Source organism: Balaenoptera physalus, assembly GCF_965194825.1.
Source record: "Balaenoptera physalus genome assembly, chromosome: 10".
Taxonomy (NCBI): Eukaryota; Metazoa; Chordata; class Mammalia; order Artiodactyla; family Balaenopteridae; genus Balaenoptera; species Balaenoptera physalus.
Window position 1 is genome coordinate 32942809 of NC_138889.1, and position 144179 is coordinate 33086987.

Sequence of the window (144179 nt, forward strand, 5' to 3'; positions counted from 1 at the left end):
ACATTTTTAGTTGTACAGTTCAATGAGTTTTGACAAGTACATACACCACCACCTTAATCAAGACATAGAATATTACTATTATCTAAAAAGTTCCCTTGTGCCTCTTGCAGTCAAGTCTTCCCCCTCCATCACCACCCCAACCCAAACCCCAAGCATCACTGATAGCTGTCATACACATAATTTTGACTGTTCTAGAATTTTATCAAATATCAGCTTATGTTCAACTTTCCAATTGTCCCATAAATGCCAAAACATTGTTTATGTCATTTGAATAAAGATTCAAAGAAGAACCACATACAAAAAGTGATTGATCTATTTTTAAAATATCTTTTAAAAATTTCCTTCTCTCTCTTTCTAATAATTTGTTGTGGAATCTCGGTCATTTTTCTTGCGGATCTTCTGACAGTCTAGATTTTGCTGATTGCAGAGTTTTAATAGTTCTCTGTCCTCTACTTACAGATGCTATTTCTTTTTAGAGACTTGATCTTATTCAAAAAAAAAAAAAAAGTTTTTTTTTGCCTCATGCACTTTTAATTGGGTTGGAAGATTACAGAATTCTAGAACAACATTCTTTTGAAGCTAAGTAACAGAGAACTGCATAATCCCTTAGAATTGTCCTTCAAATTCCTCTTTACTAGGTCAGCGATCACCTACTGTCTCTGAAAGGTGAGCTCTGTGAAACAGAAATGGTGGAGCTAAGTTTTAACAAGAGAAAAAGTGATAAGCAGAGGTCAGGGATGACGGAGAAGTGGGGATGGGTAAGTGGGAGGCTGATCGATGGCCCATAAAGAAACATGCATTTAAGGGGTGGGAAACAACGTGAGGTTACCGCACGGAAGAGATCAGAAGTGAAACCTGGTTTACTTTACCAGGTTATTTTTAACGCCAACTGCAGAGTATTAGTGGTTTCATAAGACCTTTTGGGGGGGTGACCTTCAGTATTAGGGCAGGGTGGAAGCTTCGTGAGAAAGGTCGGGATAGACTGGACAACCTAAGGAGGTCAAACGATCAATACATCCCAATTTCCCCAATCGCGGAGTCCACTCAGTGTAACCCAGCCGGGCGGAAGGTAGCGGGTACCCACCAGAGCCACGCCCCTCCCGGCGTCCGTCTCTGCACTTGCGTCACTTCTGGCCCTGGGCGATTCGCATCCGGGTCAGAGTGAGCCTCTTGCTCTCCGAGTGTGTTACTGGTGGAGGTGTCGCGCTGTCCGCGTTCTCTCTTCCCAGTGTGATCGAGCCGCAGTGCCTGCCGGCGAGGAGTACCCGCTGCCTCGAGCAGAGAAGGACGAGGAGGGGACCTGGGAGCGGGCAGCGGCCGGGCTGGGCCGCTCTGGGGCGGGCTGGCGACTTTGCTCCTTCGCTTGCTGCTGTCTCTGGAAACCGGGTGCCAGCACTGAGGAGTCTTCAGCTGACAGCAAGCCCCTTCCCCGGCTCCCCTGCCCGCCCTGCCGGGGAGGGCGGAAGATGCCGGTGAAGAAGAAGAGAAAATCTCCTGGGGTGGCAGCGGCAGTAGCGGAAGACGGAGGCCTCAAAAAGTGTAAAATCTCCAGGTACCACCTTCCCCTACCCTTCAGTCTTACCTCCTCTGCTGCAGGGCTAGAGAAGAAGGAGGCGGGCTGGGTCTCAGGGGTTCGGGCTGGGGAGAGGTGAACCCCCTCTGATAAACCTAGGTGGGAGGCGTGGAACCGCGCGAGTCTGCGCTCGGCTCCGCCTCATGTTCGGTTTGTGTGCTCTGGCGCCCGCAAAGGGACTCGGAGAGTCGCCTCACGTTGAGCCTACGTGCCAGGGAGGGTGGGGAAACAGGAATGCGAACGCAAATTGCCCTCTTTCCCGTTACCCCCTATTCCTTTAATCCTTTCCCCCGCCTTCCTTCCAGACCTAGAAGTGAGTACAGATCCGTGCAAGGGTCACTTCTAGAATTTCTTTGTAGAGTGTGAAGAAAGGAACAGAGCACGAGGAATTTTGACCTGACAACTACCATGGGAATGGTAGAAAAAAAGCTCCTTATGCTGTAATTGGCCTCCAAATTTAGTATTTGGAGTGATCTAACCCGGACCATCCCAGCAGGAGCCCCATTTTCTGGAAGTATAGCGCCTCCACCTGAGCCAAGTCCCTATGTGCGGAGTTGGAAAGGCCCTGCGTGCGTTTTGTGTTTCAGCCATCAGGCTGCTGTTAGCTCTCAATATAAATATTAATAATTTGAGAGCTGTTGTACTCTGTATCCTCTTGGAGAAGAAGAAAAGGCAGAGCTGTAGTTGTATAGCTCTTTGATCCCCTTGTAGCGTGTCATTAAGGCATTAAAGCAATGTTGTATGCTGCAAAAAAAATTGCAATTTAGGTGTGAGAAGTGAGTTTTTAAAATTCCCTTTTCGGGTGTCTTGACTGTATTAGTGGTTGGCACTTAATGTAACAACTTCAGATGCTACCATTTAAAGTAGCCAGCATTATAAAGAAGAGATAATGATAGAACTATCCTTAAAGAGAGTTCTGCTTAAAATGTGAGGTAGGTGACTTCTTTAGTCTGCATTATCCTTTTTGTAATTGGTTGAATTTTTTTCCTCATTACTGTGTTTGGCAAAAGAGCCCAAGGGTATTTCTTGGACTGTTACTGTGAAAGATACTGCTGTTTTCTTATACCTCTTGATAACTCATACTAGAATTTGACATAGTTACTCCATTAGCTCATATTTTTTTTTTGAAACATGCAAATTAGTTTTTTGTTACATTAACTTGTAGTAATCTTAATTGTATAATGTATCAAAATTATTTAAATTAAGCACATTAAAACTGCTGAGCAGTCAGTATTATTAGAACTCAGGTGATACTTTGCTCTATCAACTTAAAATTTTAAATATGGCACCCTTATTTTATATTACATTATTCAGTAGCAGAAGTTATAGCATTCCGAAGTCACTGTGGTAGTGTGGAACCTTGAGAAAAGGTTCTCTGTTCATTAAATCCTCAAGGCTTTGGCCCAATTATTTGAACTGGTATTATCTGTTAGGGTTTTTTTTTTTTTCTTTTTAATCTGTGGAATCTAATTATAGCCTTAAGTCCTATATTATCTTTTGTCTCTAAAATATTGATTTAAGCTTGGTAGATGATAAATAAACAACTCTTAATATATAATATTATTCTGAAATATTGATTCACTGAGTATCAAAATATACTTTGTAAGATTTGTTTTCAAATTATACACATATATAATTTCCATACAAATCAGCAGAAGAATCACTGTGAAGATTTATACCCAACTACCAGTCCTGGATTGAGACCATTAGGTTGAACTTCTGTGTGGTCTTTTGAAATCTGGGAGAAATAATTTTAGTGATATTTTTGGAATTTGATAGTGAGCAAAGTAGCATTTGGGTTTTGTTAGAAATTTTTATATATAGATTACTGTTTCAAATTGCAAATATTTAACAATTCCAATTTTTCCCTATAACACCAACTGTAAAAAAATAAAAATACTTTGGTTTGAATTGAAGTAGTTCATATTGAACTTAGCTTTTCACTAAAAGTTGAGACTTGTTAAAATTCTTAGGCATTTGTGTGTTTTCTAAGCTATTGCAGATCCCAACCCCCTGCTAGACTAATAAGTGGAGAGGAACATTTTTCAAGCAAGAAGTGCCTGGCTTGGTTTTATGAGTATGCAGGTAATGAAATTAATATAAGAAGATAACAGTCACATGCTTTAAAACGTTCTTTTTGGTTTATTCATTTAACAAATTATTTATTGCAGGCCTGCTATGTGTTAGTCCTTTGTGCTGAGATCAGGGTCAAGACAGAGGATTATGGTTAGGCTAAGAATTTGGTGCCCTTTCAGGCTGATATTTCTTTAAATATATAATTTAGTATATGTTTAATGGGAGGGGTGAAACTCATTTACTGTTAGTAAAATTTGTAAACAGATTCACTTATTGGTTTATATCCATGGGCTACAGTAGAGTTGGTATTCTGGAAAACACAAAGTATGTAATAAAACATTTTATACTTTATATTTGTTTTTCTTTTCAGTTTTCTTTTGAAATTTTTCTGAACCATAAACTGACATTTTCTGAAACTTTTGGGAGACATAGTAAAAGATTTAAAACTCAGGTATATCATTACATGACAGATTTATCCTTTAATATAATTGCTATTTATTTAACCATTCATTTCTCCTGGAGATGCAATAATAAACAGACTGATATTAGTACAGTGTACTAAATGCTATATTAGGAAGATGCACTGTGAAAGTTCATAGGAGAAATGTATAATCCAGCCTTGGAAGTTTCAGGGAAAGCTTCTTGAAGAAGCTAATTTAAACTACAGTAAATCCCTGTAAGTGGTGAATGAAAAACTCTAGGCCTAGGGTGAAACTAGTTCAGAGGTGAAAGTCAAAGCCTGGGATGAGGCCAAAGAGTTAAGCAAATATATGAAAAAGAACACTTGTTTTCCATTTATTATTAACTTCTTCATAAACATATATGAAAAGAAATTTTTTTCCCTTAGAATGATTTAGTTCTTTTGGAATTATTGGTTTTAAAGTTTTTTTTGTTTTTTTTTTTTCCTTACTCCCCTTTGTTTCCTTTCTTTTACCTGCCTCCCTGTTTGGGTTTTTTGTTTTGTTTTGTTTTTCCCCTTTTATCACTATCATTCTCAGAGTGTTTGTTTAGAATAAAAGTGTATATGCAGTCACTGTCTTGTACTTATTGCTAATCAAGTTAAGGTCTCAAGAGTACTTCGAACTTAAGGTTAAGGTTTAGGCTAACTGTATGGAAAATAAGACTATTTTGGAGGACAGTAACTTCACTGTTGGGATCCACTGAGCGATCCCAAAAGTATAATTTAAAAATTGTTTAGTAACAGAACAGATTCTTTCTAGACCAGAAAAACTGCTATTACTGGCATCCCAAGACAACCACTAACCCAAATTAAATAGAGGGAATTCATTTTCTTTTGACCTCCATTTAAAATGTTGACCCAGTATTCAAAATGCCAGTTTTACTGGTATGTATGATAATGATACAGAATCAAAAGGTCAGTCATCTTATTTTGCCTATAAAAGGTACTAGATACCATAAAATTAGTCAGTTTTTTTCTTTCATGCTTGCTTGTTTTACTTCTCATAGGGACTTTCCTGGGTAGCATAAGATTTGATTTAAACATTTATTTCCTATACAAGCGTTTTTTAATGGCCAGCAAAATAATTGCTATCTTTATTACAGAAATTGTGCTAATTATATAATTTTCTCCTATGACCGTTCTGTTAAGTAGGTGGTGTTATCCTTATTTTCTAGACGAGAAAACTGAGGCTTAGATTAAGTGATTTGACCAAGATCATACAGTGACAAGAACCTGGATTCAAACTCAGGTCATTCTGACCATAGAGCCTATGCTTTACTACTGTCTTATTTTAAAATATGTACATGGCAGCTAGTTTTTCTTTTACAAAGAAAATATTAGTAAGTGTACTTTAGGTTAACTTATCTTCTGTCCTTCACTGAATGATGCATATTTATTGAGCACTTGTAGGTCAGGCACTGTGCTAAGTGCTGGGAATATAGTGGTAAACAAATCAGACAAGATCCCTGCCCTTGGGAGGCTTGCCTTCTAGCAGGGAAGACAGACAGTGAATAAGTTAAGTAGGTAAGATAATTACAGATTGTGGAGGATTATAAAAGTAATAAATATGGTATGATGCAGGGATAGAAAGTAGAAAGTTGGGATGGACTTTCAAATAAGGTGAATAGGGAAGGCCTCTCTAGAGATTACTTTGGTCAGAGACCTAATTGATAAGGAGGTGCCAGTTGTTTGCCAAATAAACAGTAACTGGGATGTCCCTGTTTAAAATGGAGACAATAATTGTGCCTACTGAGATAATACACGTTAAGAAAGCACTTAGCGCTGTACCTGGTTAAATATAGTCAGAACCCAATAAGTGTCAGCTATTATTAAAAGAGTAATATTGCAGCATCAGATTTACTGGTTGTATATTTTCACAATACTGTTCCAAAATTAACAGTATAGTTCCTAGGTAGTTTATGTTGAAGGTACTGTGTCATTTCATTGAGCAGATTTCCGCCCCCCCCGCCCCCCACCCCGAGCATCTGCTATGGCTGGCATTGTTTTAGACCCTGCAGGTATACCTGGGAACATTTCTTTATGGTTATTAAAACATCAGAAAATTGATTTTTTTTTTAAGTTTTAAAAATGTTTTACCACAAATCTTGTTTATATATTACAGGTCATGTGTGATAGCCTGATAGTTTTGCCCTTTCATAACACGTCTCATCTTGAGTGCTATTTACATCAGCAAGGATTCAGTAATATATTGGGCCTGTTACTGAACAAAAACATAGAAGGTGAAAAGGCACTTTTAAGGTCTTATAAAGAATCAGAAAAAAGGTGGGATAGAATTGCATAATCCTAATAAGTAACCAGCTGGTAGAGTGAACTAAATCATTTTCATAAATTCTTATATTGAGTGGAAGCCTATTTTGTGCCTGAAAGAGTCAGTTAAATTCCACTCCAGAGGTTTTACCCTGGGAGTAGTTTTATTGAAGAGTTTGTTTCAAGAAGTATAATTGATGTTATGCATTCTGGGGAAAAGAACATTAGTATAGACCTTGTTTTAGATTTAGATTGTTGCTATCATTATTTGCATTGCTTTGTGAAAGTCACTTGTCATTTACAGAAGGGTCTTATATCTATCTTATATATCTCCATATAACATAATTTGATTCTTATCAAATTTTAATCACTAATCTCCCATTTTCTAGGGAGGCTATATTTTATGACAGTAACTGATATTTCTTGACATGACTTTCTCTTCTAAAAATACTAATGATGGCAGCTTTGAGGGCAAGTCTGCTTTCTTGTTGCATTAGAAAGTTTAGAGTATATTTCCATCATGCCTTAAGAAAAAAACTTTTCTTCCATTAAATTTTTTATCTGATTTTTACTTTCATCCAAACCACATATAAGGATTCATATTCAGTATTTTTTAACACCTTAATTGTATATGTGTGCTTTTAAAATTATATAATTAACACATTCTCATTAAAAAAACCCTCCAAATATATATTAGGAAGTGAAAGTTTCCTGTAATTACCACCCCTTCACCTTTTAACACCTCACTGCATAAATAAGTGCAATGCTTATTTAAACCAGAAAATTTTTAAAAAGGTTTTGGTTTCAGACCATGTTGTGAACATCATCTTAGCAGCCTGGACCTCATCTGAGATGGTAGGAGTTTAACTGGTCACATATTGGATGGTTACATTCTTCTGTTAAGAAAAACCATAGGACCTTGGCTTCATGTTGTGCTTGTGAACTAATGGTGGTGATATAAAATGCCACCTGAGCAACCTTGGTCTAGTCGATGACTTACAAAGCTGGAGTATTTTTAGTCCTTAAGAAGGGAAAACAAGTTTCTCTTAGCTACTTTAACAATAATATTTGAAGACTGTATTTTCTTTGAAAACGAGGTGTGGTAAACATTTCTATCATATTTTATATTTTAAAATTTGTTTTACCTTCCTCATTATATTAGTTTCAGGTGTACAACATAATGATATATGTATATATCGCAAAATGATCACCACCTGTCACTACACATAGTCACAAATTTTGTTTTCTTGTGATGAGAGCTTTTATGATTCACTCTCTTAGCTACTTTCAAATACGCAAAACAGTATTATTAACTATAGTCATCCTGCTCTATATTACATCCCCAGGACTTACTAAGTTTGGAAGTTTGTACCTTTTGACCACCTTCACCCATTTTGCCCACCCCTGCCTCTGGCAACCACCAGTCTGGTCTCTGTATTTGAGTTTGGGGGGGAGGAAGGGGGTTGGTAGATTTCTTATGCAAGTGAGCTCATATGGTGTTTGCCTTTCTCTGTCTGACTTGTTTCACTTAGCAAAATGCCCTCAAGGTCCATTCATGTTGTCACAAATTTGTTTTACTCTTATCAAGTCAAAAAAGAGACCTAGCAATGATGTAATTACTATATGGGAATCTGATAACGTAAAAAATATGAGAATTGGTGTACTGACTTATATTTACTGTTACTAAGGAGAAAAATATAAGAAAAATGTCCTTAATTTTTGGACTAATGATAGACATAGCTAATTGAGGGATTAAGCATTTATTTCTACATTAAGATGACATAATGCTTATGCTTTACTGTCTATTTTAGGACCAAGTAAATAAGGAAAATATCTCATTCTGGAATCTGAATGTTGTAATTTCCTTATATCGTTATTTTCATAATATATCTTAAAACTAGTAAATTTTATTTGGGTATATTTCAGAAGGTTAATGAGTGACCTTCTGTTCTAGTAAGAAACAGATACTCTCCTCTGTTTACTGTCTTGAATTGTGGGTTGGTACTGGCACAGTCTAGTAGAATAAGAAGCTCAAACCTTCTTGTGCTTCTTTATTAATGCATTGTGAAAAATTTTATTCAGAGGAGGTTCTCAGTAAATGCATTTTTAATGGATAGGTTCAAGTTATTGTACAAGCTAGAGACTGATATTAACGTTGCTTTGTTTTCTATTTCCTTAATTATATTTTATAATGTGTTCAAAGAGTATTTCAAAATTAAAAAATTTTTAATCTGGTGACAAGTATTTATACTTTATCAAAGGTATGTCAAAATTCAAATTCAGTTATTCACAAAAAATGTTATGGTGTATTCATAGATGCCTTTAACACAGTGGCTTATGTTTTATGTTGACATTAAATTATAACAATAAAATATATAAATTATTTTTGTCTTTGAAGGTCCTGATGAAGTTGTAGGGCCAGAAGGAATGGAAAAATTTTGTGAAGACATTGGTGTTGAACCTGAAAATGTATGTTTTATTTCTAAGTAGAATGGAATACAAGTGGGGTATAGCATATTCATAAATTTCTAAAAATTGGAACACTTTAATTTTATAAGAAGATTTTGTTTCTTCATGAATATTGTAGATTTTCATTTAGGTTTTTTTAAATGTATTTATATTGGGCACGTGTTCTCTTTCTTGATACAAATGTCATTTGTAATAGAGTAAGAGAGATTCTACCTTCAGAAATTGTTAGAACTTTTTGCTTTTAAGAAATTGGCTCATCTAAATTTCTTTACAGTTAATAATTCCAGAGATTGTACTCTTTAATAGTTAAAGGATGGAAATAGTTGTATAAAAATGCTCTCCATGATAAATATAGACATGATTATCTCTATGCTGACTTTTCCCCTATCCTTTATGTTCTGTTCTTTCCAGATTATTATGTTAGTTTTAGCGTGGAAATTGGAGGCTGAAAGCATGGGATTTTTTACCAAGGAAGAATGGTTAAAGGGGATGACTTCATTACAGTAAGAAATTTTTTTAAAAAACAAATTTGATGGCCTATTTGAAGATCTTAATTGATATTTTGTGCTTCGTAGTTTTTTGGGAGTAAGGTTTCACCTTAAATTAATCAGATTGGTTTGATCTAGAACAATCAGTTTAGTATTGACAAAATTTATATTATGGTCTTTGACAAAATGAACTGTTACTCCAGTTTTCATATTCCCTAAGAAAGAACCTAAGAACAGTTCTATTAAAACTCGAGTCTCTTGATGGGTGAATTAGAGATTCATGATCAAAGTTATTTACTCATGGGATGTTTGAGTGATAAGGGATTTCCTTCTCAGAATGTAGAATTCTACTACATGAGGAGTTTGTTCTTGGGCAGTCCTAAGCTCTGGGGCCTCCTCTCTCTTCAGTTTTATACTTGACTTAAAAAAGAAATTTGATATAAAAAGAAAAGAATGTCTGTATGTGTATAACTGAGTCACTTTGCTGTACAGCAGAGATTGGCACAACATTGTAAATCAACTCTACTTTAATGCAAAAAAATTAAAAAAAAAGAAATCTGAAGAGAGTTACATGACACTTTTATTATTTCTTTTTTGCCAAATGAATCTCATGAATACAAAAGTAGAAATATTGTTTGGCTCCTGTGCAACCATTAGCCGTTTTATAGTTGTATACTTTCAGTTTAGGATGCTGCCTTGGGACACTTTTATAAGTTATAAAATTGCTTCTTTATAAAAATAATTTGATTTTGGCTTTCCAGAGTAAAGTGTGCTTAATTTCAGAGTCAGTTAGTAATTGTGTATTAATTTTATATTATGTCATGTTCCTGATGTTCATGCAGGAAGTTATTAATAATCAACATTCTAAAATAGTTAGAGCAAGCATAAATTTATAATATTTTTGAGCCCCAAACTGGAGGTTAATTAGCCATGTGATTTCCTGTTGTGATTATGCTTTTATTAACACACTTAACTGTTCTTTACTCCTTGTTTGCCTATCCTTAAATTTCAAAATACTTGGTTATTTTTTTTAAGTGTATTTGTTCATATGAAACTTAAATATTTATATTTGGATTTTCAGTGTCTAATGTTTTGTAATTCTCCTTTTCAACCAGCATTAACATTTAGATATTTTGTGTGTGTGTGTGTGTGTGCGTGTATATATATATATGTGTGTGTGTGTGTATGTATACACATACAAACACATATGTATATGTATATATATTTGTTTAATGTAAAAATCTTTGCTCATATGAACCAAATCATAGTTCCTAGAATAGAACATAAAATCAACCCTCTCACTTTTATTACTTATAAGTGAGATGAGGAGTCTGAGACTCAGAGAGGTGAAGAAAATTTTTGCCAAAGTTTACATAGTTCTTAGTGGCAGAGATAGGACGTAGAATTTAAATTTCCTGATTACCAGTCTACCATACTGTACTTCCTATTGCATCATCCCTTTATGTATATTCCTTTGTTACATTCTTTATAAAACAGAAGGCCATTATTAACTTTTAAAATCATAGTATTTATAACCAAGGCTGCCATTCATCTAGGTGTCATAACATGCCAAATTAAAATAATGTTGATTCTGAAATTCTTTGAGCTATTTCTCACCATTTAATTAGCTTTATAGAGAAAGATAAAATATACAAGATTATGCAAAGAATATAAACTAATTTCATGTAGCTCAGTCTGTTTTATTAAAATTTATATCAGTTGCATGGGTTGTCAATTGTAAGACATTTTATTTGGCATTACAACTGCTTTATGTACTCTTCCTACTGCTTTTTTGTCTATTGCTTTTTAAAATATCTCAGCTAACAACTATTTGTATATTTTTAAACCAAAAGTTTCTAATTATTTATGTTTTTGAATTACTTGATATAATATAAAGAGCCTCTGTATAACAGAAATATGTAAACACGAAGTGTTTCTAGTATTTACTTTTGAATAATTAGCATATGGCCTTGGGTATATGCTAGGGAAATTGATGAACCCATGAACATGTTGTTTATTAGCGTATCTTTCCAATAGGAAGTTCACAGGCTTTACAAAATAAAAGCGATATTTAGGACTTAAAATTGACCCAGAGGTTTCTGTTTCATTCATTTATTATCCCCTGCACATCTGCTTAGAACTCTGTAGTGTATATCTTTGAAGCTACTAAAATTAGGCAAGCACTATTGACTGGGAAAATAGTTATTTTTTTTTTTACCCCCAATGATCTAGATTGCTTTGTTGAAGTACAGAGTATCTTCTCTTAAATGGCTAAGTCTTATTACTCCCTGAATCTTCTTGTAAAGAACTTGCTAGGAATAAAATAGTTTAAAATGTAAACCAATAGAGACAAAAGAATCTATAAAACTTGTTTTTTTAAAAATGTATAGTCATCTAGTATACTTGGTTTTATATAATCATTATAAAATGTAAAATTTCACAGACTTGATTCCTTTTATAGGTTTTTCATATTTTTAGGATTTAATTTAATCTGGACATAGTTATTTGATGGTTCCTAAATCATCTTAATGTAGTTATCAATTGTTTCAAATTAATTAATTTTAACACGTAGAAAACTTTAAGTAGAGCTCTGCTAAAGAATAGAAACAGTCTGGTAGTTAAAACATATATTATGGTCAAGAATAGGGGACTGTCATAATCATGGTTAATTATAATCTGTAATTGTATAATGCTTAACAGTTTTCAGAATATTTTTTTTTACATTTATTTATTTTAAAGCTGTTATTCATACAGACTTTTCACAACTGAATTGTCCTCTTTTGTGTGAAAGAATTTATGGGTATGAATTTGTATATAATTGGACTAGAATGACCATTTTTTTAAGTTTCGGAGATGTAATTGCCATATCCTTTCCAGATACTTTGCTCTATTTCGTTTTCATCATTGTTTAATAATAGTCAAATTTCCCTTCAAGTCAGATTTAATTTAGGAGGTATTTAAACACCTATTTTATCTAAAGTACTGTGCCGCTTACTGATGATAACAGTGAGGCATGGGACACAGCTCTGCCCCTTAGTTACATTTCAGTAGGGTGGGAAAGGCATTACTGCAACCATACTGTAACCATAGGCATACTGTAACCATAAATCCAGGTGGAATGGGACAAGTACTAGAGTAAAAGTACCAAATACTGTGAAAGCACAGCTGCTAAGGAGGTTAATGCCAGCTGAGTAGATGGGAAAGTCTTTACTGTAGGTGTGGCATTTGAACTGGACCTTGAAGAATGATTAGGATTTTGATGGTTGAGTGTATAGGAAAATGTTGTTTCAAGAAGAAATTGTGAGCAGAGCCTTGAGAAAAGAAAACATATGTCTAGTTTGCTAGAATCAAAAGGTACGTACAGAAAATTGACAGAGTAGTTTTAAACTCCAGATAGTTGGGATAATGGCTACATTATGCAGGGCTTTGACTAATATGTTGAGAGAGTTTAAACCATATGTTTTAGCTTGGGAAGCCATCAGAGATTTTTGAGCATAGGAATCATCAAAGATTTTGGGGATAGTTTTCAATAGAGGAGGTTTTTGTTTTTGTTTTTGTTTTTTAGGTCATAGACTCTTTTGAGAACCTTAGGAAAACTGTGGACCTTATCCGCATTAAGATGCACATCTGTAGAGGCAAGATTCCAAGGATACTTGAAAGTTTTATTCTGGCATACCTTACTGGAGCAGATAACTTTTCTCATACCTACTAGCTGAAAGTTTGTTGTTGGAGCATCTACCATGCTGTTAGAGAAAATTGTGGGCATATATCTTTAACAAGAGTGTACTTGATTATGATAATGCAAAAAAGAGCCAAAAGGATAACATCTGACAAGAATGGTAGTAACTAAGCTGTCTGCCAGTAGACTACAAGTTGTACACCTTCTGGTCTCCATATTGAGCCCTGTACTTTGAAGATTATAGGCTTAACTGGCTTCACTTTCTTTAGGAGGGAGGAATGGGGAACATTTGTACAATTTTTTTGGTGGGAGTAGAAGAGTTGAATAGATTTGGATGCTGTGGTGTCTGTGGTGTATGACTATCATTCACTTAGCATTGTGGGCCCAAGTACTAATTGCCATTGGCATTCTTCCCCTTTGCTCTCCCCGAGAGTCATCAAAACAATTTCAAAATGCCCCTGTTCCACATTTCCAAATACCCCCCAGAGATGGATTAATTGTATTGTTCAGGTCCATACACCTGATTCAGAGAAAGTTCTAGTCTTTGGCCATACCACTCTCAATATGCCCAATCTCGTCAGAGAAAGTTCTAAATCCATAACTTGGTTAATAAAATTCTTCCTGTTATACATCAGTGTGTCATGGCATTCTTATTGACTTAATGATTAAGGAAGATAACCTCACTTAGATCTAATATATAAATGAAAATTTTTTCTCATTTTAAAGGTTTTAAATGAAGCAGAAATTCAGAAGCCTCTCTTGTTAATCAGACGTTTAACAATACTCAGGAAATTAATTCCCAAGCCTTTATGTTGAAATTTAAACCCATTTCACTGGTTCTAACAGCAGTGACCTTGGAGATTGCTGTCATATTGTGCCAGTGTTCTCTAAAATTTGTGTGGTTTTATTTGATTGTTATTTTTAAAAGTGCTATTCTTACTTTCCATGCTACACTAGTTAAGTATGCTTTTCTTTTTAGTTCAGGGGAAATAGTCTTTCTAAACTTGCCAAGTTAAAAGGTATCAACATTAACTCTTGTGAGTCTATTTTGGGGCTAGATTAAATATTAAGAATTGTGTTTAACTGCTTGGGCATGATTACTGGTTTTGCTGGGTCTGGTCACGGTCTTTATGATGTTCGTAATAGATACGGAAGTTTGTGCTCTTATTTTTTTCACTCTTCTCCAAGAAGAAAACATTAATTGTCAGTTCTATTAAATTATTTCTCAACTGAAAGATGTAGATAAAGGATTATAATGATAAGAAATAGTTTGCAGAGAGCCACCAATGTGAAGATCATTTTTTAGCCATTTGCCTCAAAAGGAGCCTATCAAGCTAAGAACTGTGCTACGCATTTAATACATGATTCTCATTTAATCTTACGGTTGTCTCTTACTGTTTTTGTGGTTTTAAAATGGGAAACAGATTGGTAAAGGTTAAGTAACTTGCCTAAAGCCACATGACTGGAAGGTGGAGAAATTGGAATTTTAACTGGTCTCTATTTGACTTGAAACTTCGTTCTTTATCTCTGTCTTAAGCTTGTTGAGATCATATACTAAGTAATATTGTTGCTTTATGTACCTATGGAATGTAAAATATTTGGGAAGGATTTTAATCTCTTGGATTCTTATCTCCTTGAGAGACTTGTCAGTCACTACTTATATACTTTACAATTTTGTTTGAACTACAGTTTTCCACTAACCTTTCCCCAGGTAGGAATTTTGACGCTTCTTGTAATTAAATTAATATATCATCTACTTTGTTGTTTATTATTTAACAAATAATTTTGTTAAATAATACTTTTATTTAACAAATAATTTTGGAGTGCTTCTATATGCCAGGCCCCATGTTAATATGGAATGAGGATGATTTTCAAACTCTGGTGGTAGTGAGAGAAATAACTTTTGAAAGTAGGGAGGTATCCTTTAACTTGTTTGCCTTCCTGAATTGCAAGTCTGTTAAGATTCTGCATGAGATTTTGTGTGAAAATGTGAGTCACATCACTAAAAAAAATGTGAAAAGCACTGCTTCAGGAAGCTACAAAGATTTAGAGAAAATGAGGCCCCTACCTAAAATAGATCATCATGGGGAAGGGAGTACTTGTAACTAGTTACTTTAGTACTAGTACCTTCTGAACATTCTCAGTTGATAACTCTGGAGATATTGAAGACTTCATTTCCTAATTTTCAAACAGCTTAATAGTAACATATAATCTGAGAATTTGTTTCTTTTGTGTATTCTTCTGGTAGAAGTTAACTGCATTTTCAACTTTCATTAAAACTTTTTCATATAATGAAGTATTTTTGTACTAATAGAAGCCATTTATTGAAATAGTAAGTAATAAATTTCTAATGGTAAGAATAAATTTTTCTTGTTTCTGCATGAAACATTTTGTGCACTCATTCATATGCAAGGAACTAGGCCCCAGACAAATTAGATGATTAACTTATCCAAATTTTGATTTCTGTTTCTGGCAGATATGGCATCCTAAATGTGCAAACAAACCATTTCCCATGTTAAACAGTTAAATGTCGGATAAAATATTAAAGCATCCTTTAAAAAACACACCTGGACTTGACTGTAAATTAAGGAAAATAATCAGAGGCCAGAATTTATAAGAGATGGTGATTCCATAGGGATCTACGGAGCTGGCATTTACCCTGAGGATACCTACCTATTCTCAGTCACCTAGGATCTGGCCATTTATCTGTGCGTGCTGGGAACTGGAGACAAATTGCAACGAGAATCAGATCAAAACCTCCTACATTTAGTCATTGATGCCAAACCTACCCAGTAGATGGAGACTTGATTGCTTGGGCTTGGTTCTGCATATACAGTTGGAGACAGAGGGCTTCTGGTTGAGAGAATTCCTAATTAAAAGCTCTTTGTGGGGAGTCCAGTGGCCTAGTGGTTAGGATTCCGGGCTTTCACTGCTGTGGCCCGGGTTCAGTCCCTGGTGGGGAACTGAGAACCCACAAGCCACGTGGCACGGCTCTTCGTCAGATTTAGGCACAATCCAGAAATGTATTTTGGAATTGTCCCAGGTAATCACTACTCCCATGTGTTTCGTGGAAGCAATTCTTCTGTACAGGAAAGCATTTTAAACAGAAGCCTCAATTTCTACAGAAAAAATTTCAGTGATCATTAACAATCAGAAATCACTAAACAAGTTGGGAAACAGATCTTAAACTTTAAAATAAGACTTTAAGGCTAGTATTTTGAATAATTATAATCTCAGTTTAAAATAACTACATTTAATGTGTTTTAAAAGAAAAAAGAGGAATGGTCTCAGATGATCAGATTTCAGATAATTACATTTCTAAAAGTGAAATATATAAAAGATTTAAAACTCAATAGGTGAGCTGCAAAGGAGATAGATGTAAATAAAATAGGAATCAGTGACCTACAATATCTGAGGAAAATAGGGAAGAGGTTAAGAGCTATAGTGGATAAATTTTTTTTTTTACTGTTAAGTTTTGAGAGTTTTCTCTATATTCTAGATTTAATTCCTTCATTGAATATGTGGTTTGCAAAATTTTCTCCCCCTCTGTAGCTTGTGTTTTCATTCTCTTACAAGGACTTCTGCAGAGCAAAAGTTTTAAATTTTGTTGATGTCCAGTTTATCAGTTTTTCCTTTTTATGTGTTTTTGGTGTCAAGTCTAAGAATTCTTTGCCCTAGCTCTACATCCCGAGAATTTTTTCTTACTTTTTTTCTAGAAGGTTTGTAGTTTTACATTTTACTTTTAAATCAGTAATACATTTTGAGTTTATTTCTTTAAAAAGTATGAGACTTAGATTTTGGTTTATTTCTTTACCTGTGGATGTCCACTTGCACCAGTACCATTTGTTGAAAAAGCTCTTTCTCCTATTGAATTGCTTTACACTTTTGTCAAAAATCATTTGGGCATATTTGTGTGGTCTGTTTCTAGCTTCTCTGTTCTGTTCTGTTGATCTTCTTCCACTACCACACAGTGTGGATTACTTCAGCTACATACTAAGTCTTGAAGTCAGGTAGACTGATCATCTTTTTTCATTTTTTAGCTACTACAGTTTCTTTGCTTTTCCAAACATTTTAGAACAATCTTCTATATTTACAAAAAAATCTTACTGAGGTTCTTGTTAAACTGAATGTGAATTTCAGAAGAATTACATCTTTACTTCTTTGACTTTTCTGATTCGTGGAAGATAGATATGTCTCCATTTATTTAAGTGTTTGGTTTCTTTCATCAGTCTTGTGTCAAACATACATCCTGTACATGTTTTGTAAGAATTAAACCTAAATATTTCATCTTTATTTTGACCACTGTAAGTGGTATTGTATGTTTAATTTTAGCATCCACATGCTCATTATTAATATATAGAAATATAACTGATTTTTGTATGTCCTGTGACCTTGCTGAACTCACTTATTCTAAGATTCTTTTGTGTGTATTCCTTGTGTTTTCCACAGATAGTTATGTCATATGATTATGACGTGAAATAGGGACAGTTTTATTTCTTTTCTGGTCTGTATGCCCTGTATTTCCTTTCCTTGAAATATTGCATTGGCTAGAACTTCTACTACTGTGTTGAATAAGTGTAAGTGTGGACATCCTTTTTTGGCTCCCCATGTTGAGGTAAAAACATCAGTCTTTCACCATTAAGTACTTTTTCCGGTAGGTTGTTTGTAGGTGCTCTTTATTAAGTTGAGGGAGTTCTCTATTTCTGTTTTTCTGTGAGTTTTAACATGAATAGATATTAAATATTTTAAATATTTTTTCTGAGTTAAATCATATAATCATGTAATTTTTCTTTTTCTGGCCTATGAATATGATTACATTGATTTTTGAGTACTGAATCAATCTTGCATACCTGGAATAAATCCCACTTGATCATGGTGTATAATTATTTTTATATACTTCTTAATTCTACTTGCTAATATTTTATTACAGCTTCATGAGGGATATTGGTCTGTAATTTTATTTTCTTTCTTTTCTTATTTATTGAGGTACAATTGACATATATAACATTATATTAGTTTCAGGTATACAACATAATGATTCAGTATTTGTATATATTGCAAAATGATTACCACAATAAGTCTAGTTAACATTCATCGGTATACATAGCTATAAATTTTTTTTTTCTTGTGATGATTTTTTTAAAATACTGTCTTTTTCTGGTTTTGCTGTTACGGTGATACTGTCTTTATAAAATGAACTGGGAAGTTTTTCCTTATACTTTATTTTTTGAAGGAGGCTGTAGAATTGGTCTTCAAAGATTGGTGGAATTCTCCAGTGAAACCACCTGAGCCTGTAGATGTCTTTTATAGATGTTTTTAACTTTCGAATTCAATTTATTAATAATTTAATAGTTACATACTCAAATATTTAATATTTTGAGTGTTGTATTTTTTTGTTTTTAAGGAATTGGTCCATTTCATCTTAAGTTGTCAAATTTATATCCTTTTGATATCTGCAGGTCTGTAATGATACCCTTTGTTTCATTCCTGATGTTGGTAATCTTTGTCTTCTTTTTTTTCTTTGTCATTCTTGCTAGAGACTTGTCAATTTTATTGATCTTTTCCAAAGAATCACATCTTTGTTTCATTGATTTTTTTCTCTAGAAAAGATTCCAAAGGTAGGAGCTTAGATTATTGATTGAGACTTTTTCTCTTTTCTGATGTTTATATTTAGTGCTATAAATTTCCCTGTCAGCACTACTTTGTGTCTCACAAAATTTGATATGTTTTTTTCATTTTCACTCAGTTCAGTATATTTTTTGGTTTCCATTGAGACTTGCTCTCACCCATGGATTATTTAGGAGTTGGCGCTTTAGTTTCTAAGTGTTATTTCTAGTTGGGTTTCATTGTGGTCAGAGGACATATTCTGTGTGATTTCAATTCTTTTATATCTGTCAAGGTTTGTTTATGGCTCAGGATTGAAAAGAATAAGTATTTTGTTGCCATTGAATAGAATGTTCTATTAATGTCGATTAGATCCTGTTGATTGATGGTGCTGTTGAATTCTTCTGTACCTCTGCTGATGTTCTGTGTAGTTGTTCTCTCAATTGCTGAGAGAGAGGTGTGGAAATCTGTAACTATAATTGTGAATTTGTTTATTTCCCCTTTCAGTTCTATAAGTTTTTGTCTCGCATATTTTGCAGCTCCATTGTCTGGTGCATACATTTAGGATTGTTATGTCTTGGTGGATTGACCTTTTGTCATTATGTAATGTTCCTCTCTATTCTGTTAATTTCTTTGCTCTGAAGTCTACATTAGCTGATATTAGTGTAGCCACCCCTCTTTTCTTTTGATTGTTTCTACAATATATCTTTTTCCATTCTTTTACTTTTCAATCTGCCTGTATTGTTATGTTTGAAGTCAGTTTCTTCCAAATAGCAGAGTTAGGTTTCTTTTTTTTACCTACTCTGTCAATCTCTGTCTTATAATTGTTATATTTAGACTACTTATATTTAATGTAATTATTGATATATTAGGGTTTAAGTCTGCCCTGTATTTTATAATTCAAAAATTTCCATTTGGTTCTTTTTATATATTTCTTTCCTTAGACTTTGTATTTCTTTGCTGGTAGTTTCTATCTTTTCATTTGTTTTAATTTGTTCTTGATTGCTTAGTGTAGCCTTTTTATAATAGCTGCTTTAAAATCTGTGTCAAGCAATTCTAAACATCTCTGTCATTTCAGTATTTGCATCTATTGATTGTCTTTTTCCTTTCTATTTGAGATCTTGGTTCTTGCTAGGGCAAGCAATTATTTTTCTTCTCTATTGAAACCTGGAAGATTTGAGTATTATGTTATGAAACTCTGGATCTTATTTAAGCCTTCTGTTTTAGCTAGCTTCCTCTCATACCACTTCAGCAGGAAAAGTGAGGGCCACTACCTTATTACTTCCAGCCTATAGAAGTCGAAGTTCCTCACTCTGCATCTGTTGACATATGAGGAGGGAAGTCCTCATTACTGTTAGCAGACAGGAGAGTTTTAGGTCCCACTAGGCCTCCACTGATACTTTCTTGTTCCCCAAAAAGTCTCTATTGACACTACTAGGGTGGTGGCCTTGTTCCTGCATTGATGGTGAAAGCCCTGACTCTTTATAAATCCTCCTCTGACACTATCTCAGGTCAGAGGAGGATTGACTACTTTTTACTAACTGGTGGGAGTGGAAGTTCATGTTCCCCATGTGGTTTCCACTGACACTGCAGAATTTGAGAGGGCAAACTCCTTGTACTCTGGTGAGGGTAGACCATTCAGGTCCCCATTCAGTCTTTGCTGGCATTGCTGGGATTTGAGCCAGTTTTTCTTTGGTGTTTGACAGGAGAAGAGTGTTTCTTTCTAATGTTTTCTGTCTTGTTAGGCTGCTTACTTTCGACTAGCGGGAGAGCAGGGGTTTTTTTGTTTGTTTTGTTTTGTTTGTCTACCCTCATTGGCATTTCCGTTTTGCTGACTCCTTCATCTCCAAGGCAAAAAGAAAACCCAGGGAACATACGACTGTATTGTTTCTCAGATTCTTTCAGAGTCTTCTTATGTTTGTTTTATGTATAATGTCTAGGGCTTTTAGTTGAATTAGCAGGAGAGATAGGAAAGAGAACATTTACTTCATCTTCCTAGAAGCAGAAGTTATTTCTTGTATCTCTTTTTTTAAAAAGCAAACCTTCTGCCCTCCTTCACTATCCCACTTTAGAGCTCTTTTCTCTGCTCCATTTTAGAACCAGACTCTTTGAAAGCAATTGTCTATGCTTATTTTCTCCAGTTTCTCTCTTCTCGTTCTCTCTTTTAAACCTATGCTAGCAAAACTTTTATCCCTGCGACTCCTCCGAAACCACTCTTGTTAAGGCATCATTTACAAGTGAATAATCAAACCAATAATACTTACAAAACTGTGGCTGAAGCTAAAATTGTACTTAGAGGGAGGTCTATAGTGTTAAATGTTATATTAAAAGAGAAAAAAAGCCTGAAACCAAATGAACTGGTATCTAATTTAAGAAGTTAGAAAAAGGATTAACCCAAAGAAAGCAGAAGAAAAGAGATAAAAAGATGTCCAGCCCTTAGTAAAATAGAAAAAAGATACAATTGAGAGAATTAAATTATGGCAAGGTGATTAAGAAAAGCAAAGAAAAAGCAAAAATATATAAATGTAATAGTCATATTAGAAAATATTATAAATATTTTAATTGGCATATTTAAATAAAATTATATATGAAATGATCAGAAAAGTGTATAAATGACCAAAACTGATTCAAAAAGACATAGAAAATCTGAATGGTCTGATAGCCATTTAAAATGCTGATTTAGTAATTAAAAGGTTTTCCTTCCCTCAATGAAAAGGCTCAGGTGGATTTTCAGTTGCTGAGTTTGGACAAATCCTAATTCCAATGTTCAGTAAACTTTTTCAGAAAACAGAAGAAAGGATACTATTTCTCATTTTGTTTTTTTGAAGCTTATGGTATAAGCTTGTTATAAAACTAGAAAAGAGAGTGTGAAAGAATAAAATTTACAAGCCAGTCTCACTTATGAACATAGCAAGATATCTAGCAATGTATAAAATAGGTAACATGACCAAGTTTGGCTTATTCTAAGAATGCAAGAGTTAAGTAACACTAGAAATGTATTCAGATATTTACACCTTAATAAAACAATAAGTTACTACACATCACATTGTTGATTTAGAATAGTGAAAGTCTTGGTTAAAGCTGAGAATGCTAGGTGTCTACGTCATGAGTACTAAAATTCAGTTTTGAGTGGAATACAGTTGGTCACAGTAGGTGGCACAACTAATTTGATCGGAGGGAGTCAGATGAGCTCAGAGAGCGCAAACTGTGAGTTAGGTTTTGATGAGTAATATTTTGTCAAAATGTTAGAAGGAACAGCATATCAAGTAGATAAAATAATATGTGCTAAAGCATAGCTATGACATTTTGGAATGGTAAGTGAAATTATAACTAGAGCACAGTTATATTTTAAGGATATTGGGCCCTGGCAGGAGATGAGACTGGAGATTTGTGCCAATTGTGAAAGGCTTTGTCTGCCTTGCTTCTTCCTAAGTAGGGGAATATATCAACCCAGGGAGAGTCAGAAAGCCAGTAAATATTTTTGAACATTCCATCTCTTTAGCTTCTTATACTTCATGTCTTATCTTTAGAAATAACATGTATTACTTGTTTGCATTCTTTTGTATATGTGCCTTATGTGACGTTAGGTGCTATCACTGATTTACTTTGATTTTTTGTTTACTAAAAATGTAGGAATTTGAGTTTATTACTGAATCACTAATGTATTTCCTCTGGGTTATATACTAAACTTGTAAAAGCAATCATGGCTAATCTCTTTCACCAAGCTGGTGCCTAAGAACTTCCCAGTGAAATTTGTATCAGAGGCCTGATTAATTTTATTTGTTCTGTCATCTTAACTTTATTTGTGGTCAAAGGACATTATAGTACATCTCTTTTTATCAAATATTTGTGATTTTATTCGAGTTTTTGATGGAGTTGTGGTTGTTTTTTGTTGTTTTTTTTTTTAAAGAAAAGTTATTGGAGTGAACTTTCATTGATTGCCAGATTTTCTTTTTCTTTTATCCTTTTTCCTTTTTGTATTACATTGGTAGATACAAGGCAATAGTTATTCTAAATTTGTGAATCAGAGAATTTTAAACCTAAATTAACTTCATAAATGTGCTCACTTTTTCCTTTAATGCATTCCTTCTAACCCCTAAAGATGCTTTTATTTAATTTTCTTAATTATGTAATATGTTTGATTTGTTTAATTTAAGGTGTGACTGCACAGAAAAGTTACAGAACAAATTTGACTTTTTGCGCTCACAGTTGAATGATATTTCTTCATTTAAGAATATCTACAGATATGCCTTTGATTTTGCAAGGGTAGGTAGAATTTCCATGTTTTCAATTTTAATATTTTTTTAATCTTGAAACCACACTTAGGAAAACTTTTTTACCTTTATTTTAGGATAAAGATCAGAGAAGCCTTGATATTGATACAGCTAAGTCTATGTTAGCTCTTCTCCTTGGGAGGACATGGCCACTGTTTTCAGTATTTTACCAGTACCTGGAGGTATGTATGTGTTTTTATTTTTAAAATAATATTTTAAAACTTAAGCTGATTGAAAATATACCTTTAATTGAAGAAAAACAAGTAGATTTTTTAATACTGTGCTTTTTAAAAATTCTGCTTAAGTGTTTGAAAATTTGTTAAAATGTGTACATATCCACTGTCATTTTTAGACATGAGTTCATGTTCATTAACATATTCTGTACGTAAGTTATTTTTATTCCCTGCCTTGCAACCCAACCCCCCCCCAAAAAAAAGATAAAAAAGAAACCTTCAAGAAATACATTTTAGCACAGACATCCTTCATGTAAAATTAGTTTCTTGGGATTTTTGCAGAAGAGAATTTATGCTAGTGCACAAATCTCAAGCTTTCTAAATCAGGTTTCTCTCTGTTATACAGGGTATTAGGCTGAAAAACTCAATATAAAAGAACCAATTTTAGTATTAAAACTTAGGCTCAATCTAAAGAATTAGAATAAACTTTTATGTCCACAAATATGAGGATGTACTTAAATATAGTGATTACTGAGAAATGTATGCTGTATTTATGAAGAAAGTATTCTTTTAGAAGGTTTATCATAGCACCTTCTGTATATGGTGGTTTGAAGAAGATACTGTCCTTTTTTTCATTGCTTTCTTTAGTTTCCTATCTGTTTTTGAGCTTCTTTCTATTTTATTTTGTTTATTTTATTTTATTTTATTTATTTCATTTCATTTTATTTTTTTGTATACTTCTCACCGTTTCTTTTTTTTTTTTCTCAAAGAACTATAACTGCTCTTTTTTTTTTTTTAATGGCTGTGTTGGGTCTTCGTTTCTGTGCGAGGGCTTTCTCTAGTTGCGGCAAGTGGGGGCCACTCTTCATCGCGGTGCGCGGACCTCTCATTATCGCGGCCTCTCTTGTTGCGGAGCACAGGCTCCAGACGCGCAGGCTCAGTAGTTGTGGCTCACGGGCCTAGTTGCTCCGCGGCATGTGGGATCTTCCCAGACCGGGGCTCGAACCCGTGTCCCCTGCATTGGCAGGCAGATTCTCAACCACTGCGCCACCAGGGAAGCCCCGTACTTCTCACCGTTTCTTGAATGCAGATGCTTTCGCTTCGAAAATAATTTCTCATAAAGATGGTTGTTTATCATAACAAGTTCCCCAGATTAGTTTTGTTTAAAACTTGTGATAAGAGACAGTGGTATAAGAAGGTCTTAAGTGAATGGGTTTTGTGCACACTTAAATCTTTAAGCCTAATAAAGTAGATTGGTTGATGGATGTTATCAATCTTCCTCATATTAGTAGTTTTGGGGCAATGATAAGTATAACTCTGTAAAAATATTCCCCTCTAAAAGGAGCTGAGAGAAGTAAATATTTTCAAATGCTTGTTATGTGGAGGGTGTTTGACCTACATTATCTTTTTAAATCTTTATAACACCATTTTGAATTATGTTTTATCTCCACTTAGCCAATGAATAACTTTCCCAAGGTCACTCAAGTAGCAGAAGTGAGATTTGAACCCAAGTCTATACCCTTTCAATTGCCTCCAAAGATGCCAACTTCAAAATGTGCTAAACAGTAAATCTTACGTAAAGAAATGATTTAATGAGAAGCAGTAGGAGGGAATTTACTGTGTGTAGGAAACATTGTATAGCTTGATCTCATTGGTGATTACACAAGCATATACACTGGTAAAACTTTATTGAGTTTTACCCTTACTATTAGTGCCCTTGACGCTCGTGTTATTCCTCAAGAATGAAAGAAGGGGACTTCCCTGGCAGTCTAGCGGATAAGATCCATGCTTCCACTGCAGGGGTTGGATCCCTAGTGGGGGAACTAAGATCCTGCATGCCATGCTCCCCCTCCCAAAAAAAATAAAGAATGAAAGAAAAATAAAGGGAAAATTAAATTTGATGAAGTTGACATCTAAATGACCCTGAGGATTCTCTTAGAAACACAAATAATTAAAAGAGGAATAAATGTTTTAGGAAAGACTAAATCACAAAAAAAAGGTTATAACTATTTATTGAAGTCAAGTCCTAATAAATAGTGCTTGTTCTGTAATCCAAAATTTATATCATTTCTACAGCAATCAAAGTATCGCGTTATGAACAAAGATCAGTGGTACAATGTGTTAGAATTCAGCAGAACAGTCCATGCCGATCTTAGTAACTATGATGAAGATGGTGCTTGTAAGTATAGTATAATGTTTTCCTATGAAAGTAAAATTCTTAAAACTATTAAACGAGAACGTGGATTTGTGTAGCATTACCATAAAGGATTTAAACTTCCTAACAATTTCTTATTTAATTGTGTGGGAAGTGTGGAGGAGGCAGGTGTAGAAGATAGAGAACTTAGATTGAGCAACATTATAAAATCTGTGCTGGTAAATGAAATATTTTCAGTTGGTAGCTAAATTTAGAATATAATTTCTGCAGATAGAAGCTAAAATTCTGCTTTATTCCTGCCTTTCCTGGCATTTTCCTATGAAAGAAAAGTACAGTCATGATTTTAAAAATAGGAAAGCAAAACCTCAGCTACAATAGCAGAAGCTTTAAAATTAATATCGTAATAGCCATTCACAATAAGGCAAATGATGTCAAAGTAACTTCCCTCAGAAATTATTGAGTAAACAGGAAATGAAATATTTACAATTTTTTAATCCTTCAAATTAAAATATCTGTCCATCCCCTTCAGTGGAAAATCCAGAATGCCATAAACTAGAACTTTGAAGTAATGATAAATTATTTAGATAAGCCAAACGAATTCTCACGATAAATTAAGTTTTTATTTCCCACCACCAGTTTGGTTACATATGTTGTTTTAATGTTGTGAAGGGTTACATAGAAAAGATGCATTTCTATAAAGGTAAACTGAAATGATGGACTTATTTTTGTGACACTGAAGAAACAAAATACTGAAGAAGGGATAACTTTATTTCTCTCTATATATATTGTGTCTTCCCCCTACAAAATGGTATAAAATTTAATATTTTTAGAAATAATACCTTACAGCAGTAAACTGGCAGCCCAAGGACTATGTCTGGCCTGCAAATATGTATTTTCATGTGCATTTGAGTCAACATTATAACTGAGACATTTTGTATAAAAATACAGCTTCTGGATTTGCTTGAAAAGTTAGGAAATCTGACAAAACTGTTCCTGTGTTCTTTTATAGGAATTAGGCTGGAACCAAGTAGTGGCTTATGTTGGACTTGTGTTCCGGTGTGCTGGTCCACAGTATGCCAACAACTAGGTTACTTTTCAGTTGCCATTTATTATTATGCTGGTCTGTTGTTTTACTTACAGTAGAGAAATATGTCTATCAAAAGCAAGAGAAAAAGTGAGACCACCAGAGGGTTGTGTGCTTTAAGAAGAATAGGGCAAGCATATTTCTTTGTGGCAATGAGTTTTCCTACATTTACAAAAAATAAACAGTGAGCTTATTTAAACTACCTATCTGACTTTTGTAAGTAAATGAATTTGAACCCCCTGTATTATAAAAATATCTTTTTACAATAGTTCTTAAGTCAGGTATTTGTTAGGTACTTGCTTTGTGTTCAGATTTATACTAGGTCCTATTACTGGAACAATATGTAAGTCTCTAATATGGCCACACCTTCAATAAACTTACAAACTTCTTGGTGAGGTAACAGAAATACTACGTTAAACACTTTTCAGATTGTTTAATAATTAAATGGCAGAAAGCTGTGGGCAGTTAGAAAAAGGGAGAGGTTAATATTGACTTAGTATTGGAGAGTTCATGAAACATATCTTGAGAAGGAGGTTTCTACAAATATCTATTGTGGAAAGTCCCTTATGCCAAAAAAAAAAAAAGGCTAAGAAAGCACTCATTAAGTAGAGTAGGGAGGCAGAAAGGAAACCACCTGGAGAAGGGAAGGGTCAGTTCCCTATCATCACCACAGAGTTTGTGGGGAGTTTGTTTTATAGTTGGAGAGATGTATTCCCTGAACTCTAATAAAATTGCTCCTTTTATTTCTAGGGCCTGTTCTTCTTGATGAATTTGTCGAGTGGCAGAAAGTTCATCAAACGTCATAGCAAGAACTATTGTGAAGAAAATGCAAACCTTTAGATCCTTACGTGTGTACAAGCTAATGAGACGAGGGAAAAAAAAAAAACCAAAGGGGTGCATTTTCACTCATATGAAAGACTTCTCATAGTACTTTTTTTTCCTTTTTTTTAAAGGAAGTTTTCTTGTTACATGTTATGGGCATTGAGCCACACCTCTTCCAAGACTGAATATTGAAGTTTTTGTTTTGAGTTATGTTTATAACATTTATTTCAGAACAATAAAGATTCAGATTTGTGACAAAGGCCTTAAAGTGAAGATGTCCCTTGAGTGTCAGAGTGGTATTTATTTTTGTAAATTTTAATTCTTGAATTTTAGAGGTCTGTCATACCAGGAATTTGTGGAATTTTAAAGATTTTAAACAATATTTGGCAATGTAGTCTGCTGATGGTATAGCTCATTATATTCATCTCTGCACATACTGGGAATTTGTGGAATTTTAAAGATTTTAAACAATATTTGGCAATGTAGTCTGCTGATGGTATAGCTCATTATATTCATCTCTGCACAATTAGAAAGAATATTTATTGGCCTTGACTTCTGGGGTAATGATTTTCTGATGCAGCTAATAAAATACATTTCTGGATATTGGAAGTGCTCCAGCTTTCAGCTGTGGTTTTCTGTGAAAGCTGCCAACGTATTGTGCACATACTTTATCTGCACAGTTTAGAATTGGAAAGATTATGTCTAGTTATTTTTTTTTTAACCATTAAATAGTATTGTCAATAAGCATAAATCAGCATTGCATATATATTCTTAATGTGAATTTTAAGTTTTCTGTATTCTTATCAGTTTAAAAATTTCATTTATATTTGAAAGAGCAAGGTTCATATATTAATGGTTTCAAAATCAGACAGCCTTATGAGAGAAATTAAGACTAGTATTGAAGCTGTATCATCATCATTATTGTTGTTGTTAGTGGCATATATATATGATCTTTTTTAACTGTCATTTTGTGATTTGGGGAGTTTTGTTGAGGACACCCCTCCCCCATCTTTTTTTTGGTCATAAGGGAACCTTAGCTCTGATGTTGTGGATTTAGTTAAAATATATATTGGAAAAAATATATAATAGAATAAGGACTCATGGGAGAACTCTGGGTGTAATTGTGCCCAACTCAAGGTTGCCATTTACATTGGTACAATTACATTGCTAATTATCATATTTCTGACTTGGCAATAAAGTATCTTGAGGACAGGACAGCCTTTTTTCTAATTCACACGAAAGGCATCTTTTGGACTAGCAGCAGGGCTGTTTGTACATTCCTTTTCAAACCATACAATATTCCAGTGATATGAAAACCTTGTTCACATTTACAGTCAGGTCACAACCTCCGTAACATTCCTAGTTTCATTGTATGAGTGGAGAAAAGTAAATAGGTTACTTTTCCATAATAAGGACATTTCTATTGGGATTTAAGGTAAAGGTTGATTTTTTTTTTTAAAGGTTGATTTTTGATGGTGAATTTATTTAATGAGTGATTACAGAAGTGATTATTTATGGGAGAATAGCATTTTAAAGATTTTTATTTTTATTTTATTTTATTTTGCTTTTTGGTTAATGGGCTGGGAGAAAATGATTGCTGTTTTACTTCTTAATGAAATCACTTTGTACAACTTTGTAAAACACTGATATAATATGGAAAACAATTTTCCCCTTAAATGTCTGATAGATAAGGTTAATTTTCCTGGAATACTCATGCTAAGTATTAGAATCACTGAATTATTGGAACTGAGCATACAGTGTTATGACATTATGAATGATGTTTTAATATTAAATTTGTTATAAGTACAGTGGATCCTTGAACAACATGGGTTTGAACTGTGTGGGTATGCTTATAGGCAGATTTTTAAAAATAAGTATGCAGTCAACCCTCTGTATCCATGGATTCTGCATCCATGGATGCAGAACCTGTGGATGTGGAGGGCCAACTATGGGACTTGAGCATCTGCAGATTTTGGTAAACTTGGGGGCTCCTGGAAGCAGTCCCCTTCAGATACTGAGGGACGACTGTAAAGCATTTAGATTTTTAGACATGAGTCTTTATAATTTGACTCTTCAAGGAACAACTTCTGAACTTGAAGAATATTGCCCATTTTTATTTAATTCCAAAACATATAATTTAAATGAAATTTTACAAGTTGTCAATTTATGGCCTGAACAAAATTTATTGTCTTTTGTCATCTTCAATATTAAAGTGAAATAAGGAACACTCAAAACTTATAGATGACCTTTAAATAAATAAAATATATGAAACTATTTACTTTGCTTACTTATCCAAAGATACCTTTTAGACTTTGAACCTGAAAATTTAAATGAAACTTACTTCTTCCTTAAGTCAACAGCCCACTTATACCCAGGTCATGCTTGCTTTACTCTCTTGCTCTTCCTAGACTCTTAACTTCTTAGAGTCATAACATTCATTTATTTTGGAAGCAAACTCACTCTGCCTCATTCATCTCAGAATGTGGGCTTGTCCTTTCTTGTCTTTTCTTTTTTAATCTATATTTGAACATCATTTAATTTATTGGGAAACTACTGATCAAGAGGTTAAGTGGTATAAGCAAAGAAGATAGTATTAAGGAGTCTGCAGTATGAAAAAGAAATCTTCTCTAACTGTTGGAGCTCTTCTTTTAGCTAGTTAGCTTTAAGTGCCTTCCCAGAACTCCTGTTGTAAAATTTTCAGTATTACTTCCTTTATGTGGTATGAAATACTCAGTGGTGCTTTATAATTGGAAATGACTTACTTCTTACAGAATAGCATACAGATGTTATACTACTGGAAAAAAGTAGAGCCAGGTGTTGATTCTCAACTGTGAGAGGAAGGAGAGTTTGTCCCCCAAACCCTCGGAGCCAATAATTTTTAACAAGGAATGGTATCTTTAGGAAATAGCCTAGGGATTCAGATAACTTACTTGAATAGGAGATAAAAAATGGTGTATCGTGTGCTGATCTGACTCTTGCAATGTTTGTCATTTATTGTCTAATGGTTTCTTGTTTTTCGAATGCTTCCAGTAAAATTCTTGACATAATCCATTTTTGACAGTAATAGTATTTTTATGTATAATGTATAGGTTTTGTTGATTTGAGTATTACTTTGTTTGAAGTACTCTAGATTAGTGTTTCTTAAATGGGAATATGAGGGCCTTCTATGGGAATGTTAGATTGACCCTCAAGAGTACTTCTCTTAAATACAAATGCCTTTTCATCTGTTGAGCCAAAAATTTATCTTTAACAATATTAATGCTGTCACTGTGTGAGGAGGTGAAGAAGAGAGTAGAATTTTAAGATAGAGTTTTTAAAGCATAGAAGTTAATGTAGAGTATTAACAATGAAACATTTTACTTTAAAAAAATTTTTATTTATTTATTTGTTTGTTTTTATTTTTGGCTGTGTTGGGTCTTTGTTGCTGCACGCGGGCTTTCTCTAGTGGTGAGCGGGGGCTACTCTTCGTTGCGGTGCGTGGGCTTCTCATTGCGGTGGCTTCTCGTTGCAGAGCACGGGCTCTAGGCATGCAGGCTTCAGTAGTTGTGGTGCGCAGGCTCAGTAGTTGTGGCGCACGGACTTAGTTCCTTCGCGGCATGTGGGATCTTCCCGGGCCAGGGCTCAAACCTGCATTGGCAGGCAGAATATTAACCACTGTGCAACCAGGGAAGCCCTGAAACATTTTACTTTGAACTATTTCTTCATCAAAACATGTCCCTTCTCCTTAAATGCTTATGTGAAGTTATAAAAGCATTTATTGAAATACATTATGTACTCAGCTTGAGAAGCCAGTAAGAATACTGTTTTTTTTTTTTAACTGCTTTCTTGAAGTGTATTTAAAACTGTTGTGATAATTCATAATCTGATAAAGTTTTGTTCGGGCTTTCAAGGCTCCTATAACCTAAAGTTTTGTAGCACGTCTCTCATGTGCTTACCAAATATCTAAAGTATCAAATAAATTGGGGACATTTTAATACATAATTTAAATGCATTTCTATATTAAACAAAGAGAAAAGGCAAAATAATCTCTTAATCATACGTCTAAAGAATTCTTAAAGAGGAATTCTCTCTTCTTGAGGTGTATTACTTCTTGACTGATACTGGCAATCATTACATCAAGAAGGCCTTTCAAAGAAGGCTTTATTTACTCTTCAGGAGAAAAGAGAAGTAACAGCAAAATATCTTTGATATCCCGAGGAAAGGCCAGTCTGGATTATTAAATATTTTGGATCATAATTTTTTTTTTTATAAATTTATTTTTTATTTATTTATTTTTGGCTGAATTGGGTCTTCTTTGCTGCGCTGGCTTTCTGTAGTTGCGGCGAGCGGGGGCTACTCTTCCTTGCGGTGCATGGGCTTCTCATTGTGGTGGCTTCTCGTTGCGGAGCATAGGCTCTAGGTGCGTGGGCTCAGTAGTTGTGGCTCCTGGGCTCTAGAGTGCAGGCTCAACAGTTGTGGCATACGGGCTTAGTTGCTCCGCGGCATGTGGGATCTTTCCGGACCAGGGCTTGAACCTGTGTGCCCTGCATTGGCAGGCAGATTCTTAACCACTGCGCCACCAGGGAAGTCCCTAGATCATATAATTTTTTAATGAATGTAGTTTTATTACTTTCATAAATATCTGTTAACAACCAGACAAACAAATTGCTTAAGACTTGGTCTTTTTTATTGACAGACATTGTTACCGATAGGTAGTACTGCCGAAGCCCAAAAAAGCAGTCTAACTTTTATGGTCAAATTTATATAGATTATGTAAAGATAAATTCCTGCCCCAAGCCTCAGGTGAATTATCTCTAATTCACTATTTAATTGTAGAGACTCTTCTTATGAACTTTTACTTCACTGGATCAAATCTTCAGATCTTTTAAAGCACAATTTATTTACCTTTTCTCAAATATCAGTCTTAATAAAACATCATAAATTTGCTGTATCCACTTTATAATCTTTTATATCCTATACAGATTGTGCTTCCTTTGCTCCTTTCCTAGACCAGTTGTTATTGGTTTGATCATTTTCTTTTTATTTTGTGTGCTTTGTCTGTAATTTATTAAACCTTTTATAATATGGCTCAATTTTGCATGGGTTCTGGTTTATGATGTGTTAAGTATTATTTAAAATACATCCAGTAAAAAGGTTAGACTTTAACATAGTATGGATTCTTATCTTACAATGCCAATTTTATTGGAGCTTTGTTTTATTTATTTTATGGATCTATGGCCCATAAATATAAGAGTTATATTAAAATTTTCTCAGTTTTTCCTCAAGTTATATCATTTTGAAGAAATTTTATCCTTTGCAATTTTGGTTTTCTCAGCTCTAAAGTAATAATGAAAATTGTACCACACATGATATATTGTTTTACATATAAACTAAAATTGTGGATATTATGAAATATTCAAATACAGTACTTAAAATTATCTTTAAAGCTAACAAAAATAAGCAAAATAGGTATGTATAAAACCAGCTTTACCCCAGACTCAATGGTGTGTGTGTGTGTAATAAACTGAGTGTTACTGGGTATTACCCATAATTTATTTTTCCATGTAGAAAATAGCTTGTGGGTAAAAGTCCTTCACGTATTTTGGTGAAAAGAAAATGTGCTTCCATATGATTGCTACCAGTTGCATTTGAACCATGAAAGATGAAAGGCTAAATTATTTAAACAACTTGTCACTAGAGACAGAGTTATTAAGTTATCAAACTTAGCAAAATTATTTTTTGTGAGTATTGAATTAAGTGCAATTAGTTTACCTTTAGTACTTTCCCCGTATTCTATTATGCAAATCGAATGACTTATAGCAAGTTTATACACAGTTATTTTTAATCTACAAATGTAGAAACCTTACCTGTTTTTGGATTTATATCATTCCTTGAAACTACTTTAAATATTGAGAGAGTTTTTAGAAGTAATATCAAAGACCTGAGTTGGTTTCCTCTTTGCCACATCCTTGTTATGTCACTTTTAAAGTCACTTGACTTCTGTCATCTTCAGTTTTATTGTCTGTAAAATAGCGATAATAGTACTTACCAGTATTGTTGTGAAATTCAAACAGGGCCCTATCCACAGCACTAAGTAAATGTTGAATGAATACACCTTGGTATTTAAATGAAAAGCAGTTAGTCAGAATAGTTCTTTTTTTTCTAACAAATTTTTCCATCCTGTATAAACTGGAATAGCTGAGATTTTCTGTTTTATTCTACCACTTATTATATCTGACTTATTCATATTCCTCTTGGACTAAATGTTTCAATAAATCCCAAGCATCTAGTATGTTCTGAGATGTGTTCTAGGCATAGAATAGACAACTATTTCTGACCCTTATGGGATTTTCATTTTAATTGATAAAATATGTTAAAAATTGATAAAATATCGTATGGTGGCATGCTATTAAGGGAAAAGTCGAGGAAGGGGTCTGGGGAGTGTGTGAGTATAGGGTTGCCATTTTAAATGGAGTATACACTGATAAAGTGATATTGAGCAGAAATCTCAAGAAGTAAACGGTTAAGCCATATGGATAATCAGGAGAAGAGCATTCTAGGCAGAAGGACTTTCTGTTCTTCAGTAGTCAGCTCAGGACTACTGTTCTGAGCTGGTAGTCTGCTTGGTGTTTTTAAGAAGTGGCAAGGAAATCATTGAGACGATAATGAGGAAGACGAGAGTATTAGCCAGGATTAGAAAATGAGGTTAGAGAGAGTGGGAGTAATGATTGTGCCTGATTGTAGTTAATCATGTAGGGCATTGTAGGCCTTTTCAAAGACTTAGACTTTCATTGAGTGAAGGGGGAAGCAATTAGGGTTCTGATCAAAGCGAGGATGGAAGTCTGTAGAATTAGATAGGAGGGTAATACAGTAATCCAGATGAGAAATGGTGTAGTTTGAATGAGACCGAGGGCAATGGAAATAATAAGTGTCAGATTCTGAAAATATTTTGATAATAGAGCTGGTAGAGTATGCTGATGGATTCGATGTGGGGTATGAGAAAGAAGAATCAAGAATGACTCCAAGATTTTTAGCTTGAAGAACTATGAATGAAGCAGCCATTTACCAAGATGAGGAAGACTCAGGAGCAGGTTTGAGGATGGAAAATCGCGAATTTAGTTTTGGATATGTTATGTTAGTTAGGCCTATTAGATGTCCCAAGGGAAATGTAGAGTATGCAGTTGGATATTTGAGTTTGAAGTTAAAGGGAGGTCTGAGCTGGATGTGTACTATATATATATATATATATATATATATATATATATATATGTATGTATATCATATGACATCATTGGTGTATAGCCTTATTTTAAGTCAGGGCATGGATGAGATCACTTAGTAAGTATAGCCAGAGAATAGGCCTGAATTGAAGATATGTGATTAGTGAAATTTGGGGCCAACTTTTGTGATTTTTCAATGAGAAATGTGATGTTAACATTTTCTGCTACACACAAAATCATTACTTTCCACAACGTTATGGAAGCTCTGAGATTTAAGAAACAAGATTGATAATATATAAGCATATGACAAATTTAAAAGGGGGAATGCCGTTTTATTCTTGTAATGAGGCTTTTTGTTTTGGGATAATAATACAGTTTTGCATTTTAATATATCTGAAATGCTAGTTCTTTTTTTTCTGGTAGTTGGAAATTGCTATTCTGATTCAATTTGTGAGTTTTAGCACTAGAGGGCAGGCTTGCCTCTAGACTGTGAAGAGCTGTGAATGGATTAATTTAGCCAAATGTATTACTGTACCTATATTCAATCCCAATTAATGAATGGATTTCTTTCTCAAGCGACAAGTATACTATCTACTATATTTTTTCAGTTGCTGGGAAAGCATAAAATTAGGCTAGTGGTTGATTTTAGTATATCTAGGATCGACAGTTGATATTTGCATATGAAGTCCAAGGAAACACAAGCGTAGCTTACTACAGTTATGTTAAGATCTTATATAGAGGGTCCACACATATATGAGCATAAGAGAATTTGAAGCCAGTCAGAAGAAATATTGGTCATGAAAACATTCAGGAAATGTACTGAGCTGTTAACTTTGTGCTATCACACTCTTTATCTTTTGTGATAAAGAGTTGGGGCTACAAAAATAAGTAAAATATAGTCCCTGCCTAAATAAGCTTTGGTGTACCATCTTATAGCACTTAATAGCTTGTGCTGTATCTATTTAAATGTCTTTTTCCTTCAATAATAGAAATCATGACTCATTTATTTTTGATACTTCCAAGTGCCCATGGCCGTGCTTGGTACTTAGGTTAGTTCATAGCGTATGGATAAATTAATGAAAAAAGACAGGAAAAAAAAAAAAAAAGAACAGAGTCAAGGCCTTTGCAAAAATCTATTTTCTTTTCATACATTTTCCCTTGCAGGAAAGCCCTCCTATTAACAAATACAAAAAGGTTATGGAGATGATTCCAACTCTCCATCTTTGCTCCCACTCCTCTTGCTGATAGTCTTCATCTCCACCCACGATCAAGAGCAGTGAGTAGAAATACCTATGGCATTCATTGAGAATGGAGGTCTAGCCTTTTGATGGTCACTGACGTGGAGAAGAAGGATAAATGTGGAAATGGACGACTCCTATCTGGCCCTTGTCAGTTCGAGAAGTTTGAGGTGAAACCGAGCTTTCTGGGATGAGGACACTCTTCTCCTTTTCCCACTGTTCATCCAGAAAGTTTGCCCACACATAATCCTTCTGCTCCCCAGTCTTTTTAGGGTCCCTACTTCTACATGCTAGTTCCTCAGTTTTCTTACCTGTAACATGAGAATAATAGTCCTTACCTCAAAAGATTGTTTTGAGGATGAAATGAAATAATGCATGCAGTAAGTATGAGCTACACTGGTGTCTGGAAAACAGATCAGTTGGACTTGGTAGGATGGATTTGTGTTCATTAAGTGTTAGTTATTATATAATAGAATTAAATAAATGGCAAAATAAAGTTGATCCACTAAATCAGTTACATTTAGAAATGCAAACCTTTTGACAAATTAGTCTCTAATATTAGTCAGTGATACGAACTGATTTATTTGCTCCATTAATGTGGGGCATTATAGTGAAATGGTCATTCCAAGGGATGTTAACTGTGACTAAATGAGATGATCAATTTAGAGTGCACTTGGCACCAAGTAGTAGACACTCAGCAACATTAGCTGCTGTAGCTGTCTATAAAAGTGGACCAATTTGACCTCATAGTAAAGACTCTTTTTTTTTTTTTAAGACAAATAATTAAAAATTATAAAGCTAAAATACTATGTATTATTACCATTATTTGATTCTCTTAAACCATTGTTTCATTAATTTAAGTAGCAGGATTCTTTTCCAAAAGAAGTTGTACTTAGAAGCACAGTATTTAAAACAGAGCAAACTGACATGCTCTGGTTGAAATAGGAAGCTCTGAGTCTTTCCCTCTCACCACCCCCACTGCCACTATCACTTCTGAGAAACCTCAGAGGAACCCCTAGCTCTGACTAGCGGGTTTTGAAACCCACTGCTTCCACATTTGCACTTTGGCCTGTCAAATGTGAATAAAGTAATAGAATGAGAAAGCTCAGACTCTGTTTAGAAATTTCCATTTAATTCTCTGCATAAAACCCAAAATGTGGCTGATGTTGTTTTCATGTGGAATGAGATATATTTCAGTATCATTGGAAATGTTTATACTAGTACTATAAAGTTTATGATAATTCTTAGGTTCATTATCTAGAGTTGGTCTAAAAAGAAGTGTTACATGAGAACTGCCAAGAGAGATTTGGAATAGATATAAGAATGAATGAATGAATGTCTAGCTGAGGTCCCTTTTTACATGTAAAAAAGAGTGTAGTTATCCTTGAGTATTATAATCTTTAAAGGAGAAACAGCTCTGTGAACAGGGATGGTGTTCATAAGTGTTCCTTTCTCTGTGTCCACAACATAATAAGGGTTTAAATAGATGTTTATTGAATGAATGAAAACATTTACATGTCTGTCTTCTTTCAAGTAACTACAAGTAACTACAAGTTACTTGAAAGATGGGCCATGTCTTATCTTTTTGTTCCCAGTGGTAGCACAGCCAGTAAATTAGAGTTTCCTTACTGAATTAATAAATGAATGAATAAATGTACACGTGTACATAAAAAATTTACATATCTACATTCCCATTAGACTAAGGTTCTTGAGGGAAGAAACCAAGTCTTCAGCTCTTAGCATAGTGCCTCACTCATAGTAGGTTGTCAAAATGTTTGTAGAACTGAATAGAATTTAAGTATGAATAGCACCAGAGTAGGTCCACATAAACTGACACAGTGCCTTCTAAATAGATACTAAAATTATTTCATAATTGAAGACAGAGATCCCACTAAGCATTTTCTGAGTTAGGACCAGTTGAATAATATGAGCAACAAGCTATAGGAGTTCAGAGGAGGGAGAATTTTTTGAACTGAAATGGTCAAGACAGCTTCTCAGAGTCAGTGAGACTTGACGAAGGTGGGTGGTACTTTGGTGTTTTAAGTACATGAATTAGACAGCTGGAGAGGAAAGAGTCTGGGAACAGGGAGACTGGTAAGGAAGGCACAGTGTGGAAAGAGCCCTGGGCTTAGAGAGCAAAGATCTGTATTCTGAATTTCTGTTTTGCTGCTTACTGGCTGTTGGGCCTTGAGATTACTGTAGTTTCCTATTCCTCTTCTGTGAAGTAGAGGTAAGGCTGTTGTTCATATTGATTTTGTACTTCAAAGTGTTTGTAAAATGCCAAGTAAAACATAATGCTGTGCTTTGAATGCAATGGGTTCCAAGTAAACTTTTGTTGAATGACAAAGAAAAATACGATATTGATTAATGAAAAGAATGGAAGCCCTGGAATGTCAGCTCCTGCAATCTTCCAGTAAACCTATTGCCTCTTACGGGAAGAAAAGTAAATATGTGAAGCCACCAAATCTCATGATCAGAAGAAACATTTGTGGATCAGTTGGAAACTCCAATGAGACGCTGAAGTTATGTCAGAGGTGAATAAGTCATGCGCTCTTCATGCTGACATTATTTCTAAGATTGCTGACTTATTGAAGGAAGCAAACCACAAGATAAACCATGAAGAACAGCTTTTTGAAAAAAAGCTTCCTGAAGGATGAATGCTTCATTTGCTTTAACTGCTTGCATCTTTACTTACTAATGAGTCATTTTTCCCCCTTAATTGTTAATTTGTTTTAAATTGGTCATAAGATGGTTACATTGAGTAGTCTGGTGTTACACAATAATTGAAAAAAGTTGACAGGCCACCAGCTGAATAAGGGAAAATATGATTCTTTTTGAGCTGAAAATGTATGAATTGGTAATAGTCTTTATGATGTAACATTGGATTTATTGGAACTTTTCTCTTACGGTCAAAAGTCACAGCACCTTTCTTTGCCTCTGAAATACCCCGTATCTCTTCTGCCTCCTATAGTCATTGAGGGTTCCACCCCTTATTCAGGGTCTGATTATTTTTTAAGAAACATCCTTTCCTTCCTGCTTATCTTTGAACCACTATCATTTTGTATATACTTTTATCAGAGTGTTGATAACACTGTATTATAAAGTATAATTTACGTATTCGTTTTCTTAACTAAACTGTGATCTGGAGAGCAGGGATTGTGTATTTTTGCCTTTTATTTTTCCACTGTTCACAATTAGCCACAGTATAGGGAAAGCACTCAGTAAATGGAACAAATGAATACATGAAGATGAACAGATAAATAAATGATTTTGCTTATGTAAAGTGTCTACCTTTTGTCTGTTTTTTTCACTGTATGGCAGAAATTCCAGTACAGCCCTATGTTTAATGTTGACCTACTATTAAAGTTACTAAACAAATGTAAATCAAAACAAGAAATGCATATTAAAACAATTATGACATTTTTGCCTCCAAAATTGGCACAGATTTTTAAATTGATAATACTCATTGTAGGTAAGGGTACAGGGAAACAGGAATTTTTATATTTTGCTGAAGGAAATATAAATTGGCAGATCCTTTCTGGAAGGCATTTAGGCAAATATGTTCAAAAGCCTTAATAATGTTCATATTCTCTCACTTAGCAATTCTATGCCTAGGAATTTATCCTACACGATAAATTAAAAATTTGTAGAACGTTTTAATCATATCATATTTTACAGATAGAGAAAAAAGGAAATAACCTAAATGCTTAACAATAGTAAATTGGTTATATAAATTATAATATATTCATACAATGGAGTACACCATCTTGAAAAATGCATGCTGTATTATCAAAGGGGGGAAAACAGGTTTAAAGCAGTGTGTACAATTGGTTACTCCAGTGTATGTGTAAATGTACAGAGAAAAGACAAAGGTTTTATACCAAAATCAGAAAAAATGGTAGCTTCTTGTTGATAGAATCACCAGGAGTTTTAATTTTTACTTCATTCTCTGTATTTTCTGTATTAAATATGTTCAATGAGTATGTATTACTTTGGTAATTTAAAAAAGTAAATAAAGGTTGTATAAAGAAGCATACTTTCTCCTTTGCTGATTTTACCCATTCTCCCAATGAAGGAAGAGAGACTAACCTTGAAACAGGAATTTTCACCAGGACCCACTGTGGTAGATCATTTTCTCTACCTGTTCTGCCCCTGTTGCCCATGGTATTCCTAGGTTATGATTGGGGCCAATGCAGAAGTAACATTGTTTGATTGATTCATTCAGGAAATATTTGCTGATATTCCTACTGGACCTTGGAACTTGGGATATAAGGGCAAGAATCATATTCTTGAAAACTAGTTGTATTTTGAAATTAATTTTTTAACTAGGAATTTAATAAAGAGTATCTAGTCCATCCCTCTCTCTTTGGAGACAGAAATGGATCCCAAAGAAATTTGCCCAAGATTGAATGGATACTAAATGACACATCTAAACTTGAATTAAAAAACTCTCCTTCTACTCCAGTGCTCTTTCTGGTCACTTGGGCCTCTCATTTTGTAAAACTCTAATCTGTATAAATATAGATTCTCAAAATAAAAAGAAATCTTGTACTTGATGCTTATATATCTTCTACAATATCTTTAATTAGTAGCCTTAACTTGCTTTGCTTTTTCTCATAGAATTTGTAGTTAACAAATGCTTCATATCTATGAATATTCTGTATTAGTCAATGTTAAGCTATTGCTCAAATTGTACTTTTATTTTTAACCTCATAAATAAAATTGGATAAAGCCAATTAAAACCTTTGCCCCATCTACATAAATTTGTTGCTCCTTACTCTTGGGGAGGGGCCATTCAGATGTTCAGTAATCCATCTACCTGATATGTTTATATTATGCACAAAGATTATTATATAGATTTTGTCAACTGGTGAAATACAGATACCATATACTTACAGGACAGCACTACGCTACTTGCAATTTACCAAATCTAGTATTCCTTCACATGCTACTCTCACCATCTTGAAAGGTGTCCGCTGGCTAACTCTCACTCATCCTTTGAAACCCCTAATCCCAGCGTAAATATTGCTTCTACTGGGAAGGCATTGCTAACCTGCACCTACTCCCCAACATCCTCTCTTACCTTCTATATATAGCATTGGTCATGTTACGTTGCATTATCTTGAGCTCCTTAAAACCAAATATGTGGTCTTTCATCTTCCTAGTATATTTAGTTCAGTGTGAGACCCATAGCAGGTAGTCAAACAAGTATTTCCTTGTTGATAAGATGAAGAAATGAATGATGGAATAAAGAAATATATTTCCTTACCATGTTAAAGAGTAAAGAAAATTTAGTTTGAGATGAATTGTTTTCCATGTGGTTCCTTGTGATCATCTCTTCCTTATTATTATTCTTTAACCTGGTGTATATTTCTCCTGTGTTGAAATAAAGACCTCAGAGGGCTGTAGATGGGAGAAGCCACCTTCTTTATTTTTGAAAACTCAGGAAAAATGTGTGTCCATCCCAAATTCTCTAGCAGCTGGGCCTCTTGTTCCCCATCTTTTCCTTAACATCACAGACTGTGCTTTGGTTATCACATCTGTGTATTTGCTGAGAATTCTGGGTCCAGATATTTGGATTCAATTCAGAACAGCAATGTGATATGATGGGATAACCATCACACAGGGAACTGAGGAGGTGATTCTAGTCCAGATGGAACCACTGATTTGCTAGGTGACCTTAAACTACCCATTTATTTTCCAAGGCTTCAGTTTCTCATCTGTAAAGTGAAAGCACTGGATTCTATAATCAAGCTCCCTTTGAGACAGGCTGGGCCCGGGGACCTGGGACCCTTTGCTGCAGTGCTTGCACCTGGGCAAATGTCTCCTCGAGCAACAAAATACAAAGAAACTGTAAGAGACTAAAAATAACTGCATGCATGTGCAGTTGGGGCAAATTATGGACAATAAGATACAAAAATACCAAAAAAATAAAACCCAACTGGAGGCACTGGTGGGGGACCTCAGACACCTAAGGGCACGGGAGGAATCCATGTGTGACCAGGTAGGACATGGGAGGGAAGGCGAGGGGGAAGAAAAGTTGAGGTGGGATGGGACTGGCGCCCCTGAGGGGAGCTGGGAGAGGGGAGAGGTTCCCACGCTCGGAGGGGTCCACTCACAGTGAGGGGATCAGCAAGGATGGAGAAGGACCTTTGGGGGATTGGGGGATCAGAGGGGAACTTGGCCAGCATCTCCCCTGCCTGTTCAGGCCCCCACAAGCCTGCTGGGGTCCTGGGCCTGAACACCAAACCACCCCCGCTGGGGTCCCTCTGATTGCGTAGGACCCCAGGCCTGAGCCCTGCCCCTGTCCCCCCCCCTCCGCCAAGGCGTATTCCTGTGGCATGGGGGCCGGGCCTAAGCCCCGCCCTCCCAGGGCGCCCTCCAGCCATGAAGGTCCTGGTGGACCTGAGTACTGCCCCCCACAAGACCTCCATGGACCTCACATGTCCTGGCCCTGAGCCCCACCTCCACCAAAGCCTCCTCTGGCCACAAGGGTCCTGGCAGTCCAAGTGCCACCCCTGACAGGGCCTCCTTTGGCTGTGCGGGTCCAGCTGGACCGAGTGCTGCCCCCCTCCAAGGCCTTCTCTGGCTGCGCCAGCCCCTGTGGCTGCACCTGTGGAGGCCTGCACCCCAGCTGGCCTGCTTGGACATGTGTGCTCCAGGCCAGCTTCAGGAACAGACGCTGGTGAGAGGAAAACATGCAGAGATGAGGCTGACACAGTGGGTCCAGAGACCTACCTAGAGGTCTTGGAGGCCTACTGGGGAAGAAGGGGTATGCTGTAGCTCACCTTGGGGGCAAGAACACTGATAGAGGAGGCACCAGGGAAATTTTTACTTTTTAATTTAAATTTTTTAATTTATTTTTTTATCTTTTATTTTTATTCTTATTTTTTATTATTTATTTTATTTTATTTTATTTTTTTTCTGTTGTGGTTCTCTTTTGCTTTGTTGTTGTTTCATTTTTATTGTTAATTTTTCTAATATATTTTTTTATCTTCCTAATTTTATTTTTTATTCTTTGTTATTGTTCTGCTTTTTTTTTTTTTTTTTTGCCATACCCTGTGGCTTGCAGGGTCTTGGTTCACAGGCCAGGGGTTGGGCCTGAGCTCCTGTGGTGGGAGTGCCAAGCCCAAGCTGGACTAACAGAGAACCTCACACCCTGGGGAATATTAATTGGCGTGAGCTCTCCTGGAGGTCCTCATCTCAGCACCAAGACCCGACTCCACCCGACTGCCTGCAAACTCCAGTGCTGGATGCCTCAGGCCAAACAACCAGCAAGAAAGGAACACAGGCCCACCCACCAAAAAAAAATGAGATGACAAAAAATATGTTACAGACGAAAGAGCAAGGTAAAAAACTATAAGACCAAATAAATGAAGAGGAAATAGGCAACCTACCTGGAAAAGAATTCAGAGTAATTATAATAAAGATGATCCAAAATCTCAGAAATAGAGTGGAAGCATGGATCAAGAAAATACAAGAAATGTCTAACAAGGACCTAGAAGAACTAAAGAGCAAACAGTGATGAAAAACACAATTGAAATGAAAAATACACTAGAAGGAAGCAATACCAGAATAACTGAGACACAAGAACGAATAAGTGAGCTGGAAGATAGAATGGTGGAAATAACTACAGAGGAGCAGAATAAAGACAAAAACATGAAAGGAAATGAGGACAGTCTCAGAGACCTCTGGGACAACATTAAGTGCACCAACATTCGAATTATAGGTGTCCCAGAAGAAGAAGAGAAAAAGAAAGGGACTGAGAAAATATTTGAAGAGATTATAGTCAAGAACTTCCCTAACATGGGAAAGGAAGTAGCCACCCAAGCCCAGGAAGCACAGAGAGTACCATACAGTATAAACCCAAGGAGAAACATGCTGAGACACATATTAATCAAACTAACAAAAATTAAAGGCAGAGGAAATAATATTAAAAGCGACAAGGGAAAAACAAAGAATAACATACAAAGGAATCCCCATAAGTTTATCAGCTGATTTTTCAGCAGAAACTCTGTGGCCAGAAGGGAGTGGCAGGATATATTTAAAGGAATAAAAGGGGAAAACCTACAACCAAGATTACTCTACCCAACAAGGATCTCATTCAGATTCGACAGAGAAATCAAAAGCTTTACAGCCAAGCAAAAGCTAAGACGATTCAGCACCACCAAACCAGCTTTGCAATAAATACCAAAGGAATTTCCCTAGGTGGGAAACACAAGAGAAAGAAAAGACCTACAAAAACAAACTCAAAACAATAAAGAAAATGGTAATAGGAACATACTTATCGATAATTACCTTAAATGTAAATGGATTAAGTGCTCCAACCAGAAGACACAGACCTGCTGAATGGATAAAAAAACAAGACCCATATATTTGCTGTCAACAAGAGACCCACTTCAGACCTAGGGACACATACAGACTGAAAGTGAGGGAATGGAAAAAGATATTCCATGTAAATGCAAATCAAAAGAAAGCTGGAGTAGCAATACTCATATCAGATAAACTAGACCTTAAAATAAAGACTGTTACAAGAGACAAGGAAGGACCCTACATAATGACCAAGGGATCAATCCAAGAAGAACTGTAAATATTTATACACCCAACATAACAGAACCTCAATACATAAGGCAAATGCTAACAACCATAAAATGGGAAATCAACAGTAACACAATAATACTGGGGGACTTTAACACCCCACTTACACCAATAGAAAGGTCATCCAGACAGAAAATAAACAAGGAAATACAAGGTTTAAATGACACATAGAGCAGATAGACTTAATTGATACTTACAGGACATTCCACCCCAATGTGGCAGAATACACTTCCTTATCAAGTGCACACACAACATTCTCCAGGATAGATCACATCTTGGGTCAACAAATCAAACCTCAGTAAATTAAAGAAAATTGAAATCATATCAAGCATCTTTTCTGACCACAACACTATGAGATTAGAAATCAATTACAGGAAAAAAAAAAACTGAAAAATACAAACACATGGAGGCTAAACAATATGCTACTAAATAATCAAGAGATCACTGAAGAAATCAAAGAGGAAATCAAAAAATACCTAGAAACAAATGACAACAAAAACAGGACGACCCAAAACTTATGCGTTGCAGCAAAAGCAGTCCTAAGAGGGAAGTTTATAGCAATTCAATGTCACCTCAAGAAACAAGAAAAATCTCAAATAAACAACCTAACTTTACATCTAAAGCAACTAGAGATAGAAGAAGAACAAGCAAAACCCAAAGTTAGTAGAAGGAAAGAAATCACAAAAATCACAGCAAAAATAAATGAAATAGAAAAGAATAAAACAATAGCAAAAATCAACGAAACTAAAAGCTGGTTCTTTGAGAAGATAAAGAAAATTGATAAACCTTTAGCCAGAGTCATCAAGAAAAAAAGGAGAGGTCTCAAATCAATGAAATTAGAAATGAAAAAGAAGAAATTACAATGGACACCACAGAAATACAAAGGATCATAAGAGACTACTACAAGAAACTATATGCCAATAAAATGATCAACCTGGTAGAAATGGACAAATTCTTAGAAAGGTATAACCTTCCAAGACTGAACCAGGAAGAAATAGAAAATATGAACAGACCAATGACAAGTAATGAAATTGAAACTTCAATTAAAGATCTTCCAACAAACAAAAGTCCAGGACCAGATGGCTTCACAGGTGAATTCTATCAAACATGTAGAGAAGAGCTAACACCTATCCTTCTCAAACTCTTCCAAAAAATTGCAGATGAAGGAACACTCCCAAGCTCATTCTATGAAGCCACCATCACCCTTTTACCAAAACCAGACAAAGATATCACAAGAAAAGAAAATTACAGACCAATATCACTGATGAACATAGACTCAAAAATCCTCAACAAAATGCTAGCAAACTGAATCCAACAACACATTAAAACGATCATACACCCTGATCAAGTGGGATTTATACCAGGGATGCAAGGATTCTTCAATATACGCAAATCAATCAATGTGATACACCATACTAACAAATTAAAGAATAAAAACCATATGATCGTCTCAATAGATGCAGAAAAAGCTTTTGACAAAATTCAACACTGATTTATGGTAAAAACTCTCCAGAAAGTGGGCATAGAGGGAACCTACCTCAACATAATAAAGGCCATATATGACAAACCCACAGTAAACATCATTCTCAATGGTGAAAAAGTGAAACCATTTCCTCTAAGATCAGGAACAAGACAAGGATGTCCTCTCTGCCCACTATTACTCAACATAGTTCTGGAAGTCCTAGCCATGGCAATCAGAGAAGAAAAAGAAATAAAAGGAATCCAAATTGGAAAAGAAGAAGTGAAACAGTCACTGTATGCAGATGACATGATACTGTACATAGAAAATTCTAAGGATGCCACCAGAAAACTACTAGATCTAATCAAGGAATTTGGTAAAGTTGCAGGATACAAAATTAATACACAGAAATCTTTGCATTCCTATACACTAACAACAGAAGACCAGAAAGAGAAATTAGGGGAACAATCCCATTTACCATTGCAACAAAAAGACTAAAATACCTAAGAATAAACCTACCTAAGGAGTAAAAGACCTGTAGTCAGTAAACTATAAAACACTGATGAAAGAAATCAAAAATGACACAGATTGAGAGATATACCATGTTCTTGGATTGGAAGAATCCACATTGTGAAAATGACTATACTACCCAAAGCACTCTACAGATTCAATGCAATCCCTATCAAATTACCAATGGTATTTTTCACAGAATTAGAACAAAAATGTTTACAATTTATATGGAAACACAAAAGACTCCGAATAACAAAAAAGATCTCGAGAAAGAAAAACTGAGCTGGAGGAATCAGACTCCCTGACTTCAGACTATACTACAAAGCTACAGTAATCAAGACAATATGGTACTAGCACAAAAACAGAAATATAGATCAATGGAACAGGATAGGAAGCCCAGAGATAAACCCATGCACCTATGGTCACCTAATCTATGACAAAGATTAGGTGACAAGTCTATGACAAAGGAGTCAAGAATATACAATGGAGAAAAGACAGTCTCTTCAATAAATAGTGCTGGAAAAACTGGACAGCTATATGTAAACAAATGAAATTAGAACAAACCCGAACACCATACACAAAAATAAACTCAAAATGGATTAAAGACCTAAACGTAAGACCAGACACTATGAAACTCTTAGAGGAAAACATAGGCAAAACACACTTTGACATAGATCACAGCAAGATCTTTTTTGATCCACCTCCAAGAGCAATTAAAATAAAAACAAAAATAAACCAATGGGACCTAATTAATTTAAAACTTTTGCACAGCAAAGAAAACCGTAAACAAGATGAAAAGACAACACTCAGGATGGGAGAAAATATTTGCAAACGAAGAAGCTGGCAAAGGATTAATCTCCAAAATATACAGACAGCTCATGCAGCTCAATATCAAAAAAACAAACAACCCAATCAAAATATGGGTGAAAGACCTAAATAGACATTTCTCCAAAGAAGACACACAGATGGCTAAAAAACACATGAAAAGATTCTCAACATCGCTAATTATTAGAGAAATGCAGATGAAAACTACAATGAGGTATCACCTCACACCAGTCAGAATGGCCATCATCAAAAAATCTACAAACAATAAATGCTGGAGAGAGTGTGGAGAAAAGGGAACCCTTTTGTACTTTTGGTGGGAGTGTAAATTGATACAGCCACTATGGAGAACAGTATGGAGGTTCCTTAAAAAACTAAAAATAGAACTACCATATGACCCAGGAATCCCACTCCTGGGCATACATCTGGAGAAAACCATAATTCAAAAATACACATGCCGGGCTTCCCTGGTGGCACAGTGGTTGAGAATCTGCCTGCCAATGCAGGGGACACGGGTTCGAGCCTTGGTCTGGGAAGATCCCACATGCCGTGGAGCAACTAGGCCCATAAGCCACAATTAATGAGCCTGCGCATCTGGAGCCTGTGCTCCACAACAAGAGAGGCCGCGATAATGAGAGGCCTGCGCACCGCGATGAAGAGTGGCCCCCACTTGCCGCAACTAGAGAAAGCCCTCGCACAGAAACAAAGACCCAACACAGCCATAAATAAATAAATAAATAAACCCAAAGTTAAAAAAAAAAATACACATGCCCCCCAGTATTCATTGCAGCACTATTTACAATAGCCAGGACATGGAACCAACCTAAATGTCCATCGACAGAGGAAAGGATAAAGAAGATGTGGTACATATACACAATGGAATATTACTCAGCCATAGAAAGGAATGAAATTGGGTCATTTGTAGAGATGTGGATAGACCTAGGGTCTGTCATATAGAGTGAAGTAAGTCAGAAAGAGAGAAACAAATATCATTTGTTAATGCATATATGTGGAATCTAAAAAAATGGTACAGATGAACTTATTTTCAGGGCAGGAATAGAGATGCAGACTTAGAGAATGGAGTTTTGGATGTGGGGGGGTAAGGGAGGGTGGGTTGAATTGGGAGATTGGGATTGACATATATACACTACCATGTGTAAAACAGATAGTTAGTGGGAACCTGCTGTATAGTGCAGGGAGCTCAACTGGGTGTTCTTTGGTGACCTAGGTGGGTGGGATGGGGGGGGCTGGGAGGGAGGTCCAAGAGAGAGGGGATATATGTATACATATACCTGATTCACTTCATTGTACAGCAGAAACTAACACAGCATGGTAAAGCAACTATACCCTCTCCAAAAAATCCAAAAAACAAAAACACCAACTGCCACTTCTGAAGAGCTGGGAGAAAAACAGGGTGTCAGGAGCAAAAGCAAGGTACTGCACATGCCCCCTGCACTCAATACCACCAGAGGGGTGGGCAAACCACCTAAGCCGTACCTCCATACTGACTCCTGGACCACCCCTACCCTCACCCCATATAGGGAACCAGCTTTCTCCCCATTGGAGAATGAGCAAGAGAACCTGTTACTTTTTTATGGCCAAGTAATATTCCATTGTTTTATACTTACATCTATATCTATATATCACATCTTTTTAAACCAATCATCTGTTGATGGGCACTTGGGTTGTTTCCATGTCTTGACTATTGTAAATAGTGCTGCTATGAACATTGGTATGCATATATCTTTTCAAATTACAGTTTTCATCTTTTCTGAAGATGCCCAGGAGTGGGATTACTGGATCATATGGTAGCTCTATTTTTAGGTTTTTTTAAGGACTCTCCATATTATTTTCCATAGTGGCTACACCAGTTTACATTCCCACCAACAGTGTAGGAGGGTTCCCCTTTCTCCACATCCTCTCCAGCATTTATTATTTGTAGAATTTTTGATGATAGCCATTCTGACTGGTGTGAAGTGATACCTCATTGTGGTTTTGATTTGTCTTTCTCTAATAATTAGCAATGTTGAGCACTTTTTCATGTGCCTGTTGGCCATCTGTATGTCTTCTTTGGAGAAATGTCTATTTAGGTCTTCTGCCAATTTTTTGATTGGGTTGTTTTTTGATATTGAGCTGTATGAGCTGTTTGTATATTTTGGAAGTTAAGCCTTTGTTGGTTGTTTCCTTTGCAAATATTTTCTGCCATTCTGTAGGTTATCTTTTCATTTTGTTTATGGTTTCCTTTGTTGTGCAAAAGCTTATATTTTACTGGCTCACATTTATTTATTTTTGCTTTTATTTCTTGTGCCTTCAGAGACTGATCTAAGAAAATACTGCTGTGATTTATGTCTGAGAATGTTTTGCCTATGTTCTTTTCTAGGAGTTTTATGGTGTTGTGTCTTGTACTTAGGTCTTTAAACCATTTTGAGTTTATTTTTGTATATGGTGTTGATGGAGTGTCCTAATTTCATTAATTTAAATATAGCTGCCCAGCTTTCCCAACACCACTTGCTGTAGAGATTGTCTTTTCTCCATTGTATTTTCTTGCCTACTTTGTCATAGATTCACTGATACCACTTATATATGGAATCTAAAAATTAATACAAATAACCTATATACAAAACAGAAACAGACTCATAGACATAGAAAACAAACTTACGGTTACCAAAGGGGTGAGGAAGGGAGGAGAGATACATTAGGAGCATGGGATTAACAGATACAAACTGTTATACATAAAATTAGATAAGCAACAAAGACTCACTGTATAGCATAGGGAACTATATTTAATATCTTGATAACCTATAATGGAAAATAATCTGAAAATATATATGTATATATATAACTGAGTCACTTTGCTGTATACCTGAAACTAACATAATATTGTAAATCAACTATATCTCAATAAAACAGTTCTAGTTTCTCTAATATTTCTCATGTAACAGTTTCTGTTATGAGGAATAAAATTGGCCTTTATTCCTGATGCAGCCTGTTTGTACAGTTGCACTTCAGTGACTTTGCACATGCCATTCTTCTGCCTGCATTACCCTTCATCCCTTCCTCCATGTACTGAATTACTCATTCTTTAAGGCCCAATTTAAACCCTGTCTTCTTCCAGCCAAAATTTTAACTCTGTCCTCTGTGCTTCATAGATGCTTTACTATGTTTAACTCACTGCTTACTACAGTGATTTTTATACTGTTTTCTAAGTTTCTTACATATCTGTGTGTTCTGTGATAGATGGAACCTTAACTGACTTGTCCACAGTGCCTGGTACATGAGGGACATGCATGAATAAGTGAATGAGTGAATGAATGAATATATTTTCTAGCATATAATTTGGGTTCTGGTATATAGTAGCTGCTCAAGAAGTATTTGTTGAAGAATAAATGAATTTATGGATGAACAAATTAATATACTTTGCTTCAATGATCTTTGAATTCTCTTAAAATATTGAACCTAGAAACAAACATAAAACTCCAGCTTGATACAACCAGCTCAGGGTGTAGAGAATTGGTTACTCCCCTCATTCTTGAAACTAACTTCTTTTTATTTCAGATTTACGTTCACATTAATGGAGAGGAGAGAAACTAAACTAGGACTCATGCAATTGTATTTTCTCTCTGTACTCAATGTGACATTCTTCATCAGCCATCCCTGCCTTTCTCCGTTCTCTTACCCTGAACCTAACTGAAGAAGTCCCCAGCAGTTTCTACAGTCTGCAGTTTATACTGAGCCTTTGCCTTCTGGCATTACTCTTAGCTGAGATATTTTTAGATTTGTTTTTCACTTTTGTGCTTCCTTCTTTCATGCTTATCATCTATGTAAAACATGCTTGCCTCTTTGCCTTTATTATAACTGATCTGCTTATAGTGTGGTAACTTCATTTTCAAGATTTTAACATTCATGAAACAACTTTCCTTAACATAAATAAGTTAATTATCTGTAAGATTTAAAGAAAAGTGATTATTTAGAAATCCTGTTATGTTTTAAAGTGATATAAGCTTCCTTAAAAACAAAAGCTATGATTTAGTGCAGTCCACAGTATAGACTTACGTGCAGTTTGCCCAGAACTACTTAGAATGTTATTTCCTTCCAATTATTAAAATACAAATGCCTTCAATACCTTCCTTATGTTATCTATCTAAGAAAATGCTTATGGATACAGTTGGCAGTAACTGAATGGATCAAGATACAGGAGAAACAGAAATATGGACTATAGGTTTGTGTGTGGAAGTGATGGAAAAAGGCAAAGTGAAGTGACACCAGCTATTGTTATAAGTGTCATGAGTTGTCTATCCTGTCTTTAATTGGAAAATGGCATGAAAAGAAGTTAGTAGGGCTAAGGGAAAACAGGAAATTGTTCAGATTTCTTATATATGTATATAGACAGAATGGGAAAAAACAAAGCAGGAAGTACTTCAGAAGTATGAACAAATAGTTATTGTATTACTTCATTGAGAAATTGTATACTCTCCACAACCCAATAACCAGAGAGTAGTTAAAGGGAAAAAATTACAACTAGGAAGAGAAAACCATCATGAGCCAGATTCTAGCCATGACACAGCCTTCAACTACTTAACATATGAATTTAGAAAATTACTCAACCACTAAAAAATAGAAATTGTCAAGAAAAATCCCCAAAATATCTAAAAGTAAATGAGAGATCTGCAGACATCAGGATTTCATTCAGAAACTATTTCTTTTAAATATAAAACTCTATGCACTTTTGGGAAAATGGTCTGTCCATGTTTCTATGATCAATGAGATAAATATGTTAGGGGAATTTGTACATCCACTTTGTGGACTTGGTCTCACCCTTCCAAAAGTCAAGCTGGAGAAGACCAGTTCTCTATAAATTAGAAAATCTGTCCATTGATAACTGAGAATTCACTGTTCTCTTTGCCTTCTCATAACCCTGATTTATTAGCAGTAGAAAAAGCTCTGGACTAGAAGCCAGATGATTTGCATAGATGATTTCCAGGACTTGTCATAAGGTTCTAGTAAGATAAGGTATGACAAAGCACTTTATAGAATCTAAAATGCTATTCAGTAATTTCAAGTGGTATGAACATCAATACTACAATGATTATGTGAAATGCATGTAACTAATAGTAAGTTTACAGATTTCCAAAATTATTGATCATTAGACATGATTGGAAACTAGTCCAATAAATGTCACCTTAAATTTTTCTACAACTGTGATTAACATACTACTGACCATTTAACTAACTTTTAAAGCAACTTGGTGGTTTGAGCCTATTCAGTCAATGAAGAGACAACTTGCTTGGTATATGTGGGGAAACCAATTTTTCAGGAATGCATTCTTGCTAAGGTTAGAGGGAAACTTGTAATTACTAAACAAGGGTGGACTCTGCATTTAAGTCACTAATTTTTGCTCAGTAAGTTTGGGAGAAGATCAGAGATGTTTGGAATTTTAATATTATCCAGAAGAGTGATCGTAAAACCCAGTTGCAAAAAAAATCTGTTGAGTTTTCTGAACTGCTGGAAAGTTTAAGTAATAGAAGCTGTAATTCTTAAACCCACTTGACTTGTTACTGACAGAACTGGTCTATTACCATAAATGCAAGATTACAGTAAGTACATTTTTCCATTAGGTGTCTAGTTTACTCTGTTTGGCCTTGTTTATTAAATTCTTAAGTGACTTTCTTCTGACATTGCCCTCTGTGCTTCCTCTGCTCCACATCGACTCGTTCTCTTAGACTGAGGTATAAGTTTATATACTTTGTTTCTTTTTAAGATTAATAATTTTAAAATGTATACATAAGACAAATATATGTGAAGTTTGTATTGAACATTCAATGGGAATTTCCTTATTTTAACTCTTAAAATTCACAACTAATTAAATATAATGTTCACAGGAAATAAAGGATATTTTCCTAAAGCAAACTTCTTTCATGCATAAAAATTGGGAGTATTGAAAATGACCAAATGAAATCAATCTTCTATTTAAAGCTCCTTGTTTAGGAGGGTGATGGGCTGTTAGAAACTCTGATGCTATAGTGGAAAGAGTTCCTATCTCAATCTTAATTCTTAGGATTAAAGGAACTAATACATGAAACTGTTTGGAATAGTGTCTGATACACGGCAAGTGCTCAATAAATGTTTGCTATTTTCTTTGGATTATTACTTTAAATAAACTCAGGGGTATTCAGTGAAGAAATATGTTGTCTGCCTAACAGTAGAAGTCATTCTTCTTTCTTCATTGGAATTTAATTTCCCCTTTATTTGTCTCTATCTTATTCTTCTTGCTCTCTCTGCCTATCTTTACTGGTTTTTATTGTTGAAAAGCTAGAGGTGTGCTTTGGTGACCTCAAAATGACTGCTTGATTCCCTTAGCCAGCATTTTGTCTCCCTGTTTAGCAGCCTAAACAAAACAGTGTGTTGTGCTTTTGCTAATACCATTTTCCTCTTCTCTCTAACGATCCAAATTCTATCCATCCTTCAGACTCCAATTCTTGCTCTTTTCCTACATCAGTCCAGAGCACATTAAGATTCATTGAACGTATCCAATGTTCATAGTCTCTACCATACATTTATTGTTTCCTATATGTGTGTTTTATGTACTTTTGTATTGTCTCTTAAGTGTCATTTTAGGTTTCTCAGCAGCTTAGATTTCACTCAGGCAATATTCCCATCTCTTCGCATATGGTCGTACACATGGTAGAGTCTCCTAAGGAAATACTTGATGAGTAGAATCACCTTATCTCATTCAAATGGTTGTTTTGATATTACGTGGTTGTAACCTTATGATACCAGAGGAAAAAACGTTCTCTACTCTTATTTAATAATTCATTCTACCATCCAAATTATACTCTATTTGTCAGGAAGTTTCTCCTAGAAATGATCCTAATTCACTCCTTTTGCAGTTGATGTTATCATCTGGATGAAATGAAAGGAGGAAATGTGATAATGAGCATAGTTAATTATTTTGATTTTAAAAAACAATTATTTCTTTCCTTAAGTTCTTCTTTTTAAAATTTTCATTGGAATATAGTTGATTTACAATGTTGTGTTAGTTTCTGCTGTACAGCAAAGTGAATCAGTTATACATATACATATATCCACTCTTTTTTAGATTCTTTTCCCATATAGGTCTAGACAATGGAATATTACTCTGCCATAAAAAAGAATGAAATAATGCCATTTGCAGCAACATGGATGGACCTGGAGCTCTTTTTTACAGGAATTTATATTTTTTGTTAAAGGAGTTTTAAGTCTTTGAAGTCTGTGATTGAAAAAGCTGTATCCTATTCTTTCTAATTTTTATTCCCTTGGTAGAATAATTCAAAATGAGACCTGCATAACATCTGCATCAGAATCACCTGATTTGTTTAAACTGAAGAGTGCCCTATTCCAGAGCTGCTGAACCAGGAGGTCTTGTTGTGAAGCTGGGAGTCTGCATTTAGCATGCTGCCAGGTAATTCTTAGGTATTTGGGAGCTGAGAATTATCTTTTTTTGGTTTTTAATATGCAATAAAGTGAATCTCTCTTTTGCTTTCCTTGTTAAACTTTGCATTATGTAATTTTCAAGCTATTTAGTTAAGGTATTGTTTGGCTCAATAAGACAACTTTTTTTGAGAGTTGGAACCCTCTCTCTCCACCCTCTCTGTGTACACAGACACACAATCTTACCTTGTCATAACCCCCTAATAGTACCATAGTCCTAAGCTCTAATGAAACCCATTTTACATTATACAGTTATTACAAGTTTGTCTATATCTGCTACCCTCCACTTCCACCAGACTGTAAGTTTCTCAAGAATGAGTGTGCATAGCACATAATAGGTTTGTTATATAATAAATGTTTGCTGTTATGAATATCAAATAAATTTTATATTGCTATTTAACTGCTTCATGTCTATTAAATATATATTCTCAACATGGGAAAACACCTAAGCATAGATTTACTCATACTTCTGTGGTATCCTTTACACTTCTGGGTACACAGTAGGAGATGAATGTGAGTAAATCACTTCTGTATTCAATAAGAATTCACAGTTTTTGTTAATGATTTAATGTAAAACTGAGCAAATATTTAATTTATATATTAAAGCAAAACAGGAAGAAAAATAAAACAAGTCTTCACTCAGTCTTATTTCTGAAAGAATGGCTCAGCAGGGCTGAGCAAGGTTTTGTTTACCAACTTGGTTTCCATAGCTGGGTGAGCTTATGTACTGACCAACAATCTTTCATAACCAGCTGAAACATTGTCTCCTGATGTGTTCTTATTTGTGGCCAGAACATGAAGTTGGCAAAATTATCCAAACTATTACATGCTAAGCCACTCTAGATACAGCCAAGAATTTCGGTTTTACAAACAGAAATGTGTAACTAGTAAATCTAAGTGGAAATTTTCTTACTTTTAGGGAAATGATTTTTTTTTCTCTGATTAAAAACATGTTTAGATAGATATTACTTTGGATATCTAAATCACTATAAAACACTGTTCCTGTTTCTGTTTCATCTATAAGAGCATCCAAGAGACAAATATCTCCTTATCTCCAGTTCTGTCTGAGAATAAGTAACTAGTGCAATGTGTTCAAGAGTGTATAAAAATCAATGAAAAGAAATAAATCTTAGATTGAGAACAAAGTTTTAGAGATGTTGTACTTAGGCTTGTGAATTAACAAACTATCCTATTCTTACAGAGTTAAGCCTGAGTGATCACCCTCGGACCAGCTAAATAATGGGAACCCCAAGGGATGTTCTGTTTGCACCCCACTTTCTCTATATCTAGGTCCTGTCTTATTGTCATACTCAGTTCATAAAACTATCTCCTAGCAACTTCATGGCACCCCTCATACTTCAAGGGAAGAAGGGAACTAATATTTTGAGATACTGCTATGTGCTTAGTACTTTAAAAATATTATCTCATTTAATCCTTACAATTCTTGAGGCAGATTTTATAATCCTCAGTTGACATATGGGAAAATTTAGACTCAAAATGTCACACAGATTACAACTCAGTTAACTAGTACTTAATACCAAGATTTTAATTTTCAAGTTTGGTATGCTCATTACTGTCCCAGAATCGACTACCACATAGTAAGTGGTCAGTGAATTTTTGCCGAATGAATGAATGAATTCTGTGGATGACTAATGAATATCACCTTGAATCTCTCAAAACTTCTTTCTTCTTTCCTCCCTTCTTCCCTCCCACTCCCACTCCCTCTCTCTCGCTCTCTTTCTTTCTTCCTCTCTCTATTTTTCCCGTGGTGAACATTTATTTAAATGGATTTAGGGGTCACCTGACCCATCCTCTTCCATGAGTAGAAGTCACCTCCAAAATATGTTCTCGACACAAAGTCCTCCAGCTCTTGTTGGCCTTTTTCTGGAAAAGAAAGATCATTAATTTGTGAGGCAGTCTGTTTCATTCTTGTGTGGTCCTTATTAGAAAGACTTTCTTTGTACTGAGATAAAATCTGTTTCTAAGTGGAAGGATAGTATGGTATTATGGGAAAAGCATAGGTCTCGGGTCAGAAAATTGGAATTTGGACCCTAACATTTTCACTTTAGGCAAACCCCAACTTCTCTGAACCTGTTTCCTCACCTATAAAATGGTGGTAACAGGTAGTGCCTGCATTGCCTAACTCTCAGGGTCATTATGAGAACCACATTCTGTGGTTCACAGGACATGGGACAGTTCTTTGCAAAGAATGAATGAATCCCAATAAAAAGTTAGTTTTTCCTATTTCACCCTCGGGACTTCATAGAATAATTCTATTCACTGTTAAAGAAAACAATGCCATGTTTCATTACATCTTCCTTTCTTTAAACTAAAGAGCTCCATTTCCTTACACATTTTAAAAGATATAAAATGAATGGGTTTTATATAAAAAACCCTTCTGGTTACCTCCTGCTGAATCCTTACTAATATGTCAAATGCTTCCTTGAAGTGTGCCCCAGAACTGGACCCCACACTGCAGAATCATTCTTACCAGCATAGAATGCAGTGTCGTAACAGTCCTTGGCTTGGATATGCTGCTTTGATAATGCAACCTCAAATTACACAAGTATTTTCACCCATTACATTTCTCAGCTAAGCTATGATCAGTTTGTGTTTGACTAAGAGTCAAGTCCTCTTTATATTAGCTGCTGTCAAGTTAGGTCTTCCAGGTCTTGTATTCATGTGGTTGTGTTTTTTAACCTAAATGTAGACTGCTACATTTATTTATTTTTATTTAATTCATCATGGTTTCAGCCCATCATCACAGCCATTATAACTTTTTTGACTTCTTATTTTTACCTACCAATGTATAGCCACATCTACAAGTTTTATGACATCTGAAAGATGATAAGCAAGTCCTTTCTGGCATTAGCTACATTACTGGGGAAAATGTTGAAGAAGGTAAGCTTGGAAAGAACCTTGTGAGTGTCTTTTCTTCACGTTAAAGATTTCCCTCTAATCTTAGTTACTGAACAGTTTATTGCAGTTATTTGTGATAGAACTGCTTCTCCCTCGTAGACTGTGAGACCACACCTTGGTCTTCTTAGTACACCTAAGGCTTAACATAGTACCTGGCAAATAGAAGCCGCTTTAAGAGTTTATAATTGGAGAATTAATGAGTGAATGAATTAATATATTAAGCAATATGCTTTGGGTAAGTTTATCCAACTAGATATCTACCCGTCTAACATAGCCAACATCCAACTTACATTGTCCTTTTTTTATTCATAAAAGTACTAAGAGAGAGTTTGTCAGATATACCCTAAATCAGTAGAAGTCTTTCCTTGATCTACTGATTTAAAAACCCTGTTTTAGAAGGAAACTTGATCTGCTGATAAGAAGATTTTGGTGAACTCATCCATACTTATTTATAGTTAACACCCATTTCTTCTTAAGTATTCACATAGCTTCTGTTCAATTGCCTCCTCCAGAATTTTTCTTCATTATCTCCTTACCTAATTACCATGTGTACATCCCTGTGGGATGTACATCTGTGCAAGTACTTTCTCCTCCATCACCTTCCTCTCCCTTCCCTGCTCCCTATTTTTGCTCCTTTTTCTGCTCAATCTTTTCAAGTTACACAGTTTTTCTTAAATGCATTATTGAGAATAGACTCCTCTTTATCTTCAGTTCTCCTGTTTTTATCCCTCTCCTTTCATATTGGATTCTTCCCTTCTTTAGACTGAAGTTGAATAAAAGTAAATTTATAAGTGTGTTAAATAAAATACTGTGTCTCAAGATTGCATTTCTTAAAACAAATCCAAAAGAAATTTTATCTCTACCTAAACAAAACTAAAATCCCTGCAACCAATACAAGCACATTTAAAAAAAATCTGTTGACAGATGAGTGGGTCAGTGGTCCTCAGATGGAGAGCCTTTTCCTTCTAGAGGAATTACTGCAACTTGGGTGATCAACAAAGATCCAAATAGAAACCATCTGATGTTGTGTGGTGTTTTATAAGGCTAGTTCTATTTCCCCAGAACACTAAGAATATTCGATTAAGTCATTGTGAATTCTGTCTTACTTACCATCATCATTTAGCTCTTGAGTCACAGTTTAGATTTTGTCATAACGGCAGATTTGGCTTAGGTTGGTTTTCTGGGAGTAGAGTTAAATGAAGCTGTTGATGAGCATTTATGTTTAGCTTGAGGAAATAGCATCTTTTGTGCTGAAAGCATATACACAATCCTCTGCTATTTCTTGTATTTTGATAACAAGTAAAATTTTTCTGGAATGGAAAATATATGTCATTCTCTTAAAGATTTATTGTAATTTTAATCTGAAAGTAATTAGTAGCAGCATTTCCTTATATATATTCATACATTTTACCAATAATTTTTACTGCCAGGTCCAGGGGTACCATTTGGATCCACATGCCAGCTTTTCCAAAAGTTTATCCATGATGATAATATCTTTTATATTTGGGTTATTTTGAATGTTGCTTTTTATTTTTTACTTAAGAAATGTATGAATTTACACTTAGAATATTGGTTTACCCCATTTGGTAGTTTTCATATGACAAGATATAATCTCAGAGCTTTCAATCAGTAGAAAAAATACACGAGTCAGGAAGTCCAGAAAATAATGTAAAGGAAGTCGTAAAATGCAGTCCCATAAGTACTGTCTCAATCAGGAACTAAATTAACATGTGATGTAAGGACTGTGTGGACTTCTAGGGGCACACTGAGGATCTTAGTTAGTACTGACGTGACTACACCTCATGTTAAATACTGTACTTCCTCTAGGCTACCACTGAAGCGTTATTAAATTCATTTATTTATCTATTTTTCTTATTAAACTGTGTGCTCCTTGAGTGCAGGGTCTGTGAAAAGTATTTAGAAGCAGAGTAACTAAAAGTCTAGTTTGAAAACTCCCTCTGACAAACTATGTAATCTAGAAAAATTAATCTTTTGATATCAGTGTAATAAGCTATAGAAGAGGAATAGCACTGTCCTTTTTGTAGTTTTGTAGTTATCATAAAGATAAAATGAAATACTATAGATAAAAGTAAAGTAATTTGAAATGTAAAGAATTTATGCAAAAGGAGGAACCATGAATGAAAACACTTAATATTTGCCTATAAACAAGATTAAAAGGTAAATGGCAAATGGGGCAAAAATATTGGCAATACACAGGCCAGATGAAACACTGTTAATTAAATGAAATACATAAATTGCATTAAATACATAAATGCAAAAATACTATAAATATGGGAAATATTTAAAGTATCATTTACAATAGTACCAACAAATATGAAATGCCTACATAAAAATACAACAAATATATGCTGAAAACTACAAAACACTAATGAAATAGCTAATAAAAAGAAGACCTACATAAATGGAGAGATATACTATGCTCACAGACTGGGAGAAAATTTATTACAATGAACTTTCTCCCCAGATTGAGTTATAGATTCAGTACAATTCCAAATAAAATCTCAGCCTTCTCTTTTTGTAGAAATATACAAGTTGATTCAAAAATTTATATGAAAAAATAAAAACACTGAAATAGTCAAAACAATTTTGAAAAAGAAGGTTGAAGAATTCCTACTACTTGATTTTAAGACTTATTATAAATTGAGAGTAATCAAAGCAATATGGTATTGGGAAAAGTATAAATCCAGAGATAAATGGAGGAATTGAGTCAAGATATAGATCTACATGTGTATAGTCAACTGATTTGTTTGTCTGTTTGTTTTTTTTACAAAGGTGAGGTGCTAGGGCAATTCAATGGAGAGAAGGCAGTCGTTTTAAACAGATGGTTCTGAAACAATGATTCATTTCTTACACCATAAGCATAAAGTGAACTGAAAAGGGATTATAGATCTGAGTATGAAACCTAAAGCCATAAAACTTCTGGAAAAAAAATAGAAGAAAATCCTTGCAACGTTAGGATAGGCAAGTATTTCTTAGATAAGACCCAAAAAGTATGTGTCATAAAAGAAACAATTGATAAGTTTGACTTCATGAAAATTAAAGATGTGTTCTTTGAAGAGCTGCTGCTGAGAGAATGAAAAACCAAGTCACAAACTGGGAAAAAAATTGCAAAACACATATCTGATAAAGAGCTGGCATCTAGAATATGTAAAGACACACATAACTCAATAATAAGAAAACAAACAGGTTCATTTTTAAAATAAACAAAAGATCTAAACACTTTACAAAAGTAGATGTAGGAATGGCAAATAAACACTGGAAAAAGTTCATCATTATTCTTAGAGAAATTCAAATTAAAACCACAGTGACAAAGGTATAACAATTGTAAATATTTATGCACCCAACATAGGAGCACCTCAATACATAAGGCAAATACTAACAGCCATAAATGGGGAAATCGACAGCAACACAACCATAGTAGGGGACGTTAACACCCCACGTTCACCAATGGATAGATCATCCAAAATGAAAATAAATAAGGAAACACAAGCTTTAAATGATACATTAAACAAGATGGACTTAATTGATATTTATAGGACATTCCACCCAAAAACAACAGAATACACATTTTTCTCAAGTGCTCATGGAACATTCTCCGAGATAGATCATATCTTGGGTCACAAATCAAGCCTTGGTAAATTTAAGAAAATTGAAATCATATCAAGTATCTTTTCCGACCACAATGCTATAAGACTAGATATCAATTACAGGAAAAGATCTGTAAAAAATACAAACACATGGAGGCTACACAATATGCTACTTAATAACGAAGTGATCACTGAAGAAATCAAAGGGGAAATCAAAAAATACCTAGAAATAAATGACAATGGAGACACGATGACACAAAACCTATGGGACGCAGCAAAAGCAATGCTAAGAGGGAAGTTTATAGCAATGCAAGCCTACCTCAAGAAACAGGAAACATCTCGAATAAACAACGTAACCTTGCACCTGAAGCAATTAGAGAAAGAAGAACAAAAAAACCCCAAAGCCAGCAGAAGGAAAGAAATCATAAAGATCAGATCAGAAATAAATGAAAAAGAAATGAAGGAAACAATAGCAAAAATCAATGAAACTAAAAGCTGGTTCTTTGAGAAGATAAACAAAATTGATAAATCATTAGCCAGACTCATCAAGAGAAAAAAGGAGAAGACTCAAATCAATAGAATTAGAAATGAAAAAGGAGAAGTAACCACTGACACTGCAGAAATACAAACGATCATGAGAGATTACTACAAGCAACTCTATGCCAATAAAATGGACAACCTGGAAGAAATGGACAGATTCTTAGAAATGCACAACCTGCTGAGACTGAACCAGGAAGAAATAGAAAATATGAACAGACCAATCACAAGCACTGAAATTGAAACTGTGATTAAAAATCTTCCAACAAACAAAAGTCCAGGACCAGATGGCTTCAAAGGTGAATTCTATCAAACATTTGGAGAAGAGGTAACACCTATCCTTCTCAAACTCTTCCAAAATATAGCAGAGGGAGGAACACTCCCAAACTCATTCTACGAGGCCACCATCACCCTGATACCAAAACCAGACAAAGATGTCACAAAGAAAGAAAACTACAGGCCAATATCACTGATGAACATAGATGCAAAAATCCTCAACAAAATACTAGCAAACAGAATCCAACAGCACATTAAAAGGATCATACACCATGATCAATTGGGGTTTATCCCAGGAATGCAAGGATTCTTCAATATACGGAAATCAATCGACATGATACACCATATTAACAAATTGAAGGAGAAAAACCATATGATCATCTCAATAGATGCAGAGAAAGCTTTCGACAAAATTCAACACCCATTTATGATAAAAGCCCTGCAGAAAGTAGGCATAGAGGGAACTTTCCTCAACATAATAAAGGCCATATATGACAAACCCACAGCCAACATTGTCCTCAATGGTGAAAAACTGAAACCATTTCCACTAAGATCAGGAACAAGACAAGGTTGCCCACTCTCACCACTCTTATTCAACATAGTTTTGGAAATGTTAGCCACAGCAATCAGAGAAGAAAAAGAAATAAAAGGAATCCAAATCAGAAAAGAAGAAGTAAAGCTGTCACTGTTTGCAGATGACATGATACTATACATAGAGAATCCTAAAGATGCTACCAGAAAACTACTAGAGCTAATCAATGAATTTGGTAAAGTAGCAGGATACAAAATTAATGCACAGAAATCTCTTGCATTTCTATACACTAATGACGAAAAATCTGAAATTGAAATTAAGAAAACACTCCCGTCTACCATTGCAACAAAAAGAATAAAATATCTAGGAATAAACCTACCTAAGGAGACAAAAGACCTGTATGCAGAAAATTATAAGACACTGATGAAAGAAATTAAAGATGATACAAATAGATGGAGAGATATACCATGTCCTTGGATTGGAAGAATCAACATTGTGAAAATGACTCTACTACCCAAAGCAATATACAGATTCAATGCAATCCCTATCAAACTACCACTGGCATTTTTCACAGAACTAGAACAAAAAATTTCACAATTTGTATGGAAACACAAAAGACCCCGAATAGCCAAAGCAATCTTGAGAACGAAAAATGGAGCTGGAGGAATCAGGCTCCCTGACTTCCGACTATATTAGAAAGCTACAGTAATCAAGACAGTTTGGTAGTGGCAGAAAAACAGAAATATAGATCAATGGAACAGGATAGAAAGCCCAGAGATAAACCCACGCACATATGGTCACCTTATCTTTGATAAAGGAGGCAAGCATATACAGTGGAGAAATGACAGCATCTTCAATAAGTGGTGCTGGGAAAATTGGACAGATACATGTAAAAGTATGAAATTAGAACACTCCCTGACACTATACACAAAAATAAACTCAAAATGGATTAAAGACCTAAGTGTAAGGCCAGACACTTATCAAACTCTTAGAGGAAAACGTAGGCAGAACACTCTATGACATAAATCACAGTAAGATTCTTTTTGACCCAGCTCCTAGAGAAATGGAAATAAAAACACAAATAAACAAATGGGACCTAATGTAACTTAAAAGCTTTGCACAGCAAAGGAAACCATAAACAAGACCAAAAGACAACCATCAGAATGGGAGAAAATATTTGCAAATGAAGCAACTGATGAAGGATTGATCTCCAAGATTTACAAGCAGCTCATGCAGCTCAATAACAGAAAAATGAACAACCCAATCCAATTTGGGCAGAAGACCTAGACAGACATTTCTCCAAAGAAGATATACAGATTGCCAACAGACACATGAAAGAATGCTCAACATCATTAATCATTAGAGAAATGCAAATCAAAACTACAATGAGATATCATCTCACACCGGTCAGAATGGCCATCATCAAAATATCTAGAAACAATAAATGCTGGAGAGGGTGTGGAGGAAAGGGAACCCTCTTGCATTGTTGGTGGGAGTGTAAATTGATACAGCCACTATGGAGAACAGTATGGAGCTCCCTTAAAAAACTACAAATAGAACTACCATATGACCCAGCAATCCCACTACTGGGCATATACCTTAGAAAACCATAGTTCAAAAAGAGTTATGTACCAAAATGTTCATTGCAGCTCTATTTACAATAGCCAGGACCTGGAAGCAACCTAAGTGTCCATCAACAGTTGAATAGATAAAGAAAATGTGGCACATATATACAATGGAATATTACTCAGCCATAAAAAGAAATGAAATGGAGGTATTTGTAATGAGGTGGATGGAGTTAGAGTCTGTCATACAGAGTAAAGTAAGTCAGAAAGAGAAAAACAAATACAGTATGCTAACACATAGATATGGAATCTAAGGAAAAAAAAAAAAGACCATGAAGAACCTAGTGGCAAGATGGAAATAAAGACACAGACCTACTAGAGAATGGACTTGAGGATATGGGGAGGGAGAGGGGTGAGATGTGACAGGGTGAGAGACTGTCATGGACATATGTACACTACCAAATGTAAAATAGCTAGCTCGTGGGAAGCAGCCGCATAGCACAGGGAGATCAGCTCGGTGCTTTGTGACCACCTAGAGGGGTGGGATGGGGAGGGTGGGAGGGAGGGAGATGCAAGAGGGAAGAGATATGGGAACATATGTATATGTATAACTGATTCACTTTGTTATAAAGCAGAAACTAACACACCCTTGTAAAGCAATTATACTTCAATAAAGATGTTTAAAAAACAAAAAACAAAAAACAAAACCCACAGTGACATATCACCACACACTTATTCGAATAGCTAAAGTGGGGGAAAAAAAAGAAGAAAGGAAAAAGAAAACAAACCTGACAATATCAAGTACTGTCAAGGACATGGAGCCTCTGGAACTCTTTTTGTTTTTCCTTAACGTCTTTATTGGAGAATAATTGTTTACAATGGTGTGTTAGTTTCTGCTTTATAACAAAGTGAATCAGCTATACATATACATATATCACCATATCTCCCCCCTCTTTTTTCTCTCTCCCACCCTCCCTATCCCAGCCCTCTAGATGATCACAAAGCACCCAACTGATCTCCATGTGCTATGCGGCTGCTTCCTACTAGCTAACTATTTTACATTTGGTAGTATGTATAAGTCCATACCACTCTCTTACTTCGTCCCAGCTTACCCTGCTACCTCCCTGTGTCCTCAAGTCCATTCTCTGTGTATGCGTCTTTATTGCTATTCTGCCCCTAGGTTCTTCAGAACCACTTTTTTTAAAATTTAGATTCCATATATATGTGTTAGCATATCGTATTTATTTTTCTCTTTCTGACTTACTTCACTCTGTATTACAGACTCTAGGTCCATCCACCTCACTACAAATAACTCAATTTTGTTTCTTTTTATGGCTGAGTAATATTCCATTGTATATATGTGCCACATTTTCTTTATCTATTCAACTGTTGATGGACACTTAGGTTGCTTCCAGGTCCTGGCTATTGTAAATAGAGCTGCAATGAACATTGTGGTACATGACTCTTTTTGAATTATGGTTTTCTCAGGGTATATGTCCAGTAGTGGGATTGCTGGGTCGTATGGTAGTTCTATTTTTAGTTTTTTAAGGAACCTCCATACTGTTCTCCATAGTGGCTGCATCAATTTACACTCCCACCAACAGTGCAAGAAGGTTCCCTTTTCTCCACACCCTCTCCAGAATTTATTGTTTATAGAGTTTTTGATGATGGCCATTCTGACCAGTGTGAGGTGATACCACATTGTAGTTTTGATTTGCATTTTTCTAATGATTAGGGATGTTGAACATCCTTTCATGCGTTTGTTGGCAATCTGTATATCTTCTTTGGAGTAATGTTTATTTAGGTCTTCTGCCCATGAGCAGAAGCTCATGAGCTGCTTGTAAATTTTGGAGATTAATCCTTTGTCAGTTGCTTCATTTGCTCCCATTCTGAGGGTTGTTTTTTCATCTTTTTTATGGTTTCCTTTGCTGTGCAAAAGCTTTTAAATTTCATTAGGTCCCCTTTGTTTATTTTTTTTTTAATTTCCATTTCTATAGGAGGTGGTTCAAAAAGGATCTAGCTGTGATTTATGTGAAAGAATGTTGTGCCTATGTTTTCCTCTAAGAGTTTTAGAGTGTCTGGCCTTACATTTAGGTCTTTAATCCATTTTGAGTTTATTTTTGTGTATCATGTTAGGGAGTGTTCTAATTTCATTCTTTTATATGTAGCTGTCCAGTTTTCCCAGCATCACTTATTGAAGAGGCTGTCGTTTCTCCATTTTATATTTCTACCTCCTTTATCAAAAACAATGTGACCATAAGTGTGTGGGTTTATCTCTGGGCTTTCTATCCTGTTCCATTGATCTATATTTCTGGTTTTGTTCAGGTACCATACTGTCTTGATTACTGTAGCTTTGTAGTATAGTCTGAAGTCCAGGAGGCTGATTCCTCCAGCATTTTTCTTTCTCAAGATTGCTTTGGCTATTCCGGGTCTTTTGTGTTTCCATACAAATTGTGAATTCTTTTGTTCTAGGTCTGTGAAAAATGCCAGTGGTAGTTTGATAGGGACTGCATTGAATCTGTAGATTGCTTTGGGTAGTATAGACATTTTCACAATATTGATTCTTCCAATTCAAGAACATGGTATATCTCTACATCTGTTTGTATCGTGTTATTTTCTTTCATCAGTGTCTTATAGTTTTCTGCATACAGATCTTTTGTCTCCTTAGGTAGGTTTATTCCTGGGTATTTTATTCTTTTTGTTGCAATGGTAAATGGGCGTGTTTCCTTAAATTCTCTTTCAGATTTTTCATCATTAGCATAGGAATGCAAGAGATTTCTTTGCATTAATTTTTTATCCTGCTACTTTACCAATTTCATTGATTAGCTCTAGTAGCTTTCTGGTAGCATCTTTCAGATTCTCTGTTTGGCATCATGGCATCTGCAAACAGTGACAGTTTTGCTTCTTCTTTTCCGATTTGGATTCCTTTTATTTCTTTTTCTTCTCTGCTCTGGCTAAAACTTCCAAAACTATGTTGAATAGGAGTGGTGAGAGTGGACAACTTGTTTTCTTCCTGATCTTAGTGGAAATGGTTTCAGTTTTTCACCATTGAGAATGATGTTGGCTGTGGGTTTGTCATATATGGCCTTTATTTTTTTGAGGTAAGTTCCCTCTATGCCTACTTTCTGGACAGTTTTTATCATAAATGGGTTTGAATTTTGTCAAAAGTTTTTTCTGCATCTATTGAGATGATCATATGGTCTCTCTCCCTCAATTTGTTAATATGGTTTATCACATTGATTGATTTGCGTATATTGAAGAATCCTTATATTCCTAGGATAAACCCCACTTGATCATGTTATATGATCCTTTTAATGTGCTGTTGGATTCCGTTTGCTAGTATTTTGTTGAGCATTTTTGCATCTACATTCATCAGTGATATTGGCCTGTAGTTTTCTTTCTTTGTGACATCTTTGTCTGGTTTTGGTATCAGGGTGATGATGGCCTCATAGAATGAGTTTGGGAGTGTTCCTGCCTCTGCTATATTTTGGAAGAGTTTGAGATGGATAGTTGTTAGCTCTTCTCTAAATGTTTGACAGAATTCACCTGTGAAGCCATCTGGTCTTGGGCTTTTGTTTGTTGAAAGATTTTTAATCACAGTCTCAATTTCAGAGCTTGTGATTAGTCTGTTTATATTTTCTATTTCTTCCTGGTTCAGTTTTGGAAGGTTGTGCTTTTCTAAGAATTTGTCCATTTCTTCCAGGTTGTCCATATTATTGGCATATAGTTGCTTGTAGTAATGATTCATGATCCTTTGTATTTCTTCAGTGTCAGTTGTTACTTCTTTTTCATTTCTAATTTGCTGATTTGAGTCTTTTCCCTTTTTTCCTTGATGTGTCTGGCTAATGGTTTATCAATTTTGTTTATCTTCTCAAAGAACAAGCTTTCAGTATTATTGATCTTTGCTATCGTCTCCTTCATTTCTTTTTCATTTATTTCTGATCTGATCTGTATGATTTCTTTCCTTCTGCTAACTTTGGGGTTTCTTTGTTCTTTTTTCTCTAATTGCTTTAGGTGCAAGGTTAGGTTGTTTATTTGAGATGTTTCTTGTTTCTTGAGGTAGGATTGTTTTGCTATTAACTTCCCTCTTAGCACTGCTTTTGCTGCATCCCATAGGTTTTGGGTCATCGTGTTTTCATTGTCATTTCTTTCTAGGTATTTTTTGATTTCATCTTTGATTTCTTCAGTGATCTCTTGGTTATTTAGTAGTGTATTGCTTAGCCTCCATGTGTTTGTATTTTTTACAGATTTTTTCTGTAATTGATATCTAGTGTCATAGAGTTGTGGTCGGAAAAGATACTTGATACAATTTCAATTTTCTTAAATTTACCAAGGTTTGATTTGTGACCCAAGAGCACTTGAGAAGAAAGTGTACTCTGTTGTTTTTGGATAGAATGTCCTATAAATATCAATTAAGTCCATCTTGTTCAATGTATCATTTAAAGCTTGTGTTTCCTTATTTATTTTCATTTTGGACGATCTGTCCATTGGTTAAAGTGGGGTGTTAAAGTCCCCTACTATGATTGTGTTACTGTCCATTTCCCCTTTTATGGCTGTTAGTATTTGCCTTATGTATTGAGGTGCTCCTATGTTGGGTGCATAAATATTTACAATTGTTATATCTTCTTCTCGGGTTGATCACTTGATCATTATGTAGTGTCCTTCTTTGTCTCTTGTAATAGTCTTTATTTTAAAGTCTATTTTGTCTGATATGAGAATTGCTACTGCAGCTTTCTTTTGATTTCCATTTGCATGGAATATCTTTTTCCATCCCCTCACTTTCAGCCTGTGTGTGTGCCCCTAGGTCTTAAGTGAGTCTCATGTAGATAGCATATATACAGGTCTTGTTTGTGTATCCATTCAGCCAGTCTATGTCTTTGGTGGGAGCATTTAATCCACTTACATTTAAGGTAATTATCAATGTGTATGTTCCTATTACCATTTTCTTAATTGTTTTGGGTGTGTTATTGTAGGCCTTTTCCTTCTCTTGTGTTTCCTGCCTAGAGAAGTTTCTTTAGCATTTGTTGTAAAGCTGGTTTGGTGGTGTTGAATTCTCTCAGCTTTTGCTTGTCTGTAAAGGTTTTAATTTCTCCATTGAATCTTAATGAGATCCTTGCTGGGTAGAGTAATCTTGGTTGTAGGTTTTTCCCTTTCATTTCTTTAAATGTGTCCTGCCACTCCTTTCTGGCTTGCAGAGTTTCTGCTGAAAGATCAGATGTTAACCTTATGGGAATTCCCTTGTATGTTATTCTTTGTTTTTCCCTTGCTGCTTTTAATTTTTTTTTTTGTATTTAATTTTTGACAGTTTGATTAATATGTGTCTTGGCGTGTTTCTCCTTGGATTTATCTTGTATGGGACTCTCTGAGTTTTTGGACTTGATTAACTATTTCCTTTCCCATATTAGGGAAGTTTTCAAGTATAATCTCTTTGAATATTTTCTCAGTCCCTTTCTTTTTCTCTTCTTCTTCTGAGACCCCTATAATTCGAATGTTGGTGTGTTTAATGTTGTCCCAGAGGTCTCTAAGACTGTCCTCAATTATTTTCGTTCTTTTTTTTTTTATTGTACTCTGCAGTAGTTATTTCCATGATTTTATCTTCCAGGTCACTTCTCCATTCTTCTGTCTCAGTTATTCTGCTATTGATTGCTTCTAGAGAAATTTTAATTTCATTTATTTTGTTGTTCATCATTATTTTTTTGCTGTGTAGTTTTTCTAGGTCCTTTTTAAACATTTCTTGTATTTTCTGCATTCTATTTCCAAGATTTTGGATCATCTTTACTATCATTTCTCTGAATTGTTTTTCAGGTAGACTGCCTTCTTCCTCTTCATTTGTTTGGTCTGGTAGGTTTTTACCTTGCACCTTCATCTGCTGTGTGTTTCTTTGTCTTCTCATTTTGCTTAACTTACTGTGTTTGTGGTGTCCTTTACACAGGCTGCAGGTTCGTAGTTCCCATTGTTTTTGGTGTCTCCCCTCAGTGGCTCAGGTTGGTTCAGTGGGTTGTGTAGGCTTCCTGGTGGAGGGGACTAGTGCCTGTGTTCTGGTGGATGAGGCTGGATCTTGTCTTTCTGGTGGGCAAGACCGTTTCCAGTGGTGTGTTTTGGAGTGTCTGTGACCTTATTATGATTTTAGGCAGCCTCTCTGTTAATGGGTGGGGTTGTGTTCCTGTCTTTCTAGTTGTTTGGCATAGAGAGTCCAGCACTGTAGCTTGCTGGTTGTTGAGTGGAGATGGGTCTTAGCATTGAGATGGAGATCTCTGGGAGAGCTTTGGCTGTTTGATGTTATGTGGAGCTGGGAGGTCTCTGGTGGACCAATATCCTGATTGTGGCTCTCCCACATCAGATGTACAGGCCTGACGCCTGGCCAGAGCATGAAAACCACATCAGCCACACAGCTCAGAAGAAAAGGGAGAAAAAAATGAAAGAAAAAAAGAAAAAAAAAGAAATAAATTTATTAAAATAAAAATTTAAAAAATTATTAAAAATAAAAAAATTAAATACTAATAAAAAAAGGAAAAAAGAAAGAAAGAAGAGAGCACCAAAATCAAAAAACAAATCCACCAATGATAACAAGAGCTAAAAATTATATTAAAAAAAAACGGACAGACAGAACCCTAGGACAAATGTTAAAAGCAAAGCTATACAGACAAAATCACACGAAGAAGCATACGCATACACACTCACAAAAAGAGAAAAAGGAAAAAAATATATATCTATATATATATATAAAAGGAAGAGAGCAACCAAATCAATAAACAATTCTACCAATGACAGTAAACTCTAAATACTAAACTAAGAATAACATAAAACCAGAAACCAGTCAGTCACATACAGCAGACCACAAGTCTACAGTTGCTCCCGAAGTCTACCGCCTTAATTTTGGGATGATTCATTGTCTCTTCAGGTATTCCACAGATGCAGGGTACATCAAGTTCATTGTGGAGATTTAATCTGCTGCTCCTGAGGCTGCTGGGAGAAATTTCCCTTTCTCTTCTTTGTTCGCACAGCTCTTGGGGTTCAGCTTTGGATTGGCCCCACCTCTGTGTGTAGGTCACCTGAGGGCATCTGTTCCCCACCCAGACAGGATGCGGTTAAAGGAGTAGCTGATTAGGGGGCTCTGGCTCACTCGGGCCAGGGGGAGGGAGGGGTACGGAATGCTGGGTGAGCCTGCGACAGCAGAACCTAGCGTGACATTGCAAAAGCGTGAGGCGTGCTGTGTGTTCTCCTGGGGAAGTTGGCCCTGGACCATAGGACCCTGGCAGTGGCAGGCTGCACAGGCTCCCAGAAGGGGAGGTGTGGATAGTGACCTGTGCTTGCACACAGGCTTCTTGGTGGCTGCAGCAGCAGCCTTAGCATTTCATGCCCATCGCTGGTGTCAGCACTGATAGCCGTGGCTCGCTCTCTTCTCTGGAACTGGTTTAGGTGGTGCTCTGTATCCCCTCTCCTCGTGCACCCTGAAACAATGGTCTCGCGTCCCTTAGGAAGTTCCAAACTTTTTCCCAGACTCCCTCCTGGCTAGCTGTGGTGCACTAGCCCCCTTTAGGCTGTGTTCATGCAGGCAACTTCAGTCCTCTCCCTGGTATCTGACCTCTGAAGCCAGAACCTCAGCTCCCAGTGCCCACCTGTCCCAGAAGGTCAGCAGACAAGCCTCTCAGTCTGGTGAGTGCTGGTTGGCACCAGTCCTCTGTGTGGGAATCTCTCTGCTTTGCCCTCTGAACCCCTAATGCTGCGCTCTCCTCCATGGCTCCGAAGCTTCATTCATGCCACCTCCGTCTCCACCAGTGAAGAGGTTTCCTAGTGTGTGGAAACGTTTCCTCCTTCACAGCTCCATCCCTGAGGTGCAGGTCCTGTCCCTATTCTTTTGTCTCTGTTTTTTCCTTTTTTCTCTTGCCCTACCCAGGTATGTGGGGAGTTTCTTGCCTTTTGGGAAGTCTGAGGTCTTCTGCCAGCGTTCAGTAGGTGTTCTGTAGTAGTTGTTCCACATGTAGATGTATTTCTGATGTATCTGTGGGGAGTAAGGTGATCTCCACGTCTTACTCCTCTGCCATCTTGAAGGTCGCACATGGAATTCTTATACATTGTTGATGGGAATGCAAAAATGGTACAGCCAATTTGGAATACAGTTTGGCAATTTCTTACAAAGTTCAATATACATTTACCATGCTCCAAAATATTTAGCCACAGGAAATGAAAACATATGTCTACACAAACATTTCTATATGAATATTAATGGAGACTTTATTTTTTTAATTCATAATCACCAAAACCCAGAAATAATCAAATCAAATACAGCACCTGGTGAATGGATAAGACACTGTGGATATGCATAGTATGAATACTACTCAGCAATAGAAAGAAAAAAAACCTGATATATGGATAAATCTGAAATGCATTATGCTAAGTGAAAGAAGCCAGATTAGAAAGACTACATACTGTACGAGTTCATTTATATGAGATTTTGGACAAGGCAAAACTACAGGGACATAAAACAAATCAGTGATTACTAGGGAGAAGAGTTGGGGGAGAAGAGAACAAGAGGGAATTTTTAATTTTGGCCGCACCATGTGGCATGCGGAATCTTAATTCCCTGACTAAGCATTGAACCTGTGCCCCCTGCATTTGGAGCATGGTGTCTCAATCACTGGACCACCAAGGAAGTCCCAAGAGGGAATTTTTTTAGGGTGATAAAACTACTCTATATTTTGATTGTACTGATGATTACATGAGTGTATCCTTTTGTTAAAATTCATAGAAAAGTGAAAATTTCACTTTTTCTAAATAATATCTTAATTACCCTGACTATAAAGTATAATAAAATAATTTTTAAAAAGCAAATGACAAATTGGGCCAAAATATGTCTAACATGTGGGACAGCCAAAGGGTTATTTAATATATACAAACTTTTATAAATATATAAGAAAAAGATGAACACACCAATTTATAAATATCTAAAGGATTTACTCTAACAATTTACAGATTAAAAATAAAAGTAGCCTATTAACTTAAAAATGCCTCATTAATTAAAAAGACTGTAGAGGGAGATCAACCAAGATGGTGGAGAAGAAAGACCCTGATCTCACATTCCCTCTCAGGCATAACAAAATCACAACTATTTGCAAAACAACCATCAATGGAAAAGACCAGAACCTGCCAGAAAAGATCTACAACTACAGATATAAGTAAGGAACCACAATGAGATGAGTAGGAGGGCAGACGCGATATAGTCAACTCCCATACACCTGGGTGGATGAACCACAAACAGGAGGATAATTACAATTGCAGAGTTTCTCCCAAAGGAGTGAGAGGTCTGAGCACCAAGTCAGGCTCCATAGCCAGGGATCGTGCACCAGGAAGATGAGCCCCCAGAACATTTGGTTTTGAAGGGGCTTACTTTCAGGAGACCAAGAGGGCTGGGGGAAATAGAAACTTCACTCTTAAAGGGCTCACACAATATCTTACACACTCTGGGACCAAGGGCAGAAGCAGTAATTTAATAGAAGTCTGGTTCAGACTTACCTGCTGATTTTGGAGAGTCTCCTGGAGAGACAGGAGGTAACTGGAGCTCAAACTGGGGACATAGACACTGGCAGCAGCCATTTGGGGAGCTTGTTCTACCACATGGACACTGGTGCTGAAAAGCACCATTTTGGAATCCTCCCTCTAGCTTACTGGCCCAGGACCCAGCCCCACCCTGGCTCAACAGCTTATAAGTGCCAGTGCTGGGACTCCTCAGGCCAAGCAACTAACTGGGCAAACACACAGTCCCATCCACAAGCAGACAGGCTGCCTTAAGACCCCTGAGCCCACAGCTGCCTCTGGACATGGCTCTGCCCTCCAGAGAGCCCAGGACCCATCCTACGCACCAGTGCACAGGCACTAGACCTAGGGCCCTCAGGATCCTCCAGCCAGAGATCCTAGGACTCAGCTCAACTCACCAGTGGGCAGACACCAGCCCCAGAATTGCCTGGTCCCCAGCCCTATCCTCCAGGAAGCTTGCTTTAGTCTTGGGACCAGCCTCACCTATCAGAGGGCAGAAACCAGCCACAAGAAAACCTCAGCCCTGTAGCCCACAGACCTGGACCACCCACTAACAAGCCAAATCCTGCCCTGGGACCAGCTGGGCCCTGGCCCCACATACTAGCAGGCTAACACTAGCTTTGGGACAACACAGCCCCTGCATCCAACTGTGTCAGGAACTGGCCGCAGTTCCACAGTCAGATGCCACATAACCTGGTCCTGCCAACTAGCAGCCAGCAGCCTTTGCACGAGGCAGGGTCTGGCAACCAAATGGACTGAGGGCCAACAAAGCCTACCAAACCACTGACATAGCCTGCCACAACAGAAGGACCTACACAGCCCTCATAGGGGGAACCCCTAGAGCATGTAGCTCAGGTCACTAGAGGGGAGAGTGCTGCTGTAACACATAGGATGTCCCCTACAAAAAGCCACTTCTCCAAGGTTGGGAAACATAACCAAGCCATCAGATACATAAAAATAAAAACAGAAACTTAGGCAAAATTAGGCAACAGAGGAACGTGTTCCAAATGAAGGAAGAAGATAAAACCCCAGAAGGGGAACTAAGTGAAGTGGAGATAGGCAATCTACCCAAGAAAGAGTTCAAGGCAGTGAACATAAAGATGACCAAAGACCTCAGGAAAGAATGGATTCACACAGAGAGAAGTTATAAGTTTTTAATAAAGAGTTAGAAAATACAAAGAAGAACCAAAGATGAAGAATAACTGAAATTTTAAAATATACTAGAAGGAATCAACTGTAGACTAAATGATGCAGAGGAATGGATCAGCAAGCTGGAAGACAGTGTAGTGGAAGTCACTGGTTCTGAACAGAAAAAGAGAAAAAAATAATGAAAAGAAATGAGGATGGTTAGAGACCTCTGGGGCAACCTGAAGCTTGCAAACATTTATATTATAGGGATCCCAGAAGGAGAAAAGAGATAGAAGGGGACAGAAAACATATTTGAAGACAAAGTAGCTGAAAACTGCCTTAACCTCAGAAAGGAAACAGACATCTAGGACCAGGAAGCATGGAGAGTGCCAAACAAGATGAACCCAAAGAGAACCACACCACTGTACTAAAATGGCAAAAATTAAAGATAAAGAGAGATTATTAAAAAAAAAAGCAAGGGGAGGGAGGGGCAAGATGGCAGAAGAGTAAGACACAGAGATCACCTTCCTTCCCACAGATACAGTAGAAATACATCTACACGTGGAACTGCTCCTACAGAACACCCACTGAACACTGGCAGAAGACGTCAGACCTCCCAAAAGGCAAGAAAATCCCCACGTACTTGGATAGGGCAAAAAAAAAAAGAAATAACAGAGACAAAAGAATAGGGACGGGACCTGCACCAGTGGGAGGGAGCAGTGAAGGAGGAAAGGCTTCCACACACTAGGAAGCCCCTTCGCGGGCAGAGACTGCGGGTGGCAGAGGGGGGAAGCTTCGGAGCCACGGAGGAGAGCGCAGCCACAGGGGTGCGGAGGGCAAAGTGGAGAGATTCCCGCACGGAGGCTCGGCGCCGAGCAGCACTCACCAGCCCGAGAGGCTTGTCTGCTCCGCCGCCCGGGCAGGCGGGGGCTGGGAGCTGAGGCTCAGGCTTCGGTGCTAGCCGGGAGGGAGTCAGGGAAAAAGTCTGCAGCTGCCGAAGAGCCAAGAGATTTTTTCTTGCCGCTTTGTTTCACGGCACGCAAGGAGAGGGGATTCAGAGCGCCGCCTAAATGAACTCCAGAGACGGGCGGGAGCCGCGGCTATCAGCGTGGACCCCAGAGACCGGCAGGAGACGCTAAGGCTGCTGCTGCTGCCACCAAGAAGCCTGTGTGCGAGCACAGGTCACTCTCTACACCGCCCCTCCCGGGAGCCTGTGCAGCCTGCCACTGCCAGGGTCCCGTGATCCAGGGACAACTTCCCCGGGAGCACGCACGGTTCACCTCAGGCTGCTGCAATGTCACGCTGGCCTCTGCTGCCGCAGGCTCGTCCCGCATCCGTGCCCCTCCCTCCCCCCACCACCCCGGCCTGAGTGAGCCAGAGCCCCCGAAGCAGCTGCTTCTTTAACCCCGTTCTGTCTGGGCGGGGAACAGACACCCTCAGGCGACCTACATGCAGAGGCGGGTCCAAATCCAAAGCTGAACCCCGGGAGCTGTACGAACAAAGAAGTGAAAGGGAAATCTCTCCCAGCAGCCTCAGAAGCAGCGGATTAAAGCTCCACAAACAACTTGATGTGCCTGCATCTGTTGAATACCTGGATAGACAACGAATCATCCCAAATTCAAGAGGTGGACTTTGGGAGCAGGATATATTAATTTTTCCCCTTTTCCTTTTTTTGTGAGTGTATAGGTATATGCTTCTGGGTGAGATTTTGTCTGTATAGCTTTGCTTTCACCATTAGTCCTAGGGTTAGGTCCGTCCGTGTTTAATTTTTTGGTTTTTTTTTAACTTAAAAAAAATTTTTTTTTCCTAATAAATGTTTTCTTAATAATTTTTTCCTTATTTTCTATTTTTAGAAATTAAAAAAAATTTTAATAAGTTTTTTCATATTTTTTATTTTAAAAAATAAAAATTTTTTTTCTTAATAAATTTTTTCTTAATAATTTTTTTCTTATTTTTACTATAAAAAATTAATAAATCTATTTTTAAAAATTAAAAAAAATCTTTTTCTGAATACATTTATTCTTAATAATTTTTTTTCTTATTTTTTATTATAATAGCTTTATTTTATTTTATTTTATCCTCTTTCTTTTTTTCTATTTTTTTTCTCCCTTTTATTCTGAGCCGTGTGGATGAAAGGCTCTTGGTGCTCCAGCCAGGCATCAGGGCTGTGCCTCTGAGGTGGGAGAGCCAACATCAGGACGCTGGTCTACAAGAGACCTCCCAGCTCCACGTAATACCAAACGGCAAAAATCTCTCGGAGATCTCCATCTCAACATCAAGATCCAGCTTCACTCAACGACCAGCAAGCTACAGTGCTGGACACCCTATACCAAACAACTAGCAAGACAGGAACACAGCCCCATCCATTAGCAGAGAGGCTGTCTAAAATCATAATAAGGCCACAAACACCCCAAAACACACCACCAGACGTGGACGTGCCCACCAGAAAGACAAGATCCAACCTCATCCACCAGAACACAGGCACTAGTCCCCTCCAACAGGAAGCCTACACAACCCACTGAACCAACCTTAGCCACTGGGGACAGATACCAAAAACAACGGGAACTACGAACCTGCAGCCTGTGAAAAGGAGACCCCAAACACAGTAAGATAAGCAAAATGAGAAGACAAAAAACCACACAGCAGGTGAAGAAGCAGGGTCAAAACACACCAGACCTAACAAATGAAGAGGAAATAGGCAGTCTACCTGAAAAAGAATTCAGAATAATGATAGTAAGGATGATCCAAAATCTTGGAAATAGAATAGACAAAATGCAAGAAACATTTAACAAGGATGTAGAAGAACTAAAGAGGAACCAAGCAACGATGAAAAACACATTAATGAAATTAAAAATACTCTAGATGGGATAAATAGCAGAATAACTGAGGCAGAAGAACGGATAAGTGACCTGGAAGATAAAATAGTGGAAATAACTACGGCAGAGCAGAATAAAGAAAAAAGAATGAAAAGAACTGAGGACAGTCTCAGAGACCTCTGGGACAACATTAAATACACCAACATTCGAATTATAGGGGTCCCAGAAGAAGAAGAGAAAAAGAAAGGGACTGAGAAAATATTGGAAGAGATTATAGTTGAAAACTTACCTAATATGGGAAAGGAAATAGTTAATCAAGTCCTGGAAGCACAGAGAGTCCCATACAGGATAAATCCAAGGAGAAACATGCCAAGACACATATTAATCAAATTATCAAAAATTAAATATAAAGAAAACATATTAAAAGCAGCAAGGGAAAAACAACAAATAACACACAAGGGAATCCCCATAAGGTTAACAGCTGATCTTTCAGCAGAAACTCTGCAAGCCACAAGGGAGTGGCAGGATATACTTAAAGTCATGAAGGAGAAAAACCTACAACCAAGGTTACTCTACCCAGCAAGGATCTCATTCAGATTTGATGGATAAATTAAAACCTTTACAGACAAGCAAAAGCTAAGAGAGTTCAGCACCACCAAACCAGCTTTACAACAAATGCTAAAGGAACTTCTCTAGGCAAGAAACACAAGAGAAGGAAAACACCTACAATAACAAACATAAAATATCTAAGAAAATGGGAATAGGAACATACATATCGATAATTACCTTGAATGTAAATGGATTAAATGCTCCAACCAAAAGACACAGACTGGCTGAATGGATACAAAAGCAAGATCCATATATATGCTGTCTACAAGAGACCCACTTCAGACATAGAGACACATACAGACTGAAAGTGAGGGGATGGAAAAAGATATTCCATGCAAATGGAAATCAAAAGAAAGCTGGAGTAGCAATTCTCATATCATACAAAATAGACTTTAAAATAAAGACTATTACAAGAGACAAAGAAGGACACTATATAATGATCAAGGGATCGATCCAAGAGGAAGGTATAACAATTGTAAATATTTATGCACCCAACACAGGAGCACCTCAATACATAAGGCAAATACTAACAGCCATAAAAGGGGAAATAGACAGTAACACAATCATAGTAGGGGACTTTAACACCCCACTTTCACCAATGGACAGATCATCCTAAATGAAAATAAATAAGGAAACACAAGCTTTAAATGATACATTAAACAAGATGGACTTAATGGATATTTATAGGACATTCCACCCAAAAACAACAGAATACACATTTTTCTCAAGTGCTCATGGAACATTCTCCAGGATAGATCATATCCTGGGTCACAAATCAAGCCTTGGTAAATTTAAGAAAATTGAAATTGTATCAAGTATCTTTTCCGACCACAACGCTATGAGACTAGATATCAATTACAGGAAAAGATCTGTAAAAAATACAAACACATGGAGGCTACACAATACACTACTTAATAACGAAGTGATCACTGAAGAAATCAAAGGGGAAATCAAAAAATACCTAGAAATAAATGACAATGGAGACACGACGACCCAAAACCTATGGGATGCAGCAAAAGCAGTGCTAAGAGGGAAGTTTATAGCAATACACGCCTACATTAAGAAACAGGAAACATCTCTAATAACAACCTAACCTTGCACCTAAAGCAATTAGAGAAAGAAGAGCAAAAAAACCCCATAGCTAGCAGAAGGAAAGAAATCATAAAGATCAGATCAGAAATAAATGAAAAAGAAATGAAGGAAACAATAGCAAAAATCAATGAAACTAAAAGCTTGTTCTTCAAGAAGATAAACAAAATTGATAAACCATTAGCCAGACTCATCAAGAGAAAAAGGGAGAAGACTCAAATCAATAGAATTAGAAATGAAAAAGGAAAAGTAACCACTGACACTGCAGAAATACAAACGATCATGAGAGATTACTACAAGCAACTCTATGCCAATAAAATGGACAACCTGGAAGAAATGGACAGATTATTAGAAATGCACAACCTATCGAGACTGAACCAGGGAGAAATAGAAAATATGAACAGACCAATCACAAGCACTGAAATTGAAACTGTGATTAAAAATCTTCCAACAAACAAAAGCCCAGGACCAGATGGCTTCAGAGGCGAATTCTATCAAACATTTAGAGAAGAGCTAACACCTATTCTTCTCAAACTCTTCCAAAATATTGCAGAGGGAGGAACACTCACAAACTCATTCTACGAGGCCACCATCACCCTGATACCAAAACCAGACAAAGATGTCACAAAGAAAGAAAACTACAGGCCAATATCACTGATGAACATAGATGCAGAAATCCTCAACAAAATACTAGCAAACAGAATCCAACAGCACATTAAAAGGATTATACACCATGATCAAGTGGGGTTTATTCCAGGAATGCAAGGATTCTTCAATATACGCAAATCAATCAACGTGATACATCACATTAACAAATTGAAGGAGAAAAACCATATGATCATCTCAATAGATGCAGAGAAAGCTTTCGACAAAATTCAACACCCATTTATGATAAAAGCCCTGCAGAAAGTAGGCATAGAGGGAACTTTCCTCAACACAATAAAGGCCATATATGACAAACCCACAGCCAACATTGTCCTCAATGGTGAAAAACTGAAACCATTTCCACTAAGATCAGGAACAAGACAAGGTTGCCCACTCTCACCACTCTTATTCAACATAGTTTTGGAAGTGTTAGCCACAGCAATCAGAGAAGAAAAAGAAATAAAAAGAATCCAAATCGGAAAAGAAGAAGTAAAGCTGTCACTGTTTGCAGATGACATGATGCTATACACAGAGAATCCTAAAGATGCTACCAGAAAACTACTAGAGCTAATCAATGAATTTGGTAAAGTAGCAGGATATAAAATTAATGCACAGAAATCGCTTGCATTCCTATATACTAATGATGAAAAATCTGAAATTGAAATTAAGAAAACACTCCCGTTTACCATTGCAACAAAAAGAATAAAATATCTAGGAATAAACCTACCTAAGGAGACAAAAGACCTGTATGCAGAAAACTATAAGACACTGATGAAAGAAATTAAAGATGATACAAATAGATGGAGAGATATACCATGTTCCTGGATTGGAAGAATCAACATTGTGAAAATGACTCTACTACCCAAAGCAATCTACAGATTCAATGCAATCCCTATCAAACTACCACTGGCATTTTTCACAGAACTAGAACAAAAAATTTCACAATTTGTATGGAAACACAAAAGACCCCGAATAGCCAAAGCAATCTTGAGAACAAAAAATGGAGCTGGGGGAATCAGGTTCCCTGACTTCAGACTATATTACAAAGCTACAGTAATGAAGACAGTTTGGTACTGGCACAAAAACAGAAATATAGATCAATGGAACAGGATAGAAAGCCCAGAGATAAACCCACACACATATGGTCACCTTATCTTTGATAAAGGAGGCAAGCATATACAGTGGAGAAATGACAGCATCTTCAATAAGTGGTGCTGGGAAAATTGGACAGATACATGTAAAAGTATGAAATTAGAACACTCCCTGACACCATGCACAAAAATAAACTCAAAATGGATTAAAGACCTAAGTGTAAGGGCAGACACTATCAAACTCTTAGAGGAAAACATAGGCAGATCACTCTATGACATACATCACAGCAAGATTCTTTTTGACCCAGCTCCCAGAGAAATGGAAATAAGAACACAAATAAACAAATGGGACCTAATGAACCTTAAAAGCTTTTGCACAGCAAAGGAAACCATAAACAAGACCAAAAGACAACCCTCAGAATGGGAGAAAATATTTGCAAATGAAGCAACTGACAAAGGATTAACCTCCAAGATTTACAAGCAGCTCATGCAGCTCAATAACAAAAAAAACGAACAACCCAATCCAAAAATGGGCAGAAGACCTAAATAGACATTTCTCCAAAGAAGATATACAGATTGCCAACAGACACATGAAAGAATGCTCAACATCATTAATCATTAGAGAAATGCAAATCAAAACTACAATGAGATATCATCTCACACCGGTCAGAATGGCCATCATCAAAAAATCTAGAAACAATAAATGCTGGAGAGGGTGTGGAGGAAAGGGAACACTCTTGCACTGTTGGTGGGAATGTAAATTGATACAGCCACTATGGAGAACAGTATGGAGGTTCCTTAAAAAACTACAAATAGAACTACCATACGACCCAGCAATCCCACTACTGGGCATATACACTGAGAAAACCATAGTTCAAAAAGAGTCATGTACCAAAATGTTCATTGCAGCTCTATTTACAATAGCCAGGACATGGAAGCAACCTAAATGTCCATCGACAGATGAATGGATAAAGAAGATGTGGCTCATATATACAATGGAATATTACTCAGCCATAAAAAGAAATGAAATGGAGGTATTTGTAATGAGGTGGATGGAGTTAGAGTCTGTCATACAGAGTGAAGTAAGTCAGAAAGAGAAAAACAAATACAGTATGCTAACACATATATACGGAATCTAAGGAAAAAAAAAAAAAAAGCCATGAAGAACCTAGTGGCAAGACGGGAATAAAGACACAGACCTACTAGAGAATGGACTTGAGGATATGGGGAGGGGGTGGGGTGAGATGTGACAGGGTAAGAGAGTGTCATGGACATATATACACTACCAAATGTAAAATAGATAGCTAGTGGGAAGCAGCCACATAGCACAGGGAGATCAGCTCGGTGCTTTTTGACCACCTAGAGGGGTGGGATGGGGAGGGTGGGAGGGAGGGAGATGCAAGAGGGAAGAGATATGGGAACATATTGTATGTGTATAACTGATTCACTTTGTTATAAAGCAGAAGCTAACACCCCATTGTAAGGCAATTATACTTCAATAAAGATGTTTAAAAAAAAAAAAAAACACAAGAAAAACAAGGAAACACAAAAGACCCTGAATAGACAAAACAATCTTAAGAAAGAAGAACAGTGCTGAAGGAATCATACTCCCTGAATTCACACTATACTACAAAGCTACAGTAGTCAAAACAGTACAGTACTGGCACATCATCAGACGCATAGAACAATGGAAGAGAATAGAGAGCCCACAAATAAACACACATACTTATGGTCAATGAATCTGTGACAAAGGAGCCAAGAATATACAATGGAGAAAAGACAGTCTCTTCAATAAATAGTGCTGGGAAAACTGGATAGCTACATGTAAAAGAATGAAATTAGAATATTCTCTAACACCATATACAGAAATAAACTCAGAATGGATTAAAGACCTAAATGTAAGACCTAAACCCTTAAAACTCCTAGAAGAAGACATAGCCAGAACAGCCTTTTACATAAACTGTAGCAATATTTTTTAGATCAGTCTCCTAAAGCAAAGGAAATAAAAACAAAAATAAACAAATGGGACCTAATTAAACTTTAAAGCTTTTGTAAAAAAAAGCAAAGAAAACCATTGACAAAATGAAAAGACAACCTAATGAAGGGGATACAATTCTTGCAGATGATATAATTGATAAGGGGTTAATATCCAAAATATATAAGCAACTCATACAACTCAACAGCAAAATAAAAAACAAAGAGCCCATTTAAAAAATGGGCAGAACTGAATAGACATTTTTCCAAAGAGGACATGTAGATTGGCCAACAAGCACATTAAAAGATGCTGAACATCATTAATCATCAGATAAATGCAAATTAAAACCACAATGAGATGTCATCTCACATCTCATTGAATAGCTATCATCAAAAAGAACATAAGTAACAAATGTTGGTGAGGATTTGGAGAAAAGGGAGCTCTGGTACACTGTTAGTGGGAATGTAAATTTGTGCAGCCACTGTGGAAAACATTATAGATATTCCTCAAAAAACTGTAACTAGAACTACCATATGACCCAAGAATTCCACTCCTGGTTATATATCCAAAGAAAATGAAAACAATATTCAAAAAGATACATGCACCCCAATGTTCATAGCAGCATTATGTACAATTGTCAAGATATGGACACATCAACATCTGAATGGGTAAAGAAGATGTGGTATACACACACACATACATACAGTGGAAATTCTACTCAGCCATAAAAAAGAATGAAATTTTGCCATTTGTAACAACATGGATGGACTTAGAAGGTATTATGTTAGGTGAAATAAGTCAGACATAGAAAGACAAATACTGTATGATATCACTTATATGTGGAAAAAAAATAAAACAAACTAGTGAATATAACAAAAACAAGACAGACTCACAGATATAGAGAACAAACTAGTGGTCACTAGTAGGGAGAAGGGAGAGGGAGGGGCAAGATAGGGTTAGGGGATTAAGAAATACAAACTGCTATGGATAAAATAAGTAAGCCACAAGGATAAATTTTACAACACAGGGAATATAGCCAATATTTTATAAGTATAAATGGAGTATAACCTTTAAAATTGTGAATCACTATGCTGTACACCTGAAACTTATATAATACTGTACATCAACTATATCTCAATAAAAAAAATACAAAAGACTGTTAATTCAAGTGCCATATCATTTTTACCTATCAAATAAACAAAGATTATGGAAGGAAATAATAATTCATAATTGAGGGTGCAGGGAAATGCCACTCTCACACACTGTTGATGAGAGTATAAACTGATACTTCCTTTTGAAAGGTAATTTAGCAATATATTTTCAAGACCTTAAAGTTTTATAGCCATTTTGACAAGAAATTTCACATCAAATTTTTAAAATATTAAAATAAATATTAAATTACATAAAAAATATCAAGAATGTTTACCAAGATTTCCTACAAGATTTTTCATCAAATCTAATAATTGGTAGAAATCTAAATGCTCACCAATAGGGCACTGGGTATATAAGTTGTTTATTGATACAGTGGACTACAATTCAGTCATTAAAAATAATGTTTTAGATGGATAGTTATAGGAAGATCTTTATATTTGTAAATTTAAAAAGTGGATTATAACACAGTAGACTACTACAACTCCACTTTAATAAACTGATTTATATAAAGATCTAAAAGATATGTACATATATCACCAGTTGTTTGTAAGTAGTGAAATGACTATGATTTTTAAGATTGCCTTTTTATGCAAATTAGAACAATGTACAATTTTTGTGAGGAGTGCAGTGAAGTTGGCACTTACATACACTAACACGAATGTGAAATAATACATCTGAGGGTGTCAGTTGGCACTATGTTTTAAAACTATTAAATAGTATGTATATTTTGGCCTAACCATTCTACTTCCTGGAATTTATTCCAGGAATTATTCATAGCTATGTATAACGATTTATATGCAAAAATGTTCATAGGATTTTATTTATAATGTCAGAAAATTGGAAATAGCTTGAAAATCAAACATAAAGGGATTGGTTAAATACGTTATGGCACAGAAATTGGTTACATATATTATGGCCATTAAAAACTGCATTGTAGAAGACTTTTTAATGTCATAGAAAAGTTAATGGTATGATGTTAAGTAGAAAAAGCAGATTTCAAAATGATGTGCATACACAGAATGATTCTGATTTTTAAAAGTAAATTGTATTAATAAAAGTAAAAAAATCCTTCTTATGATTTATCTGGATATTATGCTATCTCTTCAGTGAACTTGCAATACTTTTGTTATAATATATTTAATTTAAACAATATGAAGACTCATAAAAATGTAGCATATTTATGTTAACATCATCTAAAAAGACCACTTTGGTAGAGTTGAAGTCATGAGGCTGAAAACTTTTAATAATAATAATTTTGCTACTATTCGTTTAATAGTTACTATATTCTAGACACTGCAAAATTCTTTGTATGTCCTTATAGTAACCCTATCAAGTAGGAATCATTGTATTCTATTGATAACTTCAAGGATGTGGGGAGTGAGGCTCAGAAAGACTAAATGACCTGTTCATGCTCACCCAAACAATACAGGGTGGAGATAGGATTTAAACCCTGATTTATCTTTGAGACTCATGCTCTTGACTTTATACTGCCTCCATTCTCAGTTAAGCAGTTACACATTAATTTAAAATCAGTTATTTTATTGTCAATTATTTAATTTGGTGGATTATCTAGACCTCTTTCTTTGTTCTTCTCTGCTACCTTTTACAAATCTTTACTCTCTCTGATGTGGAAAGTTTGTTTTATGCTTGATGCTCCTGTGAGAGATTTGATGCATATACATGTTGAAATTGTGTTTGTATTCAGGTTTTGGGTTATACATTTATATTTGAATCCAGGTTACTCTTGTCTCTTTTTATCATCAGTCACTGAGAGCACTTTTGCATCAAAAGCCTGAAAACACTTGTCTTTCTCTTAGATCTCGATGTAATAGATTTTGATTTGTTAACATAAGTTTGAATTTTTTTTCCCTTCTGATTGCAATAGGGAAGAACAAATCTGACTCCATATTGGATCTGTTCTTTTTACTTTAACCTTTGTATTCTTATTGCTTTTGCTACAAGTTAAGAATGTTGTCTATAGCTTGAAATATACATGATAGCCTATTCTCAAGGCTCTGACCTTTAAAGGTATAATACTTTTCCACTATAGAAATAAAAAGTTGCAGTACAGGGACTTCCCTGGTGGTGCAGTGGTTAGGAATCCACCTGCCAATGCAGGGGACATGGGTTCGAGCCCTGGTCCAGGTGGATCCCACATGCTGTGGAGCAACTAAGCCTGCGAGTCACAGCTACTGAAGCCTGAGTGCCTAGAGCCTGTGCTCCACAACAAGAGAAGCCACTGCAGTGAGAAGCCCATGTACCACAACGAAGAGTAACCCCAGCTTGCTGCAACTAGAGAAAGCGTGTGCGCAGCAACGAAGACCCAACACAGCCATAAATAAATAAATAAATAAATTTATATATTAAAAAAATTGCAGTACAGAGAATAACTTTTGTCTTTTCGGAGGTTTATAGGAACATCATGACCTGACCTACATAGACAGCTGCAAGAACAAAGGATTCCGACACCAAGAAGTTTGCAACAACCAACCACACCCCCTCTTCTTTTAGTATAAAAGAAGCCTGAATTCTAACTCGAGAAAGATGGTTCTTTGGGACACTAGTCCACCATTTTTTCAGCCTCTGGCTTTCTGAATAAAGTCACTATTCCTTGCCCCAACAACTTGTCTCTAGATTTATTGGCCTGTCATGAGGTGAGCAGTATGAGCTTGGACTTGGTAATATGATTATAAATCTAATACGTGGTTTATTTGTTGAAAAATTTCTAGTTCTCATATCAGTTTGATTAGCTGAAATTGGGTGGTAGTGGAGAGTGGGGGTGTTATACCGTGCATTTGTAGGTCTTGGCTCCAGTCTCTTGCAAGTGGTAACTAGCACAGGGCAATGAAACTTCGGGCAATCTTGTAGCCTGGGGCATCTGGGAGTCTATAAAGTGATGTTAAAGCAAGTAACCATATCCCAGTTACTCTCTACCCCTTGCTTTATTTTTCTTTGTAGCACTGGTCATTACCAGTAATTATATTTCCATGTGTTTATTAGTTTATTCTCTGTCATCTCTCTGTCTCCGTGGAAGCAGGGACTTAATATTACTCATTACTGAATCCTTAGTAGGATTCAGTAGAATCCTACTAGGATTCACCTAGAAGGGTGCCTGGAATGTAGTAGGCATTTAGTAAGTATTTGTTAAATTAACAAATGAATAAATAAAAGAACTATGACTGTGAAAGGTGCAGAGAAGAGAGAAGAAAGATTGTGAGGGGAGAAAAATAAGGTAGAAAGGTTATGGAGAATAGGTTAAAATGAAAGTTTTCCCCCAAATGACTGCTCTGCCATGAACTAGACCCCTGCAGTATTTTCCCTTTTTAAATGCAACAAAGGTTCCATTAGCAAAAATGTAGTTGTGAAGGTTAAATGCACACAATCGGCATTGATTTTATATAATTATCATATCCTCAAAATTGGAAAAAAGTCTTCAAAGTTCTTAGGTGACCTCAGCAATTATATCACCAAATTCCTGTTCAGACAAACAATTCCACAGCATGCCCGTGCCTGTTGGTTGGAATTCTCTTCTTCCTTCCCTCTTTGGGAAGTTCTAAAAATGTGTTATTAACAATCAAGCTTCGGGGGCTTCCCTGGTGGCGCAGTGGTTGAGAATCTGCCTGCCAATGCAGGGGACACGGGTTTGAGCCCTGGTCTGGAAGAATCCCACATGCCGCGGAGCAACTAGGCCCGTGAGCCACAACTACTGAGCCTGCGCGTCTGGAGCTTCTGCTCCGCAGCAAGAGAGGCCGCGACAGTGAGAGGCCCACGCACCGCGATGAAGAGTGGCTCCTGCTCGCCGCAACTAGAGAAAGCCCTTGCACAGAAACGAAGACCCAACACAGCCAAAAATAAATAAATAAATAAATTTTAAAAACCTCAAAAAACAATCAAGCTTCAAGGGGGAGAGCCAGAGAAGGAGGGCTTGGCAAGAGAAACTTGAAAGATATTTGCAATCTGTATGCCAGTAACTAGCCGGTATTTTACTTACTTGTATTGGTGTCAGTAAACCCTTTTATGTTCATATTATCTGCATTTACCCACAAATTGCAAGCATCATTTTAGTTTCTGTCTTTCTTTCTGTGTATCAGCTTGATCCAGCTTCTTATGCGGCAGTTTACAAAGGGGAAGTGTGAACTAACATTTCTGAATTCATACTTATGCCAGACATTGCACTGAAAACTTCATATGGATCATCCCATATAATCCTCACAATAACTCTGGGAGGGAGATGTTATTAAACCCATTTAAGAGATAAGAAAATTGAGGCTCATAAAAGTTACTTATCTTGCCTAAAACCACACAGATAATGACTGGCAGAGAAAAGATTCAAACCAGTTCTGCCAAAATAACACCACAATTCTTATTGGTTTGCGGCTATCTATGGATTCTGTGTGGCACATCAGCTTTCCTTTGTTAATTTTTTTTTTTTCTGGGTAAATAGTAAAATTTAACAGAGTATTATTGTAGGTGTATCACTTTCTACTCTTTTTGCTAATAGTTTTTCTCCCCTTTTTTTCATATACATGTATAGTTTAGTCCTTTTCCTCCAAAGAATTCAGTGATCTTTGCAGGCTTTTAAAATGCCAGAAAAATCCAGACAGAATATGATCAAGTTTATGAGACATTGTATAATCTAAAACGACATTTCTGACCAACCTGATTCTTTCCCCAGGTCTGTGGGTCTGTGGGGTAGCAGTGGTTCTGTATAATGTTAGGGGAGAGTAAGGAGGTAAGTAAAGAGAAAGATAGGGATGGCTATCTCAGGTAAACCTGAGGATGGGATAGGGGGGAGCTCTGAAGGACATCACCTTCTCCCTACCCTTCCCCTATGCTCAAGGGCATTGCATTCATCTGATATCCCTGAGCAAACCCTAGAAGAAGTTTGTTTGGGCTCAAGGAGTGACAACTATCCCTGAATCCCACTTACAGACACAGGGACTTCCAGATTGTGCTTATCTACTTTAATGCTTTCCTGTCTCCTCTTTGCTGTGTGGTCCCCCCAACTCCACATTTTTAGGTGCAGTATGGCAGATTTATTAAAATATTTCTTACCTCCTCGGACCAGCTCATCCTTTTGTACTCTCTGTAATCTGTGCTAGAAACCTTCAAGTCATCTTTGACTCTCCTGATGCTCAAATATTCAATTAGTTACTAACTTCTGTCATTTGAACTTCTTAAGCTTGTATTGAGTCTGCCTCATCCATCCATCTATCCATCCATCCATCCATCTTTGTGTGTGTCTATTGTGTTCTAGATGCTGTACAAGATGCTGGGAATTCAGAGATGATTGAGACGTGAACCTTGTTTTCACTTTCAAAGAGCTCACATTATAGCTCAAAACACAAGCCAATTTCCATTGCCTAAAAAATTAAGTCCCTATGCTTCAGTGTGGTGGCATTCAGGGTTCTCCACTATCAGGACTCCAGGGCTTCTCCAGCCTCCAGTTTCACATCTTTCTCCACTTATGAGGTATTCCCATCTGACTATTCTGTGACCCTCCACATCTCTATCCTTTGTTCATGCCCAGACTGTGCTTTTCCGAGGCTTTACCTAGTGAAAATCCTATTCATCTTCTAAACCTCAGCTCAAAGGCCCACTCCTCTTTGAAGTTCTTTCCACCATCTACTCAGAGTTAATCATTTTTTTTCTTTGTGCTCTCACAGTGCTTATGCCTCAAGAATAGGATTGATTTCATTAGCTTCAGAGAAATCATCATTATTTATCATTGTTGCTCCCCCCTTAGATTATAGACACCTCTAAGGCAATAACTTGATTTATGCACTTTTTTATTCTCGCTGTCACTTACGAGGCTCAGTAAATCTCCTGTTGGCTATAAGACTGTTCAGTAAAGAAAAAAAAATTATATGACATTCATATTGAATTATCTGATATAATTCAACTTAAAATTCTAGAGTCTTTTCTCCTACTCTTCTCTTGGCCCCTACCTCCTCCATTTTTGGTGTATAAATTTGTCCCCATAAAATGAATCTGTTGAGAGAAATATTTGTCTGACTGCCATTGTTGATTTGAAGGAGAGGTACCTCACATCATGTGAAAGGCAGACTCAGCCTGGATTCAAATCCTGACCTGTCATGTGACCTTGAGACTATTAAGTTATCCTTTCTGTACCTCAGCTATAAAAAGGGTGGTCAATAAGGCTCACCTCATAGGATGGTCACAAGAATTAACTGAAGTATATGTGGAGCACATAGAATAGTGTGTGGAATATAGTAAGCACCCAATAAAGGTTAGTCCTAATACCATTTCCAAAAAATACTGTGATGACATTTAGATTTTATAAGAACACAAGGCAGAATAATAACATTTAGTAAGTTCCTTTGAGTGTATCAAAACATTTCTTGGATTGTATCATTCAATTAGTGAATCATTTTTGAATTCATTTTCTCAATATGTTATACTTTAAATATTACTCAAGAATCATGACTTAAAGTTTGAAGCGTTTGGCATTAATTTCAGGCTTGTTAAAAGAAAACTTACCTACTTTCTACTTAACCCCCTGTAGCCCCTCTTCCTCACTTGGCTTTCTCATTACATCTATATGCCTTAGTCATTTACCCTAGTGAGAAGGTCTTCCTTTGCTGAATCTATGTGCATTACCTTTTTAACAACCTGTTCAAAACTCTGTTGCTCCAAGAAGTCTTCTCTGACTCATACTACCTGACTGTGAAGGCCAAACGGGTAGAAGCCCTTTGGAGCTTATACGAGTTGTCACATTATTTAGAATTTGTTCGTCATAATATTCATAAATATTTTAATTCAATCTCATGTATTTTCTCCCTGCAATTAGAAATCCAGTTCTACAAAGCCTGGGTCATATTTTCCCCTGGGATTTTTCACACCATTCTTTGCAATGAGGAACACTTGATGAGATTCCAGTTAAGAGCTGAAGGTCCTAAAAAACAAAGATTGATTTTTCATTTTATTTTGAATCTATACTCCTTTAATTATTGCCTTTGTTTTTCATTATTTCAGGGTTGGTCCACAAGACTTTGGGTGGTGGGGAATAAAATTTCTTCTCTTCTTACAAGACTCTCAAGGAGGGTCAGAGTTGGCCAGAAGCATGAAGAAGACTCAACACAGTCAAGAGCCTACTGGGGGAATGTGGCAGGATGGGCGGTCTGTTGCTCTCTCTGCAGTATCTGTAATGATAGATTAATGAAATAACCTAGAGGCTGGCATTGACCCCTTCCCTTTCCAGGAGACAGATCTGGTCCTAAAACACAGAAATGCCTACAAGGAAGGTCTGAGATTGGAATAATTCTCATCACAGAAAATCCCTCTTCCAGGCCTGGTCCAAGGTAAAGTAACCGTTCTATACCAAAGTCAAAGAGCTGAAGAGGACTCCTCTTGGCTGGGGTTTCATACTGCTCTTGCAACTCAGTTTCATCTCATCTTTGCTCTGTCACTCTGTGGGTACCAACAGCCTTGGCCAAGGAAGTGCATAGGACTATTATTTGCTCTGACTATTCTGCACAAAGATTCCAAGTAAGGATAGAGCAAAGGCCTTGGCAATTGTTTTTGCCTTGCACAGATGAATGGCTGCAGTCCATCTAGTCCCTTAGTTGCACCTGTTTTTATTCCAAGCACCATGAACACAGATGTTCAGAATATAAAATCAAGATGCCAAATTTCTGAACTCATTCCCCAGCTCTTGTCTCAAGTGACAAAACACTTGCCTTCTGGGGTTTGGAGACAAAGCAAGGATTTGTGACTACTGCTGATCACTTCTGGAGCTGCCTTGAGGCTGGCCATTATCAACTTGAAACCAGAATTTTCACTAAGGGTCCAAGCCTCAGATCACCTTTTACTTTCTTGGGGTTACTAAAGGGTCAAGGTGATGTTAGGAATGTAAAAAAGATGCTACAAGTGCCTGTGAGATCAGGGTTTGTGGCAAGCAAGGGTCATCATTAATTCTTCATGATGACTTCTCCACAGGACTTGCTCAAACACAAGGAAAGGACCCACCAGTAATCAGATGTGCACTACACAAGGAAGGGACCCACCAGTAATCAGATGTACACTCTACACAGATTGCACCTGCTAAGAGGAACTGGTCATGGTTCTGTAGCACAAATTTTGTGCACCAAAGATCTCAGGTTTGCATTTTGTTCATGCTTAGCAAATCCCTTCTTGCTGTGGGTGTCAGGACAGAGGGGGCTGACAGCACTCAAATGAGCTGTCCCAGACTGAATCCAAAGCAGCAGCTCATAGGTCTCCTCTGCTGCTTCATGCCACTCTCCAAACACGATGGCTGGCTTACACACCTATCCTACCTGGGGTCTCTCTGTGTTCCCTCTTCACCTCTATTCTGTCACTGTCACAAGGACCAGATGCTGGCCTGAACACTCTTAGCCAGGAAACAGCCAGGGGCTGCCACAAAGGATCCCGAGCAAGTGATCAGACACAGCATCTAGATTAGTGTAATGATGGGGAAAACGCTGGCCACTCACACACACACACACACACACACACACACACACACACACACACACACACAAGACAGAAATCCAGATGGTAAATTTCTGTGTATTCATGCCTAATCTTCAAAAGTTGAGTAAACAACTTTTTCTACCTTCCCCCAATCATTTGCACAATTTTTAAGTCCAAATGGAATTTAAAATGAGGTAGGTACTTTCTCTCTAGTCATCTTTGTGGTGACTGTTGAGGCCTGTGCCATGAAAGCACTAGTGTCCTGTGCAGGGAGAGAGCCGAGAGCAGGTACCAGTGGTAGTGGATCTTCTCAAGTAGGCTATTTTCTCAATCTCCTCCACATCATCTATGTCCAACCTTTTTATTTTCTTATTACAATGCTCCTGAATTTTGTTCAGGATGTTCATGCTGTGCCTGCTGTCAACCATGTTCACTGCCAAGCTTTTCTTGCTAAAGAGACCTGTGTGCCCCATCCATTGCAGGTAGGTCTTGTTGTCTAGGTTCCCATTCTTGTAAAGGGAAATGTTAAAGTTGATGATGACAGACACCTGTTCAGCATCAACAATACGGGCATACATGTTGGTGGTGACCAGAACCTTCTGTTTGTCCTCTTGGGAGCTCTCAATCACTGCAGCCCTCTGCTTTACCATCATTTCACCACTGAGCAGAGCCACCTCATGGTCTTCTTTTGAGACCTCTGCTGCCAGCCAACCAGGTGTTTTAGGGGTATGGCAGAAGACTGTGGCTTAAGCAACGATGATGGCCCATAGAGGTTACACAAGGCCTGGGACTTCTTGTTTCCGTTATCTCACAGGACATAATAGTGCTTCATGGTGTCCACTGTCTCCTCCTCATCCTTCAGTTTGATAATATTTGGGTCTGGGACCACTATCTGGGCAAATTTCCATAGAGTCTTCAAAGGCGGCAGGGAAAAGCAGCATCTGGCAGTTCCTGGGTAACAGCCCCTGGATGCAGATGCTCTGATCTTGGTGGTGGTGAGTAGCTATCATCATGTCAGTTTCATCCACATCAAATCTTGATCTTCTTGGGGTCAATGAACTTGAGCTTGGAGCACCAGTCCAGAATGGTCCCAGGGGTGCCAATGTACTCACTGATCTTCTGATCTCTTTCCAATTTATTGCCTTGAAAAGTGTAGGCTAGCTTAAGTACAAGGTAAAATTTGCCCATCTGCTCAATCACTTTTCTTGTTTGAAGGGCAAGCTCATGTTTGAGAGAGGCACAGATCCTGGGGGTATCTGTTTGCATGGCTAACACAAAGGCAGCTGTTTTACCAGTACCAGACTGAGACTGGGCAACTAATTTCTGTGGGGATCAGCAAGCATCAAAGGCAGTGTGTTCTCTTGTATTTTGGATGGACAGATGAAGCCCATGGTATAGACTCCCTGGAGAAGCTGTGGTTTTAGATGTAGCTCCTCAAAGGACTTCACTGAGTAGAGGGGGGAGTTTGGATCTTGTTGTAGGTCTTCCACCTGGTTTGTGTTATCAGTAAGGTTGCTTCTGATCAGCTTGTTGAGTAAGGACTGAACAGCTCTGAACTCTTTCTCTTCTTCATTTGTCTTCTCTGCATTAGCATTGGTCTTGACAACAGCACCTTTATCAGACACAAAGGGGCTATCATTCAAAATTACATCCCATACCTAACAACTGAGGCAATTGAAATTCTATGAGACACTAGAAATGTAAAGGCCATTACCATCTGGTTTGATTTTATCTTCCTTAAGAAGCAAGTTGCTCAATGACTCAGCTGCTGTTTCCTGCTTGTCCACATTGCCAGGGCCCACAAGTAGGTAGCCATGGTCTGGGCCATGGGTGGGATGCTGGTGCTGGTGAACTCGCCGGCTGGCACTGCTCGATTGCCCTCTGGGGCCAACAGAAATTGTTTTCCAACAGAAATGGGAGAATATTATCACATGACTACATTTGAATGCATGCTAAGAGGGTTTGTCACTAAACATATTTGGTTTATGTATGACACAAAAGTAGAGAATATGGACTAAACTGAAGATGGGAAATGAAAATCAACAGAACTCTTGGGAGCAAGTTGTCTATTGTATCCATAATTTGCTCACTCATTCATTCAGATTGTTTTAAGAACATATTATCCTAGGTTCTATGGAAATTCAAAATGAGTTAAAGCATTGTATTCACGTTTAAGAAACTTACAATTGAGTGATGTTGGGTAAGGGGAAGAACAACCAAGGATCCACTAAGCAGAAAGAAATAAACACTGTAAGAAAGGTATAATTTGACAATACTTTTAAGGCAGCTGAGATTGATAAACCTCCAACCAACCCCCAAACCTACCACCTGCATTTGTATCCATATTCTTTGACTTACATCCATATTACTATGGGTGAATTAGCCACATTCCTATTTAAGTCAAGCCCCTGCATGTAGTAAATCACATCTTTTCTTGCCTACTCAAGGACAGGACTCTAGCAATTTTCCCTCTCTTCTGCATCATTAATTTTTTAAATGGCTTTATTGAGATATAATTCACATACCATATAATTTACCCATTTAAATTGTATAATTCAATTGTTTTTGGCATATTACATCATTAATTTTGTAAATTGTGGTAAAATTTTTTTTTCATTTTAACCATTCAACTCAGTGGCATTAATTACATTCACAATGCTGTGCAACCATCACCACTCTCTGTTCCATGACTTTTTCATCACTCTAGACAAACTCTATAATTACGAAGCAATAACTCTTCATTCTTCTCCACCCTCAACGTCTGGTAACCTCTAAGCTATTTTCTGTTTCTATGAATTTGACATCTATTCTAAATGTTTCATATAAAAGGAATTGCACAATATCTGGCCTTTTGTGTCTTGCTTATAGCATAATGTTTTCAACATTCATCCATGTTGTAGCATGTATCAGAACTTCCTTTTTGTGGTCGAATAATATTTTATTATCTACATATGCCACATTTTGTGTATCTTCTCATTTGTTGATGAACATTTGGGTTGTTTCTACCTTTTGGCTATTGTGAATAATGCTACAATGAATATTTGTCTGCAAATATCTTTTTGAGTTCCCATTTTCAATCCTGTTGGGTAAATGCCTAGGAGTGGAATTGCTGGGTCATATGGTAATTCTATGTATTGCTTTCTGAGGAACCACCAAACTGTTTTCCATAGTGGCTGTACCATTTTACATTTCCATCAGAAATGCATGAGGGTTCCAATTTTTGTACATCCTTGCTAACGTATTTTTTGTTTGTTTTATTGATTACAGCCATTTTAGTAGGTATAAAGTGGTTTTGTTTGTATTTCCCTAATGACCAATGATGTTTAGAATCTTTTCATGTATTTATTTCTTATTTGTACATCTTCTTTGGAGAAATGTCTATTCAAGTCCGATGTTCATTTTTTAAACTGAATTACCTTTTTGTTGAGTTATATGAGTTCTTTATATATTTGAGATATTAAACTCTTATCAGATATATGATTTTAAATACTTTCTTCCATTCTTTAGGTTGTTTTTTCACTTTGTTGATAATGCTTTTGATGCAGAAAGTTTTTAATTTTGATAAAATTCAATTTATCTATTTTTTTTGTTGTTGCTTCTGCTTTTCGTGTCATATCTAAGAATCCATTGCCAAATCTTAGGTCATGAAGATTTACTCCTATGTTTTCTTCTAAGAGTTTTATGATTTTTATGTCACTGATCAATTTTGAATTAATTTTTGTATATGCTTTGAAGTAGGGAGTTCAACTTTATTCTTTTGCATGGGGAAGTCCAATGTCCTAGCACCATCTGTGAAGAGACTATTCTTTGTCATGGAATAAATTTGGCACTCTTGTCAAAAATCAATTGACCATTGATGTATGGGTTTATTTCTGCATTCTCAGTTCTATTCCATTAGTCTATATATCTAACCTCATGCCAGAACCACACTGTTGTGATTACCATAGCTTTGTAACAAGTTTTGAAATTGGGAAGTGTGAGTACTGCAACGTTTTTCTTTTTCAAGATTGTTTTGGCTATTTGGGGTTCTTTCCATATGAATTAAAGGATTGACTTTTTCATTTCTGTTGGAATTTTGACAGGGATTGCACTGAATCTGTAGATTACTTTATGTAGTATTGACATTTTAACAATATTAAATTTTGTACCATGAACACAGAATGTATTTTCATTTATTTAGATCTTCTTTAATTTTGTTCAGCAATATTTCCTGGTTTTCAGTGTATAACTCTTAGCACCTTGGTTAATTTATTCCTGGGCCTTTTATTCCTTTAGATGTAATTGTAAATGCAATTGCTTTCTTAATGCCTTTTCAGATTCTTTATTGCTGGTGTATATAAACACATCTGATTTTTTTGTGCATTGATCTTGTACCCTGAAGCTTTGCTGATTTCATTTATTAGCTCTAGTAGCTTTCTTGTGGATTCTTTGGGATCTTCTCTATATAGGATCATGTTATATGTAAATAGAGATAATTTTACTTCTTTCTTTCCAATTTGAATGACTTTTATTTATTTTTTTGTGCTCTGGCTACAACTTCCATTACAACATTGAATAGCAGTGGTGAAAGTAGGCATCCTTATTTTGTTCATGACCCTAGAGGGGGAAAGCTTCCAGTCCTTCATGACCAAGTATTTTTTTTAGCTGTGGGTCTTCCATAAATGCACTTTATCATGTTGAGGAAATTCTAGTCTATTCCTAATTTGCTTCTATTCGCTTCTTATCATGAAAGGGTGTTGGATTTTGTCAAACGCCACTTCTGTGTCAATTGAGATGATCATGTGTTTTTTTCCCCTTCATTCTATTAATGTGATATATTACATTGATTAATTATCTTTTGTGGAGCCACCATTGCATTCATGGACTAAATTTCACTTGGTCATGGTGTATAATCCTCTTACTATGCTGTTGGATTCAGTTTCCTAGTATTCTGTTGAGGATCTTTGTATCTATACTCATCAGGGATATTGATCTGTAATTTTCTCTTTTTCTGATGTCTTTGTGTTTCGCACCAGATAGGACCAAGGTAATGCTGTCTTCATAGTACCAGTTTGGATGTGTTCCCTCCTCTTCTACTGTTCAGAAGAATTTGAGAAGGATTGGTGTTACTTCTTCTTTAAATGTTTGGTAGAATTCACCAGTCAAGCTGTATGGTCCTAGACTTTTATTTGTTGGGGGGTTTTTTGATTACTGATACAATCTCTTTACTTGTTATAGGTCTGTTGAGATTTTCTATTTCTTCTTGAATCAGTTTAGGTAGGTAATTTATGTGTTTCTAGGAATTTGTCCATTTTATCTAGGTTATCTAATTTGTTGGTTTACAATTGTTCATAGTAAAGGATTATAATCCTTTTTATTTCTGATGATTCATAGTAATGTCCTCACTTCCATTTCTGATTTAGATAATTACTTCTCTTTCTTTTTCAGTGTGTTATTAATTTTTACTCCTCCTTCTGCCTTTGCATTCCCCTCCCCCTCCTTCCTCAATCCTTCAATCCTTCCCCTCCCTTCTCTTGTTCTCCTTCTTCTCCCTGTCCTTCACTACTTGTTTTTCTTTCTCTTTCTTTCTCCCTTCTTCCCTCCCTCCATCCCTCCTTTCCTTCCTTCCTCCCTCTTTCCCTTCCTTCCTTCCTTCCTTCCTTCCTTCCTTCCTTCCTTCCCTCCCCCTGCTCCTCCCCCTTTATTATTTCCATCAGAAGGCAAACATACTGTAGAGTAGCCCAGCTTAAAAATATAACACTCTCCTGACAACTCTGCCCCAAGTCTCTGCTCTACTATCCAGCAAAAATCCTTGAAAGAGTGATCTATACCAGTTGTCTCCAGTTCCTCTCCTTCAGTTCTCTCTTGAAGCCATTTCAATTATGTTGTCAATGAAGCATCTCTTGTCTAAGTTCCTAACAACCTTCACGTTGCTAAATCCAATGATCACTTCTCTGTCCTCATCTTACTTGGCCTATCAACAGCATTTGACCCAGTTGACTAATCCCCCTTCCTTGAAAGACTTTTTTTTCATTTCACTTCCAGATATTTTTCTCTCTTGGTTTTTGTCCTACCTCATTCATATCTCCCTCTCAGGTTCCTTTGGTGGTTTCTCTTTATCTTGCTAAACCACTAAACATTTGAATGCTCCATATCTCAGTCCTCTGAACTCTTCTATAGCTCCTTTTCCTCCTTAGTGATCTCCTCCAGCCTCATCACTTTAAACGTCGTTTATACACAGAAGACTCCCGGCTGTATATTTCTAGTTCTGACAACCTCTTTTTTGAACTTCAGGATTCTAAATCCAACTACCTTTTCAACATCTCTATTTGTATGTCTAACATCTCAAACTTAATAAACCCCCAATCTTTCTTGAAACCTCCTCATCCTGCTGTCTTCCCCATTCCAGGAAATGCCAATCCCACCCTTCCAGTTATTCTTGCCAGAAAAACTTAAAGTTGTTCTTGACTCTTTTTTCTCTCTCAGAATCTGCATCTAATCCATTAACAAAACCTGTTTTGTTTTTTTTTTAATTTGGCCTTTTATCAGTTTTTTTTTAAATTAATTAATTAATTAATTTATGGCTGTGTTGGGTCTTCGTGTCCGTGCAAAGGCTTTCTCTAGTTGCGGCAAGTGGGGGCCACTCTTCATCGTGGTACGCGGGCCTCTCACTGTCGCGGCCTCTCTTGTTGCGGAGCACAGGCTCCAGACGCGCAGGCTCAGTAGTTGTGGCTCACGGGCCTAGTTGCTCCGCGGCATATGGGATCTTCCCAGACCAGGGCTCGAACCCGTGTGCCCTGCATTGGCAGGCAGATTCTCAACCGCTGCGCCACCAGGGAAGCCCCTGTTTGCTTTTTAAAATACACAGAATATGAACTTTCTCCCCACCTGAACCGCTATCATCCTGATCCCAGTCACCGTCATCTCACATTATTGTAATAACCTCTTAACTGATTTCCCTGCTTTAGCTTTTGTGTTCTCCACACTGAACCAGAGTGTTCTTTTTGAACCCTTAGTTGATTTAGTTATTCCTTTGTTCAAAATCCTCCAGTTCTTCCTATCTCACTTTGAGTAAATACCAAAGTCCTACAAAGCTCTATACAATCTGTCCTCTGTTAAATCTCTGAACTCATTTCCTACTACTCTCTGCCTAGCCCACCAGTTCCAGCCACACTAGTGTTCCTATGGTTCCTGGTGTATTGGTGCTTGTTGTTCCCGTGCTGGAGAGCTCTCCTCTCTAACAGCCCTGGCTCATTCCTTCTCCTCCGTCAGGCATTTGCCACACCCACTCCACTACCACCCCCTTCCTGGACTCTCTACATCTCTTCCCTGCCCTTTTTCTCTATAGCATTGGTCACCATCTGTCATGCTACATGTTTCACTTATTTGCTTGTCTATTTACTGTCACCCTGACAGAAACTTACACTCCAAGAAAGCAGGAATACCTGCTTTTTTCCCGTTTTTTTACTTCCATATCCACAGTACCTCAAATAATACCTGGCACAAGAAATAAATATTTGTTCAGTGAATGAATAAAAATTACATCCTGATGACATAATCTGTGTGTATTTTCCTGTTGCTTTTAGTGATTTCTGTCCCCTGCTTTTCACCTATTACTTTATTATTTATTATTACTAACACATTTATTCATTGCTCAATTCCACCATTTTACAATTGAAGAAACTGAGGTCTTGGGGGTTAAGGAACTTACCTAGGGTTATGGGAGAATTTGGTGACAAAGCCTCAAGTACAAGTTGGAGCTCTTGACATTCACCTTCCAGGTGGTCTAGGAGAGGCAATCATCATAACAGAGCACAAGCCGGAGAGTGAAGGAGTGATAAACCATTATGTAACTCTTTCTCAAACTGCTTGTCTTCTAACCTCAAAGAGGAAAATCATTTGGGTTTGGCAAATCAGACTCACTGCTCTGGTTTGATTCCTCACCCTCTGTCTTCTTTCTGTATCAGAAGTGATGTGTTTTTTCTAGCCGCAAGTAATAGACCCATCTTTATATTTCTCAACAGAACATGAAACCACTTCATGCTCTGCTAGTTCTCGGGAACATTTAGGCAATGCTGGGCTGTTAGATCCCGGGTCATTTGGGGTCATGGAACTGCCAAGTTGGAAGGGAACAAGAGGCTCATCCAAGCCAGCCTCATTTAATAGCTGAGGAGCCAGCCTCATTTTATAGCTGAGGAACCTGAAGCCCAGGGTTAGGGTGTGGGGAGACAAGATGACACAGGTCTCCTCACTTTATGACCAATATGGTTTCCACATGTTAAGCTTCCCACCAGTGACCATTTTTGTGCTTTTTTTCTTCTTAAATAATGACTAAATTTCTTTTCTAACTAGAAACTTAATTTTTAATCACCTATTGCAGGTTATCTAAGAATTTGTTATCTAGGAAAACGGGTTTGTTTCCTCTGAGGTATTACTCCTATGGTCAGGTCTTAATTAGTCCAGAATGAATGATGTGCTTTAAGGGTTTTGGGGTTTCCTGTGCCCTGTTCCTCAGACCCTCACATAAAGGAGGGCTGTCCCCACTGCCAAGGGAGAGGTGCAGGTACGATATGCTGTGGGGCCTCAGTGAACCCTTCCCCTGTGGTCATCATCAACAGAGATACCATATGACCAACATAGTCAGAGAAAGATAAATATATTATATCACTTATATGTGGAATCTAAAAAAAGGGTACAAATGAACATATCTACAAAGCAGAAACAGGGTCACAGATGTAGAAAACAAACTTATGGTTACCAGGAAGTAAGTGGGGGAGAGGGACAAATTGGGAGATTGGGATTGACATATACTCACTACTATATATAAAATAGATAACTAATAAGGACCTACTGTATAGCACAGGGAACTCTACTCAGTACTCTGTAATGGCCTATATGGGAAAGGAATCTAAAGAGCGGATATATATATATATATATATATATATATATATATATATATATATATATATATATATATATATAGAACTGATTCACTTTGCTGTACAGCAGAAACTAACACAACATTGTAAATCAACTATACTCTAATAAAATATTTTTAAAAAACTAAAAAATTAGGGACAAAAGCAAAAAGAAAATAAAGAATACTAAGGTTTGGGAAATCATGTAAAGTTTCCTGGAGTCACTTAACTAGAGATTAGCTTAGCCCATAATGTACTATATTTATGTTTTGATATTGTATAAGTTTTTTTCCTTGAAGGTTGAAAAAATTGTCACTTTTACATTTGCTTACTTTTTATATACTGATCACTAATTTATCCCAGAACTGTCTGGCAGAACTCTGAAATGGTTCTCAAACAAGCACAGCAAGTAATTTATTAGGGGCATATGTTTTCTTGGAGACATCCCTCTTGGAGTTTCTCCCTTGGCCTGCTCTGGCTTACTATGCAGCCATCATCCTGGGACCTCCCTTTCTCCTGCTCTAGGTTTGGTACCCTTTTTCCTGGTTCCCATGTCATATTTATGCTTGGTTGTTCATACCCTTCTATTCTGGAACATTTCCCTGTATTACTTCTTTGATAATTTTTTACTTTCCATTTTTTTCCCCCTGAAACTTCTATTATTTAGTTAGATTTCTTGGATTAATCCTATAATTTTCTTATCTTTATGATGTTCTTTTTTTTTTGTTCTAATTCTTAGGAAATGTCCTCAAATATTATCTCTCAATACTTCTATTGATTTTTTATTTTATTTTATTTATTTATTTTATTTATTTATTTTTATTTTTTAATTTTTTTTAACTTCTATTGATTTTTAAATGTATACTTTAGCATATTTTTATCTCCTAGGTTTTTTTCTGAGTGCTCCTTTTTTCCCCCCTTAACATCCACTCCTGTTTTGTGAAGGCAATAGTAACTACTTCTACATTTCTGAGGGTTTTAATATTTTCATTATACATTTTTTTCAAGTTTTCTTCTGTATGGCCTCTGTTTCCTCAAATTTCTTTTTCTTGTTTGTAAGTTTTGGTACCTAACTTTCATATTAGACCCTTCCCTTAAGTATTGGGAAATTCTTGTCTCATTAATTTTTAAGAGTGTGGCATTCCCACAGCTAGTATCATACTTAATGGTGAAAAGCTGGAAGTATTTCCTCTAAGATCAGGAGCAAGACAAGGATGCCCACTCTCACCACCTTTATTCAACACAGTATTGGAAATCCTAACCACAGTAATTGGATAAGAAAAATAAATAAAAAGAATCTAAATTGGAAAGGAAGAAGTAAAACTGTCATTGTTTGCAGATGACATGATAGTATACATAGAAAATCTTAAATATGCTACCAAAAAACGAATAGAACTAATAAATAAATTCACTAAACTTGCAGGATACAAAATCAATATACAGAAACCTGTTGTCTTTCTATACATGAATAACAAACTATCAGAAATAGAAATTAAGAAAACAATCCCATATACAATTGCAACAAAAAGAATAAAGTACATAGGAGTAAATTGTACTCTGAAAACTATAAGACACTGATGAAAGAAACTGAAGATGACACAAACAAATGGAAAGATATACTGTGGCCATGAATTGGAAGAATTAATATTGTTAAAATTAACATACTACCTAAGGCAGTCTACAGATTTAATACAATCCTTGTCAAAATGCCAGGAGCATTTTTCACAGAACTAGAATAAATAATTTTAAAATTTGTATGGAAACACAAAAGACTAAAAATAGCCAAAGCAATCTTGGGAAAGAAAAATGGAGCTAGAGGTATCACAGTCTCTGATTTCAAACTATACTACAAAGCTATAGTAATCAAAAGAGTATAGTACTGGCACAAAACCCAGACACATAGATCAATGGAACAAAATAGAAAGCTCAGAAATAAACTCATGCTTATATGGTCAATTAATCCATGACAAAGGAGGCAAGAATATACAATGGGGAAAACAGAGCCTCTTAAATAAATAGTGTTGGGAAAACTGGACAACTACTTGCAAAAAGATCAAACTGCACTACTTTCTCACACCATATACATAAATAAACTCAAAACAGATTAAAGACTTAAATTTAAGACCTGAAACCATAAAACTCCTAGAAGAAAACATAGAATACACTCTTTGACATCTGTATTAGCAATATTTTTTTGGATCTGTTGTCCTCAGGATGGGAAACAAAAGCAAAAATAAACAAATGGAGCTACATCAAACTAAAAAGCTTTGTACAGCAAAGGAAACTATCAGCAAAATGAAAAAGCCTACTGAATGGGAGAAGATATTTGCAAACAGTACATTTGATAAGGGGTTAATATCCAAAACATACAAAGAACTCATACAACTCAACATCAAAAAACCCCCAAACAACCCATTTTAAAAATGGGCAGAGAACCTGAAAAGACATTTTTCCAAAGAAGATATACAGATGGCCTACAGACACATGTAAAGATGCTCAACATCACTAATCATCAGGGAAATGTAAATCAAAACCACAATGAGACCATCTCACACCTGTTATTATGGCTATTATCCAACAAGACAATAAATAACAGGTGTTGACAAGGATATGGAGAAAAGGGGACCCTCGTGTGCTGTTTGTGGGAATGTAAATTGGTGCAGCCACTATGGAAAACAGTATGGAGGTTCCTCAAGAAATTAAAAATAGAACAACCATATGATCCAGCAATTTCACTTCTGGGTATTTATTTGAAGAAAACAAAAACACAAATTCAGAAAGATGAACACTAATGATCATTGAAGTATTATTTACAATAGACAAGATGTGGAAACAACCTTAGTGTCCATCCACAGAGGAGTGGATAAAGAGATATGGTAATATATATACAGTGGAATATTAGCCATAATAATGAAATTTTGCCATTTTGACAGCATGGATGAATCTAGAGGATGTTATGCTAAGTGAAATAAGTCAGAGAAATGCAAATACTGAATAATTTCACTTATATATGGAATCTAAAAACAAACAAAAAAATGAAAACAGACTCATATATACAGAGAACAAATGGGTGGTTTCCAGAAGGGTGGGAGTGGGGAGTAAAATGGGTGAAGAGGATTAAGAGGTACAAACTTCCAGGTATAAAATAAATAAGATACTGGAATGTAATATACAGCATAAAGAATATGGTCAATAATATTGTAATAAATTTGTGTGGATACAGATGGTTACTAGACTTATTGTGGTGATAATTTCATAATGTATGCGAATGTCAAATCACTATGCAGTACACTTGAAACTAACAATATTGTATGTGAACTAAATAAAATAAATCAATAAAAAAAACAAAAAAATAAAATCCTGTTCCCCTTAGGGAAGGAAATTTAAAAAAAATAAATTGAATCATAAAAATAAAAAAGAGTGAGGCACTAAGAAACTGATTGGAAGCTCTACGTGTAAACAGGGTTGGTTTGGGGAAGGCAGGATGCTGACCTAGATACATTTTTTTTTTTTTTTTTTTGGTATCTGCCTCCTCCTGCCCATCAAATACCAGTATCTGTAGGCATTTTCTCTTGACTGCCTTGAGGGTATAAGCCTGATTGCCAGGTTTCTTAGAATTGAGGGTGATGGTGGGAAGTAGGGTGGATGGAGGAGCCTATATAGTTCACTGTTCAGAATATAGATTTTTATTTAATCTCTCTGTTTTTAGCAAAATATTAATGACAGGGCAGGCTCTACCCACAGAGATTGTAGTTTAATTGGTCTAGGGTTCTTAATCTTTAAAAGCTCATCAGTTGACTCTAACCCACAGTTCGGTAGGATGGAAACTTCATTGTGGTAAAGTAGCTATGACAGAAGGATGAGAGGCAGAAAAGACGAGTACTTACCTGTATCAGGGGAGGCTTCAGAGAAAAAGCCACCTTCGAACTGGGTTCACTTGGTGAATTTAGAATTTGAAGCCCTATTTTGTGTGTGTGTGGGCGGGGGCGCGGGGAGGTGGTGTTGCCGTCACAGGTAGATAAGTTGATTTGTTGCACCAGTTCTGCTGGAGGAACACCAAGAATGTGGACAGATTCTGGTTCTCCAGCTTCCGCACAAGTCATCGGAATGGGCTGTCACTGTTTTGTAATTCCTCAAATTGCGCCTTATGGTCTATTGATATGTTGAACGTTATGCCTTAATCTGATTGGCAATATATTTACAAATCATCTTCTGGAAAGGTTTCTGTAGAAAACATATCCCATTGACTGCAGCTTTCACTCTTCTCAGTTCCCAGTGGCACTTCCTTATCTTATCCTGGTTTGAGTGCCTGGGCTCTCTCCACTTATCACGCCATCAAGCGTAATTGGGTCCTTCATTTCACTTGATAGAATCAGTGCCAAGCACAGGGTCCAGCCTGGTGTGACTCTTTTAATATGCCTCTTCTGTCCTAGGCAAGCACTTCCTGTCCATAACCTTTCTGAGGAATAAATTCTAAATTGCAAGAACTCACCTCACACCTCTACCTTGCCCTTCTCTTTTGACCTTTTGAAAATCTCAGTTACATTTCTGATCACTAACTTTACTCATTTTTATTGGCTGAAGAGCAAGATTGTGAAGAGGAACAGATCAGATCTTGTCTTCAAGGGGCAAGAGAAACCTTAATGTGGAGAGGAAATTTTGAAATTGTATTTACCTCCAAAAACAGTTAGTCACTATATCAAAAAAAATTCATATCTGAAGAGTGGTCAGGGCAAAGATCATTAAAAAAGTGGTTTTGTCTCATCAGTAGGTGTGGCAGGGCAAATACAACCAGTTCCTGGGAACAAATTTCTTACCTATATTTGAAGGCAGTGACTTCATCATGATTACCCAGACCCCTGGGTTAAGATATTGGAGGTGAGGGAAAAAGGAGAGGCATCACGTGGGTTTAATAAGTGGGAAAAGTCATCACAACTTTCCCAGTAGGGAAACCCTGTGATTTCAGGTTATGCAATCACTTTTTCTCTAGAGTTTCTCTTCAGTTCACTGACTGGCTGGTCATTTCACCTCTCTGAATCTCTGTTTTTCTCATCTGTAAAGTGCAGGGGTTAGACTCTAGGACTGGACTGCCCACCATGGTATCTACTAGCCACATGTGACTACTGAACATTTGATATTGTGGCCAACCTAAATTTAAGTGTGCTGTAAGTATGAAACACACGCTGGATTTTGAAGATTTACTACAAAAAAAGAAAGTAAAATACCTTATTCATAATTTTTATTGAATATGTGTTGAAATGATAATATTTTGGATATATTGCCTTGAATAAAATATGTATCAAAATTAATTTCATTTTTTTTTTTGCTTTTTTAAATGTGGAAACTAGAAAACTTAGAATTACATATGTGATTCTCATTGTGGATCCTGTTGTATTTCTATTGATTAGCCCTACCCTAGATGGTATATAAGGTTCCTCCTAGCTCTCCAGTTCTTTTAAGTACTGATTTTCTGTTAAGCTACTCAGAATAATAAATAATTCATGGAACATTTAAAATAATTCTTGCCATCAAGAAACTCAGAATCTCATTATAGAGGCTAAACTTATGTCAATTGCGAGCTCTTGGTTTGACCTTTGAATCACTGGCACCTGGTGTAATCCCTGATTTAATATCTGGCTCAATAAACAAACATGGAGCAATTAGAGAACAATTAGTTTGGATCTATTTAAACTAACAGGATGTAAGTAAAAGCAAAGTAGCTCCAGGTGAGCTCAATATTTTATTTTAGAGAAATTCCTAATGTACCTTGAATATTTAAGCATTCTTCTACCAAGAAGGTGGGACGTAATTCTTTCCCCACCATTTTCCTCTATATAAAGCTGTTGGTTTGTATGCTGCCTCCTAACTGAGAGTAAAAGAATAAGAGAAATTTAGAGGCATGAGCTTGCAAAATGTTAATAAATTAAAGATGTATAGTGAATGAATTTTAATCTTTAAAAATATTGACAATACCTAAAAGGCATAAATTTAGAAAATTTGTCATGGTAGTTTTTTTTTTTTAAACATCTTTATTGGAATATAATTGCTTTACAATGGTGTGCTAGTTTCCGCTTCATAACAAAGTGAATCAGCCATACATATACACATGTTCCCATATCCCCTCCCTCTTGCATCTCCCTCCCTCCCACCCTCCCTATCCCACCCATCCAGGTGGTCACAAAGCACAGAGCTGATCTCCCCGTGCTATGCGGCTGCTTCCCACTAGCTATCTATTAGCTTTTTGCTCATTGATATTCAAATACTGAATGGCTCAATTAATATTTTTGGGAGGAAGAAACACAGAAGAAAAACTACCTATCTAGACATCTCAAAATGACCAACTCTAAATATTATATGACAAAGTGAGATGCACAGTAAATTCAGATACTGAACTAACTTCTGGTGACCTTTTGGACTCCCTGCTGAAAATGTCAAACATGTTGAAGAAATGTTAGGTTGATTTGGCAGATTTCCTTAGCTTGAAATGTTCCCTCAGAAGGAAGGGAAAACAAAGTCATTGCTATAACTGAGCTGAGCTCTTTCACTTAAAAGCAGGAATGCATTTTCTCATTTAGATAAAGTCATTCGAATCTGTCCACACCCTTTTTTTTAAAATTGGAATACAATTGTTTACAATGTTGTGTTAGTTTCTGCTGTACAACGAGGTGAATCAGCTATAAGTATACCTATATCCCTTCCCTCTTGAACCTCCCTCACTCCCCCACCCCCATCCTACCCATCTAGGTCATCACAGAACACCTAGCTGAGCTCCCTGTGCCATAGAGCAGGTTTCCACCAGCTATCTATTTTACACATGGTAGTGTATATATGTCAATCCTAATCTCCTAATTCATCCCACCCTCCCCTTCCTCCCCTGTGTCCGCATGTCCGTTCTCTACATCTGCATCTCTATTCCTGCCCTGCAAATAGGTTCATCTGTACCACTTTTTAAGATTCCACATATATACGTTAATATCCAATATTTGTATTTCTCTTTCTGACTTACTTCACTCTGTATGACAAACTCTAGGTCCATCCACGCCTCTACAAATGACCCAATTTTGTTCATTTTTATGGCTGAGTAATATTCCATTGTATATATGTATCACATCTTCTTTATCCACGCCCTTTAATGATCTTCTTTTTAGCATAGTTTAGAGCAAATTGTAATTGTGCTCCCAGTAAGCAGGAGAAGATCATTAATGCTCACTCCAAGGTGAAAAGAACAAAGTATAAGCCATGCCCCTAACCAGGCGAAGGAATTTGTCTTTAAAGAGCTCTTGGCTCTCCACCCTGGTCCTTGCCCCACTTATCAATTATAATGATAAAGTAATTTTCAGGGAAGAGCAATGCTGTGCAGTTTCCCTTCTGGTATAGATCAGTGAGCTCCACTCACTGGCTCTCCTGTGATAATCTGAGCTGGGACTCTTAGCATATCTTCAAATTTATTCTTCTTGGAAGTCACACCTTCTCCCATGGGAGAAAAAGAGTACATGTTAGCCCCAACTGAAGTGTGAAAACTTTGAGGCTGGGAAGTCATTCATCTTTTCAGAAACCAGCATAATGGTTGGCTCACATAGAATTCACTAAATGGTGAAATAAAAGTGATTTTTTAAAAGAGTTTTTGGACACAGCTACTTCATTTCTTTGAGTGAAAGCTAGGAGATAGGTAATTCTGAGCCATAAGTAGTTTATACAGAGGTTTAGAATGAATGGATAAGTTTAGGTGTTTTCTAAAACTTTAGTAGCTTATGAAGATACAGCTGGAGAGTTGGGCTATTTCAGATCTGAGTTACTTTAAAGTAAAACATAAACAAGAAGAAAGCAGCCAGCTGCGTTTTTGCATGCTGCAATGACAGAATGGAGACATCATTCTGGAAAAGAAATGACTGTAAATATTCTTCTGAATAAGCAGGAATGGAAGATGGGGAAAGCTTCTGAAAACATTTTATACTGGGATTTTTCACAGCTTTCCCAACCTTGGAGGTTTTAAGAGAATTGTTTTATATGGTTTTAGTCTCTGCTTACAACATATGGCAACCTATTCCTGAACACAGAGGTGTTTCAGGATGTCTGGTGAGTAACCAGTGGTTTGCCTTCTTAACTCTTCAAAATATCACTGAAAACCATTTTTTTCCCAGGGATTAGTAATAGCCTATTCCTTAGCACTCTCTTCTCTGGTTTTTATTCTTTCTTACCTTCTAATGAGGCTCTCTGAGAAGTCAAGAATGATATTCATTTTTTTTTTTTTGTTACCAAATCCAAAAGCCATCTCTCAGTCTTTGTTTTCCATGACGTTGTTTGACCTCCATTTGATATCGCTGACCACCTGCTCCTTCTTGAAACCTCCTCTTTACTGATTTCCAAGACATCATGTGTTCAGCCTCTGCCTAGCTCTTTGATAGTCCTCTGTTTCTTCCACAGCTTCTCTTATTCCTCTTGACTCGTTGCTCTGGGCATTTCCTCTAGCTCTGTTTCCACCTTCTGGCCTTTCCTCTATACAGTCTCCTCAAGAGAGCAGATCCACTCAAGCCCCTGCCCTTCCCTCTGTGCTATGTGGATGCTCCCAGATCTGTATTGCTATACTGTCCATGCTTTCACAGGAACATTTCCTTCAGTTCGCTTTCCCTCAGCTTGATGTAACAAGTCTCAGTAGATCTCATTGTCCTAACCCCAAATCAAGACCCCCGCTCAGTTGTTCCCTCTCAGTTAGGGAACCATTCTCCTGTGGCCCATTCTTTCCCTTCATTCTTCATAACTAAACAGGCACCCAATTCTGAAGAATATCCCTCTGAAACGTCTCATATTTCTTCCTGCCTCTTTTGTGTGCACTGCCATCACACAAGTCACACCCAGATTATTGCACCAATTTTCTGGCTGGTCACATGGGACTCATCCCATCGATCAATATACATGGACTCCTCCTTTCTGGTATATTTGCATCATGGTACCCACTTGATATACTATTTTTACTGACTTTTATGTCCTTTAGTAGAAAATCTAAACCCCTCTGTGTGTTTAATGGGAAGATACAGGGACTGAAAGTGTTACTGATCCCCTGTGGGTCAGGGACCCTTCAATGGGTCCTTTGCCCACAGTCACAATGTCAATTGAATGAGACTGGGTTTGGTATAGCAGTGCAGAAATTTGTTCATTGATCAAAGAATGGAGGAGGGAGAACTCCTGCTCTAAAGACACCTTCTCCCCAAAGGGAGGGGAGTAAGGAAATTTTAAGGGATAAGAGGCAGAGATGTCATCAGGGCTCTAGATTTCCAGGGGCAGCTGGGGCAGCTGGGACAACTGGGGCATGTGCAGTCTTCCTAAGGGAAATGTGGAGCCACTAACATATGTTAGGAAGTGAAGGATATATATATATATATGTGTAAAATGATCTGTTTGTGTTTAAATAAAACACTCCAAATTCAGAGAAAGAACGGGTTGTAAGGAGACAACAGTGGAAGTAGAGAACCTGGTTAGTTAGGAATCTACTGAATAATTCTGGAGAGAAGTGCTGACTTGGGCAAGTGTGATGGTGATGAATATAGAGAGTGCTTCATGGATTGAAGAGTTATACTAAAAGATCCAGTTTTAAGGTACTTAAAGTTTAGAAAGAGATACTGGCATAAAAAAATGATAATACAGTGAGAAATGGCAGAAAGAGACACAGATGAATTTCACTAATGGGATAAAGGAAGAAGTCATCAACTATAGTTCAGGTAAATCAGAGAAGGCCTCACAGAGACCATTCTAAATATTTAAATTTGCCTGACATTGGCATGTAAGGGTGGGGGTGGAGTGACAAAAAATGGCTGGACAAGAATTAGTGTGCATTTCATGAAGGGCCTTGTTTGGACTTTATCCTATGAAGTTGGGAGTCATTAAAAGTTTAGCGACGGTGGAGGGTCATGATAACATTTGAATTTGGAGCCATCATTTCAGCAGCAGTGAAGAGAATGGGTAAGAGGCAGGGTTGACTGGAGCCAGGGAAACCAACTGAGGAGACTCTTGTGGTTGTCCAGGTCAGAGATGATGAGGTCAGGAATTAAGGCAGTGGCAATGGAGAGGGAGAGGAAAGAACAGAATAAGGAAATATGGAGATGATAAAATTGACAGGTTTTCTGAATGATTACATGAGGGGTATTAAGGAGAGGGAGAAATCCAAGCCCTATTCTAAGTTTCTGGTAAGGATAACTGGGCAGGTGATGGGGCCAATTAGCAGAACAGGGACACACTTAGGGCAAATGACAACAAATTTCGTTTGGGACTGGTGAGGCAGATGAGCCTCTGGAAAGCTACATGGAGATGTCCAGTAAATAGCTGAATAAAACAATCTGGACTGGACTGGAGACACACGCACACATGAGTTATCACGACGTAGAAGCTGAGTGAAGAAGCTCCCTGATGTTGGGAGTTCCGCTTCTTTCTTCTAGTAGATCCCCTAGTGTTTCCTTTTAGTGCTCTGTACAAAGTGTATTTTATAGCTTTGTTCAAAGACATTTTAAAGTCTCCTGTTAAGTTATCATCATGAGAGTAGGTAGGTTCTATGCAGATTTGGAAGCACTTTAGGACAGTATCAAGTTCATAATAGAAGAGGTAATGTGGCTGCCAAACCAGCAATGTAAATCTTAGGGCATTTAAAGTGCAGATGTAAGATTGTATCCCATGAATTCCTTCACTTAGTTTTACAGAATATTGGATGACAAACCCTTAGGGAGTAATGTACGAACAGTTTGTCATTAAAATTGTTCGTACTCACTTGACAGGCACTCTGCTGCCTTGTCTGCTTATCTACTTATTATATGCTGCTTCTCTGCTTATTATATGCAGTATATGTCTGTCACCATTATTTTATTTTATTTTATTTTCTTAACATCTTTATTGGAGTATAATTGCTTTACAATGTTGTTAGTTTCTGCTGTATAACAAAGTGAATAAGCTATATGCATACATATATCCCCATATCTCCTCCCTCCTGCGTCTCCCTCCCACACTCCCTATCCCACCCTTCTAGGTGGTCACAAAGCACCGAGCTGATCTCCCTGTGCTATGCGGCTGCTTCCCACTAGCTATCTATTTTACGTTTGGTAGTGTATATATGTCCATGCCACTCTCTCACTTCGTCCCAGCTTACCCTTCCCCCTCCCCGTATCTTCAAGTCCATTCTCTATGTCTGCGTCTTTATTCCTGTCCTGCCCCTAGGTTCTTCAGAACCATTTTTTTTTTTTTTTTAGATTCCATATATATGTGTTAGCATACGGTATTTGTTTTTCTCTTTCTGACTTCACTCTGTATGACAGACTCCAAGTCCATCCACCTCACTAAAATTATTCAATTTTGTTTCTTTTTATGGCTGAGTAATATTCCATTGTATATATGTGCCACATCTTCTTTATCCATTCATCTGTTGATGGACACTTATGTCACCATTATTTTAAAAGTCTCGGACAAACACCTTAGGCAAAATCAGAACACATACATAAAAGAAAAAAATTGGTCCCTCGCTCTCTACTGACTGTGCTTGGTAGATTTTGGATGCCAGGGTGTGAATCATGAGATTAAAGGAAAGCCTGAACATTCAGATATGGAATCTCAGGACTGGCTTTTCAAACATGAGCATGTGTGGGCCACATTCTGCAAGATTTTCCTAGAGCTGAGAGGACCTGGGTATATAATAAGAACTCAGTATGATGGTGATAATGATATAATATTTAATTTAATTCTCAGAGCAACCTTATTAGGTAACATTTATTACTATGTCCACTTACATGTGCAGAAACAAAGTATAGAGAACTGTGAAACATGCCCAAGGTCACATAGTCAGGAAGAGGTGGGGAAAGAATTAAACATTGGATTTGTTTGCTTCTAGAACTAAAATAATTCACTTGACAAATAATTATTGAGCACCTACTAAGTGCTAGACACTGAGATAAAATGTTGAGCAAAACACATGTGTTCTAGCTTTCAGGGAATTTCAGGAATTAGCTTTTTTAGAATTAGAATTAGAATTAGAATTTTTTTAGAATTAGAATTAGAATTAGAATTCTAATTAGAATTAGAATTTTCAGGAATTAGCTTTCAGTCTAATCTGGCAGAAAGAATCTAATTATATAAAAGTGTATAATTGTAGTAAATGTTATGAAGAAAACGTGCTGGGAAATGTTAGAGCACTTTAATTTTTTATTTTTTATTGTTAAAATTGTTCCTTTTTTGTTTTTTGTTTTTTAATTTTTTATTGAAATATAGTTGCTCTACAATGTTGTATTTGTTTCAGGTGCACAACAGAGCAATTCAATTATACATATACATATATCTATTATTTTTTAGATTCTTTTCCATTATAGGTTATTGCAAGATATTGAGTATAGTTTCCTGTGCTACACAGTAAGTCCTTGTTGGTTACCTATTTTATATATAGTGGTGTGTATATTTTAATCCCAAACTGCTAATTTTAGAGCACTTTTAATGCATGTAAAGAATTACCATAGCACTGGCACTATGGTGCTATTTGAAATATTTAACAACCAGTATAGCTCTGGGGTTGATCAATCAGAGTATACAGAGCTCCATCATCAAAGTGGAGCCAGCTGGTGGTGTTGTTCTAGTGTGTACAGGCTGAATATCTGTGATGCCTGGCACATGCAAACTATGATTGTGGTGCACTGACTAATCCAATCCAGCCTTTATCCCATTTCCCTAGTGCAAAGCCATGTACTCAACAAATACCAACTGAGCTACTATTTATTCATTTGCCTAAATAAATAAATTGTTTTAATTCCTGGAGCTCTCTCCAACTCCACTGTAAAGATGAGGAAATTTTTCTTTGTTTTTATTTATATTCTAAGCAGGCTATCCTAGAGTATAGGAAGGATTTGCCTTCTTGCATCAATCATTGCAGTGAACCTGGCCAATTCTTAGGATGGGAGATAATCATCCAGTAGTATTTGTGTAAAATGCTTAGACCTGTGCTTGGCACATACTGTACCAAGTACCATGTAAGTATAGCTAGTATTATTGCTGTTGCTATTATTTTTATTGTTGCTATTGTTATTATGCCACTATGTACATGCTACTCTTGTAGATACTGCGATAATTTATGAGCATTATACTCAGCACTATGAACTTCATCTATCATCTCTATTCAATAAAACATTTAGGTAACCATCTGGAAAAAAAAAACACTGTGATTCCCTACCTCCACTTAAAATAAATTCCAGATGGTGCAAAGCTTTGAATGTGAAAAACAAAATCATAAAAGTAATAGAACATACAGAGGATAATTTTTAATATGATTCTGGAATAGGGAAGATCTTTGTAAGCTGAAATAAATCTCAGAAGCCATAACAGAAAACATTGATATTTAATCCAGTTACATAAAATGAAGAATAACTTCATAAAGACAAAATACGATTAAAAAAACATAAAGACAAAATACGATTAGAACCTGGGGGAAAATTTGAAACTCTTATCATAAACAAATGGTTAATTTCTTTAATACATAATTTCCTTAACACATTAATACCAAATTAATCACTATGAAAAAAAGCCTATAACCCAGTAGCAAACTAGATAAGGATATTTAAAAAAATTATACAAGTGACTCTTTAACATGAAAAGAAGCTCATTCAAAATAATAGGAATAAAAATTAAGTGGCAGTGACCATTTTTCACTCATGATATTGGCAAATAGAAAACTGAAAATACTGAATTGAGTTAGGGGTTGAGGGTGAGGGGAAATAAATATTCTCAAACATTTTTGGTAAAAGGGTAAATTGCTACAACTCCAATGAAAAACAATTTGGCAAGAAAAACAAATACCGTATGCTAACACATATATATGGAATCTAAAAAAAAAAAAGATCATGAAGAACTTAAGGGCAAGACAGGAATAAAGACACAGACCTACTAGAGAATGGACTTGAGGATACAGGGAGGGGGAAGGGTAAGCTGAGACAAAGTGGGAGAGTGGCATGGACATATATACACTATCAAACGTAAAATAGATAGCTAGTGGGAAGCAACCGCATATCACAGGGAGGTCAGCTCTGTGCTTTGTGACCACCTAGAGGGGTGGGATAGGGAGGGTGGGAGGGAGGGAGATGCAAGAGGGAAGAGATATGGGGACATATGTATATGTATAACTGATTCACTTTGTTATACAGCAGAAACTAATACACCATTGTAAAGAATTATACTCCAATAAATATGCTGAAAAAAAAAAACAGAAAAACAATTTGGCATTCTCTATCAAAAACAAAATGCAAAATCTTTGATTCTAGAAATCCTATTATTAATTTTTCCTAAAGACAATTATTTTTTTTACAAATGCAAAATGAGGAATGCATAAGTGTATCCATTGCAGCATTGTTTGTAACTGCAAAAAATAGAAAACCACATAAGTATCCATCAATAGGGGTCAGGTTAAATAAATTGTAGTAGTTGCATACTATCGGACACTGTATAACCTTTAATAGGAGTAAAATTGGTCTTTATGTACTGATATAATCTACAACTGCAACATAGATTTTAAAGTGACAAATGCAAGATGCAAAACATGTGTACCAAGCTACCATTTTGTAAAAATATATTTTCATATGTACTTACATAAGAAGAATATCTCTGGATAAGAAAAAATAACAGGGTTTACCTCTGGAGAAGGACACTGGGTGACTGGGATACAGGGATGGGAGAAAGATCTGAGTTTCAATATATTCTCTTTGTACCTTATATTTTTCCTTGTGAGTACATTCCTAATTCAAAATTAATTTAAAAATTTGAATTTTCATCAATAGCTGCCCGATCTGGGTTTTTTAAGTGATAGAATCTTAGACTTTACAGGTTGTCTCATCCAATCTTTTTTACCAAGGCAGGAAACTTTTCTACTATAAGAGCAGCACATAATAGTCTTTTACTTTCTTGAACATTTTATTAACGGGAGCCTACTCCTTGTTGAAACTGCTTGTTCTACTTTTGTATAGGTCTAATTCATTTCTTCCTTGATCAGTTTAACTAATATCTATTAAATACTTAATAAGTATTTGGCATTGCGTGACTGTTGTAATTCCTTCATTACATAGACCCCCAAATGTGCCTCTTCCTTTGGCATCTATTTATTTTACTTTTGGTTTCCAGATGATTACATGAGTATCCTTTACTAAGTGGAGAACCCTTATTCTGTGCTAAATATACTCTGCTCCCTATTCTGTTCCTCATAAGAAATATGGAATGGTTTTCAGGCCCTTGCTTAACCCTGAAATATCTTATCTATTTTTTTGTATGCCTTCTACACTGTGGTGTTCTGAACAATGTCGACATTCCAGAGTGGCCAAACTAGCAGAGAGCAGATATATTTTGATCTGCATCTTATAATTTTATTAATACAGCTTGACATTATGTTAATTTTTGTTGGCAATGTTGTGAAAAGGGTTAAATTGATTTTATAGTCAAGAAGAGTCAGTAAAAATGAAAAGACAATCCAAAGAAAAAAATTTGCAAATCGTATATCTGATAAGGGACTTGTATAAAGGTTATGTAAAGAACACTTGCAACTCAATAATAAATAGACAAATAATTAAAAGATGGACAAAGGGTTTGAATAGACATTTCTCCTGAGAGGATATACAGTAGGTCAATAAGAACATGAAAATATGCTCAACATCATTAGTCATAGGTGAAATGCAAATCAAAACTATAAAATACTGTATGACACCCACTAGGAGACCTGCAATAAAATATACAGACAAATAAGTGTTATAGAGGAGGTGGAGAAATTGGAACCCTCTGTATAAAGGTAGCATGTACAATCATACTATCATGATTGTAAAATGGTGCAGTCACTTTGGACAGTCAATCTGTCTGTTCCTAGGAAACTCAAACATAGCCAGCAATTCTGCTCCTAGGTATTTGTCCAAGGGAAGTGAAAACATATTCCCTTTATATGAAATGTCCAAAACAAGCAAATCTATAGTGACAAAAAGTAGATTAGTGATTGCCAAGAAATGGAGGGAATGGGGATGGGGAATGACTGCTAATTGGTATGGGGTTTCTTTTTGGGGTGATGAAAAGTTCTAAAATTTTATTATGGTGGTGGTTACGTAACTATTAATATACTAAAAACTACTGAATTTTACAGTTTAAAAGGGTTAATTTTTATGAATTAAAAGGGTTAATTATTATAAATCAATAAAGCTTTTTTTGAAAAGTAGAGCCTGTAGGTCAGGAATTCTTGTGGATTTTGTGCCATGAAATTCCATTCGCAACCTAGTGTTGTATCCCTTCTTGGAATGTTTTTAAATGCAAAAATAAAATACACAGGACAGCAAAATGAAGGCAATTAACTGAAATACAGTTCTAGTCTCAGGCTCACCTTTTGAAATATTGTCAAATCATGTCTCCGTTGTTATTGTTGATTTTGAACTTTAATGCAGAGGTTTATATTTATTTTTGTTAAATTCCATCTTGATTGCTTTTCATCCCTGCAGCCTGTCAAGATATTTTTGATATCTGCTATTGTCATTCCACAATATGGTGAAATGAGATTCCAATGAAATGCCAAATCTCATGTCCCTTGAGCTTTGTTAGACGTATAATAAACATTCCTCCTTTTTCTGCATTTGAATTATTGATGGGAATGTTGAATAGCACATAGCTAGGTTCAGACCTTATACTCCTCAAATACTTGATGTTACTACATGAACCTAAGCATATTTTTAATGAATTTACTTACAAACAAACAAACAAACAAAATCTTACTCTCATTTATCCCACATACCATAGTTTTTATTTATAAAATATTATTCATTCATTTATTGATTAAGTGTACATTAATTAAATGCCTGCTATGGGCCAGAATCTTTGCTAGATGCTGAGAGTATGGTGGTGAATATGACATACTCTCTACCCTCCATTTAACTTACAGCCTAGCAGGAGAGACAGATGATATGTTCAGTGTGACAGGGAGCAATAGGAGGAGCAAAGAAGACTGTTGAGGCAGGTCAGGGGTCAGATCATGAAATGCCTAACATAGCTAACTAAAAATGGCATATTTGCATATCATGTAAAACTTTAGTGCTCTAAAGTATTTTTCTAATATTACAATTTAGTAACCCTGTTTAAAAAATGAAGTGTCATGGATATGACATGACTTTTCTCTGTGAATCTGTTTTTGTTTCCCAATCAATTCTCCTTTCCAAGTGCTTACAAGACATCTCTTTTTAGTAATTTTGTAAATAATTTTGCAGGAGCTTGGCACATGGATTGAAGACCAGAATAAACTGTGAGCAACAAGAAAGAAGAATGAAGTCAACTCACAAAGAGAAGTCAGGAGGAAAGTAGAAGTGGGCGAGGCAGTGTTCAAAACCGAGTTCAAATTTTTCATAACTGCAAGCCCATTTGGGGCTCTGTGAAACTGTGTCACTGTATTAAATTCTTCTTTTTCTGCTTAAAATGGTTTGAGATTTTTGAGACTTGTTATTGCAAGACCTCTGGTTAACACAGATATACTTCCTTCTCTGCTTTTCTGAGAACGTATGTAACTTCTTAAAATACAGCGTGACTTCCCCTTCTCCACTATTAGCTGTTTCTTTTGAACTAGACATGTTCTTGTTTTCCATTGCTATCTATTTTGTTGTCTTTTTCTTTTATATTCACTCCATTTATAATACACTCCTTTAAAAATCCTAACCATCCTTCAAGACATCGAATAGCTAAATAAGCCACAAAATTATTGCAAAGAATGCCCAATAAAATGTAATGTTTGTTGTCTTTGAGTTCCCTTGATTTTTTTTGTACTTCTCTTTTAACTCCCCCTTTAGAAGTAAATATTTTGAAGAAAAATATTTCTTCATTGTTTTAAACTTCCCTCACCTCTATCAGTCCAGGCCTAGTTCCTTGTATATAGTACTTGCTCAATATATTTTTTGTTGAGCTGATGAACTAAACTGATGCTACTACACACCATTATTATGCAAGTGGCAAAAAATAGGCCCCCCAAATTAAGTGATTTGCTCTAAGATAAACAGCTATTGAGGAATAGTTATAGGACTAGAAATTATGCCTGATATTTAGTAGACATACAATAAGGATTATTGATAAATTCATTTTTTCATACCACAACTAATTTTTTGAGTCTTTTCCATGTGTCAGGCGCTGTTCCAGGTGTTGGATATTCAGCAGTGAATGAAATAGGAGTGAATGAAACTGACAATAGGGAGCTCATGCTCAAGTTGAAGATGAAGGATAAGGAAGAAGAGATAGGATGTGTGTGTGTGTGTGTGTGTGTGTGTGTGAACAAGATCATCAGTGAAAAATCTTACTTAGGTGCTAACATTTGAGTAAGACCTGAAAAAGTTAAAGAAGCAAGTCATGCCAATATCTTGAGGAAGAGTGTTGTGAGCAGAGGGAAAAGCAAGAACAAAGTCCCTGAAGCAGAGGTATGCCTGCTGTATTCTAGGAACTGAAGACCTGAGTGGCAGAGAGTTAAAATTATGGTGGGGAAAACTATAGGAGATGAGATCAAGGAGATACCCATGGGCCAGATCAAGTAGGACCTTTCAGCCCATTAAATACTTTGGCTTTTACTCTAGTGAGATGGAAAGCCATTGAGGAGTTTGAACAGAAGAGTTTTTTGTTATTAACTTTTAAGGATCTCCCTGGTATGCTGTATTGAGGGAATCAGTTGAACAGGAGGCAAGAGATAAATCTGGTAAATGAGTTAGAAGGCTATTGCAGTAATCCAGGCATGAGAGATGATGAAGGCATGATCCAAGGTAGTAGGAACGGCAGTGATGAGAAGTGGTGTGATTCTGGACATGTATTTTAAGATAGAGCTGAATGAATGATCTGCTTATATTAATTGCCCAAATTCCTAACCCTAAGATAGCAAATAAGCAAATTAGAAAGTTCAATGGAATTGATTCTAAATAGCCCTTGTAAATTATACTTATATTTTTTAAAATACATTTTTAACACCAAAGAAGTTTATTAACAGATAGGAACCACCTTTCTGAGCATGCTGATTCTTAAGTCTTTGGACATTCAAAAGGAGAAGCATTAATTATTCACTCTCTCACTTCCTGCAGGCCTTTACCCAAATGTTAAGTTCTCAGTGAAGACTTCTCTGCACATCCCTTACCCTAGCTATAACCATCTCGTCCAACCTTCCATGCTGTTTTCTCCATAACAATTACCATCTAACATTACTTTTCCACTTATCTATTTTTTAATTATCTGACTTCTGTCACTAAAATGTAAGCTCCATGAGGATAAGTTTTTTTTGTCTATTATATTTACTACTATATCCCCAGTACATAGAAGACTGTCTGGCTCATTGTAGGCATTTAATAAATATTTCAGAAATGAATGAGTGAATGTCAATGTAGGCAGTTGATTTTATGAGCTATTCAGGGGTAGCTGAATAACTGCCTAGAGATCGTAACCTCTTTACAAGTATCTACTGCCTATCACCTTGAATCTACTCTGATATGTGCCTCTTCCTTCCCTGTCCTCTCAAAAAGAGCTTCCCATCTTACTTTCCTGACTATTTAGTTTCATAATTTTACAGTGACTGTGGTTTTGATTCCTGGAAAAATAAAAACCTCTGGGAACCTAACCTATAGTTTTCTAAGTGTACAAACAGACACCATGGTCAACTCTTGCTTTTTTTCTACAGCTGGGCCATATTAGAGTTAAATATACAAAAAAGTATGCTCTTTGTTTGGAATCTGAGTAATTGGTCTGAATACTTTCCCTCACAACCAGTGAAAGAGAAGACCCTGTTGAATTAAAATGTGAAAATGATTTTTAAATCATGCAAGTCTAAAAGGCAATATGATTTTTTGTATCTTTACTTGTGCTTGTTTCTTTCACCTGTTTCAGAAGTGAAATTGCTTTTTTCCAAAATGAATGCTTCTGCCTGTGTGCTAGACTTCATTTCCTCCTGACCACTCGGTGATCCTCTTGGTCTCTTACCTGGATGCCACATTGCTTTTTAACTGAGGTCCTTGCCTCCAGTCTCTGTTCCTCCTTCAACCAGTACTCACACTGTTGCCAAAGAGATATTTCTGACACATGACTAAGATTATGTCATCCTATCCTTCTGTTTACTTGTATGGAAATTATCTATCTGTTGATCTCCTTGACTAGACTATGAACCCTTGGAAGGCTAGTATCACTTTATATCAGTGACTAGTATGGCACCTGTCACATAATAACTCTATTCAAAAATCTTGTTTCCCATTTTCTATGAAACAAACTCACCTAAATGCTATTCAAAGTCCTTTACAATTTCACCCCACCTACATTTTAAAAAATCTCCATCTCTTACTTTATGCCCTCCATACTGCCCAGCATATGAACAGGGTATTCTGGGAAATGAGAGACATTTTGACAAATATATTTTCAAAATGGCCACATCATAATGTCAATCATTATATTTTTTTAATCACCTCTTGTCCCCATTTTTGGCCCTAGTGTCCCTAATTGAATATCCCCTAACCTCAAACTTCACTTCATCCTGACGCATGATGAAGCACATTTAAACATTGTCTGATAATTTAAAATGTGGAAAAATATTTGCCTTTAAGGCCAAGTCAAAAACCTCTAGATCAAATTGGTCTCATAAAATGACTCTGTCCATCCTGCTGGATACTTGCTTCTTCTTTAGCTCACCGTGAATGTTCATATTTGTACCTTGAGTCATGTTGTTCCATTTGCCTTGCATTCCACTGCCTACTCTACTATTCCCTTTCTGGTTAGACCTGTCCAAACCCTACTCATTTTTCCAACATAATGAAAACGCTACCTCCCCTATACGTACTTCTCTGCTCCCTCCTGATAGCATCTTTTCCACTCCTGGTTTCCACAAAGAAGAGTTTTCCCTTACCGTTCCTGGCCTCTTTCTCCTCCCTGACTTTCCCCCATAGAGTAAGTACCTGCTCAGTGGGTGACAGCTTTTGGTCCAAGTGTCTGAAGTGGATGAAGTTAATCTATCAATGATCCTGAGGTTGCACATTTGGTCTCTTTTCTCCTTCCCTCTCCACTTTGACCAGTGGGAGGTAAGACATGAAGTAAGTGTGTCTACTTTGCAGATTTAAACTTTTCCTCTGTTGGGCTGTTCCAAGGTCCAGACTAGAGGGGAAAGGAATAGCAAACTCAATTTGGCTTTCACACTAACCTTTGTCCTTCAATCTACTTTCTGTTGCTAATAAAGTTGACATATTGCTTATCTAGTTTTGCTTTTTTTACCTTATCTCTGAATTTGTTCTGAATGCTGGTGGAGAAGAATGTACTACCTATTAGGCTCCCTTCATTCTAGTCTTCTCTACATTATTCATTAATCTTTTAGAGCTGAGACCATGTCAAATTCATCTTGTATCTAATGTGTCTGGCTCAGGGATGAACACATGATAGGTGCTCAGTATGCACTTCTTTGATTGAATTAAGCAAATGTGCAAATGGGAACCTTAAAACTGTGGTGAAGCAGAGACATGATGGGTTGTCCTGCTGACTGTAATGAGCACCAGCATTTATTTGTGCAATTTCTTGTGTGCTTTTGACATTAATTAGCATAAATGAGCCAGAGAGTTATCCTGAAGCAATCTATGTGTAATGTAGTAACTGACAGGTGCTGACAACTGATCTGCGGAGTTCTCTGCTCTAGAGAAGTGTGGATCTGACACAGTCCTGAAGGCCCAGGCTTTAACAACTTGTGAGAATACAGGAGACCACATTAACATTAATATTTGAATTTCACCAGTACCTGGGCCCTACCTGTCACTAGGAATCCAGCCTCCTCACCTTATTTAGCATGTTCTCCAAGTGGTTGGATATCATAAGTACACAAGGATAAATCCACTTTACATTCTTCGACCCAGTCATTTCAAAGTTACCTTAGCCACTTTCTTGGCTGTCACTGCCTTGCGTGAAAACACATGCCAGAGCAGTGCTGGGTCCTGTGCTGCATTTTGTCACCAAGGAAACAGTATAGAGAGAAGAACTTAGGCCAGAGGACTGTCTGCACATTGAAGAATGGTTGCACATAGTGAAGAGGAGGAGGAAGTAGAGAAAGATGACCAGTGACAGAGATCAAGCTGGTAAAAGTTTCCAGAGTTGGTTTGGCAGAAAACCTCAAACATGTTAAAACTATTTTTTTTAGCTATTTATTTATTTATTTATTTATTTTAACATCTTTATTGGAGTGTAATTGCTTTACAATGGTGTGTTAGTTTCTGCTGTATAACAAAGTGAATCAGCTATACATATACATATATCCCCATATCTCCTCCCTCTTGTGTCTCCCTCCCACCCTCCCTATCACACCCCTCTAGGTGGTCACAAAGCACCGAGCTGATCTCCCTGTGCTCTATGGCTGCTTCCCACTAGCTATATATTGTACATTTGGCAGAGTACATATGTCCATGCCACAGGGAGGGGGAAAGGTAAGCTGGGACGAAGTAAGAGTGGCATAGCAATTTATTTTTAAGGATATCATCAGAGACTCTCATGAATATGTAGCATATGGACGTTTATTCTGACATTATTTTTATGAGTCACTTCCCGGGTGCAGTTTTGGCCATCTGGTAGAACAAAGTTCAGGTTGCCGTGATGAGTGGGTGAGGAGGAAATAGAGGCAGTGAAATCGAGGAGAGAAATGTGACCGGACCTTGAGGAGAATAGCAAATGTCTCCCGTCAGAAACAGAAGGGAAATCAATATGACTGAGCAGAGGGGAAGGGAGGGTGCGTAGAGATGAGGCTGGAGCACAATTAGGCAGGGCTTCATAAGCAGGGATAGGGGACTGCGTTTTAGTTTGAATGAGATGGAAAATAATTGGAAGATTTTAGCTAGGGAGTGAGATGATCCTGTTCAAAAACATTTACTTAAGCTACTGTTTGAAGGATACATTTTAGGGGAAAAAGTGGAATTAGTGGGAATTCCCTGGTGGTCCAGTGGTTAGGACTCAGTGCTATCACTGCGAGGGTCTGAGTTCCATCCCTGGTTGGGGAAGATCCCGCAAGCTGCACTGCGCAGAAAAAAAAAAAAAAAAAAGTGGAATAGTGGGAACCAGTTAGCAGGTTATAACAAAAGACGAAACAGCCAGCAGTCAGCGTGGATTTTACTACAACCATATTTTTTCCCAATTACATTAATAACCCTGAAATAAACATAAGATGTAGATTTCCCCATATTTTAGGTTTTTCCCTTTGGAGAGAATTCCTGAATTAGAATGACTGAATCAGAAATATGACTTTTTTTTTCTTGAGGGTGGTTTGTAGCAACACTGTTCCCAACAGCCAAAAGATGGGCACAACTTTGTCCACCAAATGTCTATCAGTGAATGAATGCATAAACAAACTGTGTTATATACATATACCCAATGGGGTATTATGCAACCATACAAAGGAATGAAGTACTGATACATGCTATAAGGTGATGAACCTCCAAAACCTAATGCTAATTGAAGAAGCCAGACACAAAAAGATAGCATATTGCATGATTTTATTTACACGAAATATCCAGACTAGGTAAATCCATGGAGACAGAAAGCAGACTGATGGTTGCCAAGGGCTGGTGGAGAGGAGGCATGGGGAGTGACAGCTTAAAGGATCCAGGACCTTCTTTTGGGAAGATGAAAGTGTTTTGGAGCTCAGTACATGTGGTGGTTGCCCAACATTGTGAAGGCACTAAATATCACAGAATTATACACTTTAAAGTGGTAAACTTTGTTTTATGGGACTTTCATCTCAATAAAAATTTTAAAAAAATTCATCTGTGTATTTCTTAACTTTGATAAACCTCATTTGTAGTGTTCTCAACAGTGCTTTCTGAGAGGGTGGTAGCAAGTTACCCCGGTGCCAGCAAGATGCAAGAGCCCAGTTTCACCCTATGTGCCTGCCTATGTGTTTGCAAAAAGCATTTCAGTTAAAAATTCCCATTTATTTGATTGTTTCTGAGCCACATTTTCTCTTATAAAATTGTCTCTTTTTGTCTTGTACTTATTTATCTACTGAGGTCTTATGCTTCTGTTATCATTCTGTACGTGTCTTGTGAAATAAACATATTATTCCCTTTTCTGTTTTGTTTCTTATGCATATTTTTACACAGTTTGTCTGCCTTTTTAAAAAGTATACTTTTTAAAAAAAATTTATACCATCAAGCCTATTTGTCTTTTTCCACTGCGATTTCTTCTTTTACCTCTGGCTGAGAAACTCATCTTTTTCAAAAGGTCTGACTAAATATTCAATTCTATTTTTATCTAGGTTTTCTATGGTTTGATCCATAAAGAGTTTGTTTTTAATACTTAAATATTTTTATAATGTTTTCTATGGGCAAATAAGAAGTTGTAATTTCTTACAAGAATGATGTAATTCTGAGCATGATTTCTCAAAATTGAGCAATCTGCAGAGCACTTTTATTTATTTATTTAATTTTTATTGGGGTATAGTTGATTTACAAAGTTGTGTTAGTTTCTGCTGTACAGCAAAGTGAATCAGTTATACACACATACATATATATATGTATATATATCCACTATTTTTTAGATTATATTCCCATATAGGTCATTACAGAGTATTGAGTAGAATTCCCTGTGCTGTACGGTAGGTTCTTATTAGTTATCTATTTTATATATAGTAGTGTGTATGTGTCAAATCCAATCTCCCAATTTATCCTGCCCCCCTTTCCCCTTGGTAACCATAATTTTGTTTTCTACATCTGTGACTCTATTTCTGTTTTGTAAATAGGTTCATTTGTACCATTTTTTAGATTCCACATATAAGGAATATCATATGATATTTGTGCAGACCATTTTTAAAAGAAAAAAAATTATCTTGACTCTAATGATGACAAATTATTTTTATTATGTTATTTCTTACTATGGATTAAATTATGTCAGTCCAAAATTTGTATGTTGAAGTCCTAACCCTAGCACTTCTGAATGTGACCTTATTTGAATATAGGGTTGTTGTAGATGTAATTAGTTAAGTCAAGGTCATACTGGAGTAGGATGAGTCCCTAATCCAATATGGTGTTCCTATAGAAAGGGGAAATTTGGATGCAGACATGCATGCAGGGGACACCATGTGAAGACTGGAGTTATGCTGTCACAAGCCAAGGAACTACCAGAAGCTAAGAGAAGGACTTGGAACAGATTCTTCCCTAGTGACTTCAGGGGGAACATGGCCCTGCCAGCACCTTGATTTTGGACTTCTAACCTCCAGAATTGTGAGATATTAAATTTCTCTTGTTTAAGCCACCCAGTTTGTGGTACTTTGTTATGGCTACTCTAGCAAACTAATATATTTATATATGCACACTCCATAAACCTACAGTTCTTTTATAGCTACCAAAGCAAAACAAGTTTACAAAACACATATATTTAAAATTATAAACCCAAAAAGTTTTAAATGAGCTACACTAAGTTAATGTGACAATCGGTATAATTTTGCTACAACTATATCATGGCTCCCAATATGAATATATTCCTGACTGCATATTCCTGAATGCAGTTCTCCCAGCTTTTCTCTACTCCAGAACTTTCCTTTATACAATACTCATGAAGTCATTTAGTTTTCACTTGACCTATTCAGTTCTCCCCTGTTCTCGACAGTTTACAAACATAACTGTAAATATGGGCCCGGAAATGAGGCCATAGTTCTTGGTTCCAAGGTGGTCATCCAAATAACCCAGGATATGCTTATGCTGATCATTTTTTAGAAGACCATTAAAATTAAAACGCAAAATAAAAAATTCTCATGGGAACCTTGCAGATGCCTAAGAACACATGGCACAAACTACCAAGCATGCAGAGACTTCAGTTTGAGAAAAGTTTAATCCTGATGGACCCTCCGATCTGGTGAGGTTTACACTGGGAATGGCTCGCCCTACTCTTTCCTTTTCAGTTAATGAACTAGATCATTGAGACAGAGACACTTCACCGGTGACCTCACTCTGGTTTGCTTCATGTCCTATTCTCTTCTCAGAGAATCCTGAAGATGCTGTGATTGCTCTTTCAAAGTCAGCTTCCTTGCTGCCACTGGTCTAAAAATGTGAGTTGTGAATATGGTTTAATACAATGTTCTCATGACCTAGGGCCAAGGTCTTTTTTTTTTTTTTTTTTAATAATTTCAGTTCAGCAAAAAATGTGAGTTGAAAACAAATCAATCAAAGACCAACAGGAAAGGGTGGATTTGCATAAGCATTTACTGGAAAAAAAATAATCCCAACAATGTAAATCTAGACTGCTGTGGTCTTACTTCCCAAAATGCCCAGAGTAGGAACCGGAAAGCCAGCAAACCACTTCTCACGCTCTATAATTTGGAAGAGGAGAGAACTAGATTTCACAGTGTTTGGATACCTTTGCTCAACTATATTGTAAGCACATTTCTCTCCAAATGTCTGGGAAAACTAGTATTCCAAACCTGGGCCCAAAACATGGCTTGAAGAATTTATTCAAGGTTTCTTTTAGAAGTCAGTATCACAATCATTGAAACATTCTAAATTAATTTTACCAATGTTTGCTAGTGGGGTTAGCCCACATAGCACATGCTGATTCACTTCCTTGTGCAGTGCCGCATCCTGGGACCGGGTGAGAGCAGGGATGCCTGCAAGCTGGGAGCACTCAGGTGGTTCTCTTCCCAAGATGGCTTTGAAGTCAAGATGATTCAGGCAACTAAACAGTCTTCATGACGGGGAGCCTGGAAAGAGTATGTGGCACAGGGAAAGAAAGCTAAATTTGAATCCTTGAAGACCTTAGACAAATTACTACCCTTTTTTACCTCTTGTTTTCACATGTGTACCTTGAAGAAATTGACATACCTTATAGGATATTGTAAAAATTAATTGAAGTAAAATATGTAAAGTACTCTGCCTCAGACACACACACACACAGACACACACACACATTATATAATACATACACATACACACAAATTGTGTGTTGAATTGTTTGAAGTTGTCAGTACTGACTACTTTTTGACCTACAAAAATGACAATTTCATATGGTTTGACGTAATATGCATATAAAGAGTTATGAGCGGTGGCGAAAAAGTAAGGAGTACTACCTCTTTGGGGTAAAGAAAACATATATCTATACTTAAAGACATGATGGAAGATACCTGACCCAACACAACACCCAACATTGGGAGAAGAGAAAACAAAAACACAGTGTGATAGACGTGTACATCCCCAGCATAAGTTTATGAAAGAGCACAACAAAAGAACCAAACTAGGCAGTAGAGCCATTTTGGCATTTAGATGCTATGTTAACATCAACTCTTCAAAGGAAGCAATTTGTGAAGCTTAAAAATAGAATATGCCCAACTTTCCAAGGCAAATTAAAAATGCACCTTGACATTGCCTTGATATTTATTTTTTATTTCCTTAATTAACCCTGAGGTGTTGTCTCATGTTGATGTCAGGATGTGAGTCATAATATTTTGCTCATTCACCTTTACTTGCTAGCACAATGGAATGGGCCAGCCCTGAGACAGCCTCAATTACAATAGTTTTTCGACTTTTCAGACTTGCAATGAGCAATGTCCTATCATTTTGCCGCCCCCGTATTCAGTCTCCTGGAAATGACTTGTCACCCCCCAGGTTCCATCTCCTGATTAATGGTTCAGATCTTGACTTTTCAACTAGGTGAACTTCCTACCCAGTGGTTGGATGGATTCCTGTGGCTTTGCCCAGTGAGGAGACAGGGTGACCACTAATAGGAACTGGGTTGAAATGGTGAAGATCCAGGTCAGGAGTGCTTTATTAATTGCAGCTACCACGACTAGAATGAGATCAGGAGATCAATTTAGTGTCTGTATTGAATTCTTACCCTTTAGGCTTAAAAAATGAAAAGCCCAAGAAATGTAGCTTCATAGGGGCTGGGATGCAGGCGTGTGAACTGTCAGGAAGGAGAACTCCAGGGTGGTTTACACCCAAATTTCCATTAATTTCCTGTGTTCTCTGGAATTAGATGTTTGGGGAAACCCTCCAACAGCTTAGCAAATACAGAAATTTCATCAGGTTTCTTACCAAACACAGACCCAATGCATTGCTCAATGTCTGTATGGCAAAAATTATATGCTGTGGTGTATGTAAAAGAGGAAAACCCATAAGTGGAGGGCACCTCACCCCACAGTAAAGCAGTGCCAATTTCGGTGGGTAGCACCACAGTGGCTTCCAGTAACCTAAAGAAAAATATTATGTTAAACTCTTTCCCTAATATGATACTTTCTTCAAAACAGAAAGTGAAACATTTAACTCAATAACAATATTCCAGATCTTATAACAGGACCTTGATGAATCTTTAATTACTTTTTGCTTATTTTTAATCTCTTTTTTACCTGTTGGTTCGTTGTTGGTGATTTTACAGAGATGGGAATCTGAGTGACAAGCTCTCTTTATTTTGACTTAGAATTGTTTTCTGTCTGAAGTCTGAAGAACTCTGCCTCAGTAATTATATAGGACAGGTTTAAACAAAGGCTAATTAGGAGTGTTATGTGGAAATACCATATGTCAAATATAAGTCAATATCCATATTGGAATGTTATTTTTGATCTGAGCAAATTTGGCTTTATATGACAAAATTTCTAGTAGTAAAGACATGATCAATCGAGAATTATGCAGTACAATTAAGTGTACACTTTGTTTTCAAGATGCCTACTCAGTGATTAGTGTAAAATTCTTTAGCATGAATCAGCAGGTGAAAAGTACTGGAGTAACACCTTGGGAAATCACCAGTCTAAGACAGCTGTCATATTTTCCCCAGCTTTGTCCTTGGGGACTCTTACAGCAAAAAAGTCATTGAATCACCATACATATTGTTAACAACAAGCAGAAAGTGATTTGTCTGGTTTTTGTGCCCTACTGGATCAAAGGTGCTGATCAAGTATTATATAGAGATCTTTTAAATCTTTCAGTCTTGAGTGTTTAGCTCTTTTGACTTCTAGCCTCGGGTTTCCTTTGTGAGATATGCTTCTTTTTTTCCCCCCCAAATTCTTTTTTTTAGTTGACTAACATTATAAGATAGTGGTTAAGGGCATGGGCTTTAGTGCCAGAAAGAGCTAGGTTTAAATCCTGCACCTATCATTTACTGACTTTAAGAAGTGTGACTTTTCTGAATTTATTTTCTTATCTGTAAGAAGGGAATGATAATAGTAATAATTTTAAAATGTAGTTGTGTATTATTACATAAATGAAATAAGATTATTTAGCCTAGTTACTAAATATTAGGTGTTATTATCATTATTCTTATTTAACTTCTGTATCAATATGTATAATGCAGCACGGTTGTATAGGAACAAATTAGTCAAGAAGAAAGTTTCCTTAGTATAAAAGTGATTGATTTAAGGGAAATTCTTTTGGGAATATCCCTTAAATCAATTAACTTTGACTACTGCCTCACCCTCTTTGCCCATCCTGCACTATCTTTTATATTCTAACAGAATTAGCTAACCCTAGGGAAGACTGTGAGGCAGCCTCAGAATTTCAGGTGAGTTAATGATTTGCTCAGTACATACCATGCCCACAGCCCCCTGTCCAAGAGTGACTCCTTGCACATTTGTTACCATACTTTATGTTGACCATCATAACACCATCATGCCTATCGAATTTAACCAGGACCCTTGAAATCAAAGGTAACCATTCATAGGCTTGCCAGAAAATTCTATAGGAGGAGCAAATCTATACTGGAGAGTATCTAAATGAATCAATCAGATTCTCTCTTAGAATTTTTGGGGGCGGAGGGCTGGGGGGGGAGACTGAAAAACCTACAACCAAGAAGACGATAAGCAGACACTTTGAAGACATAAATAATCAGAAGCCACGAAATAAGGAGAATTGGGAGAGTCAGGAGTTAGTATAGGCAGTGGAGAATAAAGCAGGAGCAAAGAATCAGAGAGGAGAAGTGAGGCACGAAGCCAGCAGTGTCCCTGAGTTAGTGGCTGGCTTTGGTGGGGGTATCACCAGAACTGCTGCTGGACGACTAGAATTGCCATTGAATTGGGAAAGAAGTTTGGTTCTCCATGAGGGCTGCTAGATGACTGTAAATATGTTAAAGGTAACAGGCCTCCATAAATCCCTTCAGCTGTTCCCAGGGAGTGACCACTTGGTGACCAAGTTCTGACTTCTTTCTCTCGGTTTCTTCCTTTCTCTTTAGCTTGCAGATAACCTGCCAGCACTGTGGGCTTCTGTATCCAAGCATCCCAGCAGCACGTTTTTCACACCTTCAGTCACCTTTCAGGTTGGCCTTGATTTTAAGACCCCATGCACTATTTACTCAAAGGTAAAGACTGGTGAGGAGAAACGTCAAGGAGAAGACTCCTGTGAGTCCATTAAAGCAAAAAAGAACATGATTTATCAACTGGAAACCAGCTTGTTTATCTCCGAACATTTGCCTCGTATGCCCTCTCCTAAAATGCCCTTTGCCTTTTTCTCTACCAGTCCAAGCCCCTCACCAAAGCCCTGCAGAATCTAATGAAAATTCACAGCCTCCTAGAAGTATTTTCCAGTTGAGAGATTTCTACCTGATCTGCCCTACCTCTTGATTATTTCTGTTGTCCCGTATTAGAATGTGGTAAGAGAAATACTACTGCTTTGTAAAAAGGATTCTGTTAATTGGGATTTTCCCTTGTTTTGTCTAAAAGATTAAATCTTCTACGTCTTGCATGTCTTCTAAAACTTTAACTATGCTTCGTGCATGACTGATGCTCAACAAATATTGGCTAATCTTCAGTAATAACAATTAACAAGAGCAATAACTGACATTGATGATAAGTAGGAGGACCTGCTATATATCAGGTAAGGTGCTGCTGCTTTACTCATATTATCTCTATTCCTTATATTGTTATGAAAGAAGAATAGTTTTCACTCCTAGTTTATACACAGAAAAATGAAACTCAGAAAGTTAAATAATTTTGCCAAAGTCACACTGCTTTCAAGTCACCCCATGAAGATTACACTCAGTGCCTGTTTCCATTGTACACCAATGGTTAACTTTTTCAGGTGAGGGGACTCTATGGCTCAAGTACCACTGTTGCTTATTACCTGAAATTTGTTTTTATAGCTGTCTACTTTATTTTGAAAATAATTTGCCCTTCTGAACTAAGATTTTTCTTCCTTAAATGGCTTTTAAGGAAATGAAAACTCATTTATTTGTTTTTTATATTTCTCTCTTTCGCTCTCTCTCTCTTTTTTGTGGTTATGGAAAATCCAATAGTGATTCATACATACAGAATCAATTTCAAAGTTTTTACTAAAGGTATGCAGCAACGTCTTCCCTGCCCCAAGGGCATGGCTCACAAACTCTTCATATCATTTGTACTTTAATCCAATGTAAGCCACAATCATTGTCTGGAGTTGAAGCCAGACAACATGACTCACATTATTTAGTGACTCTTGGTAACTTAAATTCTTACTAACTTACAAGAGATTGCAAACAACTTCTTTAAACTGTACGTATTAATGTTAATAGTATAATAATAATATTTAGGTTACTAACATTCTAATTAAATAAGGCTACTTACAATTTAAACTGAATTTGGGTTTAGATGATTTTTCTGTTTAATCTATCCATCAACCAAGTAATTTTTGAGCACTGAGTTCATAAATATCAATAATTAATAAATAATTGCAAATAGCATGCAACCCACAGAAAACCTTATGAATTATACAGAGGTTAGGTTCACAGAGAATTCTCTTCAGACAACTAAAAAGAAATCTCTAAGCCTCCTCCTGATTGATTATATCATGATCAGGGAGTTGCTTGTTTCATATTTTGTTGTATTTGTTTTCCTGAGACTCAAACATGTGTGTATTAAAAAGGCAATTGCATTTCTATGGCAGAGCAAAGAGCAGATAAATACACTTTATAACAGGTAATCTGGGTTAGGCTGGTCTGGGATGGAAGAGTAGTTACAAAGCTCAACTAAGTTACCACTGTTAGTCTTATATCTCTACTGCTCTAATATCTTTTGCCTTAAAAATCATCTCTGGATCATGGCAGTTCAATGCAGACCAGAGCTATTCACAAGAAACTGACAAATCAGTGCACCAGTGTTAATTTGGATAGAGGAATATCTGCTTGGTAAAAATATGACTATTAAAGAATCATATCCAATAATTTATGCATTCTTTTCCACTGAGATACCTATATGAGAAATATAATCAAGAGCAGAGTTTTCTTGGTTTGTTTGGAGACAGAGCAAAAGGCCCTGGGTGACCTTAAAGGACTGTTCCTTCAGATTTTATCTGTTACTCTTTTCTCCCTCACAGACCAGATACCCCAGGCAGAACAAGTAGATATTGCTGCAGACAAATGCGTCTATATGTCAATCCTTATTCTGTTAAAATTATATAAAAGAAACAAAAGTTATAAAACTCTATAAGAACCAAGACAATGCGAGGGTTTATTAACACTTGAGAGATTTCAATAAATTTCTGAAATTAACAAAATGATAATACTGGTGTTTCAGTGATTGTTTCATAAAATTCTGTGTTTGATACTCATTTTATTTTTTTAAAACATATTAAGAATTTATAAAAAACTTAAGAATCATTGAAATAAGTTAGTTAATGCATTTTAAATATAAACATTTATGAGAATATTCTAGGACATAAAATTTATTAGCACTTGTCAAATATGTATTATCTTTCTAAAATAAATTATCAAAATAAATTGTTAAAATAAAAATAACTTATTTTCATAGGCTTTTATTTCATCATTTGTAAATGAAGTTTTCCTATACATGAACTAATTTCAATATTCTCATCTTCATACCTAAAATTTTGGGGAAATCCTCCACTTTGCTGTCATAACTGAATAATTTGTCTCCATTAATTGTGTGAGGTTGGTCATGAGGAATAATAAAGTGCTGAATTTTTCAAACAATTTACATTTTTACATTTTTTGTATCATTTTCTGGGCTATCTGTTTTGATAGTGTCACTCTCACTGCTTTCTAGTGTGTTTTTTTGAATTGGAGAGAAAGAGGTAGAGTTTCAGGTGGTATCCTGTGCAGTTGAATGTTATCTATCACTGGGGACCACAGAACATGGCTGAGAATGGATTCGTTTACATGGATCTCATCAGCAAGCCAGTTTTTAAAAACAGTGATTATATCATGATTTAGAGACCTAATGTTCTTTATTTTTTAAAAAATAATTAATTTATTTTTGGCTGCATTGGGTCTTTGTTGCTGTGCACGGGCTTTCTCTAGTTGTGTCAAGCGGGGGCTACTCTTTGTTGCGGTCCGTGGGCTTCTCATTGCGGTAGCTTCTCTTCGTTGCGGAGCGTGGGCTCTAGGCGCACAGGCTTCAGTAGTTGCAGCATGTGGGCTCAGTAGTTGTGGCTCGTGGGCTCTAGAGCGCAGGCTTAGTAGTTGTGGTGCACAGGCTTAGCTGCTCCGCGGCATGTGGGGTCTTCCCAGACCAGGGCTTGAACCCGGGTCCCTGCACTGGCAGGCGGATTCTTAACCACTGCGCCACCAGGGAAGCCACAGCAAGCCATTTTTGACCACCACTGGTTTCTGGGAACCATTTCCTGATTTACTGCCTAAATTTGGGGGGGTGGGCCATCTTAATTTTTGAGATTGTGACCTATCTCCATTCCCATCAGCTGACTAAATTCTATAAGATAATGAGTAATGGTGGAGCAAACTGGTTCAAAATCATTCATTTAATCTGGTTATGGCAAAATACCCTTGAAGCAAATGAAATATTAGGATGAATGTCTCTTATGCAATGTACTTGCCTCTTCAAACTGAAAACACTCCACTCTGCAGTCACCCAAAAACTGGCGGGTATAGGACTTTCCAAGATGTGTAAAGTATTTATCATTGGAGGAAGTGTAGACCAAATTCTCGATTTAACCTCTTGCTTGATTGGTTTCATCAGCTTGCATATTTGTACAAGAAGGGGTCAAGATCTACTTAATCATTTGTGTTTGTCAGTGTTGTGGAAATTTTGAAAAGAATTTTGGTTTTGGAAAAAATTGACACATATCCTCAGTGATGTTTTACCAGGAATATGGCTCATTTCCTAACATCTGGATTATATTAATCCCATTAGCATTGGACTCATGGTTAAAATAGTTCTGGCAGCAAGGTGATTAGATGAGTTCCCAAATTGAGGCAAACTAGCAGTGAGGGTCCTTGGGTTATGACCCATAGGGAAAATTCCTCCCATCCCTACAGTCCTGTCTAGTTCTGTTAGTATCTTTGTATTTAGGTGTCTGGAACAGACTCACTCAGATTCTTGGCCACCCTCTAGTTAAATAAGAGTCAAAGCAAAAGGACAGTGCTTGGTCCTTTGTTGTTTCACAATAAATGCCATTTTCTTTCTAACCCACCTCCCTTCCTCCTTACCTTTTCTCCTTCCATTTTTTTCTGTTATGTTGCCCCTTTCCTTTTTTACTCTCCTTCCTTCCTTCCTTTTTCTTCTTCCTTTCTTCCTCCCTCCCTCCTTCACTCCTTCTCTCCCTTCCTTTCTCACTCTATTCTTTGTTTCCTCTTTCCCTCCTTACCTTCCTTCCAATGTCAGAGGGCAAATTACAAGAACCCTGTTGCTCAGCCAATTTTAGTGATAAAATCCTCAAAAAAAAAAAAAAAAGACCAAAACTTACATTCTACATTTAAACCACTAAACAAGGAGTGAAGCCTTTGCTTCTATCCATAAATTTTACTTTGGACAAAAGAATGGGTTATACTTGCTCTGTCCCTGAACAGAAAATAGTGCAAAAAAAAAATGGTGATAAATGAATCATCTACCAACATTTTGATCCTATAAAAGTGGCTCAGTGAGGCAGAGGATCAAAGTATCTCCCTCAAAACCCCCACCCTCAAGTGAAGGTCTCTGCAGAATCCCAAGCATCAGAGACCACCATATTTGTGCTGATGGCCTTTCTGTTCTGGAATCTCGATGTCTGCAGGCCCCTATCAGTCCCAAATCTATTATACTTGTAGAGAACAAGATCTCCTCACCAAGGCAGAATTGCTTCTCACAGAGGTAATATCTCCTTCTCTTTTAGTTTTCCGAATTTAGCATGTAGTTGTTACATTTAATGGGTATAATTGTGTGCTTTATTTCTAGCACTATTTGAAAGGCTTTTATCAACTCCCCTTGAAATGAACACATGGGAAGAAGAGCTCCTGGGGAATAGACTTCAGCACATGCGAGCCTTCTTTGGTCTACAAGCAAAAGGCTAACTAGATGCTGAAACTTTAAACCTTATGAAGCAGCTAAGGTGTATGTGTATGTGTGTGGGGAGGTTCCTGGCATAGTCGAGTATAATTTTTTCCTAAGAAAATGAAATGGCTAACTGATAATTTGACCTACAGGGAAAAAAGTGGCTTATAATTTTTTCTTTGTGCAATGTGTAATATTACTTTAGCTGGCAAGATCAGCTTTAGCAGTTTAGCATGTATTAAGAAGTAGTTGGAGGAATACATAGTATCCTAGACTATCCCAGCCAGCAGTCTGAGATTCTAATCCTAGCATTAACTTTGTCTTTTGGTGTGGTTTTGAGGAAGTTTCTCAATGTCTTTGAACCTGTTTTCCAATGTAATATAAAGGGATTAGGTTAGATGATCTCTAGGTGTACTTTTGGGGTCTATATAAGTCTGTTATCCCTAAATCACATTCTTGTGTGTTCCAGACCAGGCTAGTCTGGTCTGGAATACTTGAATATTGACTTAGTAAATGAATATTGACTTAGTAAATATTGATACTTGAATATTGACTTAGTTACTTGAATATTGACTTAGTAAATCTTCTCGAAAGGGCTTAACATATCTTAGAAGAAAATAATTTTGTAATTAAAAAATATGATGGAGAACTAATGATTTCATTTTTTCCTTGTGTAATAATTTTAAATGAAAATTGAATTTTAAAATAGTTAAAATCAGTTGTTTCTTGAAAACAGTAGTGTTAAGAATTTTCCTGCAAATTTAAAGAGCTCAAAAACAACAAATATTGAACCTATGTTATTGGGCGGAACTGATTCTTTTTTTTTTTCACAACTCACACACACACACTTTATTTTATTTTTACAAGAGATAAATAAACTGACACCAAGCATTGTAAATGGATGACCACAACAAAATCAACAATGATTGCAATTACCAAACACGAAACACACTCATACTATGTCATAATATTGACATTCAGTCCAGTAATCCTCCAATGTAACAGCTCCTTTACTTTGCAGTGAAAATTGGTTTGTATATTTTTTGCCTTTGAGTCCTTGTGGGATTTTTTTTTTGTTCAAACAGTCACAAAAATTATAATCATCCTCATCAGTTCACTCAGTACCATGTAATTAATTTTTTTTATCTTGATCTTTTGTTAGCACTTTTATGAATTCATCAGTTTTCCATTAGAGTTCTGAAAATGCTTATTCATTCAGTTCAGCAGTATAGTCAGTTACCAGAAACCTGTACTTGTCAGAGTCTTTTCCATGAATTCCTTGAAGATGAAACCATTTTATAGGAACAATTTTGCAAAAGCATCAGAGTACACCCAGAACTGTCTGTAAATGACAAAAGACTTAAAAATGACCATGGTTAACAATTTGATGAAAGTTCATAATAATGCAATTGACAAGGAAATCTAGTTATTTCTGAGATATACATTTTAAAGTAATAACTAGAATTGTGACTTATATAACATTATACCAGACCATATAAGATTTTTAGAAATTTCATGTAACGTCTGAAACATTTATATTAACATATTTCCATACAAATAACCCAAAGAAAGTTTAGTGTTAGTTGTTGGTTTTTTTTTTTTGTTTTTTTATAGTGCAGGTTCTTATCAGTCATCAATTTTATACACATCAGTGTATACATGTCAATCCCGATCGCCCAATTCAGCACACCACTATCCCAACCCCACCGCGGCTTTCCCCCATTGGTGTCCATACGTTTGTTCTCTACATCTGTGTCTCAACTTCTGCCCTGCAAACCAGTTCATCTGTACCATTTTTCTAAGTTCCACATACATGCGTTAATATACGATATTTGTTTTTCTCTTTCTGACTTACTTCACTCTGTATGACAGTCTCTAGATCCATCCACATCTCAAAAAATGACTCAATTTCGTTCCTTTTTATGGCTGAGTAATATTCCATTGTATATATGTACCACATCTTCTTTATCCATTCATCTGTCATTGGGCATTTAGGTTGCTTCCATGACCTGGCTATTGTAAAAAGTGCTGCAGTGAACATTGGGGTGCATGTGTCTTTTGAATTATGGTTTTCTCAGGGTATATGCCCAGTAGTGGGATTGCTGGGTCATATGGTAGTTCTATTTTGAGTTTTTTAAGGAACCTCCATACTGTTCCCCATAGTGGCTGTATCAATTTACATTCCCACCAACAGTGCAAGAGGGTTCCCTTTTCTCCACACCCTCTCCAGCATTTGTTGTTTGTAGATTTTCTGATGATGCCCATTCTACCTGGTGTGAGGTGATACCTCATTGTAGTTTTGATTTGCATTTCTTGAATAATTAGTGATGTTGAGCAGCTTTTCATGTGCTTCTTGGCCATCCGTATGTCTTCTTTGGAGAAATGTCTATTTAGTTCTTCTGCTCATTTTTGGATTGGGTTGTTTGTTTCTTTAATATTGAGCTGCATGAGCTGTTTATATATTTTGGAGATTAATCCTTTGTCCGTTGATTCGTTTGCGAATATTTTCTCCCATTCTGAGGGTTGTCTTTTCGTCTTGTTTATGGTTTCCTTTGTTGTGCAAAAGCTTTGAAATTTCATTAGGTCCCATTTGTTTATTTGTGTTCTTATTTCCATTATTCTAGGAGGAGGGATCAAAAAAAATCTTGCTGTGATTTATGTCAAAGAGTGTTCTTCCTATGTTTTCCTCTAAGAGTTTTATAGTGTCTGGTCTTACATTTAGGTCTCTAATACATTTTGAGTTTATTTTTGTGTATGGTGTTAGGGAATATTCTAATTTCATTCTTTCACATGTAGCTGTCCAGTTTTCCCAGCACCACTTATTGAAGAGACTGTCTTTTCTCCACTGTATATCTTTGCCTCCTTTGTCATAGATTAGTTGACCATAGGTGCATAGGTTTATCTCTGGGCTTTCTATCTTGTTCCATTGATCTATGTTTCTGTTTTTGTGCCAGTACCATATTGTCTTGATTACTGTAGCTTTGTAGTATAGTCTGAAGTCAGGGAGTCTGATTCCTCCAGCTCCGTTTTTTTCCCTCAAGACTGCTTCAGCTCTTCGGGATCTTTTGTGTCTCCATACAAATTTTAAGATGATTTGTTCTAGTTCTGTAAAAAATGCCATTGGTAATTTGATAGGGATTGCATTGAATCTGTAGATTGCTTTGGGTAGTAGAGTCATTTTCACAATATTGATTCTTCCAATCCAAGAACATGGTATATCTCTCCATCTGTTGGTATCATCTTTAATTTCTTTCATAAGTGTCTTACCGTTCTCTGCGTACAGGTCTTTTGTTTCCCTTGGTAGGTTTATTCCTAGATATTTTATTCTTTTTGTTGCAGTGGTAAATGGGAGTGTTTCCATAATTTCTCTTTCAGATTTTTCATCATTAGTGTATGGGAATGCAAGAGATTTCTGTGCATTAATTTTGTATCCTGCAACTTTACCTAATTCATTGATTAGCTCTAGTAGTTTTCTGGTGGCATTTTTAGGATTCTCTATGTGTAGTATCATGTCATTTGCAAACAGTGACAGTTTTACTTCTTCTTTTCCAATTTGTATTCCTTTTATTTCTTTTTCTTCTCTGATTGCCGTGGCTAGGACTTCTAAAACTATGTTGAATAATAGTGCTGAGAGTGGACATCCTTGTCTTGTTCCTGATCTTAGAGGAAATACTTTCAGTTTTTCACCATTGAGAATGATGTTTGCTGTGGGTTTGTCATATATGGCCTTTATTATGTTGAGGTAGGTTCCCTCTATGCCCACTTTCTGGAGAGTTTTTATCATAAATGGGTGTTGAATTTTGTCAAAAGCTTTTTCTGTATCTATTGAGATGATCATATGGTTTTTATTCTTCAATTTGTTAATGTGGTGTATCACATTGATTGATTTGCATATATTGAAGAATCCTTGCATCCCTGGAATAAATCCCACTTGATCGTGGTGTATGATCCTTTTAATGTGTTGTTGGATTCTGTTTGCTAGTATTTTGTTGAGGATTTTTACATCTATATTCATCAATGATATTAGTCTGTAATTTTCTTCTTTTTTAGTATCTTTGTCTGGTTTTGGTATCAGGGTGATGGTGGCCTCATAGAATGAGTTTGGGAGTGTTCCTTCCTCTGTAATTTTTTGGAAGAGTTTGAGAAGGATGGGTGTTAGCTCTTCTCTAAATGTTTGATAGAATTCACGTGTGAAGCCATCTGGTCCTGGACTTTTGTTTGTTGGAAGATTTTTAGTCACAGTTTGAATTTCATTACTTGTGATTGGTCTGTTCATATTTTCTGTTTCTTCCTGGTTCAGTCTTGAAAGGTTGTACCTTTCTAAGAATTTGTCCATTTCTTCCAGGTTGTCCATTTTATTGGCATAGAGTTGCTTGTAGTAGTCTGTTAGGATGCTTTGCATTTCTGCCGTGTCTGTTGTGACTTCTACTTTTTCATTTTTAATTTTATTGATTTGAGTCCTCTCCCTCTTTTTCTTGATGAGTCTGGCTAATGGTTTATCAATTTTGTTTATCTTCTCAAAGAACCGGCTTTTAGTTTTATTGATCTTTGTTATTGTTTTCTTTGTTTCTATTTCATTTCTTTTTGCTCTGCTCTTTATGATTTCTTTCCTTCTGCTAACTTTGGGTTTTGTTTGTTCTTCATTCTGCAGTTCCTTTAGGTGTAAGGTTAGATCATTTACTTGAGATTTTTCTTGTTTCTTGAGGTAGGCTTTTATAGCTATAGACTTCCCTCTTAGAACTGCTTTTGCTGCATCCCATACGTTTTGGATCATCGTGTTTTCATTGTCATTTGTTTCTAGGTATTTTTTGATTTCCTCTTTGATTTCCTCAGTGATCTCTTGGTTATTTAGTAACGTATTGTTTAGCCTCCATGAGTTTGTGTTTTTTACGTTCTTTTCCCTGTAATTCATTTCTAATTTCATAGTGTTGTCGTCAGAAAAGATGCTTGATATGATTTCACTTTTCTTAAATTTACTGAGGCTTGATTTGTGACCCAAGATGTGATCTATCCTGGAGAATGTTCCATGCGCACTTGAGAAGAAAGTGTAATCTGCTGTTTCTGGATGGAATGTCCTATAAATATCAATTAAATCTATCTGTTCTATTGTGTCATTTAAAGTTCCTGTTTCCTTATTTATTTTCATTTTGGATGATCTGTCCATTGATGTAAGTGAGGTGTTAAAGTGCCCCACTATTATTGTGTTACTGTCAATTTCTTCTTTCATAGCTGTTAGCAGTTGCCTTATGTATTGAGATGCTCCTATGTTGGGTGCATATATATTTATAATTGTTATATCTTCTTCTTGGATTGATCCCTTGATCACTATGTAGTGTCCTTCCTTGTCTCTTGTAACATTCTTTATTTTAAAAATCTATTTTGTCTGATATGAGAATTGCTACTGCAGCTTTCTTTTGATTTCCATTTGCATGGAATAACTTTTTCCATCCCCTCACTTTCAGTCTCTATGTGTCCCTAGGTCTGAAGTGGGTCTCTTGTAGACAGCCTATAGATGGTTCTTCTTTTTGTATCCTTTCAGCAAGCCTGTGTCTTTTGGTTGGAGCATTTAATCCATTCACGTTTAAGGTAATTGTCAACATGTATGTTCCTATGACCATTTTCTTAATTGTTTTGGGTTTGTTTTTGTAGATCCTTTTCTTCTCTTGGGTTTCCCACTTAGAGAAGTTCCTTTAGCATTTGTTTTAGAGCTGGTTTGGTAATGCTGAATTCTCTTAGCTTTTGCTTGTCTGTAAAGCTTTTGATTTCTCCATCAAATCTGAATGAAATCCTTGCTGGGTAGAGTAATCTTGGTTGTAGGTTCTCCACTTTCATCACTTTAAATCTATCATGCCACTCCCTTCTGCCTTGTAGAATTTCTGTTGAGAAATCAGCTGTTAACCTTACGGGAGTTCCCTTGTATGCTATTTTTCATTTTTCCCTTGCTGCTTTCAATAATCTTTCTTTGTCTTTAATTTTTGCCAATTTGATTACTATGTGTCTCGGCATTTTTCTCCTTTGGTTTATCCTGTATGGGACTCACTTCGGTTACTGGACTTGGGTGGCTATTTCCTTTCCCATGTTAGGGACGTTTTCGACTATAATCTCTTCAAATATTTTCTCTGGTCCTTTCTCTCTCTCTTCTCCTTCTGGGACCCCTATAATGCGAATGTTGTTTCGTTTAATGTTGTCCCAGAGGTCTCTTAGGCTGTCTTCATTTTTTTTCATTCCTTTTTCTTTCTTCTGTTCCGCAGCAGTGAATTCCGCCATTCTGTATTCCAGGTCACTTATCCGTTCTTCTGCCTCAGTTATTCTGCTATTGATTCCTTCTAGTGTAGTTTTCATTTCAGTTATTGTATTGTTCATCTCTGTTTGTTTGCTCTTTAATTCTTCTAGGTGTTTGTTAAACATTTCTTGCATTTTCTCGATCTTTGCCTCCATTGTTTTTCCGAGGTCCTGAATCATCTTCACTATCATTATTCTGAATTCTTTTTCTGGAAGGTTGCCTATCTCCACTTCATTTAGTTGTTTTTCTGGGGTTTTATCTTGTTCCTTCATCTGGTACATAGCCCTCTGCCTTTTCATCTTGTCTATCTTTCTGTGAATGTGGTTTTTGTTCCACAGGCTGCAGGATTGTAGTTCTTCTTGCTTCTGCTCTCTGCCCTCTCGGAACTGATTCTTTCTCAAGTGAGGTTCTAAATTACAACTCAAGTGAAGCAAAGGATTAAGACATGAGATAATTCCAGCATGAAATCTGTAGATACTCACATTGAGCCTGTTTTTATTTGTATCTGTTCATTTAATCATTGGTTTATCCATTCAACACATTTTAATTGAGTAACAAGCATGGGTCGAATCTCTAGGTATATTAAAATGAATAAGAAGCATTTTTGTACTCAATCTCTAGTACATCAGAAAGATATTTCTGCATTAGTGAATGAGTTTTAAAGTAAGACCTCACTGATTAAAAGCCTGCTGATATAGTTTAATATTTTATTTAGTGTACATAAATCTCATCTAGCAAAATGATGGAGAAAGGAAACACTTTAATGTTTTTCTGTGCTAATGTTTAGTTTTACTTGAAAGGCAAATCCAGTTAGAGTTCAGTAGCTAATTTTTCCCAAGAATCTATGAACTTAATGTTTCTTTAATTTTTTTACAGTAATATTTTTTAAATGTTTTGCCTCTGAACTATGGGACCACCAATTCAATCATTTAGTGCGTTACTTATTGATATGTAGCATAGGCTGAATGTTAATTTATTAGTTGTACTGAATTATCTCTTGCCTGGTACTCCAATGAAATAAAACAAACATTCAAATATTTTATATTAAGTGGAATTTTGCACCCTTATTTAAAATTATTAATGTCTTATAGTAATTTTTAAATATTAGCTGATTATAGTGCAATTTAGATTTTTTTAAGTAAGGATACTTGTATCACATAAAAATTAATCCTGTCTCTAAAGAAATTTTAATATATCATAGTGTACCTTAGATTTCTGATTCTATAAGGAAATAAGAATCATGAAAAGGCTAGATCCAAGAGTACAACAATCTTTAAAATGTCACCTTTTAATGTCTCTGTGTGTTTATCAGAATAGCAAATTACACTCCAACTCTTTTCCCTAAAAGTGTGGACCATGCTGTCCAAGCAGCATTCAAGGTTTGGAGTGATAAGACCCAACTCAAATTCACTAGAGTTTTCTGGGACACTACTGACATATAATCGTCTTCAAAAGCAGAGTTAATAATGATGAAAAGATTGTCT

General features: G+C 36.5%; 1 protein-coding gene, 1 long non-coding RNA gene and 1 pseudogene across 5 annotated transcripts; 1 reads left to right on the top strand and 2 right to left on the bottom strand.

Annotated features, from left to right (window-relative positions):
- Window positions 1-1152: 1152 nt before the first annotated feature.
- Window positions 1153-38488, top strand: DCUN1D5 (defective in cullin neddylation 1 domain containing 5). Of its 3 annotated transcripts, XM_082410078.1 has the most exons (8): window positions 1153-1552; window positions 3567-3658; window positions 8776-8846; window positions 9258-9349; window positions 22775-22883; window positions 22969-23073; window positions 25141-25243; window positions 27054-38488. In XM_082410078.1, exons 1-8 carry the CDS (start codon window positions 1467-1469, stop codon window positions 27107-27109), a joined length of 714 nt encoding a protein of 237 aa, XP_082266204.1. In that variant the 5' UTR covers window positions 1153-1466; the 3' UTR covers window positions 27110-38488. The 3 variants fall into 3 exon arrangements, with proteins under 3 accessions (XP_082266204.1, XP_082266205.1, XP_082266206.1); XM_082410079.1 differs by lacking the exon at window positions 3567-3658 and having other exon boundaries at window positions 1172-1552; XM_082410080.1 differs by lacking the exons at window positions 3567-3658; window positions 9258-9349 and having other exon boundaries at window positions 1533-1552.
- Window positions 38489-42583: 4095 nt separating this feature from the next.
- On the bottom strand, window positions 42584-105203 carry LOC309636715. The gene is made up of 2 exons (XR_014250169.1): window positions 105133-105203; window positions 42584-58517 (listed from the first exon to the last, which is right to left on the bottom strand). It is a non-coding gene; the product is annotated as an uncharacterized lncRNA (long non-coding RNA).
- Window positions 89791-94268, bottom strand: LOC309636691 (ATP-dependent RNA helicase DDX19B-like; annotated as a pseudogene). Its single transcript has 2 exons — window positions 94057-94268; window positions 89791-93960 (listed from the first exon to the last, which is right to left on the bottom strand). The product of its transcript is annotated as an ATP-dependent RNA helicase DDX19B-like (transcript).
- Window positions 105204-144179: the final 38976 nt, after the last annotated feature.

Bases quoted from the DNA above. Each gene is read 5' to 3' on its own strand.
- DCUN1D5 (XM_082410078.1), top strand. From the start codon at position 1,467: ATGCCGGTGAAGAAGAAGAGAAAATCTCCTGGGGTGGCAGCGGCAGTA. The intron at 3,659-8,775 runs GTAATGAAATTA...TTGTCTTTGAAG, and splicing joins TTGGTTTTATGAGTATGCAG to GTCCTGATGAAGTTGTAGGG. The intron at 25,244-27,053 runs GTAAGTATAGTA...TTTTATTTCTAG, and splicing joins CTATGATGAAGATGGTGCTT to GGCCTGTTCTTCTTGATGAA.